General features: G+C 51.5%; 1 protein-coding gene across 3 annotated transcripts; it reads right to left on the reverse strand.

Moving 5' to 3' along the window:
- Window positions 1-13,631: 13,631 nt before the first annotated feature.
- On the reverse strand, window positions 13,632-103,523 carry LOC144940232 (uncharacterized). 3 transcript variants are annotated; one of them, XM_078866778.1, is made up of 17 exons: window positions 103,382-103,523; window positions 68,585-68,806; window positions 46,451-46,590; window positions 38,069-38,149; window positions 37,486-37,580; window positions 37,007-37,087; window positions 36,145-36,213; window positions 35,839-35,929; window positions 33,345-34,072; window positions 33,015-33,104; window positions 32,108-32,362; window positions 31,349-31,540; window positions 30,308-30,469; window positions 28,890-28,967; window positions 19,231-19,303; window positions 17,643-17,703; window positions 13,632-16,971 (listed from the first exon to the last, which is right to left on the reverse strand). In XM_078866778.1, exons 1-16 carry the CDS (start codon window positions 103,489-103,491, stop codon window positions 17,663-17,665), a joined length of 2,508 nt encoding a protein of 835 aa, XP_078722904.1. In that variant the 5' UTR covers window positions 103,492-103,523; the 3' UTR covers window positions 13,632-16,971; window positions 17,643-17,662. The 3 variants fall into 3 exon arrangements, with proteins under 3 accessions (XP_078722904.1, XP_078722895.1, XP_078722913.1); XM_078866769.1 differs by having other exon boundaries at window positions 17,643-17,706; XM_078866787.1 differs by lacking the exon at window positions 31,349-31,540 and having other exon boundaries at window positions 17,643-17,706.
- Between the last annotated feature and the right edge of the window lie 40,656 nt (window positions 103,524-144,179).

Raw genomic sequence — 144,179 nt, forward strand, 5'->3', positions numbered from 1 at the left:
GGAAACCTTTCGGCTGAGCGACGCGTCAGCATTTCGCTTCGTCATCTCCTGACACGGCGACCCGACTCCAGAGCCGCGTGCTCCCAAAACCCGATTACCATCGGCGGAATCAAGCGCGGTCATCAGTGGACGCGAGAGGACGGGGAGAGGGAGGGAGGGAGAGGGAGGGAGACGAGGAGAGGACGGAGAGAAGATGGGGAGAGGAATGGGTGAGAGTCGGAGGGAGAAAGGGGAGAGGGACGGGGGGAGGAATGGGTGAGAGTCGGAGGGAGGGTGGGGAGAGGAAGGGAGGAGGGGAAGACGGCATCAGGACGAGGTGACATCGATCCCACGGATGACGCCCCGTGCCACGGAGCCAATTGCGCCGCATCCGTGCAGAGCGACGCTTCTGATAGCGGCATTGACTTTATCGATCGGCGGCAGGGAAGAGGCGAGGCGGCGGACAGGCAGCCGCAGCAGAAAGGGCGCCCAGCAACGGCACTTCACTCTCTCACGCACACACTCACGTATTCACTCTCTCACGCACTCACTCACACGTTCACTCTCTCGCGCACACACTCACGCATTCATTCTCTCACGCGCACACTCACGCGTTCACTCTCTCACGCACACACTCACGCGTTCACTCTCTCGCGCACACACTCACACGTTCACTCTCTCACGCGCACACTCACGCGTTCACTATCTCACGCACACACTCACGCGTTCACTCTCTCGCGCACACACTCACACGTTCACTCTCTCGCGCACACACTCACACGTTCACTCTATCGCGCACACACTCTCTCACGCGTTCACTCTCTCACGCACTCACTCACGCGTTCACTCTCTCGCGCACACACTCACGCGTTCACTCTCTCACGCACACACTCACGCTTTCATTCTCTCGCGCACACACTCACGCGTTCACTCTCTCGCGCACACACTCACACGTTCACTCTCTCGCGCACACACTCTCTCACGCGTTCACTCTCTCACGCACTCACTCACGCGTTCACTCTCTCGCGCACACACTCACGCGTTCACTCTCTCACGCACACACTCACGCGTTCATTCTCTCGCGCACACACTCACGCGTTCACTCTCTCGCGCACACACTCACGCGTTCACTCTCTCGCGCACACACTCACACGTTCACTCTCTCGCGCACACACTCACGCGTTCACTCTCTCACGCACACACTCACGCGTTCACTCTCTCACGCATTCACACACAAACGCACTCACAGCACACGCATTCACACACAAACGCATTCACTCTCACAGACGCACTCACGGATGCACTCTCACCAACACGCATTCACACACAGAGACGCGCACTCACGCGGTCACTTACTCACGCACTAACAAACCAATTTCACGCACGCCGCCTGGAACGCGGACGTCATCCCGCCGCTGCTGCGGAGACTTCTAAGAGAGACGCTTAAGAGGGCTCACGACCTCCCTCGCCTGGCCCGCGAGCAACACTGATCCCCGGCTCCAAGCATCGGAGTCACGGTCAGCGATGTCCGGGGAAAACACAGCGCGACCTCGCAAATTGCTCTGCCGCTGCAGTTACGGTCGTTGTTCTCACCATTGGCAAAGGAAGGCGCGTGAGCCGATCGTTTTTTGCGTGCGGGGGAAAGCGAGGGTTGCTGCACCGTACGTCGAGTGTGGCTGACCATCGAACGAAGACGGTCACTGCGTGCGCGCGCTCTCAGATGCGCTTCTGCGGCCGTCCGGAACGCTCTTCCTTCCGATATTAGGAAGCCAATGGAGCTATGCACTTTAAAATCTAGATTGATAACTCATTTCTTGAGAACTGCTTTTTGTGTTTAGTGTTTTGTCCTTCCCCCGCACCTCCGATTAGCACGGTTGGCTCCGTACGGTGCGAAAGAAGATGAAGAGTAACTATTGCTATGCATTTCCAGACATGCGTGTGCGAGGGATGTATATTGGGCGCCAATTGTTGCATCCCCTTAAGAGGCTCTTCCTTGTTTTGGGTCACAAGAGGAGCGTTCGCAAAGGAGAGTTCGTAACTTTCGTACCCGCCCCTGCTGGACATCTGTGAAAAAGAGCTTTATAGCTCATCTGATTCCTCCAGTATACATAAACATCATGATTCTGGTAATTATACCTTTCGTGGCCAGGGGTGGCGAGATGTTAACTACCTTTCCTGGTATGCAGGAGGTCGTGGGTTCGATCCCGACCCTGACGCCTGCTGTATATTTGGAGTTTGCGTGTCTCTCTCTCTGTGGTAGCATTGATTTTTCTCCGGGTCCTCCAGTTTTTCCCTCCACATTTAGAATCAACACGTGTTTAGAGTAATTGACTGCTATACATGCCCACACGATAAGCCACTTCGTTGAGCTACCATTTGTGGCCAGGTGGCTTCTGAAAAAAAGCGACACAGCTCAATGGACTTTACCTGGTAATATAAAAAAAGTTTTTTTTTTAATGGACTGAACGTGGAGTGGCAACAGACCGTTGCGAATACGACGGCGGTGGCGACACCGACGAACGTCACTTTGCCACGTGCGCTCGCATCATCCGGTGTGTGGTGCGAGCGCACGTGGCGTGAGCTCGAGCCAGACTGCGTGAGAGGTTCCCAGCTTGTTCTGCTGCGGGTAAAGTTGACCGCTGCTACCGTATAAATGTGCGTCACGGGCTCGTGGAGCCACAGCTGGAGATGAGCAACACCCGACGCTCGTTTTGTATCACCGTGGACGCAATTGATGTTCTAAAAACATTTTCTACGGCGTCGTAGTAAATGCTGAAAAAATTGCATCTCTCACAATCGCTGAGTAGGAACCACATACCAAGCTACAAGGATGCCAGTCAGTCAGCCAGCGACAACAATTAGCTCTGCAGTTCTCGACATATTAAGATGTTTTTTTAACCAATTAGTAGTGAGTATTTTATATATGTGTGTGGGAGGAAACTAGAGCACTCGGACAAAAACATCCACGCATGCAAAGGGGCAGCACTCTATCCCGTGTAGAAGATAACAAGTGATGTTAGTTCACACTCTTCTGTACTGCATTCTACTGACGAGCCACGGTATTGCACCTCGATGCTGACAAGGGAGTGTTGCAAGTCATGTCAAGTTTATGAAAATATGTTTAATCCCTTTTTGGCAATAAAACAGGTGTTAAGATGTTAATACACCAAAAATCTACATTTTGCAAGGAATCATGTCTGCATTAACCACAATGCTTGTGGTGAACATGCAAACAAACAAAAATGCTCAGATAGTATATGCATCTCATCATGGGACCTTCTTTGCCAGTACCAAAATATAAGAATAGGTTTTCCCCTTTTTTTTGGCAACAAAACAGGTGTTAAGATGTTAAAACATCAAACTGAAACCTTTTACGAGGAATCGTTTCTGCATTAACCACAATGCTTGTGGACAGAATGCAAACAAAAAAACATACACTGATAATAAATGGCATTGTCTCTGAAACTGATTGGTCCACACCAGAGACAGCTTTCTTTAGAGCCTCGTCTCAAACAGTGTTAGCCCAGAGGACGCCAAAAGGCGAATCAGAATCCTTATTTAGACTGAAGGAATCCGATGAGCTGTAAAGTTCTTTTTCACACGCTGCTCCTTTGTGGTACAAATCTGCCACTCAACGTGCTGTCACATTCGTACTCACCCGTAAAACATAACAAACATTTCTACACAATGGGAAAAATATATATTAACTATGTTGTTTGCGCGGTCATCCACCAACCCTCCCTGCATCAACAATGCGGGATTACAGGCCATGTGCAAATCCAGCACCGCCCGGCATTCATGGTGTCAACTTGGCGCGGGATCCCAGTTTAAATATCACCTTGATTCGTGGCTTCCCCTTTCAGTTTCCTGTTTTTAGATTTTTTAAATCAGATTTCTCGAAACGCACACGCGCTCGCGATTAACCCGGCGACACGAGTTCGATTCCAGCTCACGGTCAACACCATTGGCAATTATCCGAGCCGGTTCTAGGCCTCCCCTAGGTCGAATCAGCCTCAAATGAGTGCCTAGTACGGTGTGGAAACATCACCACTGGGGAGGGAAAGGCGGCCGGGCGTGGTGCTGGCCACTCCACTGCCTCGTGTACCATGCCGGCCTTCATAGGTGCTACTCGCTAACAGCACTTGCCCCAACAGTCTACTAAGGCCATGGGGGGGAACTTCGTCTTTGTAGTGTGTTCCCACAGCCCTCGGATAATTGGGTGTCAGGCGGCGGGGGAGGATCGATACATGGACAACCGAGACGGGCAGAGCCGCCGCCTTCGCGGATAACTGCGAGCAAAGTGGCAAAAGTGGGGAGATGATGAGAAGGTGATGAGAAGGAGGCGGGGGTGGACTAGGAGAGCGCGCGGACGGGCGAGCGAGCGAGCGAACGCGCCGCTGATAATTAGAATGAGTTACTCGGGTACCAGATGGGTAATGTCCCCTCTGGGAAGGAGGGGGGGGCGCGCTCGTAATTGGCGAAATATACAACTCTTCTCGCGGCCGTATCTGTTCCGTCGTTGCATTTCAATTCTCCAGCCCCACAACACCACCCCGTTACCCGAACCCACCTCCATCCACTTTTAACGACTCATTATTTTAGGACAACTACATGTCTGGGCAATTTATTTGAACGGTATTTTGATGGTAAAACTAATACCGCGCTCCATAAATGTAAAATGGTATTGCTCATAATCAATTGAAACGTGCTCCGTGTAATTTCGTGACGGAATCGAGCATGCGAGATGAATATCGGCACGGGATGCGAACAACTTATACGACGGGTCTCTGACACCAACGACATAATTGCGCGTCGCGGGAATTCACCTGAAAACCGGAATTCACCCAAGAGCGAGAATTCACTGGAAAGGCGGAAGTGGAAGCCTTTCCAGTGAATTCACCCAAAAGCCGCAATTTACCTAAAAGTCGAAATTCACCCAAAAGTCGGAATTCACCCAAAAGTAGGAATTCACCCAAAAGTCGAAATTAACCCAAAAGTCGAAATTAACCCTAAAGTCGGAATTCACCTAAAAGCCGCAATTCACCCAAAAGTCGGAATTCACCTAAAAGTCGAAATTCACCCAAAAGTCGGAATTCACCCAAAAGTCGGAATTCACCCAAAAGCCGCAATTCACCCAAAAGTCGGAATTCACCCAAAAGTTGTAATTAACCCAAAAGTCGAAATTAACCCAAAAGTCGAAATTAACCCTAAAGTCGGAATTCACCCAAATGTCGAAATTTACCCAAAAGCGGGAATTCACCCAAAAGGCACAATTCACCCAAAAGCCGCAATTCACCCAAAAGCCGCAATTCACCCAAAAGCCGGAATTCTCCAAAACACCGAAATTCACCCAAAAGTCGAATTTAACCCAAAAGTCGGAATTCACAAAAAAGTCGAAATTAGCTCTAAAGTTGGAATTCACCCAAAAGCCGCAATTCACCCAAAAGCCGGAATTAACCCAAAAGCCGGAATTAACCCAAAAGCCGGAATTTACCCAAGGTGCATGCGGCGCAGACGAGGACGCACAGAGAGAGGGATTGACACCGCCGTCTCCTTGAGTCGCGTCTCCGCTCTCCGCGATTCGCAAGCCGCAGGAAAAAAAAGCTGACGACTCAGCTGCCAGGAGGGGCATTAGAGCGCTAATTAAATCTACACAGCGTGGGCCTAATGCTCGCTGCCGTGAAATGTAAAGGCGTCCTCATTACAGACAGCTGTGGTGGAGCTGCGCCGTACGCGTTCAGGGGTAGATCAGGAGCGTGCCAGGGTGACTCCTATACAAGGATGATGGTGTGGTCGGGTGCTCACTGTCCTTCTGGACTCCGACGGCCAACGCTCTCCTCTCGCTTGGAGGGTTTGTTACCGCGCGTTGTTCGGCATGCGGTGCGAGAACCGAAAGCTGCCGGCCCCGTGGACCGAAACGTCGGACGCCGTGCCAGACAGCATGCGGCACGACGCCGCCGGAGAGAGCTACGAAAAACCTCACCATGATGCGTCTTGCTGCTCGACAAGTATATCCTCGCGGTGACTTTAACTTGACGTGGCGCAGTATCAGACAATGAAACTGTGGCACGATTCTACATTTGAAAAGGGGGAGGTTCGTTAATGTACTGTTACGTGCATGCTCTCGTATCCAGACCACAAAGATGCACGAGGTTCCTTTAGAAGCGGCGCGAGGGGGTGGGTGGTGAAGGTCGGTATATACGCGCACACACACACACAGGGTCTGTGCGGAGTCCGCGTCAATGCGCGCACACGCGCACACGCGCATCCCCTCGCCGTTATTAATTCGCGGGCATAAACCAGCAACACCAACAACAACAACATTTACTGCGGGTCATAACGACGGGCCTCCTATAAACAACGCGCGTAAATTCACTGCGTTATTATCTCCGCCCCCCGCCCCCTGCCCCCCATACGTTTTCATTTGTGGCTTGTGGGCTCCACCAACGTTCCGTCTCGCAACCCCGGGCGGCGGCGGCGGCGGCGGCGGCGGCGGCTCCCCCGTCTCCGTCCCCGTCCCGCTAACGAGGAGGACGCGAACGGGGGGAGGAAGGACGGGGCAGCGCGGAGAGCGCGCGGCAGATTTAACCCGCCGCTAAGTCATCTCCGAATAAACAGCGCGGGGGGGGAGGGGAGTTGGTGGGGTGGGCGCCCTAATTATTAGGGCATCATTAAATATTAATGGCAGCGCGCGCGCGAACCGCCCGTGATGAACGGGCGGTTCGCGGGCACTTCGTCTGCCCCAACGACCGCGCGTCGTCCAGGTGCTCTGCGCTGCGCCCCGCCGCGCTAAACTGCCGTTTGTGCAAGTCTGCATGACCTTAACGATGCTAATTAAGTATTTTTATGGCAGAGAGAGTCGGAATGATGGTTAAGGTCAGGTGATTAGGGCGGCTGCTGTTAGCTTTCAAAGCCCCCAGGCTCGAATTTCCCCCTCCCCGCGACTCCATAATTTGTGCCAGGTGATTACGGGAGACATCGCGGGCACGAGTAACTCCGTGCCCCGCCTGCACCGTGACAGATACAGCAGCGATGGAACCGGGATAGCGTCTGGCCTCTGTTTTATTGAGAAGCCCTCTCTGGCTCCCTTTAAAGCACCTGTGTATCCCGCCCTCCCCCACCTCTCCTCATGACCCCACACTCCCCACCTTACGCCTCACACCCAGACCACCACACATCCTGTATTTAGTTCACGAGCCCAGACCAAATAATTTAACTTTAACGGTTACCACTTGCGGTGGCATAACTTTAGCGATTCCCATTTATTGATGTGGTCAATAACAGAGGATTATGTGATAACCATTCGAAATGAGTTGGTTATCAAATTATCCACTTATCGGGCAGTATAATTACATCGGTGCTACTCGTGCATTGATACCATTCGGTGGTATTAATTTCCACTCTGAGCCGTGGACTAATTTACTGTCCGCAGGCGGCCAAGAAGGATGATCTGCTGCGCGCTTTCCTGCAGACAGAATACCCTGTGGCTAGCAATTCATAATGTTATATGTGTATCAGTGAACACATAATTGCATTTTCAGATTTTGCGTTTGTTATATATCTTATAAATGTTGTCTTTGGCCGGTATTAAACCTCTCCTCGGTCGCCCTAAAACACTATAATTGCTTATTAAGATACCATTCACAAATCACAATGTGTGCACAGACTAAGTGCGCATAATGAAGAGCTGAAAGCCCTAATCCTGTAATTCATAGTTTGGTTTCACAGCAATACCCCAGCGGTGCTTTCTCCTGAAATTAATATTTGGCACCTTCCAGACTGAATCCACTGTGATAAATGGAGCAGCGATGGGGGCAGCGAAACTGCGGAGAGCAATGTTTGACACGGCACCAAACGTTGATAGCACCGTAGTTGGTCTACGCATCGTGTTGATTCATTAAATTGTCAAGCTTTCAATAAAACTGCCTCGTCTCAACAATAGCGTGTCTGTCGACCTCTTATTGCGATGTCCCAGCACTGCATAGCCTGAACGGTATGTTAAGGCTTACACAGGGGATCGTTGTCTTCGCTTGAGTGGGCGGGGTGTGTTGTTATGATCTGCAGCGTGGTGGGTCAACCAAGTGTTTCTGGCAGAACGAGGCCTCGTCATGTGGGTGTAGGAGCCAATGAGTCGAGTTCACGGGCACAGGAGCCATGGCCGTGGTTGATTCACGTCACCTTGCTGAAGAGGGGACAAGGGAGAGAGTAAAACAATTCCCGGGAATGTTTGTTGTCGTCTCAGGTGGTGTGAGTGTCTCTCTCTGTCTCTCGGTGTCTCTCTGTGTCTCTTGTTCATGTCTACACGGTGCTTAGTCCACGGCACCAGACCAGACACTGTCAATTGGTCGGTACCACCCGGGGTGGCGTAACTCGAGCTGTTCCAGTTTCTTCATGAGGCCAATAACAGTGAATTACTAGGTAACCATTTGTAACGAGTATAATAAATACGTAATAATTCACTCTCATCTTCAGTATAAATACATAATAATCCATTCTCATCGGCAGTATAATAAATACATAATAATTCACTCTCATCGGCAGTAAAAATATATTGGTGCTACTGACGCATTGAGTACCTGAGTTGATATCAATTCCCGCTCTGGTCTATTGCCTAAATGGGGGTGGGGAGGGGGAGAGCGTTGGGTACCACAATCACAATCAGAATATGTATTAATACCTTTTGAATCCGATGAGCTACGAGGCTATTTTTGTTCACATCGGTGGCCCTGGTGGGGCACCCACCACGGCCACCGATCCGAACTGGCCGCCTCGCCACCCCTAGGGAGTTATCAGCACGTCCAGGGCTCGGCCACGGCGATATAGAGATGATGATGATGGTAACAATTAAAATAATACTAATCAGAAGAAGAATTTACATTTGTAAAGTTGCGCAATTCATCCGTAGATCCCAATACGCCACCGTGTATGGAGAGCGGTAATTGGACAGGGCCCTGCAGGGCACACGGCCAGAACGAGTGGAATGTAAAGAAACAGCGTTAAGAGGTGCGACTTTCAAGACAGAACTTAACTATATCTAACGACTCTGGTCGTCTTATTAGCAACGGCGACGCGTTCCAAAGCGTGTGAGCTGCACAGTGGCAAAAGCCCAATCCCCCCAGGCAATCACGAGCATCAGTATTTGTCTTATACCCGAGGAATCCGATGGGCCTATGAAGCAATTTTTTTTACAGATGTCCAGTAGTTTCACGGATGTTTCAGAAATGAGCCTTGACATCGGAGTACTTAGGAGGAGGCGATTCGAAGATCTCAGGGACCTCCTTGGTGCGTAAAGATGGATCGGTTCCTGTGAATATTACGGGGGCTAACCCATTTGAGTGGCGTGTATGGCAGCAGCAGCAGGATCGACATGTAACGCGATGACTTTGATGGCCTGGCCCATCTATTGTCCACGGTGCAAGGGACTCGTCGTGCCAAGCCTCGGCTCACGCAGCATCCCATTGCAAGAGCGACCTCATCGATTAGCGCGGTTGGCTGCGTACGGTGCGAAAGAAGTTCCACATGCGTGTACACGTGCAGTGACGACTTGACACACTTCTCTTGAGATGCCACTTTAACTGAAGACGCGTTCACTTGACGCCAGGCGGAGACCCCCACCGCAGCAGCCCCGAGTCTCCCGCGCATCTCCCTGTCATCTACCGACACGAGGCCACGCTCCCTTCTCGATCATTCTCGCTGACTCTGGACGCTCGCTCCACCGGCAGACTCCACCGTCCTCTTCCGTCATCTGACCACGCTCCCTTCTCGAACATTCCCCTAGCCACCAGTCCCCTCGCACTCACAACCGGTACCCCTCACCCCTGTCACTCGTACTGCAAGCCGACCTCTCTGTCATTACCTCCCGTGGCCACTGGTCCACTCGCAGCGCATGCAGTCTCTGCTCTCACCACACGTGCAATGGGACATTGCGGAGCGTGGATATTGTCAGGGCCCCACGACGTGCTCCTCGTCGCTGTGCGCTGCTGCCCTCTGGTGGAGAACTGTAGGCCTTGACATCGGCGGATCCGGCCAGCGTTGACTGTGAGCGAGCCTGACCCTGTCGATGAGACACCGCGTGTCGAAGCCGATCCAGAGGCTGCTGAGCTTGGAACAACGCTGCCGAAGACTGCGCACTGCCCACAATGCAGTGATTTCGAGGGCTTGTGTTAACATGAAATTAAATATTTCGTCTGCTTGTGTTGTCGCCTGACAAAGAACGTTTGAGGCGATTCCGTAGGCGTACAGCTTTCAGCAGTTGTGTGCAGATGACGACGGATGCAAGCGAGGGGGTGGGCGACTCGTGCCCCGTTGTTGGTGGGGCGGCACCGGCGCCACGGCAATGTTCCAGGGGGGTCGGTGGGGGGGGAGGAGGAGGGGTGTTGGGGTGGTGGTGTGAGGTTGGCATCGACTGTTACCCACATTCGATTTCCCGATCACGGCAAACGTGCGTGGCGGGGTGATATCTGAACCGATCCTGTGGCCCGCCCACTTCACCAACTCGCGCTCCACCAGTGTGGTGAAGTATGGTTAAAGAAGGACACGGCGCGGGGAGGCCTTCGTCCAGAAGTGGATTGACAAAGGACTATGATGTATCATTATCATTAACACGTGACCCTCGTATTCACTTCCTCTGTCCCTTATTTGTTGAACTTCTTTCGCGCCGTACCTAGCCAACCGTGCTAATCGGAGGTGCCGGGTAAAGACAACAAACTAAACATGAAAAAACCGGTTCGAAAGAAATCAGTTTTCAATCTGGACTTAAAAGTGCATAGCCCCAGTGGCTTCATAATATCGGAAGGAAGAGCGTTCCAGACGACGCATTACAGCATCTTGTTTTAAATATTCAGTTGCGTTACTTATAAAATATTGGTTACGGGACAGTAGATGCCCTTTAAAAAGCGAACGGCGTCCCGTATCTTATATTGAGTGCTCATGCCAATAACAGCTGGTAAATCCAATAACTTTTATCTCACAAACCTCACTGTTGTTGATGATGATGATTTATCACGAGACAGAAAGTTGAAACCCGTCCAGAGTGTTTTCTCGCTTAAACAAACACTGCTTTGATAACTTTGGTTTTCTTATGAAAAGACACATCGGCTGATGGGCTAAAAGATTGCTTTTATGTGACGACAGAGTGGAGTTTTGCTTTTGCCATCTGGTCCACGGTAAAGCATACATTTACGTGACCTTGCGCTTTACGAAAATTTCAGGAAGTGTCCGTTCCGATGATACTTCGAGGGATGCCCCGATAATGTCCTGGGGGCTACTGACGCTATCCCCTCAAGGGGCATTAACCATCACCACGAGCTCCGGTCATCCTCGCAGCAGCAGCAGCAGCAGCAGCAACAGCAGCGGCTTCTATTGCGAACCATCAAACAAAGACGGCGGTCACCGCATCGAGCACTTTCAGATGCACTTTGAGCGGCCGTCTGGAACGCTCTGCCTTCCGACACTAGGACGCCACTCTGGAACTATGCACTTTTAAATCATCTAGATTAAATAAAAAAAACTTATTTTTCGATTTAAATCTTTCGTGACTGCAGTGATTCATATTCTTTGTTTTTTCGGTAAAGTCACGTAGAAGGGAAATAATAAAATAATAAAAATAAAACAGTTCACCATGGCAGTCCAACTCATCATTGAAGTGTTTAATTTTTATTATTTTATTATTTCCCTTCTACGTGACTTTACCGAAAGAACCAAAAATATAATTTCTTATTCACTGCTTTTTGGTGTTTAGTTTGTTGTCACCCCCCCCCCCACACCGTGGTTGGGCTAATCGAAAATTAACCAGTGGTGCACGGTTGCCAAACAGTCCACAACATCTCCGGCAGGTGGCGCTGCTGACTTTTCAATCAGTGCGCTCAAAGGCAAAGATTACCCCCACACCAGCCTTAACAGACTGTTGGCGCATGTGCTGTTAGCAAGATGCACCAATGAAGGCCGGATTACGGAGCGATGGTGTGGCCAGCACCACGCCAGGACGCATTGGTGTCCCTCGTGGCAATGTTCGCACGTCGCACGAGTTACTCCTTTAAGAGCCGGTCGACTTCGGGTTCATTCAGATAATCCTCACCGCTCCCCAGACGTGAACACAACACGTGACAACAACCAGTCCGTATTATTTTTCAAAATCTTTATTACATTTTTTTAAACTCTCCTCAACCATAACTGTACACACAAACATGTTTTCTTCTAAATGTATATATATACAGTATTCCTTCTACAACCATTGGCATTAAGAGTATATTAGCTTCAATCCACTTGGCGTAGTATATTAAAATGAACGCACCCGGGCCCCTATCACGTCGGGGTGTGGGAGTCTGTCAACATGCATCAGGGAGCGAGGGCAGCGAGTTTCGATATCAAGGGGGGGAGGGAGGGGGGGCAAGCTGCGGCTCTTTAAAGACTGCAGTCCCGGCTCCTGGAATTCGAAAACAAAATTGTCCCTTGGTGTTGTTTTGGTTGCCAACCCCTGACCATAAGGGTCCAGTTCACCATGGTAGTGCAGTTCACCATGGTAGTGCAGTTCATCATTGAAGTCCACTTCACCATGGTAGTCCAGTTCACCATTGAAGTCCAGTTCACCATTGAAGTCCACTTGACCATGGTAGCCCAGTTCACCATGGTAGTGCAGTTCACCATGGTAGTGCAGTTCATCATTGAAGTCCACTTCACCATGGTAGTCCAGTTCACCATTAAAGTCCACTTCACCATGGTAGTCCAGTTCACCATTGAAGTCCAGTTCACCATTGAAGTCCACTTCACCATGGTAGTCCAGTTTACCATTGAAGTCCACTTCACCATGGTAGTCCAGTTCACCATGGTAGTCCACTTCACCATGGTAGTCCAGTTTACCATTGAAGTCCACTTCACCATGGTAGTCCAGTTCACCATTAAAGTCCACTTCACCATGGTTGTCCAGTTCACCATTGAAGTCCAGTTCACCATTAAAGTCCACTTCACCATGGCAGTCTAGTTCACCATGGTAGTCCAGTTCACCATTGAAGTCCACTTCACCATGGTAGTCCAGTTCACCATGGTAGTGCACTTCACCATGGTAGTCCAGTTCACCATGGCCTCAAATGAGTACTTTGGTGCGATGTCGACCTAGGCGAGGCCCAGGACTGGTTCAAGGAATCGTCACTGGTGTTGGCCATGAGCGGGAATCGAACTTGGATCGGCGGGTTCGTAACAAAGCGCGCTAACCATTGCGCCACCGCTCCCCCATACATATAACGGTACGCTGCAGTCGCACCGAGTCGGGGTAGAATCAACAGCAGCAACAGCAACAGCAGCGACGCACACGCGATTACAACGGAATTAACCCTTCGCTCAAGAGAAAGTAAACAACAACAACACGCGGGATTGTACGGGGCGATCGGCAGCCACGTGGCAGTGACGAGGTAACCTGCTTTGGAACACGGCGCAATCCCTAGCCCACCTGAAGGGGGGGGGGCACGCTGTGCCACGGGATGGTCGTGTACATCTTTACGAGATAGATCACATGGCCAAGTTAAAACCAAACAAAAAAATGGCTGCTGCTGTACCATCTCACGACACTTGCGAGTTGCCCAATCACCCTCCAATACCCCCCCCCGCCCATCACCAACACTCGCCCCCCTACCCTGCCCCTTCCGCCTCACCTGCCCACCAGCTATGGGAATGTGGAATTTCCACTGCTGGTTTAAAGACTGCTAATGAATGAGGTCCGTCCCCGTTGTCTGAAACCTGGGACTGGGAGGACACACTTTGGCTTTGATCTGGCACTCGTGGATAGAGGTGAATCGAGGTGAATCGAGGTGAATCCCCCCGAGTTTACCCAAACCTCCAACCACCACCGAGACGTTCTACGAACTGGCGCGATTCATCGCCGTGGCTCGATGCAAGAACGAATAGAATTTTGTTTTCTTGTCCCATTTACGTGGTGATGAGTGGCGTCTCGAGTCGATGCGAGGGCTGGCGTGAAGCCAATTACAAACCAAGCAGGTCAATTCTTACGCGGGCATCGTCAACTGCTTAATAATTAATCGATCATGGACTCCAAAGGATTGCCATCGTTCCAGACATTACGCTCTTGGTGCAACAACAAATGGGTTTGAATGTTGTCACAGCATCAGAGCAGGTGTCCTGGTTTGTCGCCGTCCGAAATATCTCGCGAGTTCGGCGTCTTTCTGAGCGTGGCGCCTCGGCAAGGTGCTGCTGTCTCAAGCCCCCCCGCCCCCCTTTCTTTTTTACAACTCTGCACGGGTGAACAAAGGGGCCTCTCCACAGTTGAGCCTGTGGCATCAAGGTCAAGAGCTGAAAAACACACGTTCTTAGTATCACACTGACATGGTGTGTGCGTGGCCTTTTTTTATAAGCAAAGAATAATACGGACCATTATCACCGCACCACACGCGCACAAAGATCCGCTGGTGGTCGGGGCGTATAGACTTATAGAGGCACGCACAGGCACACACGCGGACACAATGGCAATGTATTTAAAGTGCCTTATTAAGTTTAACATCAATTGCTTGGGTGTATAAAACTGGTGGCTTGGCAATTTTTTTTATCACATTAGATTCTACCCACCCTCCGCCACAACGTCTCGTTTTTAGTATTCCATTAAAGTATCGGTTGCTCTTCACTGACAAGTGAAACGATTCGATACAATTAACCGCAGGAGCCGCGACGTTTCATGCAATTACAGAGGCTCTCGTTTCGATGTTGCGAGGTCAGCGATGACGCAGCACATGGTCCATGCAGAGTGCTTGCATATTCAACGTTTTGAACCTCCGAGTTTGTATTTGTTGTTGTTATTTTGAGCGACGTTTTTCAAATCTTAACCTGCTTCCGCGGCAGCCTGTCGGATATGAATCAAGAGTGAATCAATCGCACCGAGTTTGAGCCGAACTGTTTTGATCGTTTGTTTTAAAAACAGAAGTAAAACAAACGTAACTGAAAATAGAATGCGCCTAGGTGGGGGGCGGGCATTGGAGTCATACTTGTAAAGGGGAACACATTTCACAACCCCATCGGTGATCGACTTACTTCAAGGTCGTAAGTCAACCGTGACCCTCGGGTGACATTTTTATTTCCACCACTGGCTTGGGAGATCCTGCAAAAGCGGGCTGGCTCTGCCCCACGACCCATTTCATTGGGGGGGGGGGGCCTGTGGCGGCCACGCTTGCGTAAGTAAAACAAATATTCTCACCGCATGAACCGATTTATATTGAGAACGTCAAAATGCCTTTTTGCGTGTAACGCCAGCAGCAGCAGCATCAGCAGCAGCATCAGCAGCAGCAACGTGCGTACACGCGTAACACCGCCGCCGGCTCACCACAGAGATGGCAAATCTCCGCGGCACGGCGCTCGCGTGAGCGGCAGCGGTGGCGGCTCGGCATCTGGAAGCCATTTCGTTTGATGTCATCTCGAGACGCGATAGTGGCTGGGCTCGTGGAGAGCGGGGGAGGGTTGGGGGAACAGGGAGCGGCGGCTATCTACGCCATCGCCTCCCATGAGTCAAAATAAAATGCACGGCGTCTGCAGACGAGTAGATCACACCGTGTGAGAGAGAGAGGCACTGGTCTGTTGTCAACAACGTCTCGGGCTCATCGTTCATCGACCACCCTGTCACGTTCGGGCTGGACGGGGTTGGATATTGTTTGACTAATAGCACCGCCACCAACCCCGCTCCCCCACACCCCCCCCCCCCCCGGGGGTGCTGCTGTGTGCGGTTAATGCGCGCAAAGGGTCGACGCGCGCATCTGAAAAGTCAAACGCTGCCCGCGCGCGTTTTGTTGGGGGGGGGGGGCACTTCACCGATCAGATGGCACACGGCTGCCACGCGCCGTGCGTAACCACCAACCCCCATACACCCCACACGCCCACCAAGCAAACCCGTCAGGGAACGAGAACGAGGGGCCTTTTCACGATGCATACGAACCACAGCCGAGGCGCGCGTGTGTGCACAATAAAATAAAACAGTCGATTTGCCAATGTAAGCAGAATTAAGGTCATGACGGATGTTTAAGGTAATGATGGATTTTTTTGTTTCTTTTTAAGGCAAAACGTCAACGATTAATGCATAGAATCTCAGCGTGCGCTGCGCGGCGCCGGCCCGCGTGCACGTGTGGTTCGCGTCTCCCACCAGGCGGCGTCGTCTCTGCGGTGTTCGAGCGGCGACCTCCGCATCAGTGGGGGGGGGGGGGGAGAAAAAAAACCCTTGCTGCCGTTTTAGGAGCGAGTCCGAAATGCGGCGCGCTTCTCCCTCCGCCGATGATTATAATCGGACTCGCACCCGCGACGCTGATTCTTTTATCTCTCTCTCTCACCACTCTCTCGAAGAGGAGGGTGCAGCGTTGCCGTGAGCGCACGGTGCTCGCGGAGCCCTCGTTGTTTGGTGTTACGCGCTGTCGTCCGCCCCCCCGCCCATCTCCTCCCGCGCTAAGTCGTGGTTTGTTTAGGGTGCCCTTCGTCGTCGTCGTCAAGCGAGCGGTGGCGGCGGCGCTCGCGACTACTGCAGCGATGCAGCGGCGGGGAGGGGGAGCAAAGGAAGCGGTGGGGAATTTCGCAGCGTTGACGAGCGCGGGCGAAACGCGAAATTCACAAGCGGCGCGGGAGCGTGCGTGGAGAAGACTCGTCGGAAAGATGCAGCGTTGTTACGCAATAGTTACATAATCCACGGGCGGGGAGATCACACAAATGTAACCACAACGTAATCGGCATTTACCAAGCTGTGTTTTGTCGTAAACGGTATCTTTAGTGCGAAGTATAAACGCCGAACGTCCACTGAGGTTTCACTGTCAAGACAAACGATGGTGGGATGATAACGCAGGACGCGGGAAGGGTTCTCCAGACAGCAGCGGCAGTGGCAGCAGCAGTGGCAGCAGCGGCGGGTTCTCTCCCGCTCTCCTGTAGAGGCTCCATCTCTCAGGTGGGGTTGTCCTCCTGCTAAGGCACTTGGATGACGTTCGCTGCCGAGACGCGGGAGCAGCCACGTTGCTATCCCTGCAGGCACACGCACAGATGCCAGATACGTGACATGGAAATGTACGTACGTTGAACTAATTTCGTACCGTACGTAGCCAACAGTGCTAATCGGAGATGCGAGGGAAGGACAAGCTAAACATGAAAAAAATCAGTTCTAAATAATGAGTTTTTCGATCTAGATTTAAAAGTGCATAGCTCCAGTGGCTTCCTAATATCGAAAGGAAGAGCGTTCCAGACGGCCGATGCGGTGACCATCTTTGTTCGATGGTTAGCCAAAAGCCGCTGCTGCTGCTGCGAGGATGACCGGGGTTTGCGTGATGGTTTATGCTCCTTGACGAGATCAGCGAGCTCTTGTGGCTAATTTGTGGCAAACACTTTGCATGTAATAAGCGCGACCTTATAATGTATTGGTTAGGTAAACGGAAGCCAATGCAGCTCAGAGAGCACTGGACGGACATGGTGGGATCTTGCAGTACTCGTGCCAAATAATTTTGTACACGCTGCAGCTTGGTTATGTTTTTGTTCGCCAAACGTCCCGTAGGGAAGGCGAGCTGCAATAATGAAGCCTTGTCGCTATTATGCTACACACCCAGCGTGACGAACTCTGATCGACCAGCAAGTAGGGAGGTCGTGCGATAGTCTGCCGCCCGTGACATTATATTGGTGACATCTCAGCAGCAAATCCTGACCTGTTGCCCTGGCTCCTTGTTCAAAATCTCATGAAGCTCGGCATCTGTAGCTTCCAGTCGGCTGCTGGTGGAGCGAGTTGGGGGGGGGGGGGGGCACAGGGATTTGGCAATGAGGGATTAGATGTTTTTGTTTTTGCGAGAAATGTCACCAGCAGTGGCAGAAACCAACGGCGCGTGGCCCCCAATGGAGGAACAAATCCCGTCTCGAGATTCCACCGCGCGGTTTCATTCACTGCGCTCGTTCTCGATATTTTGAACTTGTATATTTAAGGTGAGTAAGCCAACGTGTATGTGTGTATGTTGAATTTTTTTTGCAACCGAACGTGACCAACCGTGCTAATCGGAGGTGCGGGGGAAGGACAACAAACGTAACGGTTGGATAACAAACTAAACATGCTTTATATTGGCAGATATATACGAACAAAACAAAGATCCCTCCCCTCCGTATAGTCTTTATCAGTCTGTTGGGGAAAGTGCTGTTAGCGAGTAGACATGAAGGCCACTACGGTACATGAGGGGGGGTGTGGGTGGCCAGCACCACAACCGGTGGTGCCTTTGTCTTCATTATTGCGATGTTTTATACACCGTACTTAGTTGAGGCTGAGTCAATCTAGTTGGAAGCCCAGGACCGGTTCAGATAATCGTCACTGGGAAACTAAACAATTGTTTTTATTTCACCAGGTAAGGACCACCGAGCTATTTACGCTAATTTTCCGAAACGGCCTGGCCACAAATGATAGTTCAACAAAGTGGCCTATCACGTGGACATTTATAGCAGCAAAATACTCTGAACGCATTATTCTACATGTGGAGGGAAAAACTGGAGGGCCTGGACAAAAATCCACACGACCACGGTGAGAGCCACCACAAATTCCAACGATACAGGCGTCAGGGTCGGCATCGAGCCTGCGACCTCCTGTGTACCAGGAGATAACACTGAATAGATCCACAAAGACAGGTTTTACAAACCAATGTTTGTTGTATGTTTGCATGTTGAACTTATTTCGCACCATACGTAGCCAACCGTAATAATCGGAGGCGAGGGGGAAGTATAAGAAACTAAACACAAAAAGCAGTTCTAAAAAAAATGAGTTTTCAATTTCGATTTAAAAGTGCATAGCTCCAGTGGTTTCCTAATATCGGAAGGAAGAGCGTTCCAGACGGCCGTAGGAGCGCATCTGAAAGCGCGCGATGCGGTGACCGTCTTTGTTCGATTACTAGCCAAAATCCGCTGCTGCTGCGAGGATGACCGCAATTCGCGTGATGGTTTACGCCCCTTGACGAGATCAGCGAGCTATTGCGGTTCATTCATGGCAAACACTTTGTGTGTGTAATGCGTGCGATCTGTACTGCCTTGTGCAGGCCTACGCGCGCACACCCCAGTGGAATTCTACAGCTTCACAAATCCCGATGCGATTCACCAACCCACGCCTCAAAAGTGCCGGGCGCCCGCAGGCAATGGACCACCGCGCACCACCGCTCTCAACGGCTCGAAAAGCAGCCTTTTGGTTAAACGCAGGGAAACACGCGGAGTTCTGTCCGCTGCTAGATGGTGACCAGCTGACTGGCTGACGATGCATGCCCGTACACTCCATGAAGCTCCTGCTGTCCGGAGGGACTGGAAGCTTTCTCCTCCGCTGTTTGGGAATCTCCACGGGGACCTGGATCGATAGGAAAAACGCAAAGACGGTTAACGCGTGTCGTGACAGCACCGGACGCACACCGTACCATGCACATCGTTTTCTTTCGCCATGTTACTGACATAGTCAGACGAGCGTTCCTTGCCCCCCCCCCCCCCACCCCCATGGTCAAAGCTACGAGTTATCAAGGAACAAAAGTGCTTTTTTACATTCATTTTGATGAAAATGCTTAATGATGTGATTGGTCAAGAGGAGCAGCGATTCATGTATATTTAATTAGCCTGGGTGCGAACGTGTGAGACAAATCAAATATTGGGGCCCCACCCGACCATTTGCCGCAGCCCCTGACCTGGTAATCTCGTTACTCGCTACTGGTTACATGGCAAATTATTTGGTGATACTGCTGCTGCTGCTGCGTTGGCAGCAGGTGCACAAGCACAATTAACAAACCAAAATCTCAACACATTCCATGTCAATAAACACGCCGTGGCTTTATGGGAATATATATAATCGGCGATTTTTGAGGCAATGGTCCGTTCACGATAGCAATGAGCCAATTCTATGTGCTATACAGAAGGGCTATAGCCCAGCAAAATGTCACCCCTGTTATAAATATATTTTGTAATTTTTGAAGGCCACAGCGTCCAAGTGCCAACGCGTGAATGACAGACGCCCGGTGCGTTTGCACGGCAGGTCGGTGGGATCCAACCGAGAGATGATTTCCTACACCGTGACCGATCTGCCGACGTGGAACCCCGCCACTCGCCGAGGGGGTCACGCGGCGTTACGCGATCGAGCAGTTCGTAAAAAGGAAAAGCGGGAATAAACGAAGCGGAGTAACAACAATGCGCCATGGTGGCGAGATGTTAACTACCTCGCCTGGTCTACAGGAGGCGGTGGGTTCTATCCCGACCCTGACGCCTGCTGTATATTTGGAGTTTGCATCTCTCTCTCTCCGTGGTCGCGTGGATTTTTCTCCAGGCCCTCCGGTTTTTTCCCTCCACATTTATAATCAACGTTGCGCGTTTAGAGAGTGTTTGGCTGCTATCAATTTCCACGTGATAAGCTGCTTCGTTGAGCTATCATTTGTGGCAAGGTTGCTGCAGAAAAAATTGTTATATAGCTCAGTGGGCCTTACAGAGTAAAATAAATAAAAAATAGCAGTAGTATCTTCGGATTGGCAAAGCCAACATCCATTGGACAATGTGCAACCACACGCAAAAAATACGCAAACACCGATCGTAAATCCCCAACGGAGTTCCTTCGCACGACCTGGATTTCCTTCAAATGTGAAATCCACTAGCCCCCTTCTTCCACCTCACCGACCCATCACCAATTCCCCCGCGCCCCCACATCACGAACAAGCCATGAGCCCCCAAAATAAATTCGAAGCAATCAATTTCACATCCCACTAAATCTTTGGAATGTCGCATCAAATGGACTTGTCCCTTCGGCCGTCCAATCAACTTTTGCATCGTTCCATTCAAGCGGCGTTGCATCAAATCCAAATCGATCTGCTCGACTTTGCAACTCATTAACCACCTCGAAGCTCACGCCAGGGTTTGCCAACCGTTCAGTTGTGAAGGAGACCGTCTCTCGTATTTGACCTTGCTGCGCTGTGTGTGCGTTACGGGTCTCCAACCCCTGGGGGCAAGGTGTCCACCGTTTTTGGAAGTGTGCTCTGTGCATGGTGGCACACCACACCACGGCAAGGATCGTGCTCGACGGAATATGGAGCAGAGCACGTGCACCATGTGTATGCTTGTGCAGTGGGAACCACAATGTGGCATGGAACGTGCTTGACGGAACATGGGGTGCTGCATGTGTGCAGCTGTGTAAGGTGCGCGCCCCACAACAAGGAATGGAGTATGCCTTGAAGGAACATGGAGTGCAGAAAGTGTGCTGCTGCATCAGGTGCACACATCAATATGGCACGGATCGTGCTTTACAGAATATGCGGCAGAGCACATACTGCAATGATATGCAGTGGGTACCACAACACGGCATGGAGCAGGCTTGACGGAACATGGACTGGATCATGTGTGCTCTGCGAATGGTGTACACTGCAACGTGGCATTGAGTGTGCTTGACAGAACATTTAGCAGTGCACATGCACTGTACGGTGTGCACCACAACACGGCATAGAGTCTAGTTGATGGAACATGGGGTGGACCATGTGTGTGAACCCTTTGCAAGGGATGCAACCAAACACGACATGGAGCAATGCTTGATAGAACTAGTATTGACTCGACTCTTTTACCTGTGTAATAAAAGACTTGACCACGATATCTGGCTCAGTGTCCTTTATTCGGTCCGTACTGCGTCCCCACACGGCTGTCTCTCTTATTCTCTCTGTGCTGGTTCCGATGTCACTCCAGTCCACATCAGCAGCCCCGCTGCTGTTCTTGTCGCTCTTGCAGCCCCACAGCAGCTCCGCTGCTGTACTCTCACACAGCTCCCTTGGCTGTTCCTGCTGCAGCTCTCACGGTCTCGTGCTGTCTCGCCTTCTCGTCGCTCCTGCGACTCCTGGCAGCCACCCCGCTGCTCCTCACACACAACCTTACTGCCTATCTCTATCTGCAGCTTTACACCTCCCAGTAGCTCCCTACTGTTCCCAGGGTTGGCTCCCGCTTCTGACGGTGCCCCCTCGGCTCGTACGCCCGCGTGGCCCCACACCTTTCCATTCACACCCCGACTGCCTTCTCCTTCCGGTTTCCCCGCTTAAGGACCCCCTACCTTTCACCCACGTCACCTGGCTCCGCCTCCTCGTGACGTCACATCCGGAAGGTCGCTTTCGCCCGCATTACACCACCCTCCCCCATAGAAAAAACCCAGCCGACCTCGGCTGAACAACACCAAAGCGTAATGCGGTGAACCGACCTTCCCCCTTAAAGGACACTAAGCATGCAATATAACAACAAGAACAACACACAAGTAACATCGACGAACGTACGAAAGCATGCGATAAATACGACGGCAAGAACAAGAACAATAACAACATACAATCAACGAAACGTAAGCGATTTGGAACGAGTACGGGTCGCCGGCCCGTCCCGGACGGTCGGCGGCCCACTCGTAGAACGGGGACGCGATGGAACACGAGAAATGACAGGGGGTAATTCCCCTGCTGCGATTGGAAGTCCACCGACATCTCGTGTCCCTGACGAATCAGTCTTGGTCATATTCGGCGAATGCGCCTGCAGCGTGGTCGGAAGGGTCGCCGGACTTGAAGGTCCCGCAGCCTTGGCAGGCGCCCTCCGAGCAGGCCCACTCCTCCCCCGCGGTGTCACGGTCGGCCTGTCTGGAACAGGTACGACAGGCGCTCTAGCAAGATCAATGGACGCAGGCGGGGAAGAGTCAGAGTCAGCAGCAACAGACCCCGGCAAGGCAACATTGGGAGATGACGCATCACGTAGGGGAGCAACATATGGTTTCAACCGCGACGTATGAACAAACCAACGGCGAGAACCAAACTGAACACGCGCCGACTGTGGATTGGGAACCTCAATGAGACGCACAGGACCATGCCAAGGTTTGTGCAATTTAGGAGAGGTCCCCGGCCGCACCTGCGGGCAATGGAGCCAGGCCAGGTCTCCCACCTTCCAGGGGCATTCCCCCTCAGACCGCCGAGCATACCGCTCGTTCCGGGCCTGGGCTTTGGCCGTAGCCACGCGGGCGTTTTCCCGCGCCTCCGTAACCCGGCGAACCGTGTCCTGAATGTATTCAGGGAGTGGTTTACGAGGTCCCTTCACCCCAGTACCCAATTGCACATCCACCGGAGGCACGTTTTCCCGACCATACATAAGGTAAAACGGCGAATACCCTGTAGCCGCATGGGGCGTCATCCTGTACGCCGAAAGCACTCCGGGGATGTGCAGATCCCAATCCGATTGCTGCTCACTCACAGTATGGCAAAGCATGGCAGACAATGTCTTGTTCAGCCGCTCAACCATACCATCCGTCTGCGGATGGTATGGAGATGTCCGTATCTTCTTAGTCCCAAGGCCTGCGCACACTTCAGCCAACAATTTAGAAGAGAAATTTCGGCCCTGGTCCGTGAGGAGTCTCTCCGGCGCCCCCTTGTCCATAATGTACCCAAACAAAAAGGCGTCGGTGATGGCCGCGGCCGACTGATCGGGCAACGGCCAGGCCATCGGCCAACGGGAGAGATACTCGACCCCTACCAGCAAATATTTATTTCCCCTCGCCGATGGTGGGAAGGGTCCCAATATGTCCAGTGCCACCAATTCATTGACTCGAGACACCTGAATCGACTGGAGAGGCGGCACGTAAGGATGTTTAGGCGGCTTACGCCAGGCGCATTCAGGGCACGCGCGCACGTGCCCTACGACATCTGTCGCCATGCCGTGCCAAAAATAATGACGTTGTAACGTCAACAAGGTCTTCTGCACCCCTAAATGCAATAGTGTATCACAATGGAGAGTTCTAATCAACTCAAATCGCAAGGACGTTGGTACCACCACACGCCAGCTTTCCTGGAACCTTTCTTGCCACATAAGCAGACCATCTCGGAGAGCGGTTCGCGGCCCCACAGCCGAACTCGGACTCCCCTTGTCCCTCATAGACCGCTTCCGCATGGACAACAACGACTCGTCCATCATCTGTTCCCGAATCCAGACAGACCGCGGCAGATTCAAAACCCCATCAGTCGGTCCCGGTTCCATCGGAGTATCCGACTTCCCGACGGCCAACGTGAGCGGCTGAGAGGGGTTGAGAATCGGCGAACACCTATGCGTCCCCGACGCACATTTACAAGGGGCGCGCCCTGGTAATCTGGAAAGTGCGTCAGCGTTCGCATGGCGCACTCCCTTCCGATGTTGAATTTGGAAGGAAAACTCCTGCAGCGTGTCCAACCAACGTGCCCACTGTCCCGATGGCTGGTCCATTTTAAGTGCATATTGCAAGGCCGCATGATCCGTACGCACAATAAAAGAACGACCGTAAAGATACGGTCGAAATTGCCGTAGGAAAAAAACAACCGCCAAAAGTTCTCTACGAGTGACACAGTAGCGTGTTTCCGCAGGCGACAAGACTCGGCTACCATACGCCACGACGCGCTCTACGCCCCCTTTAGACTGTGATAATACCGCCCCAATACCTGTGTCACTCGCGTCCGTATCTAGAATGAAAGGGCGATCAAAATCGGGATAATCCAATGTCGGGGCCGTAGCCAATAGATCGCGCAGACTCCGAAAGGCCGCCTCTTCCGGCTCTCCCCAAACAAATTTCCGTCCTTTACCCGTAAGGAGATGCAAGGGCCTCGCAATCGTCGCAAACCCCGGCACAAATCTTCGGTAATACGAGGCAAATCCCAGAAACCGTCGAACATCCCCCACAGAGGCCGGAGTCGGCCAATCCCGGACACACGCCGTCTTTTCCGGATCCGTGGACACCCCCTCGGCACTCACAATGTGCCCCAAATAACGGACGGACCGTTGCAGTAGGTGGCATTTCTTTGGTTTGAATTTCAAATTGGCAGAGCGCATCCTCGTGAACACTGTCTCCAGCCGCGTTAAATGTTCCTCAAATGTGCGGCTGAACACAATAATATCGTCCAAATATATAAGACACGTCTCCCACTGCAACCCCGTCAAAACGAGCTCCATCAATCTTTGAAACGTAGCAGGGGCCGCATTCAATCCCATCGGGAGGCAGTTGAATTGAAATAACCCCTGCGGCGTACGGAATGCGGTTTTCTCCCGTGAGGACTCGTCAAGGGGAAGCTGCCAAAATCCCGAAGAGAGGTCCAGTGTGGAAAAGAACTTAGCCCCCGACAATGCGTCAAGGGAGTCGTCCATACGCGGCAGGGGGTACGCATCTGCCACCGATATCTTATTCAATTTCCGGAAATCGACACAAAATCTCAAATTGCCATCCTTTTTCTTAACCAAGACCACAGGAGCGCCCCATGGGCTGTTAGATGGCGATATAATGTCCGCAGCCAACATGTCTTCCACCGCCCCCCGAACGTGTTCTCGCTCCGCTGGACTCATCCGATGCGAATTTAACCGAATAGGGGCAGCGTCGCCCGTCTCAATGTGATGGGAAAGCAAGGATGTGCGTCCCAAATCCAAATCGTCGGAGCTGAATACATCCGAATACGTCAGCAACAATTTACGCAGCGCATCACGTTGCCCCACGGACAGGGAAGAATTTTCGTCACATAAGGTAGCGATCCAACGATTGTCCGAACTCCTTGGCTCGGAAACACCAGCGACCACTCCTCGGCGATGCGGACAATCGTGCGTCGCAAACGTCGTAGTGGCATGTGCCACAACCGTACCGGCCGGAACACGGATGTTTTCCGCCCCCGCATTAAGCACCTGTAAAACCGGTAATTGATCCGGCCGGACGATGGTCTGTGCCCCAACTAACGCCAATCCCGTTGTTATCGTGGCGGATGGTGACAACAAGACCCCTAATGCTCCTAGCCGATCGGGCAGGGGCTTCCGATACCGCAAGGGTATAAGCATCTGTGAACCAGGTGGGATGTCCACAGATGCGACGGACAGCGCCTGCACCTGTACGGCCGAAGCAGGTCGCCCCCAGGGCGACGGCAGAAACGAGATTCGACGGCCCCCCGGCAATTCAATACAATTCTCATTGATTTTAATCAAAATGGGCATCTTAGCCAAAAAATCCGTGCCTAGTAAGCAAGGAACCGCCAAAGATCTCGATATTAACACAACGCCCGAAGCCGACACATCCCCTATAGATATCTTAGCATCCACCTGGCCCACAATCCCCATACTACCCCCGTTTGCAGCGACGCAAGACCCATAAACCGGACGCACAGCCCCCGGCGGAATGCCCAACAGATGGAAAATGACATCCGATATAATAGTCGCAGACGCTCCCGAGTCGACCAAAATGCGCACGTCCACACCTTGTATGGACCCCGGTACAGTGGACGAACCCGTAGCGGCCGCGACAACTCTCCGTGCCAATTTGCGCCACTGCGTAACTGAATGACAAGGCCCCGTCGATGGCCTTTCTTTAACAACAACAATAGGATCGCGCAACACAGGTGGTGGGTGAGGTGTAAAGCCTTGCCGAGTGTCTGGTGCGTGCCGACATGCCTGTTTCGGAGGTTCCTTGGTCGGCTTGTCCGGTGTTGTGGGCTCCTGCTGCGGCGGACCCGGGAAGCGGGCCCAGCAATCTCTGGCGTAATGGCCCCTACGGCCGCAGCGGAAGCAATCGGCCTCGTTGCGCCGAAGCGCAGGTCCTGCGTCCCGGCGGCCCCGTCCCGATGGCGTAGCGCGCGGCCCCGGCCTTCCGCGTCCCGGCCATGGAGAGGAGGCAGCCGTCAGCTCCTGTGGACCCCGCTCATCCGGCACATAGATCGCCTTTGTGGGGTCCCACCCCATCGCGCCTCCTTCCTTGACGGGCCCACCCGTCCATGCCGCCACTTGCTTCCAGCGACGGAGATTAAACTGCGCGTCCAGACACTTTGCTGCCGCCCGGGACGTGAGCTTCTCATGCCCACACACAGGCATGGGGATCCCCAGATCCCGAGACAGCTCCAGCATTTTTCCCAATATGAGGGGCTCGAGCAGATCCTGTGGCGTGTCAGGATATGCCGCCATGGCCAGCTCCAACACCGCACCCCTGAACGCCACGGGCGATTCTTCGGGTGCTCGTTGTCGTTGAGCGAATCGCCGATGCGCGTCGTCAGGTGGCTCATAGGCGTCGGCCATTTCCTCAAAAACTCCACATAACGTCTTCTTCTTATCGGCCGTTATGGAACGGAAAAATCGCACAGATTCGTCGTCCAGTAGAGTCGGCAACACTTCCAAGGCCTCCGCATCGGTCCATCTTGCTGAACGAACCGCCGCCAAAAATCGGCAGGCGAAAGCGCTCCAATCGCCCCCGATAGAGAATTCCTTAACCGTAGTAAGGTGGCGACTCCGACTCCTTTTCACGCCGTCTTCCAATGATGGTTGTTGTGGAGGTAAATTCAAAATGGCGTCGGCCCGCGGCGTGGCCAAGATGGCGGTTTGGCGCCGCGGAGCGCGCAAGATGGCGTCTTCTTGCCGCGTGGCCAATGGCGGCGGCAGGGCAGGCAACGTGGCGGCCCGTGGAGCACCTTCTTGTTCCATCGTCGTCCTTGGCGTAACGAGATGACACAGATGCGCCAGGACGTCCTTGAGTGTCTCCAGTTGTTCTGCCACCTGTTGCCATCTTTGCTCAGCGTCCGATGTTGTTGACGGACCCGCCATCGCGCCGACATCTTCCACGCCCGTCCCCGTGCTCGCCTCAGCAGGGCTCTCCTCCACCACCCCAGCAAAATCCGTGGTCGGAGGGAATTCGTCGTCGTCGGACGAAGAAGCCGATGCTGGCGCCGGGGGAATTTTCTTCCTTACTTGCTTAGACATGCCGTTTCACTTCTGACCCCAGTGTAATAAAAGACTTGACCACGATATCTGGCTCAGTGTCCTTTATTCGGTCCGTACTGCGTCCCCACACGGCTGTCTCTCTTATTCTCTCTGTGCTGGTTCCGATGTCACTCCAGTCCACATCAGCAGCCCCGCTGCTGTTCTTGTCGCTCTTGCAGCCCCACAGCAGCTCCGCTGCTGTACTCTCACACAGCTCCCTTGGCTGTTCCTGCTGCAGCTCTCACGGTCTCGTGCTGTCTCGCCTTCTCGTCGCTCCTGCGACTCCTGGCAGCCACCCCGCTGCTCCTCACACACAACCTTACTGCCTATCTCTATCTGCAGCTTTACACCTCCCAGTAGCTCCCTACTGTTCCCAGGGTTGGCTCCCGCTTCTGACGGTGCCCCCTCGGCTCGTACGCCCGCGTGGCCCCACACCTTTCCATTCACACCCCGACTGCCTTCTCCTTCCGGTTTCCCCGCTTAAGGACCCCCTACCTTTCACCCACGTCACCTGGCTCCGCCTCCTCGTGACGTCACATCCGGAAGGTCGCTTTCGCCCGCATTACACCTGTCTAAACAAATGCTGCCGTGGAACACGAAGCAATGAACGATGTCTGTGTTAAAAGATCCGATTCAAATTAAGATGAGATCTCAAGTGTGCGGCGTCTATGTGCGTGTATGCGTGCGTGTACACGCTGCACGTGACGTAGGCAGCACTAGTCGCTTAGCGCGTTACGTGGAACGTGTTTAACAATCATCTGGTGCGTGTAGCGTGAAACTAGTTAATTTGTACGTGGAGGGATAATTCGGTAAACGCGGAAAGACGGAGCCCGGTGGTGGGTGGTTGTGGGTGGTTGTGGTGGGCCGTGGCCACGAGGACTGAAGTTTGAGAAACCCTGGGTGACGTGTTGCAGCCGGAGAACGGCGACAGAAACCTTCGGAGGCAAAATGGAAAGGAACAAGATGCATCCAATTTTTACTTAAAATTTTCGTGACTCGCAGGAATTCATATTCTTGGTTCTTTCAGTAAAGTCACGTAAATATAAAGAAAACATTTTGAAAATAATAAAAGCAAAAAAAGCACGACGTTTCAATCGAAACGTCGTGGGTTTTTTGCTTTTATGATTTTAAATTGTTTTCTTTTTTTACGTGACTTCACGTCACTTTGCCGAAAGAACCAAGAACAAGATGCATCCACTACAGAGACTGGCCTGTGAATTCTTCCTCTGGGTGACCTCTGGCGACGCTTTCATGTCCAAGGACGAAATCTGCTCTTCGATGTCCGAGATCTGGCGGGGTGGGTGGTGGAAGGGTTGGTGGTGGGGGGGGCGGAAACGGCGAGAGCACAGCAGGCGATTGAACAGAGTCCCGGTGCTTGGGTGGGTCAAAACCAAAAAAAAACTCACGCTACCCAGTTCCCCAGCAGAGTGCGGCGCTTGGAATTAGAAATAATACATGCCGGCCAGGGCGGCAGTCGTCAACCGAGAGCGGCTGCTCGTGTCCCTGCCCGGCCGGGGCTGTGCGGCAACACGGGATTATCTTCCAGAAAATAATGGCAGGAGCCAGTGCCGATATTTATACCTGTCAAGATAAAAGACATTGCACAAGGCCGGATTGGACACCCTGTGCCAAACGCCGTACTTCCAGAAGCGGGGTCCCTTTTTGTCAAGATGAGGTCATACGCTTCAGATCGATGGCGTATATGTTTTATTGAATTAACAGGAGTCAGCTGCTGCTGCTGCTGTAGAGGAATGCTGAACACGTGGGACGGTCGCGCCCATCGCCCCCTAAAGACAGAGATCCCCCGTACGGCCTCAACGGACTTTTGGGGCAAGGTCTGTTTGTGAGCACCTATGAAGGCCGGCACGGTACATGAGGGGGCGGGTGGCCAGAACCACGCCCGACCGCCTTTGTCTCCCCAATGGCAATGTTTTTACACACCTGCACCTGGCACTCAATTGAGGCTGAGTCGACCTAGGGGAGGCCCAGGACCGGTTCAGATAATCGTCACCGGTGTTGGTGGCCATGAGCAGGAATCAAATTCGGGTCGCTCGGTTCGTAGTGCAGCGCGCTAATCGCTGCACCACCGCTCCCCACTATCGCACCTCCACACACACACATACAAATGTTGGTCAATAATCTGAATACGTTGGTCTGATGATGGACGCAAAATTATGGTGGTGGCGATGATGATTTAACCAGGTGTCAGCCCAGTGAGATTCGTGAGCTATTATGGCATCAGCACAGGTGATGAGGAGAATCAGCCTGATGAGCTCGCTACGAGTTGTTTCCGTGCCGTTTATACCTGACCATGTGCTTTACCGATGCTGTTCACACAGGTGTGTAGCACACTTGTGCTACACACATGCATAAGCGGAAATACCTGATCCTACACAGGTAACATGCCTGTGCTGGTTATACCTGCTGGGTGGTTATGGCTATTCACACCTCTTCATTTAGCACTGTGCTACACCTATCCCACCCCTGTGCCACACCTGCGCGACACCTATACCCCACCTCTCCCACACCTGCACCTCACCTATGCCAACACCTGCGCCACACCTGTTCCACTCCGGCATCTCATCTGCACCACACCCGAGCCCCCAACGCACCTGGCAGCGCCCCGTACCTGTCCCTCTGCTCGCTGCACTTGCGCGACGGCAGACGCCACGCGCCCTTCGAGCATGGCGATGTCTGCGTCGCTGGAGCGGGCGTGGACCCCGCGCGTGCACCGCTCCAGCTCGCGCAGCTCCATCTCCAGCTGGAACGTGCCGCCCGCCCCCACGTACACCTGCAGTGACGGGGGAGAAGGGAGGGAGCGGGGAGGGAGGGGGGCGGGGAGGGAGGGAGGGGGGGTGGAGGGAGGGGGGGCGGGGATGGAGGGGGGGCGGGGGGGCGGAGAGGGAGGGAGGGAGGGAGGGGGGGCGGGGAGGGAAGGGGGGCGGGGAGGGAGGGGGAGGGAGGGGGGCGGCGGGGAGGGGGGGCTCCATTCAGCAGCCGTACACCACGTCTACAATGCCTCTCTCACTATTTATTTTCGTGCAATTTTAACATTTATAAAGCAGACCACAAAGAGATTTGATGCATTGTTATTTTCCATACTGCCCCCAATATTAGAGGCATCACTGCAGTGGTCCGTCGTGCATATGTTAACCACAAATTGTAAATACGGGAATTGACAATAAATCAACTGCTAGATGTCGGTCTCCCCACAATGCTTCATAATTGAGCCAGGCGGTGAGCCAGCGCTACCAACAATTCCCCAAGCTCTGTAGTCCACTAAACATTAAGATGTTATTCAACCAAGTTAATGAGCGTTGAAACTCATGGAATGCAACAGGTGTCCCCAGAAAAAAAACCCACGCTTGTACAAGGGGACAGAAAACGATCTATCACATTCAGAAGGGACACATGCCATGAGTGCTCACTCTGCTGTGCCGCCTTCTCCTGGCGAGCCAGGGCACGGGCACCTCCTCGACGCACGACGCCAAATGAGTCTCGCAACAAAACTACGCGGTGATCCACCAACCCCTCTCGCTGCTGCCTCCGCAGCGCTGCCGTACAGGTAGTCGCGTGCGGCGGCAGCCACCGCCGCACGCCCGTACAGATGATTTTTTTTTATCATTATTATTATCGTCTCCATCATCGCCCTTTTCTTCCCATCCCTTACGTCTTCCTCGAGCAGACAGAGGCACGAGTCGAGGACCCTGGCCTGCTGGGCCGTGAGTGCCCGGGGGGAGGTGGCGGCGGCCGCCACGCAGCCCGTGGGAGAGGCGGCTGCCCCGACGAGCTGCTGCTGCGCCGTGTTGATGAGGCGGAGGGCGTGGGCCGTGAGCGAGCTCACCGATGCGGCCGAGCACCTCTGGTGCCGCGGGGGGCGGGGGGGGGGGCGAAGGAGAGGAAAGAAGGAAGGAAGGAAAGGGTGACAGCAGAGATCTGAGTCTCTGGCGAGAAGCGAGTGCAGAGGAGAGAAAGCGGGGAGAAGATCGCGTCGGAGGACCGCCCACATGGCCCCGCGGCCCGGCAGCGCAGTGAACATGGAACGTTGGAACAATGTTGGATCCGACGTTGCCCGACGTTGGGCCAACGTTGGGCCGACGTTGGGCCAGCGGTTCCAACCGCACGCCAATCTTGGGCCCAAGGTTGCACGTTTACTGGGAGACGGCGGCGCGAGTGAAAGCGCATGAAAGAGGAAAGTGTTTGATCCGAAAGTAAAATGTCACCATAGGCATTGTAAGTAAGATGGAAGATCCCCCCACCCCCTCCCCCGGGTTTCGACCTTTAAGGTCTCATCAGCGTACCACATGGGCCCTCTTAAACAACCGCCATCGGGCTTCCAGATGTCACAGTAGAGTCGTCGGCACAATCCGTCCATGGCACTATGATCTGGTTGCGGAGGGCAGGGGGGGGGGCGAGGTGGTGTCATTACCTTCCTCAGCTCCTTCTCAATGACCTCAAGCTCGCCATCGTCCTCGCTGGAGGACGCTTGCCTGCCATGCTCCTTGCCGGTGGAGCTTCTCTCCTCTTCCTCCTCCTCCTCATCATCATCGTCCTCCTCCTCCGTGGATGAGCTGCCAGTCGTCCCCTTGCACGGGCAATCTCCGCTCGCCTGCAGTCCGTCGGCCCAACCACGCTCTGCCGCTCCGCACAGCAGCTCCGGGGCTGAAGCCGACCTCGTCCCAGTCTCGACCCATGTCAAGAATCGTGGCAAATATTTATTCTTAAAAGATGTTTGTGAATTTGCATACATTCTGGCCGCTGGCCGACTGGAGTACGTGGGAAATGCACAGACCTAGCGAGTTGTATCTTGGATGTGGTGTGCCGGAAGAATATATTTATACGTTCTGAATTTTATCCCGGCTATTAATTACGTGTGCAGTCTGTGTGTGTTTGTTTGGGGAGCTGCGGTGCAACGACTAGCATGCTGCACTACTAAACCAATGACCCGAGTTTGATTCCCACTCGCGACTAATAACAGTGGCGAATGTGTGAACTGGTCCTTGGCCTCACCTAGGTCAACTCAGCCTTGAATGGGCACCAGGTGCGATGTGCAAACATCGCCACTCGGGAGACAAAGGCAAACCGTGCGTGAAGTTGGCCACCCACCCCCTCGTGTGCCGTGCCGGCCTTCATAGGTGCTGCTCACTAACAACACTTGGTGGTTAAACAAGCGTAATCAATAGTCATAAAAATACCTTGAGCCCAATCTCTCCCGTCCTCTAAACTCAGGAGCACAGCGTTTTTGTAACCCCCCCCCCATACCATGGATTTTGCTCTGTACCAGGCTCAGACTGAAATATTACATAATACAAACATACAAAATGAATAAAAAATACCTTAGCCCAGTGGCACTCGGAGCCAAGGCCTCGCTCCAGTGCACAGAGGCTGCTCTCCAGATCGGACAGGTGGCCACGCAGAGCTGCCAGCTGCTCCGTGGGGCCAGCAGGCAAGAGAGCCGGGAGAGAGGGACGGGCAGGGCAAGGAGTGGTAAAGGGAGGACAGCACAAAGCCAGATGGAGAAAGAGAAAGAAAACGTGAAACGGCGGGGAGGCGGATGGAGGAAACGCATCGCACAGGGGAGACTGAGAGCGCATTCGTCGATGCGCTGCGGTAACAATTCAACAATTGCGATTACAGGGGTCGTTGGTAAGATGATGGAGCCAGACCTGATTGGTGCCGCTGGGTGTGTCCTCCCGGCATTCCTCCATCGAGTCCATCACGGGCCCCGGAGCGGCCTGACGGGACCACTCTTGTTTCCCGGCGGGCCTCTGCATGGCGCCCTCCGAGCCGCGTGCCCCGAATTGCGCGGGCAGCCTGCCGCGCCTCTCCTGCACGCCACCGCGCCCGCCATCGCTCGCCGCTGCCCGGCCGTCTCTGCCGCGAGACGCCACGAAGCCGCGCTCCGCAACGGCGTCGAAACGGCACCCCGTGGCGCCGCAATCCGTCGACCTCCCATGGCTCGCAGGCAGCTTCTTCTTCGTGTCCGCCACGGCGGCGGCGACGGTTGCCGCGGTGGCGTCACTTCCCGGCAAGAGCAGAGGCTCGGGGCAGCTCGTGGGCGACACGAGCGAGAGCTCGGAGCCCGCCGACATGCTTGTGCCTGCCGAGATGCAGGAGGAGACGCTCCAGCTGACGTCCCTGCTCAGCGGCGGCGCACAGCTGCGGCACCGGTGGTGGTGGTGGCGGTAGTGCGAGCAATCCGAATCGGCCCTGGCGTTCGACCAGGAGGAGTAGGCCTCGTCCGAGGGCGTGCGGCTCGTGACCGCGGAGTTGTCCGCCGTGTCGCTGTTGCCATCGCCGACCAGGGGAGAGGCGACCGCCATCTTCGCTGCTGGTCCCCGAGGCGAGCGTCGTGTCACCAGCTCGCCATCGCCGTGCTGGCACGAGCGACGGCCTGCGATGGCGAGATGTTAACGACCTCGCCTGGTATGCAGGAGAATATTTGGAGTTTGCATGATCTCTCTCCCCGTAGTCACGTGGATTTTTCTCCGGGTCCTACAGTTTATCCCTCCACATTCAGAATCAACAACACGCATTGTAGAGTAGTTGGCTGCTATACATTTCCATACGATAAGCCACTTCGTTGAGCAATTATTTGTGATGGCCAGGTCACTTCTGAAAGAGCCGTATAGCTCAGTGGGCCTTACCTGGTGAAATAAAATATAGTTTTAGTAGTTTAGTTTAGTTCCAAGTTTCGAGATCGTTTCGTTCAATGGGGCGAGAACTCAAGAGTCCAACCGGTGTCTCGAGAGTGACTCGGGGTCGCCAAAATGACGATAGCAAAAGTAATAAACGTCGAACGTCGGGAACAACGTTGAGCAAACGGTTCCAACCGCGAGCCAACGTTGGCCCAACGTTGACCCTTTACTGGGAAGCGGTGACAGGCATAGAGGATTGTTCGAGCGATAGGCAAGCAGAGATGCGTTCATTTAAAAACATTTTGACTTAAAACTTTCGTGACTGCAGAAATTCATATTCTTGGTTCTTTTTGTAAAGTCAGGTAGATAAAACATTTTTTATAATCAATTGAAAATAATAAAAGCTTTTATTATTTTTCCATATATATGTAATGTTTTTATTATTTAAAAAAAGACAAATTTCTTGCGCGGGGTCGTGAGATGCACGCTTGAAACTCTGCGAGCAGGAATCCGATTATTTTGCAAGTGCACGTGCATTCCACACGATGCGCTGACGTGTTACTTCAGGTGGTAGTGAGCAGACAAAAACTGTACAAGCACGAGGTAACAAACTGGGAAACAATACAAACGGGATGGTGAAAACCGAAAGTGAATAATAATTATCGATCCATTGCGTTTGTTTTTTTACCAGGAACGAGCCCAATGAAGGGCCCCACTTCCCTTTCGCAAAGCAAAAAAGACCATACGAGGCAGAGGTGTGACCCCCGACTTACGACGGCTCGACTTCCCACCGTCGTCCAGTCGTAGGTGGAGGGGTCGCCTGTGTGCTCAGCCAACCTGCAGTAACTACGTTGTGCCCAGTGGGTGGCAGTACACAAAGTAGGTTGCGAACCTGGCCGAAGGGATTTGCTGGGAGCAAACATTTCTCCTGAAACGAAGTTCGAAATTCATAAAGTAATTTGTCAAACAACCCAAGTGATTCCTTGCCACCAACACATTTAGGAGCACTCAGAAGTAAGTTAACCACGGTGATTCCATAGATTAACTGGCCCCCAACATCTCAGTAAGCATGCCAGCGTTTTTGGCACGTGGTTAGAACCGTTGGACCCACGTTTACCCAACGTTGCATGTTTACTTGTATGGGAATGTAGATTTCCGACTGGTGGCTCAGGGCTAGCCTACACCCCCCGCAGTGCGTGTTAGAACTGACGAACCCTTTCACTCTTTTAACAATGAAGGCTCCTACAGGGTACCCACTCCAACTGCACAAACCAGAGTACTATATTTGTTATTTCACTCCAAGCAAAGAGTTTATGGACTCCGTTTCGCACGCCTCCCCGGGGTCCAGTCCACCTTTCCGTGATGACCTTTCTTTTATATTCATATGCAAATTAACCCAGTGCACACTGCACATGCCTGTTGGTCGGTAATAGCCGATCCCGAGGACCGGGATTTAGAAACACGGACTCGGATCATGCACTGGATTTATGGATCCCAATTCCAGCAGAAACACAGTCCTTACTTCCGTGGTTTCCCTCCAGCGCCGGGCACACAGGATCGGCCTTGTGCAGCAAAGCCTCGTCTGTGCCAGCTTCTTCATAGTCGAGCGAGTGCTGCACGAGAATACACGTGGGCCCCGTGTAAAATTATCGCCGTCGTCGTCGTCATCATCATCGACACTCAAACGTGTCCTGCTCATAAACAACGGTCCCGACCATGTGCCAACGTTGGCGCAGCGTTGGCAATGCTTGCCGGGCAAGTCGCCCGCTGTGCCAGTCGACTCCTGGCCACCTCCTCCACCATACCCACCGGCGCGGCACCTCCTCACCGTGAGCGGAGGGGGGCGACGGCGCTCTCCGTCGGAGTCCGTACTCGTCCGCTGCTGCAGCAGCAGCAGCTGGAACGGGAAGTGAAGAGGAGAGCGTGAGAGAGGTTGGATGGGGTTACGGATGACGAGGGCGGCCGCGACGGCGGTGTAAAATGGTTCGGCATGCTCGCCACGCGACCTCCCGAGCGGGTCGCTGCGCTTTCACCTCGCCGGCGAGGCAGTTGAAAGCGACGAACCTCTTCTGTCTACCCAGTGGTGTGAATAGGCAACGCCGGAGTGGCTTTGTTGGCGGGTTGGCAGGCGGTGGGATAAAGTGTGGGTACTCCCACCTCTTCAAACTACGTCAGGCTAACGTGGAACCGTAGACCAACAATAGCATCTAAAAGGGGCTCCCTGCAGCTTCCTCTAACAGGATTGCCATCAATTCCACAAAAGTGATATTCATAGTTGCCAACAGTGCTAATTGGAGGTGCGGGAGGGGGGAGCAGGACAACAAACTAAACACAAAAGGAAGTTCTAGATAAACGAGTTTTCATTCTAGACGATTCAAAAGTGCACAGCTCCGGGGGACTCCTAACATCGGAAGGAAGAGCATTCCAGACGGCCGCAGAAGTGCATCTGCATGCGCGCGCGCGACTCGGTCGCCGTTTTCGTTCGAAGGCTCGCCAAAAAGCCGCTGGCCGTAGAAGGCGGACGCACAGCGTGCATAGAGTCAGTAGAGTGAGTAGCGTGAGTGGCGTGAGTAGAGTGAGTAGCGTGCGGGCCGTGACTGGACGCTGCCAGAGCGCACCCCCCCCCCTCCCCCCCACCGGTCGCCGGTGCGGCGTGGTTAGCGACGGCCGCGTTGGCTCCAAGCGAGCACCTTGTGAGCGAGGCTGCCCGCGAGCTCCTGCACAAGCTGCTCCGTGTTCCCCTGCAGGTCGCTCAGCCCGGACTTTGAGTCCTGTCGATGGTGGAGGCGATCGCGAACGCACGCACGCACGCGTTATAACGACGACGACGACAACAACTATTAAAACTATTATTATTTTACCAGGCAAGGCCCACTGAATATATCTATAGCTCTTTTTCAGAAGAGACGTGGCCACGAAGGATTGCTCACACGAAGTGGCTTATCATCACGTGGAAATGCATTGCAGCCAAATACTCTAAGCCCATGTTTGATTCTAAATATGGAGGGACAAAACCGGAGGACCCAGAGAAAAATCCATGCGACCACAGAGAGAGAGAGAGAGACATGCAGACTCCAAATATACAACAGGCATTGGGGGTCGGGATTGAACCCACGATCTCCTCCACACCAGACGAGGTCGTTAACATCTCGGCAGGCTGCGTCGTTACCATTCTGCGCTCGTGCAGCTCGGTCCTCCCGATCGCTTCCAGCACCGCCTCGTAGGCCACGCGCCACACCACGGCCTGCGCCTCGCCCAGCGGCCCTGAGCACGCGGTCACCGCAACAGCGCCACGTCACCACCGCCACAGACGGTGTCGTCACCACCACCACCGTCGCCACCGCAAGGTCACCACGGCCATGACATGGGGCTTCCGTGTGATGATGGTGATCGTAAAAAATATATAATACACAACCGTGCGTCCGTAAATGTCATCAGACGTGAACGTCAACATTTACAAATGTAGGCAAATAACCACGTGCGTGCAGTACGTTTCGACGAAGTTATGAAGTCCCCGTGAAAACAATTCAAATCAATTGTCCATTAACTTATAAAGTGGAATTTCTGAAAAGATTTCACCCGCATCTTGGTAATACTTACCGCCCCACACATAGCCGCTGTGCGCACATTCATTTCGGTAAATCCCCACGAAACTTAACGATTTAAATTTCTGAACAAAATCAAATTGGAATCCTGCACGCAACGCGAGCGTGTCCGTGACAGTGAGCCGAACCCCCCGCGGTTCACCTTACCGTCACAAAACCCGAGATGCTGCGGCGTTCCTCCACTCAGCCCAGCGCTCTCCACCGAGTACCAGGCGTCATTGTTATTCGCTGGGCATAGGGAGAGGGGGGAGAAGGAGAAGCAGCAGCAGGAGGAGGAGGCATTTCCGTAAGTGTTGGAACATCGGAACGCACGTCACGGGTGACGCTCTGCCCTCATCGTAACACGCACGCACAAAGACAAAGATCCCCCGTGTAGCCGTAACAGACTAATGAGGCAAGTGCTGTTAGCGAGTAGCACCTATGAAGGCCGGCACGGTACACGAGGGGGTGGGTGGCCAGCACCACGTTCGACTGCCTTTATCTCTCCAGTGGAAATGCACCAGGTACTCATTTGAGGCCGAGTCGACCTAGGGGAGGCCCATGACCACTTCAGATAATCGTCATTGGTGTTGGCCGTGAGCTAACCGCTACACCACCGCTCCCCACTAACACATACACACACTTGTGCACACATGCACGCGTGCGCAGAGGAAGTCAGCGATCTCACCCCTGACGCCCACTCGTCTGATGAGAGACGACCGTGTAAATTAACTCTCCGCCCGCCCGCCCAGACCCAGGGTCGACGCCAGCGCTCGCAGGACAACGGGAGAATCTGACGCGGTGCCGCCTTTAGCTGGGGCCACGCCGTTATGGCGGCGGCGGCGGCGTCGAGGACGCAGCAGCACGTGGCGCGTTGGTGAAATGGTCGCGCGGAGCCCAAAACCGGCGAGCGTCGGGGAGGGGCTCCTCCCATTCGGCAGCCCTGAGCCATCGCCACAAAGTGAACATTGCGAGGGCAAACATCCGACGCACCCCAAGAGTGACCAACCGTCGAAGTCCCCCAGCATGTTACGTATTTTAAAAACTAAAACTATTTAATTTAGCTGTGTAGCTCTTTTGCAGAAGCGACCTGGCCACAAATGATAGCTCAACAAAGTGGCTTATCACGTGGAAATGTATAGCAGCCAAATACCCTCAGCGCGTGACGTCGATTCATAAATGGGAAGAGAAAAACCGGAGCACCCGGAGAAAAATCCACGCAAACCACGAGGAGAGAGACACGCAAACTCCAAATATACAGCGGGCGTCAGGGTCGGGATCGAACCCGTGACCTCCTGCATACCAGGAGAGGTAGTTAACATCTCGCCACCACAGAGGCAAGATGGGGCCCAGTTGACCCTCGACTGAAATTTGAGCTCGTGTGTTGGGCGACGGCGTTGAAGACGACGGCAGTGGCGTGGCCCTAGCGGTAGCGCGTCCACCGCTTGTTGTTTGCAGACGTTGACGGTTCGAATCCAGCGTCTGCCCCTGGTTATTACTGCCGGCGTGTAATAACCGAAAGGATAGTATGGGCCGTCCGCTTCACAGTGGCCGTTCAGGATCCCCTGAGACGTCACTCAGCATCATACTTGGAAGTTGGCATCCAGGTCCAAATTGACCAGATTAATAAATTACACCAACTACTCAATTGGGTTTGCACATGTAGCATACACCGCCCCACCCACCCACCCGCCCCCCCCTCCCCCCTGCCCACCCTCTACTGGAAGATCAATGCCCCAGGTCACTCCAGCAAATGAGACTCGTCCTGATCTCTTTAGTTCTCACCTGGTAAAACCAAACACACTGGAAAGCTGATCCTTTGGACTTGTGAACATACGTATGCTGAACATATTTCGCACCATACGTAGCCAACCGTGCGAATCGGAGGTGCGGATCGAGTGGTCTCCCAACAGCGCGCCACCCCACGGAGGACTAGAGCTCCGGGCTCTGTTGTCGTCCCACCCCCCCCCCCCCCCTGTACTTACGATTAGCATGGTTGGTTACGTTCGGCGTGAAAGAAGTTCAACATACATACGACCACAGAGACCCACAGACACTCAGACCCATCGAGACCCACAGATTAGTAGGGTTGGCTACGTTCGGTGTGAAAGAGTTCCAACATAAAAGACAACCATAGAGACCCACAGACACCCAGGCCCAGCGACTCACGTAGTCCCACAAATTAGCACGGTTGGTTACGTACGGTGCGAAAGAACTTCAACATCAAGACAACCACGGAGACCCACAGACACCCAGACCCATAGACACCCACAGACACCCATGCCCAGCGACTCCCGTAGACCCACAGATTAGCACGGTTGGTTATGTACGGTGCGAAAGAAGTTCAACATACGTACAACCAGAGACCGACAGACACCCAGATGCATAGAGACCCACAGAACCCCACAGAATAGCATGGCTGGCCACGCACGGTGTGAAAGAAGTTCAACGCACACAAAGGCTCCAAAAGTCCTTGCAGCAATGGCCTCGTCGCCGGAGCATCCTGGGGGTGCGGTTCACCGGTTCTGCGATTCCCCCGCCGGCCGATCTCCATCACAGCCCCCCCCCCCCGCCCATGGGAGCGGTGGCCAGAGGGGGAAAAAATCGTCGCGTCCGTAAAGAATTCCGGAGGGAGCTCGCTCGCAGCTCAACAGCTCGCTCACCCCTTCCCCACAAATCCATTGTGATTACGACGATCATTATTATTTGTTCTTTTATTTTTCACTTTAATTGTCGTCCAGGCACCGAGGAGGGGGGGGCACTCGCTCTCCCTGCCATCACTCTGCCCCCCACCCCCATACCCCCCCCTCATCCGCCCGGCACGGCTCCGAGATTCGCCGTTTAAATATTTGATGCCGGCGGCGTTGTGAAAGACAGCCCACATATTTGTCGGTAATTGCTAAATCAATAGGTGCACTTCCCCATGGTTAGCGGGGCAGCCAGAGGACGAGTGCAGACATCGTTCACCAGCAAAACCTGATGGCCGCGGCCGTATTTGCGATTTTTCTCAACGTGCGAGCTTCATGGATTTTTTTTACATATTTACGATTACATCTCTTTAGGTTTTAAGATGTGACCTCAGGAGTAATGTTTATAAGCCGGAAGGGAACCCTGCGGTGGTGTTACTTGTACTGACGTGATGCCAAGTTGTCATATTTTGTAACGTTTGATTGCAATTAATATATCATTTAAAAGTTATATCGTCTTTCGCTCGTGCTCTTTTGATAATATTCATTTATCAACGAAAGCTTCACTGAACCAAAGTGTAAATGTAGAAATATCCAAAGCGGAAAATTCTACATTCTCGTCACAAGGACCGGTCTCTCCAAAGCATATCTACAGTTGGCTTTCCATGGAGGTATACTCATTTTATCCACCCTGGACTAATGATGATGATATTATGCTGAACGGATCTCTGACTGAGATGTGAACTCGTAATCTTCCCACAGCGCAGTGTCCACCCTGGGCAGGCACCAATCGACGCCAACTCCGCGTCGTCACCGTGACACCAGAGGCACCGCGTCGTGGTTTAGAGCTCGTGTAATTGGCGCTCATCTTCCCCCAAAAGTTGGCAACAATATCTCCTCTTCTCGAGACCTCGTCATTGCTACCACCGCTCGCATGTCAGAGATGACCCCAGAGGCCGGGCGCTCCACGAGTAGCCTCTCAATCCCCTCCGCGTGCTACGGCTGACGGACGCAAACCTCTCTCGGCGGCGCGGCATCGTCGTGACGAAGGGGTCACAACAAAGGTCGCAAAAACCCTCGTGACGTCGAAAATGAGACGCGTGGAGCGCAAACGGAGTTCAGCCAAGAGCACCGACGTGAAGGTGCCGTTGAGAGCCGGCAGTCTCTTCTTGAAAAGTGAGCGCTGGGTTTAATTGAGTTGCAGGGGGGAAAAGATGCTACGGGCACCGAAAATAGAATAGCGTTCGAAAAAGGATATATATTTATAGCGCAATTAGAAAACTATTTGACATCATTCGACCCGAACACACAAGCTTGTATTCCATATTCAGTGCTCTTTGCTAGCATTGAAATGAACACCTACACAGAAAATATCCATTAGCCATCTGCAAAATAGAATTTCTGTTCCACTGATGACATACCATATTGCATTTAATTACAGGAAACGATTGAATAACGTAATAATAGAGAGGCTGCAAAGCTGGGGTTTCAAGATAAATACGAGTAGACCGCCCCACCCCGAAAACTGACGTACAGCAAGTTCGCCAAGCCATACATAGGCGTTTGACGGACACAATCAGAGTACAAAGACAAAGATCTCCCGTATAGCCTGAACCGATTGTTGGGGCAAGTGCTGTTAGGGAGCACCTACGAAGGCCGGAATCGCACACGAGGGGGTAGGTGGCCAATACCACGCCCAGCCGCCTTTCTCTCCCCAGTGGCGATGTTTACACACCGGTACACCAGGTACTAATTTGAGGCTCAGTCGACCTAGGGGAGGCTCAGGACCGGTTCAGATAATCATCACTGGTGTTGGCCGTGAGCGGGAATCGAACTCGTGCCACCGGGTTCGTAGCGCAGGGCGATAACCGCTACACCACCGTTTGAGGAACACAATTAGAGCGCGCATGCACACGTACACACACACGCACGCATACACATACGCACGCACACATACACACAACAACAACAACCGCCATTCGCCACTAAGTGGCGGTGACGTCACCACGACGCTTGTGCCAGGCCAAGTGCACCTTGAGGCCACGTGAAGTGTCGAACGCCTGCTGGCAGGAGGTCACGGGGCAGACCCAGCAGGTGCCACGGATCGACTGACCGAGATGACCGAGATGACTGGCTAATGCACCACCTGTGCCCCCTACCGTACCAACTTGCTGTGCTTTAGCCACCCGGCGCTCCGCTCGTTGTTGTGAGCGTCGCTCCTCCGCCCTCCGTTGTTGTTGGAGGGCGACTGCCTCCAACTGCCCAGTAGCGTCCTTCACGAGCCTCCTCCACTGAGGCCGATCTTGACACCGCTGGTACCAGTCATCGGCAAGTCCACTCAGCTGCACGTCCTCCTGTACCACATCACTCCATCTCTTCTCTAGCCCGTGCCGCGCCCGTTTAGCCCCCTCGATCCGGCCAAACAAAAGCTGTTTAGGCATGCGGTAGCTGGGCATGCGGGCTACATGACCCAGCCAACGCAGCCTTGCCTGCCAGAGGAGCTCACCAATGGGACTTTGCCCAGATCTTTCAAGGATTTGTGAGCTCCTCACACAATCCAGCCTGGTTAAACCCAGGATGGATCGTAGGCAGGCCAGCCTAAATGTTTCCAACCGGCGAAGATGCTCCATTAGGGGGGTCCACGTTTCGCAAGCGTAGAGAAGGGAGGGAATGATCGTGGCCGAGAAGACCTGAAGCTTTGTGCGGAGCGACAGACCAGGTAGCTTCCACACAGCGTTACGCAACCGATGAAAAGATAATGCTGCTCGACTGATTCGGAGTGAGACCTCTGCTGATAAACTGGAGCCGGTCATAAGCACACTGCCCAGGTATGGGAAACTCTCCACTCTCTCCACAACTGCCCCATCACCGATTGGGAGTTGTGGGGGTGGAGTGTCCGATGGTACAAAATACCCAGGCAGGTGCTTAGTTTTGGTGGGGCTGATGGTAAGGCCCCACCTCTTAGTGGCACGCTCCAGTCTCAGCAGCAGCGTCTCCAACTCCTCTTCTGCATGAGCAGCTATTACCAAATCATCGGCATACATAACGTGGTTGACCAATAGGGAGCCATCCCTTGATCGCACCCGGGCGTCGATCAGCCTCCCATTATATCTGTACCAAATGGAAATTCCCCCGGTACAGCTATTGAAGGCTTCACGAACTACGCAGTCGAAATAGATGTTAAATAATGTGGGAGCCAGAGGACATCCCTGTCGCATCCAAAGGTGTACAGGAAAAGGCTCCTACTCCCGGCCACGTAGTTTTACCCGGGCCCGCTCACCATCATGAAGGTCTTTAATGATCGTGAGCAGAGGATCAGGGACTCCGAAAGCACGAAGAACAACCCAGAGCCCAGGCCTACTGATGGTATCATAGGCCTTGACCAGGTCAATAAAGCAGAGATGTAGGTCTTGTTGGAATTCCCTACACCTCTGCTGTAGCAGACGGACAGAAAATATGGCATCTGTACAGGACCGCCCTTTCCTGAAACCGCATTGGGGTTCCGCAAGCCTCTCCTCAGCGTGCCTAGCAAGGCGATATTGAATAATCCTTGCCAGGACCTTTCCCGGCACACTGAGGAGTGAGATGCCCCTGTAGTTGTTACAGTCTGTGCGGTCCCCCTTCTTAAAGAGGGGGACCACCAGGGCATCCTTCCAATCCTGCCGTACCTGTCCAGCGGTCCAGACTGTTGTTATGATGTCATATAGGGCAGTCTGTGCACAAGCGCCACCCTCCCTCAGCATTTCGCTTGGGAGATCATCTCTGCCCCGCACACGCACGCACGCAAGTCAGTGAGTGTTAACCTCGGGGGGAGGGGGGGGCGCGGTAATTGAACGTCAACTGGGTCCCAAAAAGGATGGAAAAGAGGCGGGTGGAGCCGACAGTGATGAAGTTGTCTGGTGTGTGCATGGGTGTATGTATGTAGAACTTTTTTCGCACCGTACGTAGCCAACCATGCTAATCAGAGGTGCGGGGTAAGGACAACAAACTAAACACAAAAAGCAGTTATAAAGAAATTAGTTTGTCAATCTAGATGATTTCAAAGTACATCGCTCCAGTGGCCTCCTAACACTGGAAGAGCGTTCCAGACATCCGCAGAAGCGCAACTGAAAGCGCCCGATGCGGTGAGAGTCTTTGTTCGATGGCTCGCCAAAAGCTGCGAGGATGACCGGAGTGAGATCGATGGTGGCGTCGCACGAACGTGAGAAGGGTGCCAGTCGGCATGGGGAGACCTTCACCCAGCAGTGGATAGATCACGGGTGATGTTGATAATGATGACCAATGTCAGCCGTAGGTAAGAATACTATGCGATTTGTTAACGTAAATATAATAACCCCGTGTGCCGTGATTGCACACACTCGCACCTCCGATTAGCACGGTTGGCTATGTACTGTGCAAAAGAAGTTCAACATACGTACATACATACGAACACACATACGTATGTACGGAAGATGAATTCTTCCGCCGAGTGTATAACGTGCACGGAAATGTCGCGCCACGATCGCCAGCGGCGCTGTGACCTCCGCTCACCAGCCCCCCCTGGCTCGCCTCTTTCATGGAGGTTCATAAATCAGCGAGCTGGGAAGGGTCCCGGTTAATGCCAGGCCACTCCCCGAACCCCATTATTCTTCCTGCCGAGCACCGAGCAGCAAGCAGCGAGCACCACCGAGTCGGGAGTAGAAGTTACAGCGCGAGCGGCGTTGTTAAAAAAAATCATAACTCCAGACTCAACGTGCTGGCAGTGGAGGCTCAGTTGGTCGTTAAAACAGAATATCATCGCACGGCTGGCCCTGATCCAGCAACAGACGACCCGGATTTTGGTAAGACGGGAAAAGACGTAAGCTGCAAATACCAAGTTTAACACTTAGGCTTTCAATATTATCCCAAAAAACAACTTTATTATGTTAATAGCAAAATAATAGTAATTATTTTAAGCCCAACGTTCATCCACTGCTGGACGGAGGCCTCCCTTAGCCATTTTAGTCACTGAGTTGCCGTTTTACCATACTTCACCACCCTGGTCATTGCGGGGTTGGTGACGTTACCCATTAAGGGTAGACACTCAAGGTCTGAGATTGCGAGATGTGTGGGGTGGGAAGCGATGTCACGAGGCTGTGACGCGCACTAGGATGGAGGAGGTGGTGGTGGTGGTGGTCGTAGCGTGAGGTATGGGATGTGGTGTGGGCGATGAGGCTGTGTGGTGTTCACTTCGCAGTGTTTTCTCGCTCGTTACGCACAAAATGCTTGTCACAAATTAACCACAAGACCTTTCTACTGTCGTCAAGGAGCATAAAACATCATCGCGCGAAGTCCGGTCATCCTCGCAACAGCAGCTCACGGTTAACCATTGGACAAAGATAGTGACTGCATTGTCTGGAACACCCTTCCTTCCGATAGTAGGAACCCACTGCGAGCTCTGCACTTTTAAGTCATCTCGGTTGAAAATGTATTTATTTACAAACGCTTTGTGTTTAGTTTGTTGTCCTTCCCCTGCACCTCCAATGAGTACGGTTGGCTAAGTAAGTTCAACAAAGACAAATATCCCCCGTATAACCTTAACAGACTGTGGGGGCAAGTGCTGTTAGAGAGCACCTATGAAGGCCGGCACGGCACATGAGGGGGTCGGTGGCCAGCACCATGACCGACCACCTTTGTCTCCCTAGCGGCGATGTTAAGGCTGAGTGGACCTAGGGGAGGCCCAGGACCGGTTCAAGATAATCGTCGCTGGTGTTGGCCGTGACGGGAATCGGACTCGGGTCGCCGGGTTCGTGGCGCTGCACCAGCGCTCCCCACGCACGGCGGCGTGAAGAGGCAAGGGATGTTGGGCATGCACAGTGACGTGAGGGGAGGCTGTGACACGCACCCAGAGAGGAGGTGGTGCCTTCTCCTCTGCCCTCGCAGAGTCTCTCCTGGAGCCGGCGGGCCACCTTGGTGCTGCCCACATGCTTGAAGCGCGTCTTGACGCCCTCGTAGAACCAGTCGAGGGAGAGCACCCGCAGACGCCTGGCGCCAAGGGGGAGAAACGGGCGGCAGGGAGGGGGTAGAGAGGGGGCAAGGATGAGAATCAGCGTGCACGTGGCGCTCGCGGCAACGCCTCCGCAGCTCAAAATCCATCGCGTCGCATCCCATCTCATCTCACCTCTTCGATGTAACTTTGACCCTTACCCGTGTGCCGATAGTTCAATATCGAGCGACCACTGTGTGGTGTTATCTTGGTGTGGTCTGCTACTGTTTGGTCGTTGTTTGTGCTGCCTTGCTCAATCTTGATAAATCGGACTTATGTAATAAATGTACGATTTATAGTGACCTGCTAACCATTTTCTCTATTTTGCACTTCTATCGTTTTTTTTGCATTGTTTGCCATTGCAATCTTGCCGACCCCGCGCCCATACTGGACATCTGTGGAAAAAAAGAGCTTCACAGCTTATCAGATTCCTATTCCTGCAATCTAAAATAAAGATTCTGATTCTAATGGCAAATGTCCCAATGCCTTGCTGCAGGCAAGGTAGGTGTCCCTGTGCAACGCAGATTTATCCTACAAGCGGGCATCCGTCTGCCAGTAAGTAGGGGGTCAATGTTGCCTTGCGGTTTTAACCTACAAGGTTATTCGCAATCAAATGTGGCCCACGACGCTGCCGGTACCCGCGCGCACGCGTGTGTACCGTGTTCGCCATCATTGTCAACGCATACCTGGAACCTTCTCCAGGTGGTCTCCAGAGCCCAGAGGGCACATTTCTCGTGGTATTGTTGCAAATTCTCATAAGTGTTAACATTTTTTTTAAGCACCCTGTATTTTTGGCGATTGGTATGAGCCACAGTATTAACCAAGGCGCCACCGGGCGGAAACCGCAAACCTGGGACATGTCACCACCCTCCTGCGGCACACGGGACGAGAGGAAGGGGGAGGGGGGGTTTGGTGTGGAGGGGAGGGGAGATTACCGATTGGGCATAGTGGAAGACCGCGGGAGTTATGGAGACTGGATGTCGATGAGTGAACGTGAGGACATTCAATTTTCATCAGGCCCCGTGACACTAAGTACAGTCTCCAACCCTCGTCCACTCTCTCTCTCTCTGCTGGTCATTTTTACGTGCTATGAAGAAGAGCCATTGCCCCGAAACGCTGACTTTTTTTTGCTTTTAAGGCCACGCAGTGTTCTAGGTATGTGTGAGTGTATGTTGAACTTCTTTCGCACCGCACGTAGCCAACCGTACTAAATCGGAGAGGTGCGATGGCAATGCGACTAAAAACATTCGTGTAGCCGAGGAATGTTTCCATTCGTTTTTTTGCGCTCTTGAAATTAGATTTTTCTCAGGAAATCTATTTTACCATTTGCATTTTTATTCCTTATTTGTTTTATGTTCTTTAATCGCGATCCTCATTTTGGTTAAGTATTTTAAAAGGTAATTTTGTAATATACTATATATTACGTGATTTGTTGCCATTTTTTTTTCATTACGTATGCCTTTTTATTTTCCATTTTTCTTGCCACCTGTTATACACACATTGCGTTTGCCAGGGAACCGACGATGCTTTTGTCGATGAAACCCGATGCAAGAGCTTCTTAGCTCACGGGGGTCCTTCAAAACAACTGAACTGGACCGCTGCCACCGCAAGACGTTTAATTTGTAAAGACTTCCCCAGGATCGCGCGGAGCTGGCGCCGCTCACCGCGCCGTTCGTTCGCCGATTACGCGCGGGATCTATGTTTGACGCAACAACGCTCTCCCTCACGGCACTTTAAAATCTTTTTACGATCGACTTCCATTGATTAGATATTTTTTTACACTCCCAGCTATGAAATCCATCGAATTAATTGGGGCTGGCATGGGAGGGGTGGTGCTAGGAGCGGGGAGGGAAGTGAGAGAGGGGAGAGTGGTTGAAACTGTGCACTTACAAGCGGTTAAATCACTTCATACCGTTACCGGACTGCGAGATCGCTGGAAGTCAAAAGTCATCCCGGTGGCGACGGGAAAAATACATCGCATCTCCCCGCGTAATTGTAGCGTATGTAGCGGCACGCGGGAGGAGACTTGGTGTAAATGTCCATTAAGTAAGGATTTCACAGCTAGCGGTGGCGACGGTTCGCTGGCACATTCGCGGATAAGACTGCGACTATTACTATTAACTTTCTTTTTATTTTACAAGGTAAGGCCCAGTGAGCTGTGTAGCTTTTGTTCAGAAGCAACCTGGCCACAAATGATAACTCAACGAAGTGGCTTGTCACGTGGAAATGTATCGCAGCCAGGGAGTTTAAATGCGCGCGAATTAGAAAAAATCAGAGGAGCCGGAGAAAAAAATGAACACGTGCGTGTGTGCGTTAATGGTAACGTGGCTGAAGCCGTGCGATCATTGGCGTAGCTCGAGCGGTGGTGCGGCTTCCTGTCGGTGCCTGCCCCGCTCTCTTCACGCTCGCCTTGTGGCCGCGTGGAACGCGTGCGCAATCGCGGAAGCCCACGTTTGCCAAATGGCTAGAGAGCGATAGGAGGGTGTTTGTCAGTATGGGCGGGGAGGGGGAAAACGGCTGCATTTCGCTTTCATTCGGGCTCATTGGTGACCCACGATCGCCCGACAGCGGCGGGCCGACCGCTCCGGCTCGCTCGAGTTGCGGCTCCCATCAACTCCCTCTCCCGGCGACCCGAGGGATCCCCGTCTCTCGACAACGTCGTACATTCTGCTCGCAGTCGACTGCCGACTCGTACGCTTGATTTGGCACGGCATGCGAGAAGGGGGGCAGTATTGGGGGGGGGGGGGTGGGGGCGGGGGGTGAGAGAAAGGGGCGGCCAAGACGAAGCGCCAACGGCTCCGAAGTCTGAAGTCTGAAGCCGGCCGTTTCACCGCCGTTTTACAGAGAGAGAAATGACTCGGCGTGCATGTGGAAATCACCGATCAATAACCAATTTTAAGCTGTCCTCTTAATGTTGCCTTGAAAATGTAAAAAAAAATTGCCCATTGGGGAGCTTGGAGGCGATAAATCGTGGCGCGGGAACGTGCGGGCGACACGAGAATTTCGTTATCGGGCGCTCGGGCATGGCGAGCGGGTAATTGCGCGTGTGTGTGCGCGCTACCGGCGTTGGTCGCGTGAATAATTCAACGCTGGGTTCAGCGGTGTCCGTCGTGGTCGAGCCAGATGGATAATTGTTCTGAACAGCAATGCCTTGCAATGGGGATTCATCACCAGACTACGACGTTATTGTGTTTTTTTATCAGCGCAGCTTTGTTACAGTTTACACACGATAGTTATGTCAATCCACAGAAATATGTTTCGCTATGAATCCAGATTTTGTTTAACTTTACACTATAAAACTAAACTACGAATATGTTTTTTTTTATTTCAGCAGGGAAGGCCTACTTGAACTATACAGCTCTTTTTCAGAAGAGACCGGGCCACAAGTGATAGCTCAACGAAGTGGCCTTATCAGGTGGAAATTTCAAGCAGCTAAATACTCTGAATGCATGTTTATTCGAAATTTGGAGGGGAAAAACCGGAGGACCCGGAAAAAAATCCACGCGACCACAGGGAGAGAGACACGCAAACTACAAATATACAGCGGGCATCCGGATCGGGATCGAACATACGACCTCCTGCGTCCCAGGCGAGGTAGTTAACACCTCTTCTTCTTAGGTTTTTTCGGTAAAGTCACGTAGAAAGTAAAATGAAATAAAAACAAAAATCACGACGTTTCGGAGGCAACACAAGTCTCCGTCATCAGGTGGGACCGTCACAGCCAGATTAGCTGTATCAAGTGAGGCAATGATTCAAGATGTAATCCCTTAAAAGCGAGTTGAGGGGGGAGGGAGAGGGAGGGGGGAGCTCATCAGACTATGGTAGCCAATGAAAGGAACGTATCGGGAGGGAGGGGGGCGAGGCCAAAAGGGTGGGCGATGGACGTGGAAGCGCTTGTGCGCAAGCGGCCAATTACTGCACACGCCAACACAATGGAGCAATTGTGCGCAAGCGGCCAGCTACTGCACCCGCCAACACAATGGGCAGAGAGGAGGAGGGGAGGTCTAATACACATGATAGACAAAAGAACGAAAATGATGATGGGTACAAACTTAGGGGGAGCTCATCAGACTATGGTAGCCAATGAATGGAACGTATCGGGAGGGAGGGGGGGGCGGGGGGGGGGCGAGGCCAAAAAGGTGGGCGACGGACGTGGAAGCGCTTGTGCGCAAGCGGCCAATTACTGCACACGCCAACACAATGGAGAGAGAGGGGGAGGGGGGGTCTGATACACATGATAGGCAAAAGAACGAAAATGCCCATGTTTATACCAATGCTGGCTGAACAATGAAGAGAGTACTGTTAAAATAACTGGGGATGTTAACACTCGGTAAAGTACAGTAAAATAGTGCCTGTCAGATAAGATGGTCCAAAAAATGTTGTGATTAAGTCTTTTTTGCGTGGTTGATAACATCTTTCCAATGATTACTAAGTTTGTACCCATCATCACGGTTGAAATTATGTCTGTGTTTGTATATTTGTATGGCTTCGTGTACAAACCTTTGATGGTAGCCGGGAGGTTTGCAGAGAACCTTGGTCTCGGAAAAGACAATTTCATGAGAGCCCACCGAGTTGTAGCAATGATCGGCCACGGCAGAAGAATCAGTTCTGCCGTGTTTCAGATCTGACTTGTGCTCGCGGACACGATCAGAAACATGACGTTTCGTTTCTCCAATGTAGCAATCACCACAAATGCAACTCAATTTGTAGACTCCAGGATACTGTAAGTCAGGAACGACATCCTTCACAGATGGAATCAGATCACGGATTTTATGCACTGTACTGAATCGGACTTGGATCTTATGTTTGTTTAGAATTTTGGAGATCTTTTTGGTCACGCCAGCTATGTATGGTAACGTGATGGTTTTGGTCGGAGTTTCATGTGGCTGTTTCTGTGTGGTGGGAGAGACAGCTTGGCGGATAGTACGGTCAGAGTATCCGTTCATCCTGATTGCCCGATGTACATGTCTTAATTCACCGGTCAGGTGGTGTTTGTCAGAAATGCCATGTGCTCTGTGGTATAGCGTTTTGATGAGAGAGTTCTTTTGAGATGGGTGGTGGTGGGAATCCGGTTTCAAGTAGGAGTCTGTGTGGGTGGCTTTTCTGTAGACAGAATGTCCCAAGGAACCGTCAGGACTCCTCTCAAACAGAATATCCAAGAATGGTAGTTTACCGTCTTTCTCCACTTCCATGGTGAATCTGATGGATGGGTGTCTAGAATTGATGTGGTCCAAGAAGTGGTTCAATGCTGGGAGGCCATGTGGCCAGATGACGAAAGTGTCATCCACATATCTCTTCCACAGGGAAGGACGCAGGGTGGATGTCTGGATGGCGTCTGATTCAAACTTTTCCATGAATATGTTGGCTATAACTGGTGACAAAGGGGAGCCCATAGGGGTACCCTCATTCTGTTTGTAGAAGGTGCCATTCCAGGTAAAATAGGTGTTGGTGAGGCAATGCCTAACCAGCGCAGGTGCATCAGAATTCAATCCATGTTGGACTAAGTCCTCAATTATTGTTAGGGTGTCCGGTACTGGGACTTTGGTAAACAAAGATACTACATCAAAGCTGACGAGGATGTCATCAGGAGATAGTACCATGTCCTTAACCATAGAGACTAATTGGGTTGAGTTGAGTACTGCTGAAGAGGTCTTGCCTGTGAAAGGGAGCAGAGTATCTGATAGAAAACGGGCTAGTTTGTACGTAGGAGAGTTTATCGTCGACACAATGGGTCGTAGCGGGGTGCCTTCCTTATGGATTTTGGGAAGACCATAGAGTCTGGGAGGTCTTGCCGCCGATGGTTTTAGAGAGGGACGTTTGCTTGGTTCGATTAGGGAAGTCGAACTCGTGATGATACTGTTGGTTTTCGTCGTTAGGCTTTTAGTGGGATCGTTTTTAATTTTGGAGTAACTCCCATCATTAAGAAGGTCCAGGATTTTGTTGTTGTATGAATATTTATCCATGATGACCGTGGCATTGCCCTTGTCTGCCGAGAGGATGACTATATCATCTCTCTTTTTTAGGTCCGCGAGTTCAGAGCGTTCGTTTTTGCTGATGTTACTAGTGGGTTTCTTAGCATTCTTAAGAATAGTAGCTATTTCAGCTCTTGCTACATCCGCATGGATGTGTCCTATGCCTCTGAGGGCTACATCAATCTGGGAAATCATATCCTCTACTGGTATATATTTAGGGGTGATGGCGAAATTTAAGGTAATACCCATCGCTTTCACACTCACATCCGCTGCTGTGTCCTCACCGAACTCCAAACAGATCTTATTTAAAGCCAGCCTATCACTAATCTCGGAGAGAATAAGGTTACTCCGATCTGAACTCGATAATTTAGACAATACTCTCTTACACACACATTTAATGTTAACACGTACAAACTAGCCCGTTTTCTATCAGATACTCTGCTCCCTTTCACAGGCAAGACCTCTTCAGCAGTACTCAACTCAACCCAATTAGTCTCTATGGTTAAGGACATGGTACTATCTCCTGATGACATCCTCGTCAGCTTTGATGTAGTATCTTTGTTTACCAAAGTCCCAGTACCGGACACCCTAACAATAATTGAGGACTTAGTCCAACATGGATTGAATTCTGATGCACCTGCGCTGGTTAGGCATTGCCTCACCAACACCTATTTTACCTGGAATGGCACCTTCTACAAACAGAATGAGGGTACCCCTATGGGCTCCCCTTTGTCACCAGTTATAGCCAACATATTCATGGAAATTTTGAATCAGACGCCATCCAGACATCCACCCTGCGTTCTTCCCTGTGGAAGAGATATGTGGATGACACTTTCGTCATCTGGCCACATGGCCTCCCAGCATTGAACCACTTCTTGGACCACATCAATTCTAGACACCCATCCATCAGATTCACCATGGAAGTGGAGAAAGACGGTAAACTACCATTCTTGGATATTCTGTTTGAGAGGAGTCCTGACGGTTCCTTGGGACATTCTGTCTACAGAAAAGCCACCCACACAGACTCCTACTTGAAACCGGATTCCCACCACCACCCATCTCAAAAGAACTCTCTCATCAAAACGCTATACCACAGAGCACATGGCATTTCTGACAAACACCACCTGACCGGTGAATTAAGACATGTACATCGGGCCCTCAGGATGAACGGATACTCTGACCGTACTATCCGCCAAGCTGTCTCTCCCACCACACAGAAACAGCCACATGAAACTCCGACCAAAACCATCACGTTACCATACATAGCTGGCGTGACCAAAAATATCTCCAAAATTCTAAACAAACATAAGAATCAAGTCCGATTCAGTACAGTGCATAAAATCCGTGATCTGATTCCATCTGTGAAGGATGTCGTTCCTGACTTACAGTATCCTGGAGTCTACAAATTGAGTTGCATTTGTGGTGATTGCTACATTGGAGAAACGAAACGTCATGTTTCTGATCGTGTCCGCGAGCACAAGTCAGATCTGAAACACGGCAGAACTGATTCTTCTGCCGTGGCCGATCATTGCTACAACTCGGTGGGCTCTCATGAAATTGTCTTTTCCGAGACCAAGGTTCTCTGCAAACCTCCCGGCTACCATCAAAGGTTTGTACACGAAGCCATACAAATATACAAACACAGACATAATTTCAACCGTGATGATGGGTACAAACTTAGTAATCATTGGAAAGATGTTATCAACCACGCAAAAAATACTTAATCACAACATTTTTTGGACCATCTTATCTGACAGGCACTATTTTACTGTACTTTACCGAGTGTTAACATCCCCAGTTATTTTAACAGTACTCTCTTCATTGTTCAGCCAGCATTGGTATAAACATGGGCATTTTCGTTCTTTTGCCTATCATGTGTATCAGACCCCCCCTCCCCCTCTCTCTCCATTGTGTTGGCGTGTGCAGTAATTGGCCGCTTGCGCACAAGCGCTTCCACGTCCGTCGCCCACCCTTTTGGCCTCGCCCCCCCCCCCGCCCCCCCCTCCCTCCCGATACGTTCCATTCATTGGCTACCATAGTCTGATGAGCTCCCCCTAAGTTTGTACCCATCATCATTTTCGTTCTTTTGTCTATCATGTGTATTAGACCTCCCCTCCTCCTCTCTGCCCATTGTGTTGGCGGGTGCAGTAGCTGGCCGCTTGCGCACAATTGCTCCATTGTGTTGGCGTGTGCAGTAATTGGCCGCTTGCGCACAAGCGCTTCCACGTCCATCGCCCACCCTTTTGGCCTCGCCCCCCCTCCCTCCCGATACGTTCCTTTCATTGGCTACCATAGTCTGATGAGCTCCCCCCTCCCTCTCCCTCCCCCCTCAACTCGCTTTTAAGGGATTACATCTTGAATCATTGCCTCACTTGATACAGCTAATCTGGCTGTGACGGTCCCACCTGATGACGGAGACTTGTGTTGCCTCCGAAACGTCGTAATTTTTGTTTTTATTTTATTTTACTTTCTACGTGACTTTACCGAAAAAACCTAAGAAGATGATTCCTTGCAGTCACGAAAGCTTCAAATCTAGAATTAAGTTAACACCTCGCCACCATGGCACCTTGAAAGTTACCAACTCACCCGCCTTTCACTCCCCTATTTAATTTTGCCACCCTTTGAGCCCCTTGGCCAATCACCATGCTCCTCCTATCACAGCTGTCCGACGGCAGTGCAAATTATATATTTATCTAAGGTGGCCTTCAGTGACCATTAAAGCTGTAGTTATGTTCACGGTAATCTCGCTGCCAGCCTGTGACAATGGGAGGGGAGGGGGTGCCATTTCTCCTCATGCAAGTCTCGCCACCATACGTTCACCATTGCAAGAGGCAATTTTGTTTTCACGCGTCTCGATTAAATGATCGCAAGCCCTGCTTCTAAAACGGTAACATACACATTGTACGCACATCATCTTCATCGTCACGATCCATTGGGGGCAGATATCCCGTAGGTGTCCACTGCACATTTTCGTCATTTGTTGTTTCCACTTTCCTCTCCGCCTTGTGCCAATATGCTTCAAGTAGCGGCCACATCTTTCTGGCACCAATCTCTCACGTCGTCGTCAAGCCATTCTCCGTTTGGTCTTCCTCTCCTTCCGGCTCCTTCCATTTCCCCCCGAACAACGACACACCTTTAATGTTGATGTTGCTGTCCATCATATAGATGTGTCCAAATAGTGCCAGTTTCCTTCTCGTCGCTACGTAAAGAAAGTGCATCAATAAGAACGGTGCCAATCATTCCGTTAGATAATTAAAACCATCCCGGGGGCTTATTTTTATCTTCTCACCCCAAGCTGACAGCCCCGCGTCAGCGGCTGCCTCTCCTCACCGAGGCAGGGCCCTGGCACTCCGATTCCGAGACAGCCGGATCCGTAATGCGGTTATGCATAACGCCATCAATACATCACGGTGTGAATTAGATCTTCACTTACCTCCGGTCCCCCGTGGATTTTAGGAGAATTATAAATATGAATTACCAGTTGTTGCACGCAAAATTACCCGTGCGTGCGTGCGTGCCTTGCATCGGCAAGCGGTACCTAATGCGTAACGACGATAGTGCTGGATGGGAAATCTGTCGATTGTTTCAGAAGAAGCGTAGAAAGCTGACCTTCGGTACATATATACCCAAGTCCGATTATAAATATTATCAAAATATTTGTATTTTTTTTATTTGGGTTGCCCCTGAAATTATGGCTCGGACGTTGATTGGTTCCGCTCATGGGCACGATCAGTCTAAAATTCCACATTGCTTCAAGCTTCGTGCTCAACATTTACAAATAAACATTCACCGTGACGAGTGCCCCAAGTCATTTGCCTCCTGTGGAGTGTGATGCAAAAGCAATTAAATAGTGGGCAAAACCCTATTAACGGTTATTAGTGTGCTTGTATTATTGTTCTGTTTGTATGCAGCTACGACTGCAGAAATTAACGTGTCATTTCATGAAAGATTAAGCACACGTGTATGTGTGTGTGGTTAGCAGTGTATGGCTACATGGAATGTTTGCACCTAGGAAGCCAACACCACAATCAACCTAAATATTCAGTACATGCATAAATTCTGACTTAGGCATGCATAATTTATGTTATCTACTTATTATAATAATTTCAGCTCGTAGCGCGCTGCTACACAGTGTCTGTTCCCTCTCAAAGAGAGACAGCGAGAGAGAGAACAACTCGGAGGCACCAAGAGGAACCACACGCACGCATGTGTGTATTATGCTGAACTTCTTTCACACCGTACGTAGCCAAGCGTGCCGATTGAAGATGCGGGTGGTAGTACAATACGACGATTAGATTTTCCGCAATGCCCCCCCCCCCCCTTCTTGCTGTCCACCACGTAGCTTCCACAGCAGCTGTGGCAACACCCGTTTGGGCTTTGTGGTCCAACCTTCCAAAGCACTGCCCAGGCTAAAACCTGCTTAGCTTCCGAGATCGGGTGCATCCTGGGTGATTGCGTCATAGTTCTGGCTTAGGTGTGATGTGTTGTGTGCGTACGTACGTTGAACTTCTTTTGTACCATACGTAGCCAACCGTGATAATCGGAGGCGCGGTGGAAGGAAGTACCCAGGCAGCGAGTCGATAAAAAATGCCCCCTCCCAAGCTCTGCGGTCCTCTATATATTAAATATTTATTTTGGAAAATTGAAGGAAACCGGATGAAATGCCTTTTCAACTTACAGGAGACAAAATAACTGAAAAAGGTACAAATGTGTGCACGCGAAAGAGCGCAAGGAAGGAACGGGCAAGGAAAATAAACCCGTGACTGATGAGCATAATTTTGTTCCCCCCCCCACCCCCCTCGGGATATTGAGAGAGAAAAAAAAACCCATCAAACAGAATTTGTTGTTCGAAACAAGGCACTGGGACAGGTCTATAGATGTGCACCTTGAATTTATTGCATTTGCTCTGTAAAAAACATGTAAACTATCACCAGCGATAGGGACATGGCACTGCTGAGAACCTGGCTTTGATTCTAGGTTTCAGCCACCTGCGATTAAATCTAATTAGTTGGTGATCTCAGCTCAGTCACCGGTTACTGCACACACACACAAATCTCATGAAATTGTGTGTTTTCACTTCCCTTTGGTTAAACTCTGACCACGATGAGACAAACATTCCTCTGCAGCAAGTTGTCTCGTGAAAATGCACATACCCTGGACACGAACAAAAAACTCACTTTGAAGGGATTTCAGATGCATTTCAATGGTATCGTCTTCCACGAGCTGTTCTTTAACTGACAGGGTTGTGCCGCTCTGGCGAGAGTTCTGAATGGACACGTGGTCTCACGGGATGTCACCTGGAGGACGTTTGGAATTAAACTAGGACCCTCAAGAGAACATGTGCACGACTCAGCCGAGTTCGAGCCTCATCACGGGACGCGCAGCATCATCACGTGACCGTCCGTGTTCCAAAATTTACCTTGACAAGGGTTATCGAGAGAGGACTTTGCGGACGGCCATGATGCTATTGCGTAAAATACATCCACCCTACTCTCTCTCCATCTCTGCCCTGTTTGCACACTCCTCCATTCTACCCCCCCACCACTCCTCCATCCCCGCCAGCCCCCCCTGCCCCCAACTTCTATCGGCACTTCACGATAATTTATTCCCACATCAAACTCCGGCTTTGTCAGCGCTCCACTGAATTACCAGTCAACTGACAGTGCCTCCGCCAACGCAGCTGTCAACCCCAATCCTGCCCGTGCCGGAATTTACATACTGATGACGAGCACTCGCCAGAGATTGCCAACACGTTCGAAACGCATTGCCTCGGCCACGTAGCCGCGACACGATTTGCACTTCGCCGAGAGGAGAGAGACAGCGAGGATGTGTGCGCTGGCGACGAGGGCACGTCCAGCGACAAAAGTAGAGTCTGGAGCGACCGTCGCCGCTCCTCGCATTAACCGACGCGTTCAACAAACACAAACCCCATTAACTCGGCCCGAGTCAACAACATCATTTATTTTCAAACGCGACTCCCCCTACGATACATTCCTGGGTTTAATGTGCCCGCGGTGCCATAAACGTTTCGCACGATAAATCATTTTCCCCGGCACTTAATGTCGCAGGACGGCTGACGACCTCCATGTCGCCTTGCGTGCAATGCCCTGCGGTTCATTGCCCGTTGACAGACTGCGAACCGATGACCCCGAACGCGCCCGACCTCGTCCGATGTCGGATGCCAAGTAAGGATAAGCCTGACAAGGGACTTCCGTTGTTTCCCGGTTTACTCGTTCACGCTTTGGGAATTTGCGCTCTACCGCGATGAAATTTCGGGTGGCGGCCAGAGGGAGGGGAGAGCTGCTTTCACGGTTGCGAGTGTTTAATTTGCGCATCACGTAACAGAGCGGACGTGCGAGAGAGGTAGAGCATGAGAGAGTGTGAGCGAGAGAGCGAGACAGAGAGAGCGAGAGAGTGAGACAGAGAGAGCGAGAGAGCGAGACAGAGAGCGCTTACGCAACGCGTGGAAGCGGAGGAGGGGGAGCGTCGCAGAGTGTGATGGGATCGAGCGTGGAGGTCAATCATCGCCGAGATTCACGCTCAGAAATTTGCAAGGTCACACAAAAAATATTCGCGATCCGGAGATGTATTTATGTACGTTGAACTTCTTTCGCACCGCATGTAGCCAACCGTGCCACTCGGAGGTGCGGAGCTCCGCACTCCAAACAAAATAAATAAACAATCCGTAATGCTGAAATAATAATTAAAGAATATTTTGTAGGTTAATGCCAAATGTTGCAATTGTTATTCTAATGCATCACGTCCCAAAGGCAATTACCCCCCTTTTTTCTTTACTCGCCACGTTTTTACGCCTGCTGCTGCTGCTGCATCACATGTTATATAACCATCGCCAGCCATGGTCAATCCACTGCTGGATGGAGGCCACCTCCAACCAAGCCGCCACGGAGCTCTCGCAATCCCACGACGTTGCGACCCGCCCGGGTGAACTGCGAGTTAAAACAATTTCGTTGCTCCATCTCCTTGGTGCAGTCCGTCTCTCTCGGATACGCTCCGTTATCATCATCATCATCATTCGTGCGCTGCACCGTATCGTCACCTTAGTAGCAGGCGCAACCGTTCGACCTCGAACGCATTTTCTGCCGTCACCGTTGGCTCTATTGGGTACGGGTAGGAATCTGCGCGTTGCCGCTGTCAGCGCCGAACCTCTACGTGACTACGTGCCACGTCTTGAATTGCACCGCGCGTGCGATAACGAGGTCGTTCCCGTGGCATTGCTCTGACATTGCCCCCCCCTCTCCCCCCCCTCTCCCCCCTCTCACCCCCTCTCACCGCCCCGCCGCCCTCTCCATTTCCAATCTCTTCGAGACCTCGTCGCGTTTCTCGCGCCGTTTTGTTCCTCTGGCCCGGTTGTAGTTTTCCGCAAAACTAATTTTGCGCCTGTTATGACAACATTTCTGCTGTCGCACTTGTGACTGGCTTGCCACGATTAGAGGGGTCCCAGGATGTAGCACACACTGCATTCCTCACACACCAATATATAAATAATTATGACGAAACTCTTTGTTTATAACGATGCACTCTGCCTACAAAAAAGCCTCCCCAAGTCTCAACATTTTTTGAGGGGGAGATGGCCTTTGAATGCAGGGAGATGTTTGGCAAATTCCACTCGCAATGTAACGTGAAAGGAAACCAGTGAACCCGAAGAACAGACTTTTGGGGCAGATGCTGTTGGCGAGGAAGCAATGCAGGCCGGCATGACACACGAGGGTCGTGGGATTCCAGCACCACACCCGGCCGACTTTGTCTCCCTCGTGGCGATGTTTATACACTGCACGCCAGGTTCTCATTTGAGACTGAGGCCACCTGAGGGAGGCCCAGGACCGGTTCAGATAATCGCCACCGATGGTGGCCGTGAGCGGGAATCGAACCCACCCATACGCGTACGGGAGATAACACTCCCTCCATTGCCGTGCTGCCATCTCCAGGGCCACCTTGTGGGCCCCAAGCCGACGACACCCGGTAGTTCCCTGGCAGTCTCCCATCAAAGTGCCGATTTTACGTGAATTTTGGTGCACTTGTTTATAGACGCCCTCCACGTGGTCCCCTCTCAACGACGCCGGCCTCCCATGGCCTTCCATATTCCGTTTTGCTCTGTCCATGCTATCTACTCAATAAACTTTGTATTAGATACTCCTCCTCTTCCCAGTTGCATCCAATTGCTCAAATGGCTTTATTGTTTTCTCATCACACGTCCAAGAAATCTAACCTTGCCTTTCTCTAAATTATTCTCGTTAATTTTCCTTTCGTACCTGCTGCTATCTTCATGTTACTCAGAAACGAGTCGTGTTGTCACGTTCACAAAGACATTTGGATCATCATTTATATCATTATTTACACTACCAAAGCATCGATCAAATTGTGACCGATAAAGCTCCTTACTCGTCGATGGCATGAGACTTTTCGGGACGGAATTCAACGTCGATGTGTGACGACGTTTCCCTACAACTGCCTCCGCGACATCTGTCGTGACAAGAATTTGGGCCACGCAAAAAATATGGGCCAACGCAAAAAAACAAACAGGGCTCGTTGCCATGCCTATGAAAAAGCACCTTCGTCCTGGCGTCTCACCCGCTCCAGTGAGGAGCTGGGTGGCACACGTGTGCGCATTTTAAACATTTAATTTCAGCACCGCAACCACCATGCCCTCCCCCCACCCAATAATATTTTCACTCACCGGGGGTCACAGTGTACCTGGCTATATCTTTAAGTTTGTGGATTCTATTTGCAAATGCTTTATTCTACCGCGAGACTGCCACCCGAGCGTACCCGGTGTTATAGGCGTGGGAGATGCAGCAAGGTGACCAGGGGTTGGCTGCACCGCCATCCTGAGGCTTGTTGCCGAGCGTCCACCTACGTTGTGGTGGGCTGAATTGGGCCTGTCCACGGATTAAAATTTTCTGCTGTGGCAGGGCACATTTGAGTGCCATCCCACCGGTCACGATGGAATTTGACCGAATATCCCAATGCAGGGCCCTCCTGAGAGGCTCGGTGAAGCTTTTCCTGCGGAAAATCAGATCCAGGCCACTGAATGGCGGCGTCTGACTAAAAGTTAAAAGATCCTCAATATTCCCAGTATGGGGATAAACTAGCCCATCATCATCCGTCTAGAGTCTGCGAAACGTGCAGTAAATCGTGGGAAGTCAACAGTGTTTGTCCTATGGAGATACTGGTACCTGTCATAATAATGTGAAATTTCCACCACTGGCTCAGAAGCATCAACAGAGACGAGCACCACCCAATGCAAATTTGATTCATAACTTTTGTCTGAAAAATAATTCCACGTGACCACATAATGCTTATTGCCAAACCGGCCAGCATTGTGACCAGACCCACCCACCCACCCAGCCACACACAGTCACACGGTGTCACGGGCGGAGGTTCAAATGGGCTTTTGCTTTTGTTTACCCCACTTTACCCCACATTGTGATAATGGCGAGTGCAGTATCGATACATGTAAAGTGTTGGCCATTGGCGGGTAATGAGATTAAATTTCCCATGTACGTCTGAAGGTGAACATAAAAAAATCTGTGTTGGAGAAAGAGCAGTGATGCGTGTTCATTGATTATTCATCATCATTTTCTGGATGGTGTAAAGTGACCTTTGGAAAATCTAATAAATTGTTGAGCGTACTTACAGATGTGGAATATTGTAAAGAATTGAATGTTATTTCCTGATTTTATCCATTTACCCAACATCTCAAGCAGGGCCATTTTGAAAAAGATGTCCTCACATTCTGAGGCATTCAAGAGTACAAAAATCATTATCGCATTGTACGTAACTTTATTACATCACAGGATCGTGATAGGTGGCGACGGCCTGGTGAGCCCTTCATCCAGCAGTGGAGTGACCATGGTTTATGATGACAATGATGTTTGAGTGAGCAAACACACCGCTTTGCAATGCCGCACGCCGGATGTGCGTTACACGATTGAGACTTTAACCTCCGATTAGCACGGTTGGCTACGTACGGTGCGAAAGAAGTTCAACACACATACGTTTGGGGAGCTGCTTTTCTTTTGAAATAGCTGGCAAGTGTGCGCTCGACATTTACGGGATCGTCGCGTTTGTCATCGCAAAATGAACTTCTTCCATGGCCGCGTGCACGCCGCGTTATTATAATTATTTTACATCTGCACGGAACAATTTCCTTCAAAGTGCCGTGCAGTCCCCTCGGCACGTAAAGCCGGTGGCCGGGGCTGCAGAGTTTTGGCATGGCACAGAAATGGGGGGGAGGGGGGGCCTTTTAGATTTATAAACGGCGTTTCGTCAGCGATCCCGACACACACACAACACATTGTTAGCACGCGCGGAAAGGCGCGTCCTCTCGGAAGGTGGGGGGGGGACCAAAAATAAAGGAACGCCCGAAAAGAATCTGCCGTTTCTGTTCGATCGCTGCGATCACTTTGACCAGGTCGTCAAAAAAGATTGGTGCATGGTTGACGTTCCAGGCGGAGGCGGGGGGTTTGGGCGGATATCTGTGACGCTTCTGATGAAGTGTAAAAAGCTGCCCCCCCTGGCCAAGTGAGAATCATGAGATGGATGTCATTACGTGACACATGGTGATATTCCTCTCATCAGCGTACATTGAATTAAGTATTATAATATATTTCACCATCATTATTATTCAGACGTTTAATGAAAACGTGAAGTATTGTATGGTCCCGCCAAGTTGTCAGTACAACAAACCAACGATTCAACTTTCTGACGTTTGAGTAGGACCATTTATGTTGTAATTGCGGTCACAGTACTATGGGTAGCTGAATTACAGGACGGGTTACAGAAACCCGGTTATCACAAAATGGGACAACGGGCATCGTTCAATGCTCCTAACGCCCATTCCATTGCCCTGTCTAATATAACACACCCGGCCTTGCTCTTGTAATTCAGTCACTTGGCTTCGCTCCTCTGCACAAGCTGCGGTAAAAATTAAGTACAGTACACTCTAAGGTCCAAGTCAAAAAGAGAATGCAGTGGCTATTCCACATTTCCATGGTGGGAGGCCAGCCTTATCTATCAGACAAGCAGATTTGACTTGTCCGACAGTGAGATTGATTTTATTGACCACTAGTTTATATACCCGGCGTTGCCTGGGCCAAGAAAATATTTCAAAACTACTCTTAAACATCGAACAGCAGTGCTTACTGACTGTGGTGGTACCTGCAATGATTACAGCAGTGCATGCTGACTCTATAGCAGTATTTATCTACTCTATAGCACAAAGTACTCACCTTTTGACCCCGTTGCCATCGCTGGTGATGTCTGCTTTGGAAAAAAAATCTAAATGTTTCGCAGCCGAGAGCAGCAGCAAAACAACGGCGCACGAGGGGGTGGGTGGCCAGCACCACGCCCGGTCACGTTTGTCTCCCCACAGTGGCGATGTTGAACCATCACACTGGTTACCAATTTGAGGCCGAGCCGACCTAGGGGATGCTCAGGACCCTTTCAATTAATCGGGAGTCGAAGTCGGGTCGCCGGGTTAGTATCGCAGTGCGCTGACCACTGCACGACCACTCCCCACACACAGACACGCACACACAGACACGCACACACATGAATGCACGCACGCCAATTACCGCGGAGCGAGATGGGCGGCTTCTGCAAAAGACCTGCAACGGGAGGATTGCTCTTTAGTGCTCGTATTTAGCGATGCCCTGGCATCAGAGGCTCCCAGCATCCCTGCTGTTTACAGCGTGGGAGGAACGACGCTCGGCCATAATTCCCCCTAGCGATTGTTCCGTCGATTTTGTGCCCCCCGAGCGATCGTTCCGTTGATTTTGTGCCACATGCGCGCACTTAGCGACGCTCTGTGGCCCACGTTTAACCACCGCCGCGGAGTCAAAACGATCCGAGGCGCCGTTCGCCAAATCGAGTCTTGTGCGGCTGCTGAGAGAATAGCGCTCTACTCGCAAAACCCGGTTCGTATCCCCCGAAGTCAGTGGTCGACTCTGGGGGTACTCCACAAGGAACGCGTGTGCCCACGCGACTCATCAATCGTGGTGGACGTGCAACGCACGGTGCTCGCACCGTCTGCTGGCGGATCAGCACGGCCAAGGGGGGTTACGGCACTTCCCAAGTTTGTGTGATGAGGTATGTAATTGCTGTATTTCCAGGGCTTACGGCGCACTGCCAACTTTACATTTACTTTGCCGCCGAGCGCAATTCTAGCAAGGCTTTTATGCGTCGCGCGCTTTAATCATCGGCAACTCGTGTTTAATGCGATCCGCTGGCACAAAGAAGACCACGTGTCACGGATGGGGGGGGGGCGGGGGGAGGGGTCAACGGGGGCTGGGAGGAGAGCGGGGGGGTTCCGTGACAATGAGTGAAGGTGACATTGGCGGCCCGGGACCACTTCATGTGAGGGCCCCTCTGTCCTAATCCCTCACCACGTGAGCGTCGGGGGAGCGCACCAAACACCCAGCATCCCACCCTCTTCCTCCACCGTCGCGACTGCCAACTGAAGTCCGTTCAGCCGTGATAATCCGGTGCTTTAAAAATTAACCCGTAAAAACAAAGTTTTTCACTATAAATCCTTTATATGCGTGGCATCGGTTTTATTTTATTATTCATTTCTGTTTTTCTTGAGTAAGAGTTTCATTTGTATCACATTGGTATTTTAAATTAAATATGAAAAAAAAAATTCCTAAAAAGTGGAAAATTTTGGAAAAAAATTTTCACGAAAATAAATTGTCACGCACAACGAGTCTGTGTACAAAATGTCAGCTCGATTGGATCACGGGAAGTGGGTTAAAAAACGACCGAAAGATTTGCACGGTCGTAAGCGCGCAAGCGAGCAAGCAAGCAAGTGAACTTAATATAAAGGATTTAAAAAAAAAAGTATTTTCTTTTCGATAGCTCCTATCACCCTGCACAACAGCTTCTATCACCCTGCACCACAGCCCCTGTCACCCTGCACCACAGCTCCTGTCACCCTGCACCACAGCTCCTGTCACTCTGCACCACAGCTCCTGTCACCCTGCACCACAGCTCCTGTCACTCTGCACTACAGCTCCTGTCACCCTGCACTACAGCTCCTGTCACCCTGCACTACAGCTTCTGTCACCCTGCACTACAGCTTCTGTCACCCTGCACCACAGCTCCTGTCACCTTGCACCACAGCTCCTGTCACCCTGCACCACAGCTCCTGTCACCCTGCACCACAGCTCCTGTCACCCTGCACCACAGCTCCCGTCACCCTGCACCACAGCCCCTGTCACCCTGCACTACAGCTCCTGTCACCCTGCACCACAGCTCCTGTCACCCTGCACCACAGCTCCTGTCACCCTGCACAACAGCTCCTGTCACCCTGCACCACAGCTCCTGTCACCCTGCACCACAGCTCCTGTCACCCTGCACCACAGCTCCTGTCACCCTGCACTACAGCTCCTGTCACCCTGCACCACAGCTCTTGTCACCCTGCACCACAGGTCCTGTCATCCTGCACCACAGCTCCTGTCACCCTGCACCACAGCTCCTGTCACCCTGCATTACACAGCCCCTGTCACCCTGCACTACAGCTCCTGTCACCCTGCACCACAGCTCTTGTCACTCTGCACTACAGCTCCTGTCATCCTGCACCACAGCTCCTGTCACCCTGCACTACAGCTCCTGTCACCCTGCACCACAGCTCCTGTCACCCTGCACCACAGCTCCTGTCACCCTGCACCACAGCCCCTGTCACCCTGCACCACAGCTCCTGTCACCCTGCACCACAGCTCCTGTCATCCTGCACCACAGCTCCTGTCACCCTGCACCAAAGCTCCTGTCACCCTGCACCACAGCTCCTGTCACCCTGCACCACAGCTCCTGTCACCCTGCACCACAGCTCCTGTCACCCTGCACCACAGCTCCTGTCACCCTGCACCACAGCTCCTGTCACCCTGCACCACAGCTCCTGTCACCCTGCACTACAGCTCCTGTCACTCTGCACTACAGCTCCTGTCACCCTGCACCACAGCTCCTGTCACCCTGCACTACAGCTCACAGCCAAACTCTATGCAGGAACGACTCACAACCGCCTCCGCTCTACAACGAGGGCTACGACTCTCACTGCCAGGCGTCGATTCTCACGTGACAGCCCCAGCGTCTGCAATTCCATCCCGCTAATCGTTCGCAGCAGCATTAAATCTATGCCTCCGTTGACGTTTTCAGGCCCCCACTTCTTTCTCAAAGGTCCCCACCGCCTTCCACTCGGCTTTCGAATGACACTGAGCTCGGCTCCGCACATCAGGAGTTACGGTTACGTGACGCCCGTGAAACATTGCGCACACGGCGCAAAGGACATCACTGCTATCGTTACGATTGCACCCGCCGTCGTGACACAGCGAGCCACGACCACCCACTCGGCCGCTCGCGACGGCGCCCCCGAGCGCAGGCGTGGAATTTCCCCGACCGCCGAGCGCCGGTTTTTCAGCAGGAGACACGCCGGCCCCCCGCCACCCTCCAACGCCCGACAGCTTTCGCCAGAGGAAATCTTCTCGACTCGAGATCTACGAGGATGAACGCAGATTTATTTTCTCGGGCGGCGGTTGCGGGGGGGGGACGGGGGGAGCGGGGTATAAGGGAGGCGGGGGGGGCGATGAGGGGTGAGGAGGGGGAGGATTTTGGTTGGGGCGCGGCGAATCGACACGCAGGGAACGGGCGCGACTGCAGCGAGCGCCGGACGTCACCAGAATACAAATGACCGTGGCGGCAGCAGGGCACGGCTCCACGGCCGCAGACTTCCCCCCCCCCCCGCCGGTGGGGGCGGCCGTCGAGGGCCGTAGACTACCGTGCGACTGTGCCAGGGACACGGGGGGAGGAGGACGAGGGGGAGACGGAGGTTGGGGCTCGAATTTGCCCCTGGCAGCGTTCGAGGGGCATACACAAATAATGCAGCTTAATTATTCTCTCCTGACGTCAGCATCGATCCTCTTGGTGCAGCTAACAAATGTGCGTAATGTAGAGGCAGCGTAGTTACTTTTATTTTGCCCTTTGCCTTCATTCTCCCGCACAAGTATGACCACTGATTGATTGTTGTCATTTTTCTTTAATTCAGAAATCACTTGTGAAGCAGATTCCATATTCAGTGAGCTCTGGCCTGATCAAATAAAATGGTGACAAAAATTACGATGATGGTTGGCTCCGTACGGCGCCAAAGAAGTTCGACTTGCATACATGATGATGGCGATGATGCCAATGTTGGTGATGACGATGCTGGTTATGATGGTGACGACGAGAGTGATGATGACGATGCCATCCGTGACAATGACGGCGACGGTTGCACCAAACAACGATGGCTCTAATGCCGACCGTCAAAGCGCAACGGCGGCAATCGTTATAACAGTGGCGGCATGGCCGAGAGTGATCACGAGGACACGTGCTCGTTAAAAAGAGAGAGACACACGCACGCGTTGATATATAAGGGGGGGGCACGTGGGTTTACGGAAAAAAAAAGCAGTCACTGTTAAGGCCATCGCTCCGTGACCTGTGACCCCCACCTACATGGCACTCATGTGGCCATAACCAAATCAGCAACAAGCCCCCCACCCACCCACCGGCGACTTCACGAATTGCCACCGTTTTGAGGTTTGCGAGTCGCTTCGGGAGATTCCCCCCCACCCACCCCCTTCGGCGGCTCTCCAGTCGAGCCTCGATCGCAAACACGGCCGCTACTACGCTTACAGAAATTGTCATCGATCGTTTCATCACGCACACAATGGTGGCGTCGCTTATCGAGCGCGCAGGCGGTGCAACTGCACCGGCGACCACGTGACTGGAGGGGCCCTGGCGCTGGGTTCGGGTTGGGGGGAGTGGAGGGTGGGGGATCTCCACGCCACCCCCCTCATTTCAATCGTGCTCCGCGCCAAACGGCAACAGCGCTAACGCCACCGAATGTATAGGATAGATCCTCCCATCGTCCAATCGTCTCGTGGGCGGACCCGCGGACGGGTGGACGGGCGGGCGGGTGGGGGCGCGCACCTCGAGCAACCCCCGCGGCGCTGCCGGCGCGGCGCGTCCTCACCACGTGTCGATGCAGACGCGGCACCTCCAACCGTGCTCGCTCTCGCTGCGCCATGCGCAGCGGCTGCACACGTTGTAGCAGCAGTCGAGGCAGCGGTGGGCGGCGTTGAGCAGCGAGTGGAAGGCGACGCAGCAGCGGATGCAGTGGCGCTCGTTGAAATTGTCTTGGCGCGACAGGATGACTCGCTTGCTCTCCTCCTCCACGAGACGCTGCTTCAGGTCGCTGACAAATATGATGATGATGATGATAACACAAAAAGAATAGTAACATTAATCACACACACACTCACGGATAAGCCTGCCTGTCTGTGTGCGCATGTGTGTGCGGGAGTGCAACGGTTTAGTGCGACTCTGCTCTAAGAACCCGATGACAATGATCTGAACCGGTCCTGAGCCTCCCATGCGTAGTCTCGACCTCAAATGAGTACCCAGTGCGGTGTGTAAACATCGCCACTGGGGAGACAAAGGCGGCCGAGCCCCCTTCGTGTGTCGTACCACCCCTTTATAGGTGGCTACCCGCTAACTTGCCCCTACAGTCTGTTAAGGCTACACGGGGGATCTTTGTATTTATGCGTGTTTGTTAAGTGTCGTAAATCCAGCCACCTTGTCCCTGTGGTGGGAAGCTTGATTCACAGTCGGAAGGTCTCAGGGTTCAAGTCCCGATCGTACGTCAGCCCGCTCCGTCAAGCGGGAATTTAAACCTTCGTCTTTCCGATGGTTAGTCAGGCGCTCTGCCACCGTCCCACCGATTATTTTTTTCATCATCATCACATTTGTTTATACAGCAAAGCCTCACCGAGTCTCAAGACTCTTTGTTAGGAGAGGTCCAGCCAAGTTTTGGCAGCAGCAAGTGGAGATGCTGGTTATTTTTGTCGCATATCGATGCTTTTCAGCAAATATTTTTATTACAATGAATAGGGTTTTTTTAGCTAAGGGGAGGATGCCAAGCAACCCGGAGGAATTCCAAGCAGAACACGGGTATAACATACAAACTCCACACAGAGAGGCGCCCAAGGCAGAAATCGAACCCAGGGCTTTCTTGCCGATGCGCAAGCGTCACCACTGTGACACCCCCGCCACCCATACACCATCAACATCAGCCATGATCTCGTCACTGCCGGATGAAGGCCACCCATTACAGATGGCAAAAAAAACTGTTACTACACAAAGTGCATATTTGTTTGGAATGTTACAAAAAAATATGCGCACTTAAATTGAGCAAAATAAATTGAAAGAGACGCACAGCCCATAACATTGAAACGGTACACAGCAGGCCCCACCGTGAATAATGCGTCGGTGTCTTAATTAAGGCCTCCCGAATCTTAATTAACGTCTGCCTTGTAACTGCGGCATGTCACGCCTGGCTTGGGTTATGACCGGCTCGGTGATTAAGGGGTAATTACTCCGATTGTTTCTGAGCGTTGAGAAGGCTGAATTTATTACTCGCGGAAAATCACCTTGACTCCCCCCCCCCCCATCATCACTCTGACAAGGCTGCACCCGCAGGGCTCCGGGATGTAAAGCAGCATCACTGGGTAACGCAGATTAAGTGGCCAACTACTAAAGCATGGGAAGTCACCTCGCTCCATGGTCAATCCACTGTTGGATGAAGGTCTCCCCATGCCATTGTTGGTCGTGGGGCGGCTTTTTGGCCGTGCTGGTCAGCGTGGGTTAGTGAAGTGGGGGGGAGGCGAGTCCCAGAAATCTATTCAACAATCACTCGTCACTGATGTTGGCCGTGCGAATCTAACTCGGTGTTCACCGGGCTCAAAATCTCAGTAGGTCAACCATTGTGCCACCACTCTACCCAATTTACATATAAGTGTGAATATATAATACATTAAGTTCTCATATAAGTAAGAGTTAGAAGAGCAATGCGATTATATTGACTGCCAGGCACAGTCTGGAGTTCACTTTCTATTGATACTGTGCTGTAGTTATACGTTATACATTTTGAAGTGACTCATTGCCACCACATTAATGTAAATAGAGGGGCTGGAGTATAATGTGGAAAGCAACACAGAGTCTCAACTGTACATTTAAAAGGATCCAGAATTTTTGTAAAAAATTGGCCAACTTCTTACTTATTGAGTATTTGTTATTATCAGTGGAAAGGAAACCAGATTACCCAGAGGAAACAAACGCATACGACCACGAGAGAATCATGTAAAACCAAAAAAAATCTGCACGACTGGGTCATAAACCTTATGTTGATATGCCGCCATCCACTGAACCCTCCTCATAGCTCATTCAGTGGGGAGTCTCACAGCTCACGGTGATCTTCGCGTGACTCATCAACCCTGTGTCCCAAAAATGGCAGGATTGCACCGGTGGGTTTGTGAAAAAGTTACACATTTTTAAAATGCCACCTGCAGCCTCCCTCCCGCCGGAATATCATCCGTTTAACGTGGTGGGAACGACGTGCAAATTGCTTTGACTTGGATAAAATAACACCAACAACAAAACGCCGCCATGCACTTCATATCGGAAGAAATGAGGAAATAGGCAATCGCACACCGCAATTTGTGAGCCTGTGAGGCACGAATATTTTGACATTGTCAAGTTTTTAAGGCTTCGGCAAAAAAGAACGGCGACTGACAAAATCAACCTTCCAGCAATGAAGCAGGAGACCGCTACCTCGCCGTGGCCGCCCCAATCGCGCCGCGAGACGCAATCGATCCTGGGCGGTCAGGCCGAGAGGTGACAGACGGTCGAGATGAAGTATTCGTCGCGAGAAATACCTCACCTGGGAGTACCGAGTGGGGGGAAAAAACGCGGAAAACGTGAAATCGTCGCAGAGACGCCTGCGGTCGATTTTACAGCGAACGCCGAGGAGTGACGACAAATGAGAATATTTATTTATACCACAGGAAGAATCCGATGAGCCCCAAAGCTCTTCTTCACACATGTCCAGCAGGGGCAGGTCAGAACGTTACAACAAGAATCAATAAAAAAATGCTGCCCTCTCTGAACACAGCTGGAGTTGGTGGACCACACATTGACATTGCGTGTGTGTTAAAACACTCAACCTGCATGTGTGTTAAAACACTCAACCTGCATGTGTGTTAAAACCGTCAACCTGCATGTGTGTTAAAACACTCAACCTGCATGTGTGTTAAAACACTCAACCTGCATGTGTGTCAAAACACTCAACCTGCATGTGTGTTAAAACACTCAACCTGCATGTGTGTTAAAACACTCAACCTGCATGTGTGTTAAAACACTCAACCTGCATGTGTGTTAAAACACTCAACCTGCATGTGTGTTAAAACACTCAACCTGCATGTGTGTTAAAACACTCAACCTGCATGTGTGTTAAAACACTCAACCTGCATGTGTGTTAAAACACTCAACCTGCATGTGTGTTAAAACACTCAACCTGCATGTGTGTTAAAACACTCAACCTGCATGTGTGTCAAAACACTCAACCTGCATGTGTGTCAAAACACTCAACCTGCATGTGTGTTAAAACACTCAACCTGCATGTGTGTTAAAACACTCAACCTGCATGTGTGTTAAAACACTCAACCTGCATGTGTGTTAAAACACTCAACCTGCATGTGTGTTAAAACACTCAACCTGCATGTGTGTCAAAACACTCAACCTGCATGTGTGTTAAAACACTCAACCTGCATGTGTGTTAAAACACTCAACCTGCATGTGTGTTAAAACACTCAACCTGCATGTGTGTTAAAACACTCAACCTGGATGTGTGTTAAAACACTCAACCTGCATGTGTGTTAAAACACTCAACCTGCATGTGTGTTAAAACACTCAACCTGCAGGGCTATGAGATGGCCAGCATGAGGCAATACAGCAAGAAGGATTTTGATGTGCACGCGTGTGTATATTTTCTTCATCTTCATCATCTTCATCTTCATCTATATATATAAAAGTCAAAAATTGTGTGTGGGTTTGTAGCGGGGTTTGTGTGTGGGTTTGTGTGGCCGCGCGCTTGGCTCTCCAACGGTGGGGTTTACGTAAAAAAAGAAAAAAAGCCAGGTACCACGCCGTAAGCCCCACGGTGAGCAAGAGCAATTCCTTTTTCACATCCGTCAACTTTTAAATTGTTTAATTACCGATTTTGTGCGATTTTTGTGCGCTGCTTAGTTATTTATGACGCATGCACGACTATACCAACTCATGCGCCTTTGGTGGGGAGGGCGGCCAATGCCAAGTCGCACGCCTTCGGTGGGAGTGAGGGGGACATTTTCGTTCGCGTAAAAAATCCTATAAAAATTTACTAAACGCTCAAGGAAATTCTTCACTGTCTCATGTCCACCCCACCCCTATGCGTGCAATTATTACTACTATACAGTCTGTAGATACAACCACTATAGGCCGTATATATTACTGCAGAACGGCCGGGGACATCGTGGCTGGGGGGGGAGGGGGTCAGGGGTAGCAGCCCAGCCCCAGCCTGCCAAGATTCCACCTCGGGCGGCTGGACAATCTAGGCGAAGCCAGAGGCTCTGCACGGGACTAGGCCTCACCACGCCACTCTGTCAGGTGCGTACTTTGTGCTATAGAGTCGATAAATACTGCTATAGAGTCAGCATGTACTACTGTAGTGATAGTAGGTACCACCAGAGTCGGAATGCACTGCTGTAATCTTAGCAGGTACCACCACAGTCAGCATGCACTCCTGTAATCATAGCAGGTACCACTACAGTCGGTATGCACTGCTTAATCATAGCAGGTACCACCATCTTCTTGGTTCTTTCGGTAAAGTCACGTAGAAGGGAAGTAATAAAATAATAAAAATAAAACATAATAAAACAATTCTCACGACGTTTCGGCCACAACGCAAGTAGCCGTCCTCAGGCGAAGAATGAAACACCACCAAGCTTGGAGCGTATATTTAAGCTGGGTTAGAGGGGGGGAGGTGGGAAGAAGAGCGCCTAGACAAAATAATTTGCATATCAAGAGGAATTCAGCATATGGAAAATGCGTAGGAGGTGGGCGGGGGGTTCCAAATCAATACTATGCCCGTGCATTATGCAGGATTAGCAGCATCAAAGGGGGGGGGGGTAGCATTAACAAAGGAAAGGAATGTTAATAGTATGTAGCTGCAGTTACTAAACAACCACGTAAAAAACTAAAGTAAAAACTGCATAACAAACTAAAGTATAAACTACATAGCATCATCAGTGTACTTACTATACTCTACAATAAGCTGAGTTACTAACAGTAAGTAATACATAAAAAATTCTACGTTGTAAAAAATTATATAATATGCTTCCATCTAAACTTTATTCTCTTACATCACACGCGTCTATACCGTACTATATACTGCCATAGACAAACCCAACATTAAATTACATACTGTATTGCTATAAACCACCCTATACCTTATACATTTTAATATAACACTATGTATTATTCTACCCACCCTAATGTGTATCGAAATGGTTTATTACGTCCTTCCAGTGATTGCTAAGCCAGAATCCATCTTCTCGGTTAAAATTGTCTCTGTGTTTGTATATGTGGATCGCCTCATGAACGAATCTCTCATGATAGCCAGATGGCTTGCAGAGAACCTCTGTCTTGGAGAAGTCAATGTCATGTGAACCCACTGAGTTGTAACAGTGATCTGCCACAGCTGAGGTGTTTGTCCTACCGTGTTTCAGGTCAGCTTTATGTTCACGGATGCGGTCCGAGACATGTCGTTTGGTTTCCCCAATGTAACTGCTACCACAGAGGCAACTTAGTTTGTAGACACCAGGGTACTGTATGTCTGGAACCAGATCTTTTACAGACGGTACCAGATCGCGGATTTTATGTACTGTGTTGAATCGGACCTGGATCTTGTGTTTAATCAGGATTTTGGAGATCTTTTTTGTGACCCCAGCAATGTAGGGTAAGGTGATGGTCTTGAAAGGCTCCTCAGGTACCACCAGTCAGTACGCACTGCTGTTAGATTCTTAAGAATAGTTTTACAATATTTTTAAGACCCGGGCAATGCCGGGTACTTCCCGCTAGTATATTTATATTTTTTAAGCGTTATCTCTTCCTGCGTGTGACTTGGGGGGAGGGGGGGGGATTACAGCCTTGGCAGGATCCTCATGAAACACATGAAGCCTTGAGACTCATTGCGATGCTTTTCCTGGGTAAGTGACAGGGTAATGATTAAACCACCGTTGACGTTCTTTTTTAAATTCTTTATATTAAGTTCACTTGCTTGCTTGCTTGCGCGCTTACGACCGTGCAAATCTTTCGGTCGTTTTTTAACCCACTTCCCGTGATCCAATCGAGCTGACATTTTGCACACAGACTCGTTGTGACAGACAATTAATGTTCGTGAAAAAAATTAAAACATTTTACACTCTTTAGGCAAAAAATTTGTATTTTACATTTATTCAAATATAACTCATTCATGGCTTTGGCTGAACGTCACAGTATAGGAGCCCAGAGCGTAACCCCTCCACAGGCCGTGGCGGAGTAGGGCAGTTGGTAGCGCCCTCGCTTCCCATGCCAAAGGTCGCGGGATCGATCCCCGCGTCCTCCACAGGCGAATATATTTTAAATCCTTTAAATTAAGTTCGCTTGCTTGCTTAGGACCGTGCAAATCTTTCGGTCGTTTTTTAACCCACTTCCCGTGATCCAATCGAGCTGACATTTTGCACACAGACTCGTTGTGCGTGACAATGTATTTTCGTGGAAAAAATGTCTCCTAAATTTTACACTTTTTAGGAAAAAATAAATTATATTTAATTACCAATTGCTTAATGGTGGCAGGCAATCATCTGACCCATAGGTGGCAGCCATCTCAAGCCAGAGGACGAGAGGACTCTAGCCGCCACGCATATAAAGGATGTATAGTGAAAAACTTTGTTTTTACGGGTAAATTTTTTCAAATAAAATAATCTTTTTACCTCTACATCCTCCCGTCACATCGTACATTGCAACATCCTGACGTTCTGGACGGCATTACCAGGGGCATCGGAGGTATCAGCAGGCAAATCAGACTCATCAGACCAGCCGGCGAGGGGGATGGGGGGTTTCAATATTCTGATATTCCTGATGATCTTTTCAGTGTCTTTAACTGTCAAAATACTATCGCGGTTGTTCACGGCTTCTCGTAGACACTGAAACAACATGGTCGGATTTTCTGCAATAACCTCGCACAGCTACACACTCCTTTTATAACACGCGACAATAAAGCAATTCAATTTTTTTGTCGTAATTAAATTGGGAGAAACCCAGCCCTTTAATCTAACGGGAGCAAAAATAACAACGACAATTATTATTATTTCCACCTTCACCACTTCAACGCCACGAACCATTTACGAGCATACCCCCCCCCCCATTCCCGAGGAGACAAGGCTCAGATTGAATAATCACCGCGCGCGTTACACGCCGCAAGCCGCCGTGCTGGTCAGAGCACCCAACAAATTGCCTTCTCCATCGTGCGTCCCGAACGCATCGTCCAGCGAGGCTGCCTGTCGGCCTGCCGCAGCCCTCGTGATTACACACATGCCCCTTCATTAGCGAATCGCCCGTGGAAATTTACACGACGACCCAAAAGCTTGCGTAGTAGTTAGTAGTAGCGGTAGTGGTAATAAAAAATAAAAAGGACGGATCGCTGCGCACGACAGCGTGCCCGTTCCCCTCCACGCCTCGAGTGTGGCGGCGATGTCAATTACTTCTCAGCATCACTGCCGAGATAATGAGATCCGTCCACCAACGGTACACCCGGTTCCACGCCGTAAATCGTCCGAGCGTGGCGCGTGCCTCGCCACCACCACCCGGAGAAACGAACTGCGCTCGCAAAGTAAGAACCCACTGAGCTTTGCAGCTCTTTTTCGTAAACGACCTGGCTATCACACATGAAATGTACGCTTGTACATACGGTGATCTTCTTTCGCACCGTACGTAGCCAACCGTGCCAATTGGAAGGATGGACTGGCTACCATGACGGTAACCAGCCCATCCATAGGATGCCAACTGTTGACTTTCAACACAGTGGTACCCATTTTGAAAGCAATCTGGAGAGATCATGATCTAAACTATTTTTTTTTACCAGGTAAGGCACACTGAGCTATATAGCTATTTTCAGAAGCAACCTGGCTCTCTAGCTAAACGAAGATGTTCGTAAGCATGTACATTGGACTTTTTGACTTAAAGCTTTCGTGACTGCAGGAATTCACATTCTTTGGGTCTTTCGGTAAAGTCACGTAGATAGAAAAATAATAAAATGATAACAAAAATTACGTTTTTATAATTTTGATATCTACATGACTTTACCGAAAGACCAAAGAACATTTAACTTCTTTCGCACTACACCTAGCCAACCGCGCCAATCGGAAATGGCTTATCAAGTGGAAATGTATAGTGAACCAAATACTGCAAATGCATGTCGATTTCTAAATGTGGAGGGAAAAAACCACAACCATGGGGAGAACATGCAAACCGATCCAGAAAATATGTTTGCACCCGGCAGACCACATCCAGGACACCTATCGGTATTTATACTCCAGTCTACCAGTGACCCAGAAAATATTTCCACGCGATATTAAGGCCGGTGTATATTACAGTAAATATTTTAAAAAATAGGTCGCAACTTTCATTATCGAAAAAGCAATTGAAATGTCACCCTGCCCAGAGCAGTAAATTTATTTCCGATGGCAGTCCCGGGCCATCGGTAACGTGGCATAAATTCCACGTTCCTGTGGCAGGGAATGATCTCACCACAGGTGAACCACTGCATAGTGAGTAAATTCCCATGAAGCTACACTCATATTTATTGACTGCAGAGGAACAGCACGACGAGTTGACCTTTTGGCAAAGGATTTAAATTCACAACTTTCCAATTACTTAGTCTGGTGCTTTGCCCACAGCACCACGTGGAATATTGACCAAGAGAGTTGTAATGTGCACACCATTAATAATAATTTCGTGCGCTGTCGTGTTAAATGATGCGTGATATTTGTGGACCGTTGTTTTTTTTCCCTCTCTCGCACTCTCCAGCCAGAAGAGCCGCCAATATGTGCATTCTTTCTTTCTAATTTTACAAGGTGAATAAACGCACATAGATCATGGCGCATTATTGTTGTCCCGGCATAAATCCGTGGTAAATGGGGAGGGCAACGCGTGGAGGAAATATCAAAGCAGAGGCAAGCAAACATCACCGGCACACGCTCCGTCGTTCAATCCCTGGGAGTGCTTTCGAGCGGGGTGCAACATTATTAAAGAGGGATTGACTGCCTGACGCGATGAAAAAGGCTTTGATTCTAACCCTTTCCAGTTCCAATGACATATGCACGTGTTACGTCATCTGAACAGAATCGGAAGAAAACTTAACTGTAAGAACCAAGAAAATGAATCCCTGCAGTCACGAAAGCTTTAAATCGAAAAACTTAAATAACTAACGTCTTCAGGTCGGAAGACGTGCCAAGGCTCCCACAAGGCCATGCTGGAGATTAACACTGAACCGCTCGCACGTTCCGAGATTCACCCTGCAACTTGCATACCTCTCGCAATAGTTAAAGGGTTAACAGCTCGCTGTAAAAACTCTCCGTTTACACCACATTGCGAACTGTTAAAGGGCACTGAACCAGCAGCATAGGATTTATTCTGCGAGGTGGCATTGGGGAGACTTGGGGAGGGGGGAGACGTGCAGGGGAAGAGCACTTGGGAGGGGGGGGGGAACTTGTGCATGTGAAGTTCATCACTCGTGGTGATCGCATTCGCTGGGTTTCATAGAGGAGGTTGAGGAGGTGGTGGTTGGTGCTGTTTGGTCAAAGAAACTGAACCAACATGATTCAGGGATGATTCATATTTCGATTAAAACTGTAATTGTGAAGATTTACTCTTAAAAGACATAGATATTTGTTTTGTCAATAAAAAAGTAGCACTTGGAACGTAGGGTTTAAAATCACCCGTGCGCAATTGAAAATTGGGTTTATTTCCCCCCCATTACATTTACTGTCGGGAAGGGGGAACAAAATAGCCGCAGGTGCTCGAGTGAGACGGAACACGACTGACGCCGTCTCTTTAACCGCGGCGCCAATTGCAGGGACCCCTTAAACCTGCCGCCCTGTGCACGCCGTGGTGTCCCATCGTTGCGGTGGGCTGTGGTCGAGTATTTTTGCAGCCAAAATCGTGCCAATTAACTTTGTCGCCTTCGACGCGAGAATGTGAACGGGGCGCGTGCGTATGTGCATGCGTGCGTGCGTGCGTGCGTACGTACGTGCGTACGTGCATGCGTGCAGGGAGGGGGGGGATGGAATGGAATTACTGCCCAATCGGCGCAAACACCAACTCACAGCATGGGAGCCTGTCGCACCCCGTCCCGGAAAACCACGGCCACCAACTAACGGCGGGAAAGATCGTAGATCCACGCGACCCCCCGAGCCACAGAGAGGGAGGGCTGCCGTGACGGACCTGGCCGGCGGGTTTCGTGTATTTATTCTCTTCCCTCTTTCGTGTCCCCACGCTCAGGCTAAGCGACTCTCCCGATTTGTCCACCGCGATGGACGGACTTGGCTGCGGCGCGTTGAGCGCCTTTCCGCGGACGGGAGGGCGCTGCGTCTCTCACTCGGTCTCGGTTAGTCCCCCGAATGCTTGGAATTCCATCGCTTTGAATATGCCCCGCTTCGTTGCTCTCCCATCTGAATCACAAGTTGATGCCGAGCGGTCAATGTTTTTACAATACGCATTTATGTACGTTGAACATTTTTTCGCACCGTACGTAGCCAATCGCGCTAATCCGAGGTGTGGGGGAAAGGACACACGGCCACGGGAGTCGCTTGTCCTTTCCCTGTGAACTCCCATATACCAGGTGAGGTAGTTCACATCTCGCCACCGTGGCAGTTAACCGTTAACCTCACTTGCAATTGCATTGGATTTCTAGCCATCCCTCATTTGTGTGTTTACATGATTGTACAATTTAAAATGCATTCGCCAAAACTCCTGTGGCCCTCAATGAAGATGTTTTCAGCTGATGTAAGAGTGGCTATACATGGGAGGAAACTGAACCAACCCGTAGGAGGTGTGCGAGGAAATGCCGAGGGAAAAACTGCCACTGGTGTTGAATATCGCAGCAAAGATATTTTATACCTTGAACGTGGGCGAGTGGGGGGCTGCGGGGGCGGGAGGAATGTTCCCCGCATCTTGCCAGGAGGCACATTGTCTGCAGACAGGGCCCTCTGGTGCCGCAGCCTCTGGGTAACAAGCAACATCGGCTGTTTCCACCTCTGTCCCCCTTTGCTTATGATCGATAGCCTGGAGTTGCGAATGGTTATTGTTATTCTATTTGTCCATTCGTCACGCTCGCGCGCGAGTGTTTTTCCACATCGTTTACGTCTCGTATCGTTGTTGTTTTTTTTCATCTCAATCTTCTCGCCCTGAGCTGCGTCGTGCATTCAGATGCGAGACGAGTGAATAAATAACTCTACTTTTAAATATATGTATCTGTTGAAATTGCACTTAGGTTGCACATGATATGAACACGTTGGCAAGGCATTCGTAGGATCCAATTTCCTGAAACCGAAAATAGGATTTTGTTTCTCTTTGGCAATTCAATCTCAAATCCAATAAGCGAAGCCAATGCCGACCACGCGATTGAACAGCTTTGCTGGCGCAGACATTGCGCATCCGTGCACATTCGTGCAATGTCTTCCTTTGCACACCAAACTGAATACACGCTCGTGCCGTCGCTATTGTCACTTACACTTCATCGTCGTCATCGTCAGCCGCGGTCAATCCACTGCTGGACGAAAGGCCTCACCAAATCACGGGCCCTGTGACGCAACGTTCCACCACGTGCACCTGCGCATGAAGCGATTCCGCCGCTCCGTCTCTCCACGCCCGCCCCCCCCCCCCCCGGGGACCGTCCGCTCCTTGAAATAACATCGTCAGGTGTGGACTGTGAGCCATTACCGACGGTGACAATCAACTCGCCGTTTCAGATAGGTTAATTTCCAGAATTGATTGACCGATTGATTGGAAAGTCAATACATCGAATGTTGCCATTCTGGTCATGAATCAGTCGGGCTTTAACACGGAGTAATGAGGTATGGTGGGGGACCTCGATACGTTACGGTGGCCGGCCATCACAGAGGGCCCATAATGGCCATGTCAGATCACCAAGTCGAAGCTGGTGCATCATATAAACGTTCAGAGTAACATTATACGATGTCTGAACTGACGTGTTGGGTATTCCAACGTTCATGCGTGAAGAAATCCCGGCACAGTGTTAGGGACGCTCGTACGGATGAACGATCGCGTCCCTTCATTGTTTCTGTTCGCACTCAGAAACCAACATCAGTCGCCCGGTGGTAAGATGTTATCTGCCTCGTCTGGTATACAGGAGGTCGTAGGTTCGACCCCAACGCTGATGCCTGCTGTATATTGTTCTCTCTCTCCCCGCGGTTGCGTGGATTTTTCTCCGGGTCCTCCGGTTTTCCCCTCCACATTTAGACTCAACGTGCGTTCACAGTATTTGGCTGCTATACATCTCCACATGCTGATAAGTCACTTCGTTGAACTATCATTTGTGATAGCCAGGTCGCTTCTGAAAAAGAGCTATACAGCTCAGTGGGCCTTACCTGGCAAAATAAAAATGTGTTTAGTTCAGAACAAGTGATCAGTCGGAATGAAGTGCGGGGGGGGGGCGAGAAAAGGAGGCTCGCATCACCCTGCATGATCACGCGTGTCGCAATCCTTGCCGACGCCGCCACAAAAGGCGACGTACGGCTTGCGGTGTTGCGTTTTTTTTTCCCGAGACGGGAGATTTGTCACGGCACTTCCCCCCAGTCGATGCCGTGCCAAGTTCCCCCGCGCCCAAGGAGCGGCGGTGCGGAAACATAAAAAAAATGTGATTTGAGATCAGGCAGAAAGGAGGTGGGCAAATCACTGGGTGAGTTTGTAAAAGAGTTTCGATTTTAGAACGGCCAACGCAAATAATAGGGCCAGCTGTTGCCAGGCTCTGGTGCTGTCACCAAGACGACGATCACCCCGTGTAGCCTGTAACAGACTGTTGGGGTAAGTTCTGTTAGTAGCGAGTAGCAGTGCCTATAGACACACAGACAAAGGTCCCCCGTGAAGCCTCTTGCAGGCTGTAGGGGCAAGTGCTGTTAGCGAGTAGTACATATATAAGGTCGGCCCTGTGGCATACGAGGGGGTGGGTGGCCAGCACCACGCCCGGCCTCCCTCGCCCTCCCCTGTGGCGATATTACACATTCCTCATTTGAGGCTGAGTCAACCTAGGGGAGGCCCAGCACCGATTAAAATGATCGTCACTGGTGTTGGCCGTGAGCGGGAATAGAACTCGGGTCGCCTGGTTCGTAGGTCAGTGTAAGCACTGACCGTTGCATTACTGCTCCCGACGTAGGACACGCAAAGGTGTGCTGCTCATATCATGCCGTGTGTGCACGTCATGTGATAACCACGATGCTCCTGCAAGCGCTCTCGGCATTATCTGAACACGCACAACACACAGCTGGCTTCCCTGCGTAGCCTCAATTTGAGAGAATGGTTTCACTTTTGTGCAACAATGCCACGTCCGTCGGTTAATCCAGCTCGATGCTGTCATGCCAGATGAAAGTCTCCAAAGAGTTTGGTCAGCGAATTGTGGAGAATCTTTTAACAAAAGTCCAGTCTGCCAAATGCCACGACAGTGAATTGTGGCATTTAATTAAAAAAGAGGCATGAGTCACGGGAGAATTCTCATCACTTGGCTTCAAACGCTTCCTCTCTCCGCTTGCCACGATTCGGATGTTCCATGCACTGTCGAACATTGCGTGGCGTCATTTATTTTCCACTATCTACTTAACGTGATTAGTCGTGTCCGTGTCGTTATATCCAATCAGAATAATAAACGGGGAATGGATCACGAGGGTCTGAATCATCCGCAAGCGACAGTGTGCTGCCAAGGAACACGACACGCGTTCCACCCTCATTAAATTAGGGGGAGCATCCCGCAGTTGTTACCCGGATCTTTACGAGCAATGAATCACAACGCAGACATAACACTTAATGCTTCAAGGATAAAGCGTCTGTTAACTCAAATTGCTTCTGAACATCTGTGAAAACTGGACATCTGGCTACAGAACTAGACATATATGAAAAAGATCTTCACAGCTTATCGGATTCCTCCAGCATACATAAACATTTCCATTCTGCTTCTTGAGCAAGCGGTAACTCGAATTAGAAATGCTGGTGTGGTGATTGTCTTTGTGCAACAGTGATTTGACAAAGGATTAGAAGCTAAAAAAACCTTTTGTTCGAGAGAGAGAAAGAATCTGGCCCAGTGCCCATCTCAAGGGTCAAATCTCAGTCGAGGGGTCGATCCAGCCAATCGATACTGTGTGGGCCACAAAATACACACTGCTTTGCGAAATGTTGTGGCTTTACTCTCCAACACACCGGTGTTGCTGTACTGGGCTGCGTCAGGTGGTGGCGGGTTTAACGACACGTTTATATTTAGGCGATCTAACCCAAAAACCTCCATTATGGGTAATGTCGGTCAGGAAAGCCTACCACGTGTTAAACTGCTTCGCGGAAGTGAGGCTCTCGCTCGAACGGCATCTTCAGATGCTCTACGAATCCCAAATTGCATCGGATTGTATCACATCGTATGAAGACATATCCTTCACCAACCACAAGAACGTGGAATTTCCACCACTGGCTCTGGGCTCATCAACAGAGACAGGATTACTGCCCATGGTCACGTAAGTGTGGGGGAGCCAGACACTACGCACTCACCTGTGATGGACACAGAGAGAGAGAGAGCAGCGTAAGCACGCGCGAATGTGGCACAGTGGTTCCCCCACTTCACTACCAACCTTTATACCTGGGTTCGATTCCCATGCCTTGGCCAACGTCGGCAACATTTATTATCAACACCTCATCTGGGCTTTCCCTAAGTCGACTCGGACACAAATGAGCAGCCGGTGTGCTACGTAAATACCAGCGTTGTGGAGACAAAGGCGGCCGGGCATAGGTCCGGCCACACCACCCCTTTCGTGTACCGTACCGGCCTTAATAGGTGCTCGCTGACAGCACTTGACCCAACAGACTACGTGGGATCTTTATCTTTTTCATTCATTTACACACGTGCTGCACGTGTGTCTATATAGCGCCATAGCACGTCGCTGTCCCACCTAACATGAAGCGACAGACACAGAGTGCCTTACATGCACATTAAGCACCGATAGCACTCACTGCTCTTGAACCAACTAGGAGTATTTGCACAGCTCAGCATGGGCCAGGGCCCGGGCTGTGGAATGATCTTTCTGCTAAAGTAATACACCTCTTAAACGTGACGTTTATTAAGATCACTGACCTCCTGATATTTCCACGTGAAAATCAGATCCATTCACTCTTTTTGCAGAGGTGTGACAATTTTTTTCTCTCCTTCTTCAAATACTGTTACTCACCCACATTCCTGAAATAGTTTCGAATATATATCGAGGGCAATATCACGGGGCGAAGGCATTGCCCTGTTTATGCGAGAAAAGATGGCCACTTGATGTAATGCCATGCCCCGCCAGAGGGCTCTTGATTTCCCCAGTGGAAAAATCACGGTAGGATTGGTCAAATAGTTTTCACAGCCGCTGTGCTTGTACTGAAAAACGTCCAGGGTGTACACTTGCAATCTATTTCTCCCACGCCTGCCGGCCGAGCGGTGGTTGCCAAGCACGTGGCCGCCCTGCTATCCAGCGCTGCGGGAGCAGCAGCAAGGGTTGGTGGATCACCACGCACACAGACGTTGTCGCGAAACTCCCTTCCGCTACCAGTGGGCACAGGTAGAGGAGGTCCCGCGTAACCGCGGCTCACCAGGAGAATATGGTACAGCAAAAATGTGGACTCCACCCGTTCCAAAAAGAGGCTTTACCCTTTCTGGCAATAAATACAGGAGGTGTTAAGATGTTCAAACACCAAATAGATTCCTATTTGTAAGGCATCAAGTCTGCATTGACCACACGTACCTGTGGCAAAACGTGAAAAAAACGTGCTCTGACAACATCTGCATTTGTACTGGCAACAAAAAAAGGTCTCCACCTGTCCCGCCCGTACGAGATCGAGCGTTTCCCGCTTGAAAATGTTGGATTTCCACCAGGTGCTCCGTCTTACTGCCACATGTACAGTGTAGTGCGGACTACTCGCCACCAGTTTCCATTTTCACGGGGATAGAGCGCTGTTGCCCCCACCCCCACACCTCCTAGCGCAAGGCGTGGAGTTCTCTCCGGGCGCTCCGGTTTCCTCCCCACATGTGGATAAAAATACGACTGATCGTTAATTGGCTGAAATAAAAAATATTTTTTAAAAACGCAAACGTAGCAGCGGCAGGAACCTCCTCAAAAAGAGCTCTCCGCCTCACCATAGGATCTTCTGGATGAATATGTTTATTATTTAGGATAATAAAATGTTTTAACTAAAATAAGTTATTCTTATTATTGTTGTTATCCCTGTGTCCTCATTAGTGGCTGTGCTGCCTGATGTGACATCTTTTAATCAGCAATTTTGTAAAAGTGATAATTTATTCATCCCATCTGCTTTACTTGTACTTTCATTATTACCGACCGGAGACTCAACTTCTATATCAGTAAGTGCAATAAAACATTCAATTAACAATTAAATAATGCTTTTTTTTCTCAACCAACACCGGTTTAGGTCGAGGTACACCGATTGTTCTCGTGCACAGGACGACGTTCGCCAATTTCTCTTGAAGCCCCGCCCACCACCCCCACGTTCCATTCCCTGGTTACCACATTCAGATAAGCCCCTCCCCCATTAACTTGTATTTAAGGGCTGGTCTCTTGGAATTTTTCCTCACTTGATGCAGTAATTTTAGCTGTGACGGTCCCACCTGATGACGGAGACTTGTGTTGCCTCCGAAACGTCGTGATTTATTATTTTATTTCTATTATTACTTCTATACATTTTATTTTTTACCTACCTGACTTTACCGAAAAAGCCTAAGAGTATGAATCCTTGCAGTCACGAAAGCTTCAAATCTAGAAAAACCTCAAAGTCAAATTGTCTCCATAGAGACCCCAGAGACAATCTGACTCCACAGAGTTACTCGAATTGTAAATGTTGTGGATTTACTCTCCAACATATTGGTGCGCTGAACTAGTAATGAATTGGCACGTTTATATATTTACGTGATCTAACCCAAAAATCTCTATTACAGATCAAATTGTCTCCCTAGTCAAACTCGCAATGGAACAGCGCTCATCTCAGGGAGCAGCCCAAAACCAGAGGTGGAAATTACACATTACCGTGACGGCGGGCAGTCCATCCACAGGATGACAGCTGTTGACAACATTTTGAAGGAACTCTGGAGAGATGATAAGCAAAACTATTAAAACGAAACTACGTTTTATTTTACCAGGTGAGGTTCACTGAGCTATGTAGCTCTTTTGTAGAAGCGACCTTGCCACAAATTATGAAGTGGCTCATCATGTGGAAATTTATAGCAGCCAAATGCTCTAAACGCACGTGGATTCTAAATGTGAAGGGAAAAACCGGAGGATCCGGAGAAAAATCCACGCGACCACGGGAAGAACACGCAAACTCCAAATGTACAGGCATCAGGGTTGGGATTGAACCCACAACCTCCTCCATACCAGCCAGGCGAGATATTAAACATATCGCCACGGCGGGACCTATAGACGATAGTCTGACTCGACTCTCGAATTATTCTGGAGGCACCTGTCCAGCAAACAAGCAACATTGGGCGAACGTTGGCCCCCAACGTTGGCCCAACGTCCCACATTTACCGGGCGCTTCCACTGCGCAGCCATGTCCATATTGAGCACGGTATTACATTGAGAACAGTGCCGATATATTACATTGATCTTCACGATGTGTGGCTCAATCAGTTCACTCTATGGCACAGCAAATTTCTGAAAAGATGCCGCAGTAAGCACTTCCTTCGCAAAAAAAAACACATCGTTAGGCATTTTCTTTATATGCCTGTCCCGTTGCGGCAATCTGATAAAGTGATTAATATACCAACTGCACAGCGGCCTTGATTGCTTTCTGTGCAGACTCTGATATACAAAGACAAAGATCCCCCATACAGATTTTTAGAGACCATTGGACCAAATGTCGTTGGCGAGCACCTATTAATGCCAGCGCGGCACACGGCAGGGTTCGTTGACACCTCTGTGCCCGGCCGGCATTGTCTACACACAACACCAGGTACTCATTTGAGGCTGAGTCGTCCTAGGGGAGGCCCAGGACCGGTGCGAATATTCGTCATCGATGTTTGGCTCTGGAGCGGGAATCACACTCAGGTCGCGAGCTTCGCAGCACGATATGCTAACCACTGCACCAAAGACAAAGATCCCCCGTATAGCCTGTATCTGATTGTTGGGGCAAGTGCTGTTAGCGAGTAGCACCTATGAAGGCTAGCATGGCACATGAGGGAGTGGGTGGCTAGCACCACGCCAGACCACCTTTGCCTTCCGAGTGATAATGTTTGCACACCGCACCAGTTACTCGTTTGAGGCCGAGTCGACCTAGGAGAGGCCCGGGAACCGTGCGGACATTTGTCACCGATGCCGGCTGCGGAGCGGGAATCCTACTCATGTCGCCGGGTTCGCAGCACTGCACGCTAACCGCTGCTCCCTCCCCCCGCTCCACACACAATACTATAGAGACATCCATTGCGTGGCCTTGCTTGTGTGCCCATCGTATCAGACGCACGAAGCCGCATTTTAATCAATCGACGGCCACAGCGCTTCGTGGCAGATAATCTGTTGTCGCCCCCGCTCGCTCTCTCGCTCTCTCGCTCTCTCCCCGTCCCCTGTGCTATTCCGTCTTCGGCTCGCTGCAAGTGCAGAACAAATGCAATGCTTTCTCGCGTTGGTTTTCTTCTTATGCATCTGTATGTCATGTTGGTGAATCGGTTGTGTTAATTTGATGTTGTTATTTGTTGTTGTTGTTATGAGGCTCGTTTACACCGTGTGCTTCCGAACGACACACATGATGAGTAGTTAAATACATCATTATTACGACCGTACCGTTGTTGACGCAAGAAAGCCGAGAGACTCAATGTCAGGAGGGTTTTTGCCAAGTTCACGCAGTGGTGGACGATGTCTGGTACCGTGTGTAATCCCAGATTGGCAGAAGACATTTCAACATTTGGGGTATTCGGCCAAAAAACTGTAACATTTTAAGTTTATTTTCATTTTTTTTACGGCACGATGGAAACCCATGCCGAACAGAGAGAGAGAACCTGGCACCCCACACAGAAACCCGAGATCAGCGTTCAACGTCGGGCAACGTTTGCATGCGGTTGCAGCCACTCGACAAACGTTGCAGGGTTTACTAGGAAGGTGCCCGTGACGGGAATCAAACCCAGGCCCTTTCTTGCTGCGAGACACAAAGTGTGATTCACTTGCCGCCACCACTACTACCAAACCCTAGTCTAAAAAATATATTGTAAATACTCGAATGTGTAACACTGAGATCCATAAACCGTCAACAGTGCGACTCCAACTGGAACGATGATGATGAAGCTTGGAAAGCGAAATGGAGTTTTGAAGAAAAAAAAAAGATCAACCACACACCTCGTCAAATACAAAATTATCATGGTTGGTTAAGTACGGTGCGAAAGAAGTTCTACATACATATGTAATGCGGGCGTAAGCGACCTTCCGGATGTCACGTCACGGGGGGGTGGAGTCATGTGACGTGGGGGGAAGGTTCGGGTCCTTAAGCGGGTAAACCGGAAGGGGAAGGCAGTCGGGGTGTGAGCGGAAAAGAGTGAGGCCACGCGGGCGAGTGTGGAGAGGGGGGGGCGCCGACGGCCATCGGGAGCCAACCCCGAAGATAAGAGGAAGCTGCGGAGTGGTGTGCAGCTGCAGAGGAGACAGCCAGAAGGGCTGCGTGTTAGAGGCAGCGGTGTGGCTGCCAGGAGGAGCTGCGGGGAGAGAGAGAGACAGCAAGAGGCTGTCAGAGCAGCGGAGGGAGAGGAGTTGCAGCGAGTACAGCCAAGGGGGGCTGTGTGAGAGGAACAGCAGCGGAGCTGCTGTTGTAGATCGGGCCGACATTGGAGTCAGCACCGTGGAGAAGCTACAGAGTAAAGACAGCCGTGTGGGTGTACAGCACGAACCGAATAAAGGACACTGAGCCGGACATCGTGGTCCAGTCGTTTATTACACTGGTGTCGGAAGTGCAACGGCATGTCGAAACAAGTGAGGAAGAAAGTTAATCCGGCGCCTGCATCGGCTTCTTCGTCCGACGACGACGAACTCCCTCCAACCACGGATCCTGTTGGGGTGGTGGAGGAGAGCCCGGCTGAGGCGACCACGGGAACGGGAGTGGAGGATGTTGGCACGGTGGCGGGTCCGTCGACATCATCAGCAGCGGATCAACGATGGCAAGCGATGGCGGTACAACTGGAGGCACTTAAGGACGTCCTGGCGCATCTATGCCATCTCGTCGCGCCAGGGACGATGGATGATGCAAGTGGTGCTCCGCGGGCCGCCACGTTGCCTGTCCTGCCGCCGCCATTGCCCACGCGGCAAGAGGCCGCCATTTTGCGCGCTCCGTGGCGCCAAACCGCCATCTTGGCCACGCCGCGGGCCGACGCCATTTTGAATTTGCCATCACAACCACCACCATTGGAAGACGGCGGGAAGAGGAGTCGGAGTCGCCACCTTACAACGGTTAAAGAATTTTCCGTCGGTGGGGACTGGAGCGCGTTCGCCTGCCGCTTCTTGGCGGCGGTACGCACAGCAAGATGGACCGATGCGGAGGCTTTGGAGGTGTTGCCGACTCTCCTGGATGACGAATCTGTCCGATTCTTCCGTTCCATAACGACCGATAAGAAGGCAACTTTATGTGGTGTTTTTCAAGAAATGGCCGATGCTTATGAGCCACCAGATGATGCGCATCGGCGATTCGCTCAACGACAACGAGCACCAGAGGAGTCGCCCGTGGCGTTCAGGGGTGCGGTGCTGGAGCTGGCCATGGCAGCTTATCCTGAGACGCCACAGGACCTGCTCGAGCCTCTCATATTAGGGAAAATGTTGGAGCTGTCTCGGGATCTAGGGATCCCCATGCCTGTGTGTGGGCATGAGAAGCTAACTTCCCGGACGGCTGCTAAGTGTCTCGATGCGCAATTCAACCTCCGTCGCTGGAAACAAGTGACGGCGTGGACGGGGGGGCCCGTCAAAGAAGGGGATGCGCTGGGGTGGAACCCTGCGCAGGCTGTCTATGTTCCGGATGACCGGGGCCCTCAACAACTGACGGCCGCCTCCGCTCCATGGACGGGACGCGGCGGGCCGAGACCGCGCGCAGCGCTACCAGAACGGGGCCGTCAGGAGGCGAGGCCTGCGCTTCGGCGCAACGAGGCCGAATGTTTCCGCTGCGGGCGTAGGGGCCACTACGCCAGAGACTGCTGGGCCCGCTTCCCGGCTCCGCCGCAGCAGGAGGCCTCGGCACCGGTCAAGTCGGCTAAAGATCCTCCGAAACAGGCATGTCGGCACGCACCAGACACTCGGCAAGGCTTTACACCTCACCCATCACCGTCGTTGCGCCATCCTAACGTCGTGGTTAAAGCATGCCCTTCGACGGGGCCTTGTCGCTCGGTCACGCAATGGCGCAAGTTGGCACGGAGAGTCGTCGCGGCCGCTACGGGCTCGTCCACTGTACCGGGGTCTATACAAGGGGTGGACATACGCATTTTGGTCGACTCCGGCGCGTCTGCGACTATTATTTCGGATGTCATTTTTCATCTGTTGGGCATCCCGCCGGGGGCTGTGCGTCCGGTTTATGGGTCGTGCGTCGCTGCCAACGGGGGTAGCATGGGTATCGTGGGTCAGGTGGATGCTAAGATATCTATTGGGGATGTGTCGGCCTCGGGTGTTGTGTTGATATCGAGATCTTTGGCGGTTCCTTGTTTGTTAGGCACCGATTTTTTGGCTAAGATGCCCATTTTGATCAAAATCAATGAGAATTGTATTGAACTGCCGGGGGGCCGTCAAATCTCGTTTCTGCCGTCGCCCTGGGGGCGACCTGCTTCGGCCGTACAAGTGCAGGCGCTGTCCGTCGCATCTGTGGACATCCCACCTGGTACACAGATGCTTATACCCTTGCGGTATCGGAAGCCCCTGCCTGATCGGCTAGGAGCAGTAGGGGTCTTGTTGTCACCGTCCGCCGCGATAACAACCGGGTTGGCGTTAGTGGGGGCACAGACCATCGTCTGGCCGGATTAATTACCGTTTTTACAGGTGCTTAATGCGGGGGGAGAAAACGTCCGTGTCCCGGCCGGTACGGTTGTGGCACATGCCACTACGGCGTTTGCGACCCATGATTGTCCACATAGCCGGGGAGTTGTTGCTGGGGTTTCTGAGCCAAGGAGTTCGGATGATCGTTGGGTTGCTCATTTATGTGACGAAAATTCTTCCCTGTCCATGGAGCAACGTGGTGCGCTGCGTAAATTGTTGTTGACATATTCCGATGTGTTCAGCTCCGATGATTTGGATTTGGGCCGCACTTCGTTGCTTTACCATCACATTGAGACGGGCGATGCTGCCCCTATTCGATTAAATTCGCATCGGATGAGCCCTGCGGAGCGAGAACACGTACGGGGGGCAGTGGAAGACATGTTGGCTGCGGACATTATATCGCCATCTAACAGCCCATGGGGCGCTCCAGTCGTCTTGGTTAAGAAGAAGGATGGCAAATTGCGATTTTGTGTTGATTTCCGCAAATTGAATAAGATATCGGTGGCAGATGCGTACCCCCTGCCGCGTATGGATGACTCCCTCGACGCATTGTCGGGGGCTAAGTTCTTTTCCACACTGGACCTCTCTTCGGGATTTTGGCAGCTTCCCCTTGACGAGTCCTCACGGGAGAAAACCGCATTCCGTACGCCGCAGGGGTTATTTCAATTCAACTGTCTCCCGATGGGATTGAATGCGGCCCCTGCTACATTTCAAAGATTGATGGAGCTCGTTTTGACGGAGTTGCAGTGGGAGACATGTCTTATATATTTGGACGATATCATTGTCTTCAGCCGCACATTTGATGGACATTTGACGCGGCTGGAGACAGTGTTCACGAGGATGCGTTCTGCCAAATTGAAATTCAAACCAAAGAAATGTCACCTACTGCAACGGTCTGTCCGCTATTTGGGGCACATTGTGAGTGCTGAGGGAGTGTCCACGGATCCGGAAAAGACGGCGTGCGTCCGGGATTGGCCGACTCCGGCCACCGTGGGGGATGTTCGGCGGTTTTTGGGATTTGCCTCGTATTACCGAAGATTTGTGCCGGGTTTTGCGACGATTGCGAGGCCCTTGCATCTCCTTACGGGTAAAGGACGGAAGTTTGTTTGGGGACAGCCGGAGGAGGCGGCCTTTCGGAGTCTGCGTGATCTATTGGCCACGGCCCCAACATTGGATTATCCCGATTTCGATCACCCATTCATTCTTGATACGGACGCGAGTGACACAGGTATTGGGGCGGTGTTATCACAGTCTAAAGGGGGTGTAGAGCGTGTCGTGGCGCATGGTAGCCGAGTCTTGTCTCCTGCGGAAACCCGCTACTGTGTCACTCGCAGAGAACTATTGGCGGTTGTTTTTTTCCTACGGCAATTTCGACCATACCTCTACGGTCGTTCTTTTATTGTGCGTACGGATCATGCGGCCTTGCAATATGCCCTTAAAATTGACCAGCCATCCGGACAGTTGGCACGTTGGTTGGACACGCTACAGGAATTTTCCTTCCAAATTCAACATCGGAAGGGAGTGCGCCATGCGAACGCTGACGCACTTTCCAGATTACCGCAGCGCGCCCCTTGTAAATGTGAGTCGGGGACGCATAGGTGTTCGCCGATTCCAAACCCCCCTCAGCCGCTTACGTTGGCCGTCGAGAAGTCGGACACTCCGATGGAACCGGGACCGGCTGACGGGGTTTTGAATCTGCCGCGGTCTGTCTGGATCCGGGAACAGATGATGGATGAGTCATTGGTGTCCTTGCGGAAGCGGTCTGCTAAGGACAATGGGAGTCCGAGTACGGCTGTGGGGCCGCAAACCGCTCTCCGAGATGGTCTGCTTATGTGGCGGGAGGGGTTCCAGGAACGTTGGCGCCTGGTGGTACCAACGTCCTTGCGATTCGAGTTGATTAGAACCCTCCATTGTGACACTCTCTTACATTTAGGGGTGCAGAAGACCTTGTTGACGTTGCAACGTCATTATTTTTGGCACGGCATGGCGACAGATGTTGTAGGGCACGTGCGCGCGTGCCCTGCGTGTGCACGACGTAAGCCGCCGAAACATCCTTACGTGCCGCCTCTCCAGTCGATTCAGGTGTCTCGAGTCAATGAATTGGTGGCACTGGACATATTGGGACCTTTTCCACCATCGGCGAGGGGTAATAAATATTTGCTGGTAGGGGTTGAGTACCTCTCCCGTTGGCCGATGGCCTGGCCGTTGCCCGATCAGTCGGCCGCGGCCATTACCGACGCCTTTTTGTTTGGGTATATTATGGATAAGGGGGCGCCTGAGAGACTCCTCACGGACCAGGGCAGGAATTTCTCTTCTAAATTATTGGCGGAAGTGTGCGCGGGCCTTGGGACTAAGAAAGTACGGACATCCCCATACCATCCGCAGACGGATGGTATGGTTGAACGACTGAACAGGACATTGTCTGCCATGCTTTGCCATACCGTGAGTGAACAACAATCAGATTGGGATCTGCACATCCCCGGGGTGCTTTCGGCGTACAGGATGACGCCTCATGCGGCTACAGGATATTCGCCGTTTTACCTTATGTATGGTCGGGAAAACGTGCCGCCGGTGGATGTGCAATTGGGAACTGGGGTGAAGGGACCTCGTAAACCACTTCCTGAATACATTCAGGACACGGTTCGCCGAGTCACGGAGGCGCGGGAGAATGCCCGCGTGGCTACGGCCAAAGCCCAGGCCCGGAACGAGCGATATGCGCGACGGTCTGAGGGGGAGTGCCCTTGGAAGGTTGGGGACCTAGCCTGGCTTCATTGTCCACAGGTACGTCCGGGGACCTCGCCGAAATTGCACAAACCCTGGCATGGTCCCGTACGCCTCATTGCGGTTCCCAACCCACAGTCAGCACGCGTCCAGATTGGGTCTCGTCGCTGGGTTGTGCATACGTCGCGCTTGAAACCATATGTTGCTCCCTTACATGATGCGTCATCCCCCAATGTTGCCTTGCCGGGGTCTGTTGCTGCTGACTCTCCCCTGCCTGCGTCCATTGATCTTGCTAGAGCGCCTGTCGTACCTGTTCCAGACAGGCCGGCCGTGACATTGCGGGGGACGAGGGGCCCTGCTCGGAGGACGCCTGCCAGGTCTGCGGGACCTTCGAGCCCTGCAGCCCTTCCGACCCAGCTGCGGGCACGGTCACAGGACAAGCCCAAGACTAACTCTTTAGGGACACGGGACGGCGGTGGACTTCCAGCTGCGACAGGGGGATTACCCCCTGTCATTCCTCGACTTTCATCGCGTTCCCGTTCTGCGAGTGGGCCGCCGACCGTCCGGGACGGGCCGGCGACCCGCACACGTTCCAAATCGCTTACGTTTCGTTGATTGTTGTTGTCTTGTTATTTTTTTCTTACAGTTGTATTTATTGCATGCTTTTTGTACGTTCGTTGATGTTAATTGCGTTGTTGTTGTTGTTGTTCTTGCTGTTACATTGTATGCTTAGTGTCCTTTAGGGGGGGAAGCTCGGTTCGCCGCATTACGATTTGCTATTGGTCAGCCGAGGTCGGCTGGGATTTTTCTACGGGGGAGGGTGGTGTAATGCGGGCGTAAGCGACCTTCCGGATGTCACGTCACGGGGGGGTGGAGTCATGTGACGTGGGGGGAAGGTTCGGGTCCTTAAGCGGGTAAACCGGAAGGGGAAGGCAGTCGGGGTGTGAGCGGAAAAGAGTGAGGCCACGCGGGCGAGTGTGGAGAGGGGGGGGCGCCGACGGCCATCGGGAGCCAACCCCGAAGATAAGAGGAAGCTGCGGAGTGGTGTGCAGCTGCAGAGGAGACAGCCAGAAGGGCTGCGTGTTAGAGGCAGCGGTGTGGCTGCCAGGAGGAGCTGCGGGGAGAGAGAGAGACAGCAAGAGGCTGTCAGAGCAGCGGAGGGAGAGGAGTTGCAGCGAGTACAGCCAAGGGGGGCTGTGTGAGAGGAACAGCAGCGGAGCTGCTGTTGTGGATCGGGCCGACATTGGAGTCAGCACCGTGGAGAAGCTACAGAGTAAAGACAGCCGTGTGGGTGTACAGCACGAACCGAATAAAGGACACTGAGCCGGACATCGTGGTCCAGTCGTTTATAACACATACAGAAGATCGTCCACCATGAAGCTTCTGGGCCACAACCCTAACCCGCATCGACTGCGCAAACCATGCCAGCAGACACTTGATGATTATGATGATGCACAAATGTTAAATTACAAACTCTCCTGGCAGCGTGCGGCGACTTTGCTCACCACCCAGGACAGAACCATGGACGGTAAAACGTCGACTCAGTGCCCCGTTCACAAACACGGAGGAGGAGGGAGAGACGTCATCACAGCAGCGATTCACCACTCGGCTACTCCCTGACCCCGCAATCGTCTGGCTCATCAACCACCTCGATGTAACATCACAGCTGTTGCTCTACAGCAACATCAGCAGCCATACGAAGGAGAGGTCTATAGACTCACACTGAGACCCATAGACTGACACAGAGACCCACAGACTCACACGCAGATCTACAGATTTACACTGAGACCCATAGCCTCGCATAGAAACCTATGAATAACAAACACTGCAGCTGAACAAATATTGGGCTAAGCAAGTCTACCTCTGCATACAGGGCAGGGTGTCCATGTGGCATATTAAAATATCACACCCTCCTCTACACTGCGTCGCAATGGGTACGTGTGAATCGAATTTCTGCGCAGACTCACAGACGATAATAAGCTTTCACTTTCCGCTTGCAAGTGATTTCTACCTGCATAATAATAGCATTCACAACTGTACAGGGGGGGTGGCTTATATATCTCATATCTTAACCGGTGATGCGCGCCGGGGGGGGGGGCATTTAAAACCTCTCAAATATAATTCAATCGAATTGAAATTAAACATTCACCGACTGTTTAACAGCTGTATAGACTCTGCTAATGCTCCTTGCCCAATTAAGTGTTGCACAGAATCACGGAAACTCATGTAGTTGGTGTGTGCAGGGCTGTAAATGGAAATAAATTACTCGGGGAACTCATAAATGATTCCCTCCACCCTCCACTAGAGGTGGACCGTATACTAAGATCTGAGGAGGAGCAGCTTCGTTCAGTGTGTTTCTGTGCGTGTCTGTGTGTCTCTATGCGTGTCTGTGGGTTTCTGCACGTGTCTGTGGGTCTCTGTGCGTGTCTGTGGGTCTCTGCGCGTGTCTGTGGGTCTCTGCGCGTGTCTGCGTGGGTCTCTGCGCGTGTCTGCGTGTGTCTGTGGGTCTCTGTGGGTCTCTGTGCGTTGTCTGTGGGTCTCTGTGCGTTGTCTGTGGGTCTCTGTGCGTTGTCTGTGGGTCTCTGTGCGTGTCTGTGGGTCTCTGTGCGTGTCTGTGGGTCTCTGCGCGTGTCTGTGGGTCTCTGTGCGTTGTCTGTGGGTCTCTGTGTGAGTCTGTGGGTCTCTGTGCGTGTCTGTGGGTCTCTGCGCGTGTCTGTGGGTCTCTGTGCGTGTCTATGGGTCTCTGTGTGAGTCTGTGGGTCTCTGCGCGTGTCTGTGGGTCTCTGTGCGTGCCTGTGGGTCTCTGTGTGAGTCCGTGGGTCTCTGTGCGTGTCTATGGGTCTCTGCGCGTGTCTGTGGGTCTCTGTGTGTGTCTGTGGGTCTCTGTGTGAGTCTGTGGGTCTCTGCGCGTGTCTGTGGGTCTATGTGCGTGTCTGTGGGTCTCTGTGTGAGTCTGTGGGTCTCTGTGCGTGTCTATGGGTCTCTGCGCGTGGCTGTGGGTCTCTGTGGGTGTCTGTGGGTCTCTGTGTGTGTCTGTGGGTCTCTGCGCGTGGCTGTGGGTCTCTGTGGGTGTCTGTGGGTCTCTGTGTGTGTCTATGGGTCTCTGCACGTGTCTGTGGGTCTCTGCGCGTGTCTGCGGGTCTCTGCGCGTGTCTGCGTGTGTCTGTGGGTTTCTGCGCGTGTCTGTGGGTCTCTGTGTGTATCTGTGGGTCTCTGTGCATTGTCTGTGGGTCTCTGTGCGTTGTCTGTGGGTCTCTGTGTGTGTCTGTGGGTCTCTGCGCGTGTCTGTGGGTCTCTGTGCGTTGTCTGTGGGTCTCTGTGCATTGTCTGTGGGTCTCTGTGTGTGTCTGTGGGTCTCTGTGTGTGTCTGTGGGTCTCTGTGTGTATCTGTGGGTCTCTGTGCGTTGTCTGTGGGTCTTTGTGCGTTGTCTGTGGGTGTCTGTGTGTGTCTGTGTGTGTCTGTGGGTCTCTGCGCGTGTCTGTGGGTCTCTGTGTGTGTATGTGGATCTCTGCGCGTGTCTGTGGGTCTCTGCGCGTGTCTGTGGGTAATCTTCAACGGTATTACAGCAATACTTTATTCGTAAAATGTTAGGGTAATCCTATGTTATTCTATTGATGATGCATTATTTACATCTCCCCCTTCCATTAAATGAGGAGCCGTGTTGAGCTGAGCCACTGGGGAAAACCTGGCGCGGTTCACTCAAACGTGCAGGTGGTGTGCATTGCGTCCAAACAGGTACGAACACTCTGCTCGCCATGGTGGCAAGATGTTAACTACCTCGCCTGGTATACAGAAGGTCGTGGGTTCGATCCTGAAGTTTGCTCGTCTCTCTCTCCCCTTGGTCGCGTAGATTTTTCTGCGGGTCCTCCCGATTTTTCCCTCCACATTTAGAATCAACATCAGGCGTTTAGAGAGTATTTTGACTGCAATACATTTCCCACGCGATAAGCCGCCTCATTGAGCTATCATTTGTGGCCAGGTTGCTTCTGAAAAAAAACGTATAGCTCAGTGGGGCCTTACCTGGTCAAATAAATGAAAAAAATCGTAACCACAATTATGGTTCTTGGAGTGCAGCGACGCATGCAGCTTACTCAAATTCAACTGCGCGCAGCTCTTGCTTACTTTTTATATCTTAATTTTGGAGCTTTCGTGACTGCAGGAATTATTATTTGGTTCTTTCGGTAAAGTCACGCAAGCCTGCGTACTTTACTACGCGTTCTTCATACTCATTGACAAGTTAATTTTTTCTCTAACCCCTCCCTCTCTTTGCCTCCGCCCCCCTCTGTCTATTTAAGGCCACGCCACAGAGACGATCTCCCTCTCTGTACCTGTGTTACTCTCTCTATGTATCTTGGTTATATCTGTCTGCTTATATGTCTGTTTATAGTTTTCTGGTTAGATTTTTTGTTGCTATTTCATTTATACCTGATGATGATTGCTTGTGTTGCAATCGAAACGTCGTATGCTATTATTTAATTTATTATTTTATCTTTATACGTGACTTTACCGAAAGAACCAAAGAATACTTTTTATATTTTTCCTTTTTTTTTACATCTGCGGTGAAGTTTGCGAAACGCGGGGGAGATTTACGACCCCCGCGTCTCTCCTATGCGCTTGCGCTCAACAACAACAAAACTCCGAGCGAACAACTCAATTTAAAGTCTACGAAGGGGTGGGGGATAGATTTAAAAGAAGAATAAAAACACGGATGAATTTGCAATTTATCATCCGTCTTCCACTTTAACGTCCATTCTCCGTGTCAGCCGAGTCGAGAGATTTGTCGCCTTCCGGCTCGCTTCATTAAAAGGCAGCGATAAAAAAATGGGGGTTACAAAACAAACCGTCAACGACGTTTCGTATTTATTCCAACACCCGACTCCACTATCCGCGCACAAGCGTGGGACGTTGTCATCCCTCCGCCCCCCAGCCGTTAACCCTGAATACGTTGCAACGTTAAATCTCACGCTAAGTGGCCACTTTGAGTTTCATAAACACGCCACCGATTCACGGAAGCCACGCACAGCCCCCCCACCCCTCTGCCCCCCCACCCCTCTGCCCCCCCCACCCCTCCGCCCCCCCCACCCCTCTGCCCCCCCCACCCCTCTGCCCCCCACCCCTCTGCCCCCCCCACCCCTCTGCCCCCCCCACCCCTCTGCCCCCCCCACCCCTCTGGCCCCCCACCCCTCTGCCCCCCCCACCCCTCTGGCCCCCCACCCCTCTGCCCCCCCCACCCCTCTGCCCCCCCCACCCCTCTGCCCCCCCCACCCCTCTGCCCCCCCCACCCCTCTGCCCCCCCCCACCCCTCTGGCCCCCCACCCCTCTGCCCCCCCCCACCCCTCTGTCCCCCCCCACCCATCTGCCTCCCCCCCCACCTGGCGCGATGAGGCCACCGTTGACCATGGATGAGGATTAAATCCGGGGGGGGGTGGGTGTAGGGGGGGGCGGTCGACCTGGAGCTGATCCGCACGGCCAATGGAGGGCACCTTGGTGGCGAGCCCTGCTCTACAGGAGGTCGTGGGTTCAGAATCAGAGAATCAGAATATGTATTTATACTGGAGGAATCCGATGAACTATAAAGCTCTTTTTTCACAGATGTCCATGCTCAATCCCTACTCTGACGCCTGTATGTTTGGAGTTTGCATGGTCTCTCCGTGGGCGCAGTTACACACGAATCTTTAAGCGGAGGTCAATTTTCAAGTGAAGTCCTCCGTGGCAGAAGCGGGGTTGGATTTGGCCGTGGTTATTGTAAAGTATCAACGGCAGCAGACCCACCTAGGCTTGCTCAGGGGACGAGAGTCACAAAGGCTTCGGACGAGTACAGCAGAGCTCCCCTTCCCCGCCGGTCCAATCAATGTCTATTCAAACGTGCGCCCGTGCAAAAAGGGTGGGGGGACGTGTAAAACGATCAGCTGTCTCGCTGACACATTGTGTGTCACAGGATGGGGAAGAAGAAAGCGCCCGATGCTGAACGTCCTACGCACGTCACACGGTTCCGCAGAAGACGGACTGAATTACCAAACAGCCGATGCCGCCGAGGGCCCTCTCTGGCCCTGCCGCCTGCACCGTGAAGGGCGACGTGCGTGTTCAATTTCATGCAGAGGAGTCCACCTGGCCCCTCAAGGGCATCGGGGGAGAGTGCGGGAGGGAGGGGGTCAAATCTGGAGTGGGGACAAGAAACTGCCTTCGAGTGCAATGCATTTAAATGAGCTGTAAATGCAACCGGCTGACAAATGCGGACGTGGGTCCAGCAAGGACTCCCACGAATTAAAAGACAGATGCGAGATGACGTAGAGATATTAGCGTGTGTGCGCGCACGTGGAAATGTTGCGGGGAGCGGTGGCGAAGCGGGTTAGCACGGCGTGCTACGAAACCGCCGACCCGAGTTCGGTTCCCGCTCATTGGGCCAACGTCGGTGACGGGTATTGTAACCGGTGCTGGGCCTCCCCTAGGTCGATCCAGCCTTAAATGAGTACGTGGCGTGATGTGTAAATATTGCCACTAGGGGAGATAAAGGCGAAGTGCTGACCACCTAACACTTCGTGTGCCGTACTGGTCTTCATAGGTGCTCGCGAGCAACACTTGTCCCAACAGTCTATTCGACGATTCTCACCATTACAAGAGTTGGGAGGGGGGAGGGGCTTTGGTCGCCTGAGTAACTGCCAATTTAAGGCAATTGTAGCTCAGGTGGAAGTTAATTTTGTTTAATCAAGTGACACCATGATCAATCAAATTTTTGCAAGAGTAACCTGGGGCATTGGTCTGCGATTGAGTAATTCACGGGCGGTGTTCGAATTTGGAAGAAGAAAAATCGGGACCGTGACACCGGCAACACACAGTGGCCGACCTATCCCAAACAACGTCGGTGGGGGGGGGGTGAATCTTTAACATCCACTGTCAAGTGCCCATATGACGACGGTTAATACACACGCCACAGTAATAACCAGGAGGCGGCCGCTGGATTTGATGGGTGCCAGCATCCCCGTAGAATAAACACTGCTAACTTCCCCACAATGTGGTACACGGCTTCTTATAGACTCTAAAGGAGATGAATGATGGCGTTGATGATGTCGATGACGATGACGACGGGCTAAATTCACCCCTTACCGGCAGGCATTTGGGACCTACTGCCCTATGAAAAGAACCGGCTCAATTCTGAGCCAGAAACCTTAAACCCCAAGCCACATCCACACAAGAGTAAATGCGGTTGCACACGAGCCTCGATGGCTAACTGCGGTGGCTGCGACTGTGCACGAGTGGCCGAGCTCAAAATCTGACGTGAACGTGCCTCTGTGTTGTAGACTTGAACCACTCGGCCAATACTGCGGTCAGCTCAACTCCGAACTTTTCTATTTTCGGCTCGTCTGAGTGAGTGCGTCTGCGCTTCCGTGCGAATGTGCGTGTGTACACGTGTGTTTGGGTACGTGTGGGCGTTCGTGCGTGTGTTTGTGTGGTGACACGGGCACGGTTCGGTGAGCGGAGCGGTGGTGGAAGCGGTTAGCGCTACGCTGCACGACGAACCCGGTGACCCGAGTTGGATTCCCGCTCACGGCCAATACCAGTGACGAATATCTGAACCGGTCCTGGGCCTCCCCTAGGTCGACTCGGCCTAAAATGAGTGCCTAGCACAGTGTGTAAACATCGCCACTAGGCGGCCGGGCGTGGTGCTGGTCATGCGTCCCCTCGTTTGCCGTGCCGGCCTTCATAGGTGTTCTTTAAAGGAACTTGCCCCAACAGTCTGTTAAGGCCACACGGGAGATGTTTTGTCTTTGTTTAGTGCGCGCTTGTTGCTCCGTGTGGTTCAGCGTGTGGGGTTCAGTGTGTATGTGTAGGGACGGCGGGGTTAGGTGTGTATGTGTGTGTGGGGGGTGGGGGTTGAGGTGTATCCATTTTTCCACATGTCCCAGTGTGGTTGTATGTTTGAGGCTTGTGAGGGTGTGGTTTGGTTGGGGTAGTGATAGGGGTAGGCGTAGTGATAGAGGTTGGGGTAGTAATAGGAATTTGCGTATTGATAGGGGTAGTAATAGGCGTTGGGGTAGTGATAGGGGTAGTGATAGGGTCTGGAGTAGTGATAGTGGTTGGGGTAGTGATAACGGTAGTGATAGGTGTTGAGGTAGTGCTTGGGGTAGAAATAGGGTCTGGAGTAGTAATAGTGGTTGGGGTAGTGATAGGGGTAGTGATAGGGTCTGGAGTAGTGATAGTGGTTGGGGTCGTGATAACGGTAGTGATAGGCGTTGGGGTAGTGATAGGGTCTGGAGTAGTGATAGTGGTTGGGGTAGTGATAACGGTAGTGATAGGCGTTGGGGTAGTGCTTGGGGTAGTGATAGGGTCTGAAGTAGTGATAGTGGTTGGGGTAGTGATAGGCGTTGGGGTAGTGATAGGGGTAATGATAGGATCTGGAGTAGTGATAGTGGTTGGGGTAGCGATAACGGTAGTGATAGGCGTTGGGGTAGTGATAGGGGTAGTGATAGGGTCTGGAATAGTGATAGTGGTTGGGGTAGTGATAGGCGTTGGGGTAGTGATAGGGGTAGTGATAGGGTCTGGAGTAGTGATAGGCGTTGGGGTAGTGATTAGGGTTGGAGTAGGCCTGGTAGCTAGGGGGCGGGGGGGGGTATCAGAATGATGGGCAAGAGATAGGGGTTGTTTTAAGGAAGGAATGGAAGCAGGCTCGTGAAGATGATTGTTTATTTGGTTCTAGTGGAGGGAAGCAAGAAGGGAAAAGGAGTGAGACTGGTCGCAGCAGGGCGAGGGCTGCACAGAAGGGCGGTGGGGCTTGAAAATGTGCACGTGCCAGTTGAAGTCATGTCAAAAAAATAAAAAAAAACGCAACATCCGTCTCGCAGAAGGCAAAGGTGGCATCCGGAGGTCGGGGCGATCGGCCAACGATCCACGTCGCGAACTTCTGACCGCGTGGCTTTCCCATCAATTTGGCCGATGCGACTCTGCACGACCTCGGCGTGTGCCCGGCAGCTTGTGACACACGGCCAGCGCCGCGACATCGGCGCCACGCTTGACCGCAGGGCGATAGTCGGGACGTGCTTGCAAATGCTGCGGTGGGGCCCGAGTGAAGCGGGGTTGAGCGAGTGCTGTGTCATTACGTGTAAATGGATTTATTTTTAGCCGGTCACAACCGTGTCGTATATTTTTTTGTGGTTGTCTCAAATCGAAATGGAATTGCTTTTCCCGTGTGGCGTGTGTGTATGTGTGTATGTGTGTGTGCGTGTCATTCACTGTTTTGCCAACCTGTCCTATTATTAAGTGTTTTTTTTCTGGTTTTAATTGCCAAATTCCCACGATTTTAAACTTGAATTAATGAATTAAAATACCATAGATGATTAAAAGCATATACCTCATCAAAGGCTGTGCATTGAGACCTGCATTCGGAATTGTACATCATGTATGTATAGATTATGATGGTGATGATGATAACAGTGTAAGTGATGATGATGAAGATAATTATAGGGGTATGATGATGGTGGTGGTGGCGATGACGATGGTGGCAATGATCACGGCTCTAACAATGGTGGTGGCCATGAACATGACAGATGATCACGATAATGATGAATGGTGATTGTCATTAATGACAGATGATGGTGATAATCGCAATGAATAATAACGATCGTGATGAATGATGATAATGCGGATAATGATGATTATAAAAAATGATGATGATGATGATAATAATAATAATCATGAGAATGATTACGATGATGATAATTATCATAATGAACAATGACCACCATTGTGAATGATTAACGATGACCGATTGTATGGAAAGACGATGACCATGATGATGATTCCAATGACGGATAACGACCGTGACGAATGTCAGTGATCATGACAGCAGCCACCCCCCGACCCTCACCGCTCGGGGTCGTGTACTCACTTGAGCCGCTCGGTCTCGCGCTGGCGGACTCTCCCGTCCCTCTCCACGACGCGCAGGACGAGTCGCGCCTCGTCCTCCGTCAGCCCCGACAGGTCCAGCTTCCTCCCCATGCCGCTCCGCTCCTCCGTGCTCCACCCCAACACCAACCTGTCCTCCTATCCCCCTTCTAGCTCTCCCCACGCCCCCCCCCCCAGTCCCGTTTGAAAAATCTCTATTGAACAATTTGCTTGATGCGGTCCTCTTGCCTCTGGCCGTGGCGGTGTATAATGTGGTGTGTCAGCCTCCTATTGTCGCTGCTTATGGCTGCTATTCAAAGCTCCCTGTCCTTCTATCTCTCTCGCACTCTCTTCAGATTGCTGCCTTGCCTTGCTGCCTATCTATTCTCTTTTTTTTTCTTTCCCCATAGGTTATATATTTATTTATTTTATACAATAGATGCCTTTCCTTTCGAAAATCGTAATGCTATTTAGACACGATTGTTTTAATCAATTCGTTTAACATGTGCATCTCGTATTTCATACGTGCCGCACCTGCAATGTTTTTTCACCGTTCCATCGATTTCCAATGAAGGGTCCCTAAAATGACAGAAAACAAAGGAGTTACGGCAGTAAGCGATAGTAAACACTCGTTACCGCGACACGTCGAAAACTCCTAAGCTGTACACAACACTAACGCCCGACGTACCAACATCTTAAACGCGTTCCCCTGGGCACGCAACAGCAGCCACCTCCATTAACGGCCCTGATCCGAGCGGCGACGATTCCACATTCCCATGGTGAGGGCCAAGTACCACCACCAAGCATCAACTCTGTCGGGACAGCGGGGTCGGGCGAGTTGAGCCTCAACCTGGGATTTTAAGTCGCAAACGTCGGATTGCGAACCGTAGGGAGTGGCATGCCGGCCGAAAACACCGATTATGGATTCGCAACGCAAGCTCGTACCCGATTAATGCGTTGTTAAATAGGGCAACGGTTAACCTCAATTAGCGTGAGGCCGGTCGTCATTAACTTTGTCGACGCGCCCGACAATGCACAGGCGCGTTGCGGTGGCGAGACATTAACTCCCTCCCCTGGTATGCAGGAGGTCGTGGGTGTGATGCCAACCCTGACGCCTGTTGTATATTTGGCGTTTTCGTGTTCTCTCTCCCCAGTGGCCGTGTGGATTTTTCTCCGTGTCCTCCGGGTTTTTGTCCCCCTCCACATTTAGAATCAACGTGCGTTTCGAGCATTTTGCTGCTGTGCATTCCTACATGATGAGACGCTTCGTTGAGCTATCATATGTGGCCAGGTCGCTTCTGAAAAAGAGCTGCATAGCTCAGTGGGCCTTACCTGGTAAAAATAAAAAGAGTCACAGAACATAGCACAGCCTGGAAGGAAAGTAATTTTGTTCGGCAGCACCCCCATTAATAATGGAGCGGGAGGATTTATGAACGCGGAATAAATTCACGCTTGGAGTGAGAATCGCAGCGTCGAGTGCCAGTGCAGTCGCCGTGGCTCCGACTCAATTTAAATAATTACGTGAAAGTAATCCCTCACTTAACCCGGTCGCAGAAGCATCCATGAAAAGTGCCGCGTGAAGCGAAAACTGCGTTCAGCGAGGAATGCCGAATCATTGTAACATCAGCCTGCGTGTCATTCCACGACGGGATGAAGAACCGAAGTGACGGTACGCTGGCGCATTACTGTTATCACTCCGCGTACCGCATCACTGTACCGCTCAGCCGCGCAGCTCGAGAAAGTAGTTCGTAGCCGACCGCTCAGTGACCGCGGGCTGCGCTTGTGTTCCGCGTTTGCGCGGGAAGCGTTCCCCCAATGGCGGAACCGCGTTCTCTAGAAAACGCGTCGTGCGAACGGGGCGCATGCAGCGAGGACTTACCGCTCCAGCGATTAGCACGGTCGGCTACGTACGGTGCCAAAGAAGTTCGACACACGTGTGTACATTGACGAGTGCATCATTAAAACACACACGTCACCACCACACTCGCAGGATGCTACCGCATTACCGTGCTAACGACTTCCTTGTATGAACTGGCCAGGTGGCTCAGAGGGGGAGCGTTGCCACTCGCAGTCATCAGGTTGAGAGATTAAAGTCTGGTTGCGGGTTGACTGGGCCAATCATCCCTCAGGGGTCGATAAAAATATGCACCAGCTTATGGGGTAAGGCAAACAGTGGTCGTCTTAAGGATGAACTCCCACCTGCCGTAGTGATGTTGAATTTCTACATCTGTTTCAAAAGGAGATGAGCTACAAAGCTCGCAAAAGTCATTTGGGCAGGATTCCAGACTATTTTCACTGTCAGAGTTTGCAAAACATAAACATGCATCGCGCTATGGTGTTAACAGATCATATATATAGATAGACTAGCGGGAAGTACCCGGCGTTGCCCGGGAGAAAAATAAATTTCAAAACTTATCTTAAAAACCTTACATATACATACACAGATACTAAGCAATTGTGAAAACCTGGTGGGCCGTTTGTCCATTTCTCCACCAACAAAATTATAAGAGGCTTGCAGAGGTTCCAAAAGTTATAGAATGTGGGGGGTAAATGGTTGATCTCAAAGGTTTGTGAAAATTGTCGATCACCACCCCCACTCAGAAAATATATTTACCCCCGCATAGGTATATATGCCTACACACCCTACATACAACAGAGGAAGTAGTATCTATTGACTGTAGTTGTATCTACTGACTGTACAGTAGTATCTACTGAGCCAGTCGTAGCTACTGTGTAGTAGTATTTACTGACTAGTAACTACTGACCGTAGTAGCATTTACTGGCCCTACAGTATTATCTACCAACTCTATAGTAGTGTCTGCTGACTCTATAGTAGTATCCACTGACTATAGTAGTAACTGCAAACTCTAAAGCAGTATCTACTGACTGTATAGTAGTATCTACTGACCGTAGTGGTATATACTGACTGTTTTAGTATCTACTAACTCTATATAGCAGTATCTACCAACTCGATAGCAGTATCTACTATCACCACAGCTGTGCATACCGACTGTGGTGGTACCTTATATGACTACAGCAGTGCATACTGACTGTGGTGGTACCTGCTTTCACTACAGCAGTGCATACCGACTGTGGTGGCACCTACTATCACTACAGCACTGCATACCGACTGTGGTGATACCTGCTTTCACTACAGCAGTGCATACTGACTGTGGTGGTACCTGCTTTCACTACAGCACTGCATACTGACTGTGGTGATACCTACTTTCAATACAGCACTGCATACCGACTGTGGTGGTACCTGCTATCACTCCAGCAGTGCATATCAACTGTGGTGGTTCCTGCTATCACTAAAGCATTGTATACTAACTTTGGTGGTACTTGCTTTCACTACAGCAGCGCATACAGACTGTGGTGGTTCCTGCTATCACTACAGCATTGTATACTGACTGTGGTGGGACCTGCTTTAACTACAGCATTGCATACCGACTGTGGTGGTTGCTGCTATCACTAAAGCAGTGTATACCGACTTTGATGGTACCTGCTTTCACTACAGCAGTGCATACTGACTGTGGTGGTACATGTATGATTACAGCAGTACATACTGTGGTGGTACCTACTATCACTACAGTAGTACATGTTGACACTATAGCAGTATATATCGACTCTATAGCACACACCTGACAGAGTGCCGTGGTGAGGCCTAGTCCCGTGCAGAGCCCCCGGCCTCGCCTAGATTGCCCAGCTGGCCGAGGCTGGGGGCTGGGCCGCTACCCCCCCACCCCACCATTCCCCTGCCCACGCTACAATTATACTATATAAGCGCTATATTATTAGTATCTACCGACCCTATAGTAGTAAGTGCACACATTGGGCTGTGGGGGGGGGAGAGAAGAGGACATGACACTTTGATGAATTGACCTCAGCATTGTGAATTTGTTTTGCATTTTGAATGCCAAGGAGAAATCCCACCTACCCCCCCACCGATGATGCATGTACCTTGCGAGGGGCAACCCCAGGGCAACTTTAGCCTCGCGATAAAATAATTAAATAATAATACACATTTACTCAATTGTTCAAAAAAACTACTTTAAAGTTGACGGATGGGAAAACGGAATAGTGCTGGCTCACCACGGGGCTTATGGCGTGGTATCAGGCTACTTTTTTAAACGAAAACCCCACGGTTTGCGAGCCAAATCCTTTGCAAGTGCGCGTCCACAGATGGCCAGACAAAAAATGCCTTTATATGTGTAGAGGTGTATTATGCTTTAGAGCTTCTTTAATTTATTTAGGAAAATTAACAAAAGCTGATGGATGCACAAATAGAAGCCGACACGAAGATCTTGGAAGACATTGACACTACAAATCGAGTCATTTGTTTCCTTGATGCACCTGCCAGTACTGGGAAGACCTTTGTTTTCAAACTCCTCCTAGCTCAGGCTCGCCAGAGAGAAAAAAATGCTCTAGCTGTGGCATCATCAGGGATTGCAGTGTAAGTCGATGTGTGTGCCTGGCTGCATGTGTGTGTTTAAGTCCTTGTGTGTGTGTCTTAGTCGATATGTGTGTGTGTAAGTCCGGACTTAGGTCGATGTGTGTGTGAGAGTCTCCATATGTGTGTGTGTGAGTCACTTTATGTGTGTACATCGATTTGTGTGTGTAACTCTGTGTGTGTATCTAAAGTGGATGTTTATATGTGTGTGTGTGTAAGTCGATGTGTTTGTGTGTGTGGGTCGATGTCTGTGTGTGTGTCTAAGTCGATGTGTGTGTGTGTCTTTTTCACCCGGGCAACGCCGGGTACTTCCCACTAGTATCCCATAAAAGAGCAGTGTAAAATTACACATTACTGTGGGTTTACCTTGCCACAAAGTCAGCGTCAGCCATGAATCATTCTGAACGTAAATTTTCGAACCGGTTTTTAGTCGATCATTTAAAACGCACATGTGGACATGGGCAGAAGATTTATCGTATTTACAATTTCATTCACATCAAAGACGCCCTTTACCAGTCCCTGCTCGGCTGATAAAGTGTGAGCAGAATTCACGAGCCGCACGGCTATCCACAAGGGCCTGGCCGAGCCTAAGTGTTCTGTACACGTTTTGAATCACGCGTTCGTTCGGGAATGATGTGCTGCCATGCAGTAGTGCACTAAAAAAAAGCAAAGCACTTGGAGGAAGATTAAGTCGATGGTAATGAGCCCGACAAATGACAACAGCCATGCGATCACCCGTGCAAGTTGCAGTTCGACGGTGGGTTCCCATTCACTACCCACCGCTGCTCAAAGTTTTATCCCCCTCCACAACCGCAAATACAACTTATAGGGACTGCTTTTGGCCACGGTGCAAGGATCACTGCGTCTGGAAAGGCTGCAGTGCCGTCGCTGTTATGAACGAGACAATGTCAGAGAGTCACCGGTGTTTAACCGCGAGCGCGCGATGGTAGCCTGTGCTCATCGGTGGCTCTTTGCCAAAACATATTCCACATTTCGGGAGACAATTGATGTTTCACGACGGAGAACTTCCGTTGACTCCCGACAAAGTGGTACCAATTTTATCAACCCCAGAGAAACGATGAGCCGAGTTGACCCGCGACTTGGATTTTGACTCACGACTAATGAGTATGGGTCGATACTAGACGTGAGGTTTAAATTCCACTGTAAAATACAACTAAAAAATTAATGTATAACTTTGAAATGTGCAGTGGTCCTCCCAACAGGGCAGGCATACAAACTATTCATCACGCTTTTGTTACTACACTCACTGGACTCTCTGTAGACAGGTCAATGCCAAAATATAATCTTTTTTACTTTATTACAAACAAGAGGACTATAACTAAACAACACTAGTTTTGCTTCAATGTGCTAAAGAGACAAATATAGTGGACTGCGTACAACTCGAACTATCTGAAATCCAAATTAATTTTAAAAAAAAGTAACACCTCAAGTTTAAATGGATCCACGCGTAGGGCCAGGGGTCATCCTGAAGCACTGAACCCTGTTATGTCTCAAACTAAACACAACGATACCTCCCCATCACTGGGTGAGCCGAGTAACCTGCTGCCTGTGGAGCATAAAAATACAGCCGATAGCAATCAAGCAAACCTCTTGACCAGATATTACAACTCAACGATAATAATAATTATTATTACTCACAGTCCTTTATCAATATACTGAGAGTCGAACGCCTACCCCCCCCCCATCCCCCCCACACCGTGTAGGTCATCGGGGCTGTTCATCCGCGCGTCAACACATTGGTGAGTGCGAGCTCGTGAAAGGGAGGGCCTGAGGACCGGTTCAGACGTCACTCGCAAACCTGATGTCGGCCATGACAGTTGGGCACCCAACACCCGGGTCGTCATATTTGATGGCACAGTTCCAAAGTTGGTTTCGTTCTAAGCAGGCGACAACTCAAGACATTAGGGCAGTGATCTTCACTCATTTTCAGAGGGGGGGGGGCACTTTTGCCGATAATACATCATCAGTGCGATGGACCGCCACACCGTTTGAAACCACTGTTGGGTTGACCGCAGCACGATGATGATGGGGGTGTTTTTACAAGTGGGCTGTCGGGGGCCACGCACGTCAGGGGCCGCACTAAAGGCCACCAAGGGGCCGCCAGTGATTTGCGGGCCTTGTAATGAAGAACACTGCACTAGGATGAGTCTCATTTGCAAGAGTGCACCTAGGGGGGGGGGGGGGTGATTATTGCTGCTGCTGCTGTGTGTAAACCCCAATTGAGTGTGATATTTTTTAAATCGGCGAATTTGAAAAACGTGGATCTTTGTGTCGGCACACAATGGCCTGGCTCTTGCGAAGGACTTCGGAAGATATTTATCGTCCAATGTGAAGCTGACGTAGCAAGGTGATATTGCAGTTACTACACCCGCAGTTGTAACCAGGGTCGGCTGCTCGATTCGAACTGTAAAGCTCAGTGCGCTAACCACTGCACCACCACTTAACCCTGCCAGATATGGGTACTCCAGTAGAAGCTTATTACAAGCACACCCCAATGGGAGCAAGGCCAGATGTGCCTATATTAGAATCGTGATCGTTATTTCGACTAGAGGAATCCAATGAGCTATGGAGCTATTTTTCACAGATGTCTAGCGGATATCAAAAGCAGTGTGTTCACATCATCAGAAAATACTCCTTTGCCTTCCCACCCGCATCGGTGTAATGTTAGCATGCGTTGCTTGCATCACAACTCTGCTTACATAAGGTGTGCTTACATCCAGCTTCTGCCGAACATGATTTTAAGTAACAAAGCTCTGGTCAAGGGCAACCACGCGTTAGTCCAAAAGAGCCACCGGCTGGTTACGTTCAGGGGCCGTGTATCCGCTTCAGCAGCACACAGACAGATGAGACAGGCAGAGGGGCTTCAGCGATCACTCGAACGGGGGAGCGGGTGGGGAGTTGTAGCGTGGCGGGAATTCTTAAACAGAATTGCAATTGACAAGCAAACCCCAGGAGCAGCCACGCCACGCAGGCAGGCAGGCAGGGCTTGATATCCCATCCGAGAAGGTACAACCTACAGCAGACTTCAGGTTGCCGGAGAGAGGCGAGCGTGACTGATCGGGACTTACCATATCGTCCCTCTCTCTCTCTACCTTGTCAACGGGCACACAATCACATCGGCGCTGTCATTCACACGTCAGTCAGTGCCAAGTCTTCCCAACCAACACCCACCCACGCGCTCACGTCAATGAGTCATCGCCCGTTTCAGAGGGACGCTGTTTTATGATATATAAATATATTGGCTCGTGCCGCTTGCAAACAAATGCGAGATTTAGTTTGCCATGTAAAGCCTTTTCCGTATTTTGTATCTCACGCATAGGCAGGGTTAATAAATATAGCGGAGCGGCACTGCGGAGCGACTGACAAGGAGCAATTACATCGCACGCTACATTTATAATGACACAATATCGCAAACTACGTAGCGGTGTCAAATGTTGCTGGCCGAGCGCGTGTACGTACAATGCCGCACGTCTCAACGCGCAACGCAATGAGCATTGTTGTTATTACGAAGCGCGCGAGCTTCAACGGGAACGACAAGGTGAGAGAAGGAGAAGAAACAACTGGAGCAATTAAAATGAGCAACGTAACGCCAACGCCGTGGATGCGGCTGGTGTCGGTGAAGGGAAGCAGCTATAATTGTACACGGTGGTGGTTGAGGTCGGCTTAATTGCTGTTTAATGGTGATCCACGACTCACTCTTACAATGCTAACAATGCTAACAATGACCCCCCCCCCCATCCAATAATTGCATCAATGGGAGAACATTTCCGAGTCCCAAGCCCTTGAACGTGGGGCACGTTTGTCCTCCAATTAATTGCCAAATTCAACTAAGGGGGGCAAAAAAACATGCATTAATAATTTTTACAGCGACATCAAGAATCTTTTTACAGCGACATCAGGAACGCGGAGAACGTAAATCCGGACTTATATCAGTTCCGCATGGTGAATGAAGATGATGATATAAGTGTGTTGGTATTCTGTGCAAAACGAAAGAGATCTTACGCAGATTCCGATAACGCCTTAGGCCAGCAGTCGAGGTCTATGAACTCACCGCGGAGAGGGGGGGAGGCGAGGCGAGTCGCGTTGTGCTTGGGGGGGTGCGGAGTCGCGCCCGCCTTGGCACGACACGGGGAGTGGCTCCTGCTGCTGCTGCTGCCCAAGCAGCTCCTGCTGCTGCTGCCCAAGCAGCTCCTGCTCCTGCTGCCCAAGCAGCTCCTGCTGCTGCTGCCCAAGCAGCTCCTGCTGATGCTGCTGCTGCCCAAGCAGCTCCTGCTCCTGCTGCTGCCCAAGCAGCTCCTGATGCTGCTGCTGCCCAAGCAGCTCCTGCTGCTGATGCCCAAGCAGCTCCTGCTGCTGCTGATGCTACCCAAGCAGCTCCTGCTGATGCTGCCCAAGCAGCTCCTGCTGCTGCTGCCCAAGCAGCTCCTGCTGCTGCTACTGCTGCCCAAGCAGCTCCTGATGCTGATGCTGCCCAAGCAGCTCCTGCTGCTGATGCTGCTGCTGCTGTCTGCGCGGCTGAGGCCGAGGCGCGGGGGCTCTCCACTTCATGAGCCGGGCACGCGTCGCTCTGGCTCCTCCTACAGCGAGACACCCGCCTTGTCACACACACCCTGACTGGTAAACACACTACCACACACACACTATCACACACACCCTGACTGGTACACACACTACCACACACACTCTAGTACACACCCTTCCACACACACACCCTGACTGGTACAAACACTACCACACACACACCCTGACTGGTACACTCACTACCACACACACACCCTGACTGGTACACACACTATCACACACACACACCCTGACTGGTACACACACTATCACACACACACCCTGACTGGTACACTCACTACCACACACACACCCTGACTGGTACAAAGATAAAGATCCCCCGTATAGCCTTAACAGACTGTAGGGACAAGTGCTGTTAGCGACCACCTATGAAGGCCGGAACGGTACACGAGGGGGTGGGTGGCCAGCACCACGCCCGACCGCATTTGTCTCCCCAGTGGCGATGTTTACACACCGCACCAGGTACTCATTTAAGGCTGAGTCGACCTAGGGGAGGCCCAGGACCGGTTCAGATAATCGTCACTGGTGTTTGCCGTGAGCGGGAATCGAACCCGGGTCGCCAGGTAGACACACTACCACACACACACCCTGACTGGCACACACTATCACACACACACCCTGACTGGTACAACAACAACCGCCATTCGCCACTAAGTGGCGGTGACGTCACCACGACGCTTGTGCCAGGCCAAGTGCACCTTGAGGCCACGTGAAGTGTCGAACGCCCGCTGGCAGGAGGTCACGGGGCAGACCCAGCAGGTGCCACGGGTCGACTGACCGAGATGACCGAGATGACTGGCTGATGCACCACCTGTGCCCCCTACTGTACCAACTTGCTGTGCTTTAGCCACCCGGCGCTCCGCTCGTTGTTGGAAGCGTCGCTCCTCCGCCCTCCGTTGTTGTTGGAGGGCGACTGCCTCAAACTGCCCAGTAGCGTCCTTCACGAGCCTCCTCCACTGAGGCCGATCTTGACACCGCTGGTACCAGTCATCGACAAGTCCACTCAGCTCCACGTCCTCCTGTACCACATCACTCCATCTCTTCTCTAGCCCGTGCCGCGCCCAATTAGCCTCCTCGATCCGGCCGAACAAAAGCTGTTTAGGCATGCGGTGGCTGGGCATGCGGGCTACATGACCCAGCCAACGCAGCCTTGCCTGCCGGAGGAGCTCACCGATGGGACTTTGACCAGATCTTTCAAGGATTTGTGAGCTCCTCACACAATCCAGCCTGGTTAAACCCAAGATGGATCGTAGGCAGGCCAGCCTACATGTTTCCAACTGGCGAAGATGCTCCATTAGGGGGGTCCACGTTTCGCAAGCGTAGAGAAGGGAGGGAATGACTGTGGCCGAGAAGACCTGAAGCTTCGTGCGGAGCGACATACCAGGTAGCTTCCACACAGCGTTACGCAACCGATGAAAAGATATTGCCGCTAGACTGATTCGGAGTGAGACCTCTGCTGTTACACTGGAGCCGGTCATAAGCACACTGCCCAGGTATGGGAAACTCTCCACTCTCTCCACTACTGCCCCATCACCGATTGGGAGTTGTGGGGGTGGAGTGTCTGATGGTATAAAATACCCAGGCAGGTGCTTAGTTTTGGTGGGGCTGATGGTAAGGCCCCACCTCTTAGTGGCATGCTCCAGTCTCAGCAGCAGTACACTGGTACACACACTATCACACACACACCCTGACTGGTACACACACTATCACACACACCCTGACTGGTACACTCACTACCACACACACACCCTGACTGGTACACACACTACCACACACACACCCTGACTGGTACACACACTACCACACACACACACCCTGACTGGTACACACACTATCACACACACACCCTGACTGGTACACACACTACCACACACACACCCTGGTACACACACTATCACACACACTCTGGCTGATACGCCCCACCTCCCTGCCCCAGCGTTATTACTCCCCCGATGTTATTACAAACCTCCACCGCGAGTTGCAGCAGCGTGGCACGGTTGGATACGTACGGTGCGAAATAAGTTGAACACACACACTTGCACATGCAAACGCCACCGCCGAATGGTCACGGAATTCACGGTCGCAATTCTGGGGGGGGAGGGGCTGGTAGCGCCCCCAGTGGTAACATACGACGAACATGACAACGTTGCCAATAAAGGCACTGTAACTTGCAGGCTTTCAAATACGTATCTGTGTGCGAGTTAGGCCACGTGGTGTTTTGTATCCCACTCCACCACGCAAGATTGTCGCGATCTACGTGTGCTTTGAAGAAGGGCCATTGCCCAAAACGTCGCTGATTGTATATTTCATGGCAATGTTGTCGACGAGGGTGTTGAGTGTTTGTGCAGATACCCATTCATACGCGGTGCCAATGCAGCTCATCGGCTGTCTCGTTGGACGGTGGAGGGGTTATCGACTGCAATGTTAGCATTAAACTACCGACGTTGGAGGGTTGAACCCACAACATTTACAATTCGAGTTGACTCTCCAACACACCGGTGTGCTGAACGAGTCACGTTTTGTTTTCGTGACAAGCCTTACTCATTAAAGCTAGAGAAGAGGGTATCACCGTCTGATTTCAAAGCTCCGATCTAAGGAAATGTCATTGACCATTGTAATTGTGTATTTAATGTGTTTGTATTGTACGACTTCGTATTGTGTGTGTGGTGATTTCATTTTGCTGGCTTCTTGCCAGGCCCTCCCTCGTAAAAGAGGTTTTTAACCTCAAGGGGTGTTTTACCTGGTTAAATAAAGGTGAAATAAATACTGTCGGGTGGTGGTGGCTTTAACCACACATTTATATTTACGTCATTGAACACCAACCCTCCCCCCGCTACATTAAAATGGATGAATGTATTGGCATCAGAAACCTGCGCTTTAAATCTTGTTCATGTTTTAGACTCGTGTGCCCAGGGCGAGTAGCTGACACGTGCAGAGGGCTGACGGTGTCCGCGTGGTGTACGCGTGAGCCAGAGAACTCCTGAACGGCCAAGCAAGTTGGGACGCGAATGATGGCATCGCTTGCACGTGTCTCGAGGCTATACACACACAAAGATGAATTTCCCCCGTATAGCCTTAACAGGTTGTTGGGCCAAGTGCCGTTAGCGAGGAGCACCTATGAAGATCGCCACGGTGCACCGGGCCGAGAGGGTGACCGACACCACTCCCGGTCGCCTTTGTCTCCCCACCGTGCCGATATTTACAACACCGCACCAGGCACTAGTTAAGGTTGAGTCGACCTTGGGGAGGGCCAGGAGCTGGTTCAGATAATTGTCAATCGATGTTGTGCCGTGAGCGTGAATCGAACGAGGGTGGTCGAGTTCGTCGTGCAGTGCGCTAACCACTTACACTTACGGATTCCCACAATATCAACAACAACCACTGTTCACCACTAAGTTGGAGTGACGTCACCACGGCGCTTGTACCAAGCTAGGTACACTTTGAGTCCAACGTGTCGAAGGTCCGCTGGCGGGAAGTCACGGAACAGACCGAGGTGCCATGGGTTGACTCACTGAGATGACTGGCAGATGCATCGTCTGTGCTCCCTGCGTTTTATCTGCCCGGCGCCTCCTCAGCTCGTTGTTGTGAGCGTCGCTCCTCTTTCCCCCTCCGTTGTTTCTGGCAGGAGGGGGGGGCGACAGCCAGCTGCGTCCTTCACGAACCTCCCTCCCACAGAGGCCGGTCTTGGAACACCGCCCAACATACGCACGGGAATACAGCTCACGGAGGTCGTCAAACCAGATTTGCCTGCTACTCCGATTTCTTAAGTTCGGGTACTTCCCAAGCCAGCTGCGACTCCCCCAACACTCTCATAGAAGTGTCGACACCCCCGTACCCAAACGCGCCCGTCAGAGCGCGCAGCTCGCCTTCGTTGGTGGCCATTCAAGCGCGTGTTGGAAATTCCACGTTTGTGTGCGTAATGACAATAGAGCCTGCATGCGGTGGTGTGAGGGGACCAGTGGCCACGGGAGGTAATGACAGGGGAGTCAGCCTACAGTGCGAATGGACTAGTGGCCACGGGAGGTAATGACAGGGGAGTCAGCCTGCATTGTGAGGGGACTGGTGGCTACGGAAGGTAATGACAGTGGAGTCAGCCTGCAGTGTGAGTGGACTGGTGGCCACGGGAGGTAATGACAGGGGAGTCAGCCTGCAGTACAAGTGCACTAGTGGCCACGGGAGGTAATGACAGGGGAGTCAGCCTGCAGTGCGAATGGACTAGTGGCCACGGGAGGTAATGACAGGGGGTATCGGTTGTGAGCGCGAGGGGACTGGTGGCTACGTGAATGATTGAGAAGGGAGCGTGGCTAGGTGACGAAAGAGTTCGGTGGAGTCTGCCGGTGGAGCGAGCGACTTTCAGACCGCAGTCCACTCACTGGCATTGACTACATATCTTTTGTATTCTCCTCAGGGAATGGAGTCTTTGCTCCGCTGCAAGTCTCATACCACCACTCTTCCATTGACATATTTCGTTGCTTCCCGGTCAATGGTATAGTGCAGACATGGGCAAAGTACGGCCCGCGGGCCATATACGGCCCGTTGGGCTTTTTAATCCGGCCCGCCGAACTTGTCCAAAGATTATTATTAAATTAATATTTACCTTCCACCTGTAATGCCCCCATTTCCCCATTAGATGGCGCACTTTGCGTAATTCAAAAAAACAAACAAAACTTAACTCCGAGTTCTCTCCAAATTTCACGAATCCGTTCTAGACCCCACAGTTTTTTAAAGAGTTTTAAGCACAGAAAACATAATTAAAGTTTGAAAAATCATTAATTATACAAACGTTTCAATAATTTCCTTCTTCACTTCGATTTAAATTTTCTTTAAAAACTTCTTCTCACCAACATTACCACTCATTACCACTTTCTCCGAAGGCAAGTTTGTAAAATAATACATGGTACAGACAGCAGACATCTTGTGTCCGGAGATCAAAAGCAAATTTGAAAAAGTCAGTTTATCACGCAGGACTGTGACTTGCCGTGTGGAACTGATTGATAAAAATATAGTCAGTCAATTAAACAAAAAGTCTGATTCCTTTGAATTATTTCCACTAGCACTGGATGAAAGTACGGACGTAAAATACACTGCTCAGCTCCTCATTTTTATCCGAGGCATTGACGACAGTTTTGCGATAACAGAGGAGTTTTTGACCATGAAGTTCCCGAAAGGAACAACGCGGGGAGAGGACTTGTATAACCAGGTATCTGCTGTCATCGAAAGAATGACGCTACCTCGGAGTAAACTTGTCAATGTCACAACGGATGGATCGCCAAATTTAACTGGAAAAAATGTTGGGCTGCTGAAAAGAATCCAGGATAAAGTGAAAGAGGAAAACCCTGTCCAGGATCTTATTTTCCTTCACTTCATCATCCATCAGGAATCCCTGTGTAAGTCTGTATTGCAGCTTAATCATGTCGTGAATCCAGTCGTAAAACTTGTGAACTTTATACGAGCAAGGGGACTTCAGCACCGTCAGTTTATTACGTTCCTGGAGGAAACTGATGCAGATCATCAGGACTTGCTGTACCACTCTCGTGTCCGCTGGTTAAGTTTGGGGAAAGTGTTACAACGAGTGTGGGAGCTGAAAGAGGTCATCATCGCATTTTTGGAGTTGATGGGGAAATCTGACGAATTCCCTGAGCTAAGCGACAAGAACTGGCTTAGTGACTTTGCGTTTGCTGTGGACATATTTTCACACATAAATGAGCTGAATGTGAAACTGCAGGGGAAAGATCAGTTTGTTCACGACATGTACAAACATGTGAAAGCCTTCAAATCCAAGCTCACTTTGTTCTCCGGACAAATTGCGAACAAATCTTTCGCTCATTTCCCCACGCTTGCCATGCAGGAAGAGGCACCGCGAAACGCAAAAAAATACAGCAAATCGCTTGAGGACCTGCACGGAGAATTCTGCCGTAGGTTCTCCGATTTCGAAAACATTGAACAGTCACTTCAGCTGGTGTCCTGTCCCATGTCACAAGACCCTGAAACAGCACCACAGGAGCTGCAGTTGTAACTGATAGATCTTTAGTCTGACTCCGTCCTAAAGTAGAAGTTCAACTCTGTTAAACTGAATTACTTTTATGCTTCACTTAACAGAGCCACGTTTCCAAACCTCCGGAGGACTGCACAGAAGATACTGACTTTGTTTGGCTCGACGTATGTGTGTGAGCAGACATTCAGCGTCATGAACGCCAACAAAGCCCGTCACAGATCAAAGTTAACGGATCAGCACCTCAGATCTATCCTGAGAATTGCCACAACCAAAATAACTTCAGACTTGGATGCACTGGCAAAAATGGGAGATCAACAACACTGTTCCCACTGAAACTGAAAGTGATGATCTGTTGCTGCAGCGAGGTTGGAGCCAAATCGCCATCACACAGCCTGCGTGGCTGCTCTAACCTGTTCATGTAGATAATAAAGAAGTTCAAGTGAGGTAATTGGTTTGGGCGCAGGCCTCAGATGTTTTCATGATGTTTCATCAGTCACGTTTCGACATTTTTTTGTATTGTTCATGTTCGTGCAATTTGTTAAATTTCCTTGCAAATAAATGCTTTGCTACCTGTTAAAGGCCAAATCCTTTCATGTAATGATTTTTACATGTCATTTATATTAGTTCACACAAACACTCCATCCATCTGTTCCTGGCCAGGCCCCTCTGTCAAATTTTAGAACCCATTGTGGCCCGCGAGTGAAAAAGTGTGCCCACCCCTGGTATAGTGTATAGCAGATTGTATAATAATAAATAGTATAAAAGTGTAATGTTTAATATAATGTATAAGGTAACATATAGTATCGTATTTGTATAGTGAATATACAGCAGTGTGGTATACAGTAGGGTGTGTAGAAAAATACAGTGTAATATTACTATGTATAGTCTAGGGTGGTGTATAGTAACGCAGTGTATAATTTAATGTTTGGTTTGTCTATGGCAGTGTATAGTACGGGGTATATCCGGGTGATGTAATAAAAAAGTTTAGCTGGAGGCATATTATATTTTTTGCGACATAGGAGTGTAATGTATGACTTACTGTTAGTAGCTCAGCTTATTGGAGAGTATATTGAGTATATTGATATTGATGCAGTTTATATTTTAGTTTTTCACGTGGTGGTTTGGCTGTTGCAGCTCCTTACTATTAAAATTTCCTTCTCTTTATTACTGCGAATCCTACTTCCTCCCTTTATTACTGCTAATCCTACATAATACACGAGCAAATGACTTTGACCCCCCCCCCACCACCTACACATTCCAAAAGTAGTGACTAATCCCATATCTGCATTTTCCATAAATATGCCAAATTCCTCTGTTGATATGTAAATTCCTTTGTCAAGGCGCTCTCCTCCTCTAACCCATGCTTAAATATACGCTGCCAAGCTTGGTGGTGTTCATTCGGACGCTGTCTTTCCGACAGCCCTGTTCTTCACCTGAGGACGGCTGCTTGCGTTGTGGCCGAAACGTCGTGAAAATAAAATGTAATTATGTTTTATTTTTATTATTTTATTATTTCTCTTCTACGTGACTTTACCGAAAGAACCAAGAAGATGAATCCCTGAAGTCACGAAAGCTTTAAATCTAAATAAAAATATGTACTTTTATTTTCACTTACCTTGAGTCCTGATGCTGTCTCGCTTGTCTGAAGGGGCGCAATGAGTCACCACAATGCACACACACACACAAATATCCCCCCCGTATAAACTTAACAGACTGTTGAGGAAAGTGCTGTTAGCGAGCTATTATGAAGGCCGGCACTGCACATGAGGGGGTGTGGATGGCCAGCACCACGCCCGACCGCCTTTGTCTCCCTAGTGACCGATGTTTACACACAGCACCAAGGTACTCATTTGAGGCTGAGTCAACCTAGGGGGAGGCCCAGGACCGGTTCATATATATTGTCACCAATGTTGGCCGCGAGCGGAAATCGAACTTCGGTCACCGGGTTCGTAGCGTAACGCCCTAACCGCTCCACCACCGCTCCCCACACACACGCACAGACACTCCCAAGCACGAGGATGACTCCTTGCATCTCACGGAGGATCGCTCCGCTGAACAAAATAGTTCCGCGCCTCAGTTTGGAAGTGCGGGTTCGCGTTTTAAGTGGATGTATTTTTTGTTTGTTATATATCATGAAAGCTGGTTCGTAAGTGCGGGTACGCTTCCTGCCTGAGCAGGAAGCGTATGGACAGGTTCAGTGTTTCAGGCAGTTCTATTTTGGCCACTCCCGGCCATCGCGGTGTCGAGGTTGGTGGCGGTCGTGCCGCGCCTCCCGGTGCGCTTTGACAGAGGGAGGATTCGCCGTTGATGAACCTCCACATTGCTGTGACCCGACGACAACCTGTGGGCGTTGGACGTCGACAGCACCGCCGAGCGTGGATGCTACGAGTCTCCCAAGCATTCACCCCGCTGAAAACTCGTGACAGGTGTTGTCTTCACTGTGTAAAGGGGGAGCCGACACAAGATTGCAGGGGTCTCGTCCTTTATTCCTTTTCTTCCATCCACACCTGTCCCCAGCCGTCCCAATATCGTTCCCGCCAAAGTCCCCCCCTTCCCGCCCGTTCTCTCCTTATATCTCCTCGATCACCCCTCCCACTAACCCACCTATTGGTGGGAATCCTTCCCCTGACACCCCTACATCACCCCCCCCCCCCCCCCCCCCCGGAGAAAAAATAACCGTCCTCGGTTCTGCCTCCCCCATGGACCATTTAAGTCTCCCCATGCCTCCCACCACTAACAGTGACGACAGCCCTTACCCCCCCCCCCCCCCCCACAACCATACAATGCAATATAACACAACGAAATCAATTGCGCGGCCTGCCCAGGTCTCCAGCCAGCATCCCGTAACAGCCCGGCCATCCACAGGCAGCAGATGACCGTGGCGGCCCCCTCCTTCGAAGGCCCTCTCGTCGCGGTCCCTGGTTCGGTGGTGCCGGTGTCGCCTTGCCTGGCGCCGCTGTCTCTCCGGCCCCCGCTCGTGCCGCCGCTCCATCAGGCCTCACATGGGGTGCTGTAGGTGACAAGGAGACACAGGGCACGAACCCCCTGCCGGTCGGCGCGTGGTGGTCGGCGACCTTGGCCTGGGTAGGGATGATGATGATGTTGGCAGTGATGTAGGTGGTGATGTTGCTGAAGATGACTGTGGAGAGATGTATGGCTTAAGGCGGGTGGGGTGTACAAACCATCGTCGCTTACCCAGTTGGACCTGGACGCACTGCGGTCGGAGTGCTTTAATGACCTCGACCGGCCCTTTCCAGGGTCGGTGCAGCTTTGGTGAGAGGCCAACCGGCACCTGAGGACAGTGTAGCCATGCCTGGTCCCCGACTTTAAAGGGCTTGGCTGTCACAGTCCTCTCCCGTATCCGTACATTACTCTCTTGGCTCGTGGCCGATGCGGCCTCGGCTGCTTGGCGGGCCTCTCTCAAATAAATGAGGGAGGTCTTTAGTGCCTTCGGCCATGCGTCGGCTCTTGCGGGAATGTCTGTCAGCTGCACCTCAATAGGCGGAACGGGATCCTGTCCGTACATCAGGAAAAACGGCGAGAACCCCGTCGCCGCGTGCGGGGCCACCCTGTACGCCGCTAAGACCGATGGTATGTGGAGGTCCCAGTCGGAATGGTTTTCGTCCACCACTTGGGACAGCATGGCCGCTATGGTGCGGTTAAGCCGCTCTACCATCCCATCGGTCTGGGGATGATACGGAGATGTTCGGACCTTTTTAGTGCCCAGGATAGAGCAGACATCCTTCAATAGCTGTGAGGAGAAATTCCTGCCCTGATCCGTGAGCAACCGCTCCGGTGCCCCCTTATCAAGGACATAGCCTCCCACGAAGGCATCGGCGATGGTCTGTGCCGTTTGGTCCGGGAGGGCCCACGCCATCGGCCACCTCGTGCAGTACTCGACTCCAACCAACAGGTATTTATTTCCCCGTGGCGTGACCGGCAGTGGTCCCAGGATGTCCAACGCAACCAATTCGTTGACCCTGGTCACCGTGATGGGCTGTAGGGGCGCCCGGCTTACCCGGGGTGGCGGCTTTCGCCGCGCACATTCGACGCAGGTAGCGACCCAGCGATGCACGTCAGCGGTCATACCTGGCCAAAAGTACCGACCCTGTAATGTGTACAGTGTCTTCCGCCCCGCCAGGTGCAGCAGCTGGCGGCCGTGTACGTCCATAACCAATTGTTGACGCAACGACTCCGGAACTACCAGGCATCGTCGGCGCCCCGTCGGGTCCCATCGCATGAGGAGGTCCTCCCATACGATGTACTCCTCCCCCCCTACCTCTGCTGAGGTGCGTAGCGTTCGCAGTGGGGCTTCCTCCAGCTGTAGCCGTCGCCAATCGTCCAAGGTCAGCCCCAGGTCGTGGTCGGTCAGCTGGACCTCACCCTGTGCGTCCTCCGCTGTGCGTACGGGAGCGATGACCGTCCCCTCCGGCCTCGCCTCCTTGCAGCGTGCCCCGCCTGTGGTGCATGCACAAGGGCCCTGGGGCGCCAGTCGGGACAATGCGTCTGCGTTGGCATGTCTGGTCCCTTTGCGATGCACTACTTGGTACCTGTACTCCTGCAGGCGCTCTATCCATCTGGCCAGCTGGTCCGAAGGCTGGTCGATGCGGAGCGAATACTGCAAGGCCGCGTGGTCAGTGTGGACCATAAATTTGCGACCATACAGGTAGGGTCGGAATTGCTGCACGAAGTGAACGACTGCCAGGAGTTCCCTACGTGTGACGTAGTAGCGCTGCTCCGCTGATGAAAGCACGCGACTACCGTAGGCGATAACCACCTCCCGACCCTGCTGGACTTGCGACAAAACACTGCCGATGCCCACATCGCTGGCGTCCGTGTCCAGGATAAAGGGGAGGCCAAAATCCGGAAAGGCCAATGGCGGTGCATCTGTCAGACGTGAGCGCAGCTGCTGGAATGCCTCTTCCTCCAGAGGGCCCCAATAAAACCTCTGGTTCTTCACCATCAACACGTGCAAGGGCTTGGCAATGGTTGCGAAGTTGGGTACAAACCGGCGGTAGTAAGAAACGAAACCCACAAACCGGCGTACCTCTGGAACCGTTGTGGGAACAGCCCAGGCCCTCACGCAGGCCGTCTTTTCCGGGTCTGTAGCCACTCCAGACTCACTGACGACGTGGCCCAAGTAGCGTACCGACGACTGCATAAGGTGGCACTTCGACGGCTTGAGCTTCAAGTTCGCGTTCTGGAACCGCAGGAATACCTGACGTAATCGGTCAATGCGTTCCTCGAATGATCGGCTGAAGACAATGACGTCATCCAGGTAGATGAGGCACGTTTCCCATTGGAGGCCTGCTAAGGCCAACTCCATTATGCGTTGGAACGTCGCCGGCGCAGTCTGGAGGCCCATAGGCAGGCAGTTGAACTCGAACAGGCCCTGTGGTGTCCGGAACGCTGTTTTAGGCCGGGAGTCCGCGTCTAGTGGGACCTGCCAGAACCCGGACAATAAATCCAGCGTACTGAAAAATTTTGCTCCCGCCAGTGCATCCAATGAGTCGTCAATACGTGGTAGGGGATATGCGTCGGCCAGCGTGACGGCATTGAGGCGTCGGAAGTCCACACAGAATCTCAGTGACCCGTCTGACTTCTTGACTAGGACCACCGGTGCCCCCCAGGGACTCGAGGATGGAGAAATTATGTCGGCCCGCAGCATCTCCTGCACCGCTTGTTGAATGTGCCCTTTTTCCATTGGGCTCATTCTATATGTGTTTTGGCGCAGGGGTGCGGCATCTCCAGTGTTAATGTGGTGCTGCGACAAATTTGTGCGTCCTAGGTCGAACGGTCCCCGGCTGAACACGTCCGAGAACTCATGCAATAACGAGTCTAGCTGCTGTTTCTGGTCGGGCGGCAATCCTGGCTCAGGCCCCGCCAGCTGGTCCATCCACGATTCGGCCCCTCTGTCCTCGGACTGGCTGATGCTGCCTACAAGCTCGGGCTCTGTCCCTGGGGCTCCTAGTGACAAGGGACTAACGTGGGCCAGAACTGTTCCCTCCTGCACCGTCGCTGTTCTATCGGAGGTGTTCAGCACCTGAATGAACAGATGCTGGTTCCTCTGTACAATAGTTTCGGCTCCCACCAGTGCATGGCGATCCATGGCAGCTGACGCCGGAGACACCAGGATGGGTGAGTCTGGTCGGGCTGTCACGAGGGGGGACCGATATTGCAGCGGAATCAGCATCTGGGCTGCCAGGGGAATGGAGACAGACTTACTGACCAGAGCCTGCACGTAGGGTACACACCGGCTGGCCCCCTCCGCCTTTAGGAAATGGAGATGCGTTCCCTGGACTTCGACCCGCCCATTGGCCAGATCGATTTTCATTGGCATCCGCCTCAGAAAGTCCGTCCCCAACAGGCAGGGTACGGGCAACGTTGCGGAGACAAGGATGGGTCCAGCTACCGAAAGCTGCCCAATCTGTATCAGGGCTTCAACCTGGCCCAGGAAGCCCATGCTGCCTCCATTTGCTGCAATGAACGTTGTCTTGACGGGGACTAAAGGTCGGATTTTATCCGGCAGCATCCCGTGCATGGTGCTCGAGATGATCGTGGCTGATGCCCCCGTATCCACCAAGATACGTGCCGACACTCCCGCGATGTCACCGACCAGGACCGAGGTTCCTGACGTGGCCGCTACCACCCGCCTTGCCAGCTTCCTCCATTGTGTGGCTGAGTCCGGCCACTGACCAGGCGGCGTCTCGTTATCCTGTGGTGCATGGTGAAATGATGGGGGATGGATGTGAATGGACCGAAGATGGGGTTCCTCCCTTTGGAGTGCGTTGCAGCTGGGTGAACGCGCCCTTGTTAGATAGTGTGGGCTTACCCCTGGGTTGCGGGCTGGGCTCTCTATGTGGTGCAAATTGCCCCCCCTTGGTGACGTAGGATGGGCCCCCCTTGTGGTGTGGGGGGCCCCCATTGTAGGGGGCGGTGGGGACTGGGGGGTGGGCCTTCCCGTGAGCCCCTCCCTTCTCCCCTCCCTTTCCTTTGTCATGGGGGCGTGGTCCCCCTGGTTCCGTCTCGCTCCGCTGCAAAGCGGTGGTGAGGCGGGCCGTGGAACTGCTCCAGGGCGCAATGTCAATTTTGTGGGCTGCCTCCACCCCAGGGCCGTAGCCCCTGGCAACTCGCTGGCGTCGCAGGTAACTGGTGACGTCACGCCCGCCGCGAAACCCCGCCCGCCCGCGAAACCACACCCGCCCGCGAAACCACGCCCGCCCGCGACGTCACGCCCGCCCGCGACGCCACGCCCGCCCGCGACGCCACGCCCGGCCGCAACGTCACCGCCGGCCGCGACGTCACCCCCGGCTGCGACGTCACTTCCGCCCGCGACGTCACCTCCGCCAGCGACGTCACCTCCGCCAGCGACATCACCTCCGCCCGCGACGTCACTTCCGCCCGCGACGTCCCTCCCGGCCTCGGCACGATTCCCGGCGCGGTCCCCGGCCTCGGCGCGATCCCCGGCGCGGTCCCCCGCCTCGGCGCGATTCCCGGCGCGGTCCACGGCCCCGGCGCAATTCCCGGCGCGATCCGCGACACCACTTTCGGCCGCGACGTCACTTCCGGATGCAACGTCACGTCCGTTCGCGACACCACTCCGGGTCGCGACGCCACATCTGGTCGCGACGCGATCACTGGCCCCGGCGCTATCCCCGGCGCGATCCCCTTCCCCCGACCCGGACAATGGGGACCGGGGAACGACACCGACGGGGCCCACCCCGAGGAGACTCCCGGTAAGTTCGCGGCGTCGGAATTGTAATTGCTCGGCCCGACCGAGAGGCCGGGCGGGACGGCGTCACTCGCCTGGATCCTGTCGGCGTTCGGCCCCGGCGGGTTCCAGGTGACGTTGGCGGCCTCCGGCTCCATGCGGCACCCCCTCGCCACATGCCCCTCTCGACCACAATGGTGGCAGACCCACGGGGCGTTCCGTCGGGAGGGCTCGGCGCGATGTTGTAGAGGCGGCTGCCAGCGACGCGGCGGCTGGTCGCGCCCCTGATCCCTCTGCTCCGCCAGTCCCCGGATCGCCGCGTCTCAGACGTCGGGGGTCCGTTCCCCGCTGCCCCCCAGGCAGCCTGTGGTGACGGTGCAGGTTCAGCGGTTGGTGTCGCTGGACCCAGTAGCGCCGCGGCAATGGCTCGGCTGTTCCCCCCCGCCGCGCCAGCCACCAGGCCCACGGGTGGCGCCCGGCCCATGACCTGCTCGTGGGCTTGGATGGTCCAGGCAGCCCACAGCGAGGTGCGTTCCCCCGGCGTCACCACGGGCATTACAACGCTGGCGCGGCAAGCGTAGGCGATGAGGTGCTCGACCACGAGGTCCTCGAGCGCTTCTTCAGCCAGGCGAGGGAAAGCTCTCCTCGCCAACACGAGCAGCGCACCCCTGTAGGCTAAAGGGGACTCTTTAGCCCCTCGCTGGCGATCCTGGAACCGTTTCAAGGCTCCTTCCGCCGGGCAATAGATCTCCCCCAAAGCCTCGTAGGCCGCCTGTAGCGTGGACTTGCTGTGCGAGGGAAGGGAGGTGTAAGAGGAGAGTGCTTCTTTGCCCAGAACGGATGGCAGCGCTCGTAGTGCCTCTTTGTCTGTCCACTCGAGAGCGTGGAAGGCAGCCTCGAATCGGCGGACAAACCCCTCCCAATCTTCTTCCTCATCCACGAACTTGTCGACGGGCCCCAGCCGACGCGGCCGTCCGGCCACCTGCTCTCCGTGTTGGGTGGTTAGCCCTGGGGGTTTTGGCGGGAGCGGCGGCGGCTGACGTGACGAGGTTGGTTGCGGCTCCTGCCCGGCCGGCTGGTCGGCCTCCGGGTCCCGTGGCCTCTCCTCCCGTAGTACGCGTGGGGGTGGGGGTCCCGGTGCTGGGGGGCCCCCCATAGGGAGCCTCTGCAGTAGCTCCTGGAGTGCCCTCTCCACGCGGGCCATGCGGTCCTCCATGGGGTCCTCCAGGCGATCCGGGCCCCCTGCTGCTGTTTCTGATAGCAGGCCCCCTTGTTGCCCGGGATGGGAAGGATCCCCGGCCCCTGCTTCCTCTTCCCTTGGCTCTTTTCCGCGGGGATTCTTCTTTGTAGCCATTGTAATCCCACCGCTGCCACCAGATGTAAAGGGGGAGCCGACACAAGATTGCAGGGGTCTCGTCCTTTATTCCTTTTCTTCCATCCACACCTGTCCCCAGCCGTCCCAATATCGTTCCCACCAAAGGCCCCCCCTTCCCGCCCGTTCTCTCCTTATATCTCCTCGATCACCCCTCCCACTAACCCACCTATTGGTGGGAATCCTTCCCCTGACACCCCTACATCTGCATTGGAGCCCTAGGGGCCTGAGGCTGTCAGCTGCTCCTGCGTCAGAGTTGAAGAGTCTGATGCTGTGAGCTGCTCCTGTGTCAGAGTTGAAGAGTCTGAGGCTGTCAGCTGCTCCTGCGTCAGAGTTGAAGAGTCGGAGGCTGTGAGCTGCTCCTGCGTCAGAGCCCAGGGGTTTTGTGCGGAGTTTTCTGAACTCAGACCCCAACATACGATTGGGTGACTTTTCTGGGGGAGTCGCGAGTATGTTGATTGTTTTGACACTGTTTAGTTGTGTTTCGTTAAAGTTTGTATTGGTAAAAGTGGGCGGTTCTTTGTTTAGGTTGACCTGCGCCGAGGAGCGGCCGTGTGTTGGCAGCTCGGGTGAGTTGGGTGCCTTTAAGAGCGGTTGAAAAGACATCCTGATGGACCCAAACCCAACTCTCCCCCAGGCGTCTTGGTAGAGGTTAGAGGTTAGAATACCCACAGTTTACCCCAACAAGCGCGACTAATTGTCGTGTGACCATGTATTACTTCATAATACGTTTCCAGGCCACGCTAAGCCTCTATCTGTCAGAGTGGTTGAAATTTTTATATTTCTCTAAATTTAAATGGATTCTCGAACTAGTTTTGGCCAGTAATAATTAGTTTTACACAACACTTCAACGTTATCAAAACCAATTGAGTGTCCTTGTTGGCAAGCATGTTCTGCAACTGCCGACAGTTGTGTTTGAGAGTTTTTAATATTTATTTGGTGTTCTTTTAGTCTTACGCTAATGTTACGTCCCATCTGTCCAATATAACATCTGCCACAGAAACAATTAATCCGATACACACGTAGGCTTTCGCGACCAATATTATTCATAATAAAGGTTTTTGGTTAAATCACGTAAGTAGAAATGTGATTGAGTTCAGTGATGACGTCGTCCTGCTCTATTTAAGACTGGAAGCAGGTGGATTGCTTCACTATTCTGGAAAATCGCCCGATATTGGCTTTAATTACCAGTAAAACGTCGTACTCAAATTGTTGAAGTTGTAACTAATTGGCGTTTTGTTTACATGCCGAATCCCTTAGTAATTGGCTGTGTTGGGTGGTGGAGGTTTACGACACTGCATTTGATATTAAACTGTAAATAAATTGTCTTCATAATCACATCGACTCGATTTCATTGGTATGTATGTATGTATGTGGAACGTCTTTCGCGGCGTACGTAGCCAACTGTGCTAATCAGAATATACATTTGCATTGCTACTCAGGGCTTCTCTGCCTCATCATCACAACACTCACTCACTCTTGCAACATTTGATTCATCCTGAACATTTGCATCGTCACATTTTGTGAATGAAGGGTGACTTTATAGGACTTTTAACGTGGAGGGGGGGGGGACTTGGGAGAGTTTAAGGCAGTGCGGAGGGAGCGCAGGGTATTTACCAAAATAGATTAAGTAGAAATCGCCTTATTGCTGAAAATCACGATTCAACAGGAAGCGAATGAAGAAACAAGTTCCCGTGCGTTTTGTCTGAGTGAAATGTAAAAAAGCACGCGTGAATGTTTTGCAAATGACTTACTAACTCCCGTATTTACGAACGAGCTTCCATGAAACATCAAAAAAATGACATTTACTCAAAATGCGAACTCGCCATTGCAAATTGAACCACGGATCTATTTTGCTCAGGGAAGCGATCCTTCACGAGATGTAATGAGTCAGCTTCGCGCTGAGAGTGAGTGTGCGCGCTAACGTGTGTAAGAGCGTGAATTTGAGGAGTTCTGGTTTTACAGCAGAGGTCTCGCTCCGAATCAGTCGGGCGGTATTATCTTTTCATCGGAAGCGCAATGCAGTGTGGAAGCTACCTGGTCTGTAGATCTGCACGAAGCTCTGGTCTTCTCTGCCACAGTCATGCCCTCCCTTCTCTACGCTTGTGAAACGTGGACCCCTCTAATGGAATATCTGCACCGGTGAGAAACTTTCAGGCTAGCATGCCAACGATCCGTCCTGGGTTTAACCAGGCTGGATTGTGTGAGGAGCTCCTCCGGCACGCGAGGCTGCGTTGGCTGGGTAATGCAGCCCGCATGCCCAGCCACCGCATGCTCAAGCAGCTTCTGTTTGGCCGCATAGAGGGGGCTGAACGGGCACGACATGGGCTGGAGAAGATATGGACTGATGCGGTATGGGAGGATGCCGGGCTGAGTGGACTTGGCGACGACTGGTACCAGCGGTGTCAAGATTGGCCTCTGTGGAGTAGCTCTTGAAGGAGGCTACTGGCCAGTTGGAGGCAGTCGCCCTCCAGCAACAACGGAGGGCAGAGATGCGATGCTCAAAACAACCAGCGGAGCGCCATGCAGCTAAAATGCAGTAAGTTGACACAGTAGGGGGTACAGCTGGTGCATCTACCGGTCATATCAGTTAGCGAACCCATAGCACCTGGGCCTGTCACGAGACCTCCTGTCAGCGAGCCTTCGATACTTCACGTGGCATCAAAGTGCACCTGGCCTGGCACAGGCGCCATAGTGACGTCACTGTCACTTAGTGGCGAATAGCTGGTTTTGGTGTGTGGGGAGCGGTAGTGTAGCGGTTAGCGCACTGCGCTACGAAAGCTATTCTTGGTCACGGCCAACATCAGATTCTGGTGTAGTTGTGTCAACATCACCACTGGGGAGACAAAAGTGACGGGGCGAGGTGTTGGCCACCCACCCCCTCGTGTGCCATTACCAGCCTTCATAGGCGCTGCTAACAGCCCTTGCCCCAAAATCCCGTTCAGGCTACACGAGGGATCGTTGTCGTTGGGGTGTGTGTGTGTCTTTGTGTTTGTCTTTGTGTGTGTGTATTTGAGTGTCCGGCAAAACAACCTCCTACCTCCTCGCGGTGCCGGACGGGCAACACTGTCGTGGGCAGTGCTGTGGGGGGAGGGCCAATGCCCATTGGCCTCTCCCCTCATGGCGTCTGTGACCACCACAGTGGCTAAACGGGGGCTCTGGACGGGTGCGAGGGGCTGGTAACCCCTCCACCTTCAATTAACCACCACTAAACTACGAATTAAACATAAACCTGTAATTAATAAGCTTGTGCCGGAGGCCCCGGGGGGTCAGGCTTTTATGACGTCTCCTGGCCAAACCCCATTTGGCGGAGCCAGGAGATTGAATTTTCACCCTCGGGGCTCCTCCAGAAACAACGAAAAACCATTGCGGATGGCCACGTGGAATGTTCGAACGCTCACTGCGGAGGAGAGGCTGCCACTCCTCTGTCGGGAGCTGGACCGGTACCGCCTGGATCTCTGTGGCATTTAGGAGGTCCGGTGGACCGGTTCTGGCTCCTGCCACCATGAGGGGTGGACAGTCCTCTACTCTTCTGAACAAAAGAATGAAGGGGGCGTGGGAGCGTGGCGGTGAGGTGTGGGAAGCTGTAAGCCCCAGGATACTTTGGGCTCGCCTTCCCATCAACCAGAGGCGAGGAGTGGTGGTCGTGGTTACTTATGCCCCCACCGAAGACGAACATCCGTGGAGGGATGCAGGCAAAGCCGATGAGTCAGACGCTTTCTATGACCTCCTGTCACAGGTGCTGGCTAAAGTGGCCACTCGGGACAGAGTCATCTTGTTGGGTGACTTCAATGCCCGAGTTGGTCATGATGCTGGCACCTGGTCTGGAGTGATTGGAAGGCATGGGCCAGATCAGCTCAATAATAACGGTAGAAGGCTGCTAGATTTTTGTGCAGCCCATGGGCTTGTAATTACCAACACGCTCTTCCGGCATCGGCGCATCCACACAACATCATGGATACATGCCGGGTCCAAGCAAGAACATCTGCTGGACTACATAGTGACGGACCAGCGGATGCGAGCCCATGTCCTTGACACCAGGACCTACCGTGGAGCTGATCTGCCCTCTGACCATCGACTAGTCATCTGTAAGATACGCCTGCCATTTTTCCACTCCGGTGGTGGGTGTACACCCAGGACCCCATTCAAACCAAAAGTGGCCTGGTCTCAGTTAGCTGATGAAAGTTGCAAGCGAGAATTTCATCATCGCTTGCAGCTGGGGTTGGCATCGTCCCCCACTCCACCTGATGTCGAGGGTAAATGGGCGAGGTTTAAGACTGTGACTCATGCAGCTGCAATGGCTGCTTTGGGTACGCGGTCCAGACCTCCCCAGAAACCCTGGCTGACAGAGGAGGTGTTCAGGTTGATTGAGAAAAAGCGACAGGCCCACTCTCATCGCCTACAGCATCCCATGTCAGAGAATGAGGAGGTTAACCGCAGCCTTCGCTCGGAGGTTCGGAGAGCCGTAAGGCGCTGTAAGGATAGGTGGTGGTCGCAGGTTGCTGAGGAGATGGAGTCTGCCTCAGTGGCCCGCGATCACAAATCACTATTTAATTCCATCAAAAAAGTAACCTGCAGCGCCACACCTATTACCATCATTAGAGGAAAAAACGGTGATCCAATCTCCGACCCCCAGGAACAGGTTTGCAGATTTGCTGAGCATTTCTGCGAGGTCCTGGGGGAGGGAAAATCTCTCAGCCAGGAAAACATCATGGCACAAAGTGGGGATAACCCTGCTGAGGCTGCGGTGCCTCAAATATTGGAAGAGGTCACCCCCTGTGAGTGGCTGGCTGAGGTGCCAGCTGTTGAGGAAGTACTGAGGGCGATCCGGAGTCTGAGACCAGGGAAGGCACCGGGCAGAGATGATCTCCCAAGCGAAATGCTGAGGGAGGGTGGCGTTTGTGCACAGACTGCCCTATATGACATCATAACAACAGTCTGGACCACTGGACGGGTTCCGCAGGACTGGAAGGATGCCCTGGTGGTCCCCCTCTTTAAGAAGGGGGACCGTACCGACTGTAACAACTACAGGGGCATCTCACTCTTCAGTGTGCCGGGTAAGGTCCTGGCAAGGATTATTCAACATCGCCTTGCTAGGCACGCTGAGGAGAGGCTTGCGGAGCCCCAATGCGGTTTCAGGAAAGGGCGGTCCTGCACAGATGCCATATTTTCTGTCCGTCTGCTCCAGCAGAGGTGTAGGGAATTCCAAAGACCTACATCTCTGCTTTATTGACCTGGTCAAGGCCTATGATACCATCAGTAGGACTGGGCTCTGGGTTGTTCTTCGTGCTTTCGGAGTCCCTGACCCTCTGCTCACGATCATTAAGGACCTTCATGATGGTGAGCGGGCCCGGGTAAAACTACGTGGCCGGGAGTCGGAGCCTTTCCCTGTACACCTTGGGGTGCGACAGGGATGTCCTCTGGCTCCCACATTATTTAACATCTATTTCGACTGCGTAGTTCGTGAAGCCTTCAATAGCTGTACCGGGGGAATTACCATTTGGTACAGATATAATGGGAGGCTGATCGACGCCCGGGTGCGATCAAGGGATGGCTCCCTATTGGTCAACCACGTTATGTATGCCGATGATTTGGTAATAGCTGCTCATTCAGAAGAGGAGTTGGAGACGCTGCTGCTGAGACTCCCAATCAGTGATGGGGCAGTTGTGGAGAGAGTGGAGAGTTTCCCATACCTGGGCAGTGTGCTTATGACCGGCTCCAGTTTATCAGCAGAGGTCTCACTCCGAATCAGTCGAGCGGCAATATATTTTCATCGGTTGCGTAACGCTGTGTGGAAGCTACCTGGTCTGTCGCTCCGCACGAAGCTTCAGGTCTTCTCGGCCACGGTCATTCCCTCCCTTCTCTACGCTTGCGAAACATGGACCCCCCTAGTGGAGCATCTTCGCCGGTTGGAAACATTTAGGCTGGCCTGCCTACGATCCATCCTGGGTTTAACCAGGCTGGATTGTGTGAGGAGCTCACAAGTCCTTGAAAGATCTGGGCAAAGTCCCATCAGTGAGCTCCTCCGGCAGGCAAGGCTGCGTTGGCTGGGTCATGTAGCCCGCATGCCCAGCCACCGCATGCCTAAACAGCTTTTGTTCGGCCGGATCGAGGGGGCTAAACGGGCGCGGCACGGGCTAGAGAAGAGATGGAGTGATGTGGTACAGGAGGACGTGGAGCTGAGTGGACTTGCCGATGACTGGTACCAGCGGTGTCAAGATCGGCCTCAGTGGAGGAGGCTCGTGAAGGACGCTACTGGGCAGTTGGAGGCAGTCGCCCTCCAACAACAACGGAGGGCGGAGGAGCGACGCTCACAACAACGAGCGGAGCGCCGGGTGGCTAAAGCACAGCAAGTTGGCACAGTAGGGGGCACAGGTGGTGCATCAGCCAGTCATCTCGGTCATCTCGGTCAGTCGACCCGTGGCACCTGGGTCTGCCCCGTGACCTCCTGCCAGCGGGCGTTCGACACTTCACGTGGCCTCAGGGTGCACATGGCCTGGCACAAGCGTCGTGGTGACGTCACCGCCACTTAGTGGCGAATGGCGGTTGTTGTTGTATTTGAGTGTGTGCTTACTCCCGTGTGTGTGCAATTGTGGTGACTCATCGCCCCCTTCCGACTTCAAACTAGTATCAGGACTCAACATAATTGAAAAGAATCGTTTCTATTTCAATTACTTTTTTTAGGTTTTATTTACTATACAGTATTTGTTTACAGTGTTAAGTGCAAAAGTACAAAATTTATGCTTAATTATGAGCATAACAAAGCTTCCCTTTTTCAACCATAGCATTGCACAACACTGACCGTGTAGGCATTTAAATAGTGCATTATTGTGTGCCGACTTACGAACCATTCTACTTACGAACGAGTCTCAGGGACTAATTAAGGTCGTAACCCGAGGACTGCTCGTACGTACATTTTGCTGCTATAAATTTCCACATTATGAGCAACTTCGTTGTGCTATCATTTGTGCCATAGTGGCTTCAGAAAAAGAGCCACATAGCTCACTGGGCCTTACCTGGTAAAATCCAAATTTATTAATTTTCGAGTTTTTTCACCCACTATCTTGCAAATGACTCATCATGGTATCTTGAGCTCTTGCCTGCTCAAAATTAACTTTAAAATGTAATTCACTCACGATATCACTGAATCATGTACCGATTTATCCACCATCCCACTGACCAATTTAGTCACTCAGCATCCCACTCCTGAACTCACCCACTAATTTATTCACTCTACACGGTGCTGTATAACCAGCGGTCGTAGTCACTACTGCCTGGCTAAAATAACTAACATTACAATGACGTTATTAGCGAGAGTAGGTCACGGTTGAAAATATGCCAAATACAAATAAATTGCAGTCCAAATGATGATGCCGATCGCTCCAACAGACGATCGACGATGGGCAAGCAGCCTGGCGGTGGTGGTCAGCTCGTTGGTTGGACGCCACGGTGGTGAGAATTTGTCTCCATTGTCTGGTATGCAGGAGGTCGTGGGTTTGATCCCGACCTTGATGCCTGTATAATTGGAGTTTGCATGTCTCTCTCCCCGCGAACACGAGGATTTTTTTCTGGGACCTCTCGTTTTCCCCTCCAAATTATAAACAAGGATTTAGAGTATTTGATTACTGCTGTAAATTTACACGTGATGAGCCATTTCGTAGAGCTTTCATTCGTGGCCAGGTCGCCCCTGAAAAAAAGCTATATAGCTCAGTTTAGTTGAGAATCGGCCAATTAATGAGTGCTGCAATTATTCAGCTATGAGAATTGGGTGTTAACATTTTGTACCTACAGAGGTGGCACTTGAGCATTCTTCCTCACCCCCCGCCCCCGCCACATGGGACCAAACACAGACAGCTCGTGTCTCTAACTTCATCGGCGGGTCACAGCCAACGGGTGGTCGAGGCCGACAAACTCCGTCTGACTGAAGTACTTCTGGACCCCGCGGACAATGCTCCGGCAGTTGGCGGGCTCCGCGCAGGCCACGCGGGCCGTGCCCACCAGGCGGCTGCCCGCCAGCTGCCACACGCGTGTGGCCTGCAGGGCCAGGACGCCAACGAGACGCGCTAGGCCCTCGCGCGACCACCGCAGGTCCACGTGCCCCAGCACGACTCCTCGTAATTTGAGGCCTCACCTGGTTAATGATACTGTAACAACAAGACAAGCCTTATTCACTATAATGCATTAATAACAAGACAATTACAACAGCCAACTACTATAACACAGGTAAACATAATTAATACAATAATAACCTTCAAACATTACTAGCAACTACAATACAGCGTTAATACTCACCATCATAATTAATCGTACATAATAAATCCACTGCTCGATGAAGACCTCCCCAAGCGGTGTTAGTCATGGGAGTTATTTGACCATACTTCACCTTGCTGGTCAGTGCAAGTTGGTGGGTGAGTGTGTTGTTGTGATCTGCAGGGTGGTGGCTCAACATGGGAGGAGGAAGCAATGAGTGAAGTTCACATTGAACAGTAACCATGGTAGTAGCGATAAAAGAGTGACAGGCAGATTACTGACCCGCGATGGGTGAGCAAGTGACCAGTTAATTAGCACCTCCGATTGGAGTGGTAGGCTACGTACAGTGCGATAGTAGTTATACATATTACATTATGGCTTATCATATGGAAATTTATAGCAGTCAAATCCTTTAAACACGTGTTTCTAAATATGGAGGGAAAACCCGCCTGGAATGCAGGATGTCGTGGGTTTGATTCTGACCCTGACGCCTGTATATTTGGAGTTTGCATATTCTCCCCGTGGTCGCGTGGATTTTTTTTCTGGGTCGTCCGGTTTTCCCCTCCACATTTAGAATGTGCTTAGAGTATTTGGCTGCTATAAATGTTTACATGCGAATAAGCTACTTCGTTGATCTATCATTACGTATAGCCAGGTCGCTTCTAAAAAAAGAGCTATATAGCTCAGTGGGCCTTACCTGGTCAAATAAAAATAAAGTTTAGTTTTTAATTTGTAACCACATCAGAACATCAACAGCTGCGTGCATCTCCGTCATGAATGGAAAATTAAAGACACGGGCCACAGTGTGATTGTGGCCGTGCAACCAAACTACGGACCATATCGTAAACCGCGTGTAGACTGCTCCTTCAACGGGGGAAGAGAAATCCTCTGCAAACTCTCTTCTAAAGCACTATTGTGTCTAGCAGACCTCGATACTGTCATTTTGGCTCCTTAACATGCTGCCAAACACAAGGGGAGAACAGAAACCGAGATTTGCTGAGCCAGGTTTATCGATCCGCCCAAGTGTTGTTTTTCTTTCTCAATCTCTGGTCGTCGTCGTTATATATCACTCGATATGGCGCCTCGCACAAAGCACCGTGCAATGACAGTATACAATGCGCGCGCGCAGGATAGACACGTGTGCCGGATCTATAATGCGACAACCTTCACAGTTCATTCATGCAAGAGTAGGCAGGCCCCAGCTTCTCTCTTGTGCTGATCGACCGACTGCCCCATGAATGCATGAAGGATTGCATTGAAGTCAATGGTTCTATGAACACAGATAATTTGTTTAAATCCCCGGCGACGGCTAACGAGTGATATCTGAAACCGATTCTGGACTCACGTAACCAACCCACGCGCTGACCAGCGTGGTGAAGTATTTTAACGTGCTGACCCGCCTCAACTGAACATCTGTGAAAAAAGAGCTTCATAGCTCATCGGATTCCTCCTGCAGTATAAATACATATTCTTATCCCGATCCTGATTTTCAAAAAGCCTGCACAATGTGGGGGCGTTCATTCATCCAGCAATGCATTGCTAATAGCTTTACATTGTTAATATTCGTGAGGAGGCGTTGCACCAGCCTTACTGTGGGTGCTCGAGAACAGCACTTTGCACCAAGTCAAATAAAGGATGTTTGTGTGTGTACGTGCGTTATTTGTGGTGAGCGGCAGTGTAGTGGTTAGCACGCTGTGCTACAAACCCAGCGGCTCGAGTTCGATTCCCGATTATCTGAACCGGTCCTTGTCCTCTCCTAGGTCGACTCAGCCTCAAATGAGTACCTGTTGAGGTGTGTAAACATCGACGCTGGGCAGACAAAAGCGGTCGGCCTTCATAGGTGCTACTCGTTAACAGCACTTGCCCCAACAGTCTGGCCAGGCTATACGGGGGATCTTTGTTTGTTGCGTGCGTGTAGTCGGCGATGTCGTGGTGAGCACACTGCATTGCGAACCCAGACAACCGAGTTCGATTACCGCTCCCGACCGACGGCAGTGGCGAATATTTTAACCGGTCTTGGGCCTCCCCTGTCGTTGACTCAGCCTTAAATTAATACCTGGTGCTTTGTGTACACATCAGCATTGTGGGGAGACAACGGCAGCCGGGCGTGGGGAGGTGGCCACCTCGCTCCCTCCTGTGCCGTGCCGGTTTTCACGGCTCCTTTGCAGGAGCGCCTGCCCAGAAGTTTCTGGTCGAGGCTACGACAGGTGGTGGCGACCTTTCTGTTCTGTCTTTTGTGCATGGCACGAGCAGGCATTCACAGCAATGCTGTTGGTCACGGCAGTGGCCAGGTTGGCTGTCACGATCGCTGAAGACTCCGGATCGACAGCCGTGGCCTCCAACCCCATCGTCCTCTATGTCAACCCCTCGTACATTGCCACATGGGTAAAGATGTCGCGATACGAAGCATTTGCCCCCTTTCCTCCCCGCCCTACTGAATCCGATGGCCGAGGGCTTGCGGTACTAAATCACCTTTACTCAGCAGTCTCAAACATGGGTCTTGATGTGAATATTTAAAATTTGCTATAATCACATCCCGCCGGTTACTATTGGCTACCTCCATCGTGGTGTTGTATCTATGCCCTGTTTTCCGTTATTAATATTAAGAATAATTAAGAATTTTTTTTTTTTATTATATCTATATATATATACTTTTTAATTAAACAATGAAAACAACCAACTACAAGCACACCAGGAAGCTGTGAAACGGCCATTAAACTGGTAAGAAGTCGGTCACAGAAAGGTCATAGACATCCAGATGGACAAAACGATGTATGGACTAACCTCCCAAGACATCTGGAGATGTACAGATAAGGTGCAGAGTAAATAACGGTTGAAACTTCGCGTTTTCTTAACGTTTTCCTTACCGAAAAGTAGAAACTTAACAAAGATAATTAACCAACAAACAATAATATTTTTATTATTAGTATATGTTTCCTACCTACACGACCTTCCTAAAAACTAAAGAGTACGAATTCCATAAATCTTAAGTGGAAACATAGTTACACTTAACCTCAGGACATTAAAATATAACTCAGAATAAAACACCAATCTCTGGAGAACTAAACTTGGCGAAGCCCCAAAATAATAATGTGACGAGGATCATTACGAATATTCATTAAACATAGACGAATGATAACCACGATACTAAGACCGAAGGAACTCATAAAATATAATTCAAGAATAAATGTAACACACAGGACCACATAAATGTATTACAAACATCTCCTCAGCCACCTTTGTCTTCCAGCGGGGTCTGGCAAGCAAGGAGGGAGCAAAAAGGTCACAAGGGGGGGAGGGTTTGTGCTGACATTGTTTGTTTTCTCTCGCAAGAGACGCGGAGAGAGGAGAGGGTGCTCACGTTTTGAGTTAAACACGGCCGTCTTTGTCTCCCCGCAGCACGGACAGCAAGATTTGCACACGCGAGCAAATAACATTCCCCACCCCTCCTTCCAGAATGGTTACACAGCTGTGTCTTTACTAATAAACACGCACACGACACACGAAACACACGGACGCAGATGTGTTCAACCCACAGAAAGATATATGACGGCCTTCAAACAACTCGGGAAGACTGAGTGGATTTTCCCAATATAAGCCAGGGAAAAATCCATTCAACACAGATCGTCAAGGGCTTCGGCCCCCACCACATCTCGTCAGAGGCCTGGGCCCCACCTCATCTCAACGCCGACAACGAAGAAGTTTTCGTCATCCAGAATGACGAGGTTCGCGGGGTAGCGACGTGCAGCTACAAGCCGAGGTCTGCACCACCTGAGAAGAATCGCTACCCTGAGTCGCCGAGCTGCGAATGAAGCCAACAAAGACGCCAACGTCCACCCTGCCACAAACGAAGCATCGCTCCTCGTCAGAGTGACGACCAGCGAACAACCTGCAGGAAAGGCGGAGATCGCCAAGCGAGCAAAGCAGAGAGCGCGAAGCAGTGGAGAAAGCCTGGTCAAACGGCTGTGAGGAGGAGGACAGCGCTGTTGAATGCGCCGTGTGTCTAATACACACCCAGATCAACCAGCATCAACCAAAACCGACTCGTCATCCCGCAGTGGAGAAAGAGAGTCAAAGTCTTCCGAGCGCCACCGAGCGCCACCGAGCGCCACCGAGCGCCACCGTGCGCCACCGAGCGCCACCGAGCGCCACCGAGCGCCACCGAGCGCCACCGAGCGCCACCGAGCGCCACCGAGCGCCACCGTGCGCCACCGAGCGCCACCGAGCGACAACGAGCGACAAAGAGCGACACCGAGCGACCGAGCATCTTCAAGGACAGCATCGTGCCAACTCGTCGTCCAGCAGTGGAGAGAGAGCGAGGGAGCAGCAGGAGCAGAGCGGCGGCCACGCCCAACCCAGAGAAAACTTCTGGCCGCTGTTCGTATCCTCCCACACCACACAAGCTAACGACACAACTCCCGGCTCTAAGAATTAATTAATATTAAAAGGGGACAACGCACACACAGCACGCACACGAATAAGACTTAAAAAAAAAATTGTCATTGCGTTTCAAAAAGGGTTGCCATTTCGAGGTGGTGCGTTCAATATCAACGGATCGTGCAAAGCAGTTGCTGTCGTCGAGTTACATGAATAAGAAATGTTTTAGTCATTCATTTTCGTTAACTGCATAATCATGCCAATGAAGAAGTATTTTTAGTCATTCATTTTCGTTACTGCATAATCTTGTCCATGAATTTATTGACGTATACTTGCTTTCGGATAAGAGAGTGTCATGTGCTTGTTTAGAATAAAATTGCTTAACACCAACTGTTCGAGTGCTTCTTTCCAAGTCCATGCAAAACTATCTTATTCTTGATGACTGTATCCTGCGATGAGATATGAAAATGGAGACCTAAAATATCATAACACACACTAAGATAATCGGTAAACGTTTAATCGATGATAATCGTATTATCCTGATTGATATAACAATGGATAAACGAAGCTAAGCCTAATTATCATAACTGCTCACAGTAACATAATCGCAAGCATCCGCATAAATTACTATGATTATCTCCGCGATTATCATAATTTATGCATATAATTACACATTATCATAATTTATGCATGTTAATACACACATTAACATAATTAATGCGATATGCACATTTTTCGGAAAATTATTAATTTTTATTATTTTCAGCAAAATTTCATAATCCAACACATACAACATAATGGGGTGGCGTCGTCCGGGATCTCTCGCAGACAGTGTTTTGCATGGATGAAGGAATGAATCACTACGTGTTAACTAGAATATCGTGATCGAACATTGCATGGTGATTGTAAACGGGCGTAAAACAAAAACAAAAAACGCCCTCTGAGGTTAAAACCCAGAATAGCAGGTTGAAAAAAAAGACAGTGGAATTAAGATAATATCGTATCAAACCGATTGCATCCTGTGATAAATGGTGTTAGAGGTACGCACTCTGAATCGGAAAAGTACAGAATAGCTCGAGTCAAACTGACCACAGTCTGTGAGATAATTGTTTTATATGCACTCTGAAAGGAAAGGTCAAAGTAACTCCTGCCACTTGAGATGCTAGGATTAAGAATAATTTTTGAATGGATTACGGAATACTGGGAGCTCGTATTAAAACGTACCGACCGATCTGTTACAAAGCAGTACAGTCAGAGAGACATATGGGAAGGGAGCTGTATCGATAACACGAACACACCTCGGGGGAAACTAATTGACTGGATAAAATGTAACGAAGGCGAACACGATGTAAAAACTGCAGGAAAGGCAGGACAGGACTCATTTCTTTTCACACAGGCATACAGACAGGGATTGTGGAATGAGGAAAAATTCGGAAAGGAAACAGGAGAGAAATCGTCTCTAATAAACGAGGAAAAATGTCCTCACACCATCGTAAGGGAGGAGAAATCAGTGTTCGCGACACCAGCGAAACTCACAGACGTTGATCCACAGAATAAATATGGAAGTAACAGTAAATCACACTCTTGGGTACGTGGACAGAGTCCAGGGACTGATCGCACAAAAATTATGGATATCGAACAAAAAATCCTTGACAAAGGGAAACCCTCACAATTCGAGAGAAGGGATGGAGAGATACATATGCAAACAAAAACATGTGAGACTGACAACTTCACAGATAGAGGGAGGCAAAATGTTAAAGTAAAGTCGACAGGACATGCTCCACTAAGGGCAGAGGCAAAAACTGAAGGGAAATGGCAACACGAGCGACACAGCACTGGGCGCGCACACAAAAATGCACGCCGCTTAAACACGCCCGACACAGCACAGACCAAAGTGACAGATTGCCTGATGATAACTTGTTTTATGATGACGCTGACGGCGATCAACTTTCGGAATACTTATTCAACAGTAAAACCCTTAAATTGATGGACAAGGCTCTAGTCAGAATTCCCGATTTTGACCCACACAATAAATCCATGGATATACACACACATATCGCAACAGTAGAAGAGGAGGCAATGATTAGAGGGCTGAGGAGACGGGATGAAAAAGCGAGTTTGTTGAAACGGAGCTTACATAAAGAATCTATCCCATGGGTAAAGTCACTACCACACAAGGTAAGAAATTATTTTAAACAACTGAGCCTGGCAGTGATTCGGAAGTTTGGAGAATATTCGACACTCACTGAAGGGTTTTATGCTGTAAAATCGATGACCCAGGGCATGGACCAAGACCCACGTGACTACCTTTTACAATTTAAAAGAGCGTATTACGCAGGCGATGTGAATCAATACCACGAAGGAGATAAAATGTTCAAAATTATGTTTTTTAAATCCTTGAGCCCAGAGATTACCGAAAGGGTGAGAATGGTTTTGAATCCAGAAACCGCATCCTCACGCCGCATAGAGAGCAAGGCGTACATGGCATGGTTATACAGAGCTAAGAATCATAATTCGGGTCCAGAACACAGGGAGAGGGATAAGGAACCCAGCCTCTCAGAGAAGAAAAAAATTCACCGAGCAGTCCCACAATGCAGGGAGGAGCAAACACGCACGCACCTGTGCAAAATAAACCAGAGAGAGGTTGGCACGAGAATGAGAGCGGCACAAAGCCGAATATTCAGGAGAATCGCAGAATGTGGAGGCCAAGGGCAGAATCATATCAACACCCCATGCCCCGACATACGCAAGGTCAAAATTACCCATAAAAATGGCAAAGTAACGATCCAGGAAAAATTTGGCACCCAAATGGGAGAAACACTGGGCCAAAAATGTACGAGAATCGCAGGAGGGAGATGTTCAGAGCAGAACCATATCAACACCCCATGTCACGACACACGCAAGGTCGAAATTACACACAAAGATGGCGAGATAACCATCTAGCGAGAAGGTGGTACACAGACTACGGAGGTACGGAGGCGAACATTCAGGAGAATCGCAGAATGTGGAGACCAAGGGCAGAATCATATCAACACCCCATGCCCCGACATACGCAAGGTCAAAATTACCCACAAAAATGGCAAAGTAACGATCCAGGAAAAATTTGGCACCCAAATGGGAGTAACACTGGGCCAAAAATGTACGAGAATCGCAGGATGGGAGGTCAAACACAATCGGTCCAATTCCGACCAATTCCTCCACCGGCTATACCAGGAGGGAATAGAGGAATAACACAGAATGCGGTCCAAATACGTGATGAACCACCCACAGTGATTGAGAGCGAGCAGCCCATACGCGCCACGCACGCTGAAGTTTTGTTAAACCCTGAGCTCAATGGGAAATACAAGCAGGCTGCAAGTGACAGGGCGGGCAAATACCACCACAACCGGGAAACATCAAATGCATACGATGCGGTAAGAAACGCGGACAGTGCTCCCGTAAATGACGCGCAAATCGAATGCAAGGACAGGGCTGAATTGAAGTGTGATCGGACAGTAGATAACAGACAGCAGAGACAGAGAGGAAAACCAGAGCGCACAAGGAAAACAGTGCCACGCGTCGCAAAAGAGAGCGATAATAGTGCAGGGAGAGGGAACACAGAGACCCACCCTGGGAAGTACAGGCGTGAGCCTCTGAATGGAAAATATCCAAATGAAACAAAAATTAATGTGGATCGGAGTGCTGAAATGGAGACGAATGTCCATGACGTATCGGGAATGGTGTTGAAATCCAACCCACTCGTACAAACCAAAAGGGCAACATTACGAGGCATGGAATTAAATCGACACGCTGACTCGGCAAATGTGCATGTAATCGCAGAGAGAGCGAATGCCATTGATAACGGAGTACAGAAGTTGGTTGTGTGCGCGAATTCTGATTATGTGCAGCACAATTTTACACCACACACTCCCATGACGCGAGAGAGTGAGAGGGGAAATTACAAAAACGAACCGGAAAACCGTGATCGAATGATCAAAGTGATAAGTGGTAAACCAGACACTCGGAGTTTGGAAAAATTATGGCGACGAGGTAATATGAGGAAGGT

The sequence above is a fragment of the Lampetra fluviatilis genome, chromosome 1, assembly GCF_964198595.1.
Source record: "Lampetra fluviatilis chromosome 1, kcLamFluv1.1, whole genome shotgun sequence".
In the NCBI taxonomy this organism is placed as follows: domain Eukaryota; kingdom Metazoa; phylum Chordata; class Hyperoartia; order Petromyzontiformes; family Petromyzontidae; genus Lampetra; species Lampetra fluviatilis.

Excerpts from the sequence above, each read along its gene's own strand:
- LOC144940232 (XM_078866769.1), bottom strand. The coding sequence starts at position 103,491 with ATGGGGAGGAAGCTGGACCTGTCGGGGCTGACGGAGGACGAGGCGCGA. Across the intron at positions 68,807-103,381 it reads CGCGAGACCGAGCGGCTCAA|CGACCTGAAGCAGCGTCTCG; the intron begins GTGAGTACACGA and ends CATATTTGTCAG. Across the intron at positions 33,105-33,344 it reads CACCCAGCGGCACCAATCAG|CTGGCAGCTCTGCGTGGCCA; the intron begins GTCTGGCTCCAT and ends CCCACGGAGCAG.